We start from the raw sequence: 144,179 nt of genomic DNA, 5'->3' as shown, positions 1-144,179 counted from the left end.
GGTTCACTAATGTCCTTTAGGGAAGGAAATCTGCCGTCCTTACCTGGTCTGGCCTACAGAGCCACAGCAAACAGCGTGGGGTTTTAACTCTGAATTGCTCTCAGGATGAACATTAAATGCTGGTCTAGCCAGTGGAACCCACATCTCATGAACAAATCAGAACAGCTGCCACGGAGTCAAGGGCTCCCGTTACGAGTGGCTCTTGCTGAGCTCTCCGATAAATGGCTGATCCTCCCAGGGGTCGGAATCTGCTGCCCTCTCCAGCAGGCCCAAGGTAGGGCAGCTGCCATTTTGAAAGGGCCTAGCATCAGCTAAGCCCTCTCTACACCCGAGCTATGACTGTAACACTACATCCTGCACTCTCTCCTTTCCTTCTCTATGAACGGTATGTTTTGTCTGTATAGCGCGCAAGAAACAATACTTTTCACTGTATCCCAATACATGTGACAATAATAAATCAAATCAAAATCAAAGTATTACCGAGCGGGAATGGGTGGAGAGTGATGGGCCTCTTCCCACTGGACATCATAAAAATCTTTAAAATTCTGAATGGCTTTAGCTGAGGGTTACGAAGAGAATGTTCCCACTTGTGTAGACTGAAAGTATGAGATAATTACCAGCAAATCCAAACAGGAATTCAGGAGAAACTTCTTCACCCAGAGAGTGGTGAGAATGTGGAACTCTCACCATGGAGAGTGGTCGAGGCAAATTAAATCGATGCATTTAAGGGGATGCTGGGTAAATACATGCGGGAGGAGGGAATAGAAGGTTTTTTTGAGGGAGCTGGATGAGGAAAACCGGGAATCTCGAGTGACCTGTAAATGTGCTGTATATTCCACATAACTCTACGGGAGAGATGAGGAAACGTGTTTTACACAGTGAGCTGTGATCTGGAAGGCGTTGCCTGAAAGGACGGAGGAAGCAGATTCAATAATAACTTTCAAAACAGAAATAGGATAGATTGTTGAAGGGGAAAGATTTCCAGGATATAGAGAAAGGTCAGGAAAGAGACTAAATAGAGTGGAACTCACTTTCTAAAGAGATAGCAAGGGCTAGATGGGTCAAATGGCCTATGTTTATGATATATCATTCCATTCCAATTAGAAATGTCAGTTTGGAAAGGCATGAGTAGAAATGTTTCCAAATGGCAGGAAATAGTCTGCAGGAAACAGAAGGTGTGACTCAGGTGGTTAGGCCACAGCTAGAGTACTGTGTGCAGTTCTGGTCGCCACACTATAGGAAGGATGTGATTGCACTGGAGACGATGCAGAGGAGATTCACCAGGATGTTGCCTGGGCTGGAATGTTTCAGCTACAAAGAGAGGCTGGATAGGTTGGGGCTGTTTTCCTTGGAGTAGAGAAAGCTGAGGGGAGAACCTCATGGAGGTGTACAAAATTCTGAGAGATGGATAAGAACAAACCTTTCCACTTAGGAGAGAGCTCGATAACCAGGGGGCATGGATTTGAGTTAAGGGGCAGGAGATTTAGAGAGGGTTTGAGGAAAAGCTTTTTCATCCAGAGGGTGGTGGGAATCTGGGACTCACTGCCTGAAAGGATGGTAAAGGCAGGAACCCTCACAACATTTAAGAAGCATTTAGATGAGCACTTGAAATACCACAGTATACAAGGTTACGGACCAAGTATTGGAAAATGGGATTAGAATCGATAGGTGGCTGGAGCTGACAGAGAGACCAAAAGGCCTCTTTTTGCGCTGTAGCACTCAAAAGCTCTGTGACTATCCCAGAAATTGCTGTAAATCAGGAAATGGGAGGGAGGGAGGAACTCAGAAAAACTACAATCACCGAGGAAGGGGCATTGAGCAAGTTGTCGGAGCTGCAGCTGACAAATCCCTGGGTCCGGGTAGACTTCATCCTCAGGTCCTGAAAGCAGTGAATAGTGAGATAATCGATGGATTGGTTTTAATTTTCCAAAATCCCTGTGATTCGGGAAAGGTTCCATTAGATTGGAAGATAACAAATGTAACTTTATTCAAAAAGGGAGGGAGACAGAAAGCAGGAAACTACAGAGCAGTTAGCCTAACATCTGTCAAAGGGAAAATGTGAGAAGCCATTATTAAAGATGTTACAGCAGGGCACTTGGAAAAACTCACGGCAATCAGGCAGAGTCAACATGGTTTTGTGAAAGGAAAATCATGTTTAACCAGTTTATTGGAGTTCTTTGAGGGAGTAACCTGTGCTGTGGATAAAGGGGAATCGGTGGATGTGCTGGACTTAGATTTCCAGAAGACATTTGATAAGTTGCCACATCAAAGGTTATTGCAGAAAATAAAAGCTCATGGTGTAGAGGGTAACATATTGGCACGGATTGAAGATCAGCTGGCTAACAGGAAGCAGAGATTGGCATAGATAGATCTTTTTCATGCTGGCAGGATATGATAAATAGTTTGCCACGGGGATCAGTGCTGGGACCGCAACGTCTTACAATTTATATCAATGACTTGGATGAAGGGACTGAAAGGATGGTTGTTAAATTTGCTGATGACACAGAGATAGGCAGGAAAGTAAGTTGTAAAGAGGACAAAAGGGGGCTACAAAGGGACACAGCTTGGCTGAGTGAGTGGGTAAAGATCTGGCAAATGGAGAATAATGTGGGCAAATGTGAAATTGTCCATTTTGGCAGGAAGAATAAAGCTTATTATCTAAATGGTGAGAGATTGCGGAGCTGTGAGGTACAGAGGGACCTGGGTTTTGATACAGAGCGATGGTTCTCCCACACAACACTGACAGGACTCATATACAGGACTGTTGGAAAATGGTGAACTGGGACAGTGCGACTAAATTAATATTGAAATAAGGTACATTTAAGGTGTGCAAAGTGGACAGGTCTCAACATTAATATTTAAATGAAGTGTTTGCCTATTTAAATTATACAGGTGGACATGTCTTTACATAAATATTTAAATTAATCCCCGTCGCTGCAAAATGTCCATGGATAAAAGTGCAAAGTTCCAGTGGGTGGGTTCTTGTAGAGACAGTTCTGGCCAATCCTATATGACAAAGCTGTCCACATTTCAGAAGTACTTCACTGGCTGCAAAGTATTTTGAGGCATTTGTGAAAAGTGTTTTAAACCTGCAGGTTTTGCAATTTTCCATCGGTTCCGACCTATCAGGAAGTGCCCTCTCATCCTGCAACCTCAGCACAGCAGTCAAAGGCAGTCACCCCTGGCCTCAGTGCCAGGGATGGGGAGGATGAATCAAAACTATCACCAAGGCGACATCCTCAGGGCCCTTGTTGGAAAATGCAGTCATGAGTTGAGGGCAGTGTTGTCCAGCTCCCCTGAGAGGTGAAAGGTTAGGGAGCGTGTATTTGGTAGTTGGGGTACAGATGGTTCTTTGTGAATGAAGTCAGCTGGCTCCGTGTGTGGCACTTGGAGCTTACAGTGCACACATGACCTGCCACGGGTACAAACACAACTCGGCTGACATGCCTAGACATGCCCATTGGCCAAGGGCAGCACAAGCGCAAGGGCTTTGGCCCCAGCAGGGTGGACCTGCGGGTGGGTAATCAGAGGCCACCTGCCCATTGCCGAGCTGAGCCGTGTTCACTGGTCGCCGTGACTGTTCACTCCTGCAAAGATGGAGTTCACAGCGAGATGTTTAGCAGGGAATGCAAACAAAGCGAAGGTACAAAGTGGCAGAAGTGGCACAGTGGGCAGAACACTTATCACTGAGATCACAGGCATTGGGTCAAACAATAAAAAAAACTTGTCCCCCTAACTGGACTGATACTTCACTGCCGCACTGTCAGAGGGTCAGTACTGAGGGAGTGCCGCACTGTCAGAGGGTCAGTACTGAGGGAGTGCCGCACTGTCAGAGGGTCAGTACTGAGGGAGTGCCGCACTGTCAGAGGGTCAGTACTGAGGGAGTGCCGGACTGTCAGAGGGACAGTGCTGAGGGAGTGCCGCACTGTCAGAGGGTCAGTACTGAGGGAGTGCCGCACTGTCAGAGGGTCAGTACTGAGGGAGTGCCGCACTGTCAGAGGGTCAGTACTGAGGGAGTGCCGCACTGTCAGAGGGTCAGTGCTGAATGAGTGCCGCACTGTCAGAGGGTCAGTACTGAGGGAGTGCTGCACTGTCAGAGGGTCAGTACTGAGGGAGTGCCGCACTGTCAGAGGGTCAGTACTGAGGGAGTGCCGCACTGTCAGAGGGTCAGTACTGAGGGAGTGCTGCACTGTCAGAGGGTCAGTACTGAGGGAGTGCCGCACTGTCAGAGGGTCAGTACTGAGGGAGTGCCGCACTGTCAGAGGGTCAGTACTGAGGGAGTGCTGCACTGTCAGAGGGTCAGTACTGAGGGAGTGCCGGACTGTCAGAGGGACAGTGCTGAGGGAGTGCCGCACTGTCAGAGGGTCAGTACTGAGGGAGTGCTGCACTGTCAGAGAGTCAGTACTGAGGGAGTGCCGCACTGTCAGAGGGTCAGTACTGAGGGTGTGCCGGACTGTCAGAGGGACAGTGCTGAGGGAGTGCCGCACTGTCAGAGGGTCAGTACTGAGGGACTGCTGCATTGTCAGAGGGTCAGCACTGAGGGAGTGCTGCATTGACAGAGGGTCAGTGCTGAGGGAGTGCCGCACTGTCAGAGGGTCAGTGCTGAGGGAGTGCCGCATTGTCAGAGGGTCAGTACTGAGGGAGTGCCGCACTGTCAGAGGGTCAGTCCTGAGGGAGTGCCGCACTGTCAGAGGGTCAGTACTGAGGGGGTGCCGCACTGTCAGAGGGTCAGTGCTGAGGGAGTGCTGCACTGTCAGAGGGTCAGTACTGAGGGAGTGCTGCACAGTCAGAGGATCAGTACTGAGGGAGTGCCGCACTGAGCATAAGCTGAGTTTCTGGATTAACAGTTTAGCGATAATAGCGCTAGGCCATCGCCTCCTCAACTCTCATGACCTTCGAGCATTTGGAAGTGCTTCAGGCTGAACACAAAGCTTGTGAATTATAGGCAGGGAGTCTCCCAAAAAAATTCTAAGTGCCGAAATCACGTAAAAACTGGAGTAACTCCCGCTGGATATTTTTCGCAGGATTTCCAAATGAATCTCTCTGACCACCGCAGGGAGCCTCAGGAAGATTCAGTCTGAAAATCAGTGGGCGGGGCCTATTCCCACCTGGGAAGCCGGCAGCACAGTGCTGAGTGCACCACTGCACATGCGCCGGTCCGTCAGCCTGAGATTGGCACATGGTCAGTCGCCGCACACTGCCGGTCTCCCTATCGTTGGCCTCCCGGATGTCTCCGGGACAGCCCTGATGCCCCTCTCCCAGCCCCTGCCGGCAGTCTCGATCTCCCCAAAGCACTCCACCCGTCTCCAGCAGTCCCGACCCCCCATGGTAGGCCCCCCCTTCCCTCTGCCACTGATCCCAACTGCAGAGAGGCAGTGAGACCCCCACCCCCACTGATCTCCCCTCCAATAGGCCCCACCCCAGGCCCTATCCTCTCTGGCCCCATCCCTTGGCATTGCCCGATGCCCGGTGGGCAGTGCCATGGTGCCCCTGGGTATCGCCACTTTGTCACTGGGGCAGTGCCAGTGGGCCAGGGGTTGCCAGTGCCCAGGGGGCACCCCCCCTTACCCCCAACGCCCATGGCCTCCCTGCACTCCAGTGGGGTCAGAACACCAGTTTCCCTCTAGTGGGGAGCTGTTGTAAATCCCGCTGGAGTGAAACAGGCCTGGCAGACAGGGGAAGGGTGGGAGAGGCAAGCGGGGCGGAGACCTCAGTCCTGGGCACACGAATCATATTAAAATCAGCATTTCAATACTTAAATCAGCTGCGCGCCGGAACGCCAGAAATCCGGGCCCCGGAGACGCGCAGGGGGTGTGGCATCCGGCAGGAAGCCAGTACATGGCCTCCGCTGATGCCCCTGATACGCTAATGCCCCCCGGTACACTGATGCTCCTGGTGCGCTGATGCCCCTGGTACACTGATGCCCCTGGTACGCTGATGTCCCCCGGTACGCTGATGTCCCCCGGTACGCTGATGTCCCCGGTACGCTGATGCCGCGGTACGCTGATGCCCCGGTACGCTGATGTCCCCGGTACGCTGATGCCCTGGTACGCTGATGCCCCGGTACGCTGATGCCCCGGTACGCTGATGTCCCCCGGTACGCTGATGTCCCCCGGTACGCTGATGCCCCCCGGTACGCTGATGTCCCCCGGTACGCTGATGTCCCCCGGTACGCTGATGCCCCCCGGTACGCTGATGTCCCCGGTACGCTGATGTCCCCCGGTACGCTGATGTCCCCCGGTACGCTGATGCCCCCCGGTACGCTGATGCCCTGGTACACTGATGTCCCCGGTACGCTGATACCCCGGTACGCTGATACCCCGGTACGCTGATGCCCCGGTACGCTGATGTCCCGGTACACTGATGTCCCGGTACACTGATGTCCCCGGTACGCTGATGTCCCCGGTACGCTGATGCCCCGGTACGCTGATGCCCCCCGGTACGCTGATGTCCCCCGGTACGCTGATGCCCCGGTACGCTGATGCCCCCCGGTACGCTGATGTCCCCGGTACGCTGATGTCCCCGGTACGCTGATGTCCCCCGGTACGCTGATACCCCGGTACGCTGATGCCCCGGTACGCTGATGTCCTCCGGTACGCTGATGTCCCCGGTACACTGATGTCCCCGGTACGCTGATGTCCCCCGGTACGCTGATGTCCCCGGTACGCTGATACCCCGGTACGCTGATGTCCCCGGTACACTGATGTCCCCGCTTCGCTGATGCCCCGGGTACGCTGATGCCCCGGGTACGCTGATGCCCCGGTACGCTGATGTCCCCCGGTACGCTGAGGTCCCCGGTACGCTGATGTCCCCCGGTACGCTGATGTCCCCCGGTACGCTGATGTCCCCCGGTACGCTGAGGTCCTCGGTACGCTGATGTCCCCGGTACGCTGATGCCCTGGTACGCTGATGCCCCGGTACGCTGATGTCCCCCGGTACGCTGATGTCCCGGTACGCTGATGCCCCGGTACGCTGATGCCCCGGTACGCTGATGTCCCCGGTACACTGATGTCCCCGGTACGCTGATGCCACGGTACGCTGATGCCCCGGTACGCTGATGTCCCCGGTACACTGAGGTCTCCCGGTACGCTGAGATCTCCCGGTACGCTGATGTCCCTGGTACGCTGATGCCCCGGTACGCTGATGCCCCGGTACGCTGATGTCCCCGGTACACTGATGTCCCCGGTACGCTGATGCCACGGTACGCTGATGCCCCGGTACGCTGATGCCCCGGTACGCTGATGCCCCGGTACGCTGATGCCCCGGTACGCTGATGCCCCCCGGTACGCTGATGCCCCGGTACGCTGATGTCCCCGGTACGCTGAGATCTCCCGGTACGCTGATGTCCCTGGTACGCTGATGCCCCGGTACGCTGATGCCCCGGTATGCTGATACCCCCGGTACACTGATACCCCCGGTACGCTGAGATCTCCCGGCAGCGCAGCGGGCTGGGAGAATTCCTCCAGATTCTTTATCGTGTCTGGGGGATGTGATCCCAGCTGGCCATTTATATCATTGTCTCTGTGCTCCATTACAAATGACTGCATTTTAAAGATCTGTGAAACAGCCTGAGACTCCCGGATACCCGAGCGTGGCTGTTCCCTTTTATTTATATTTGATATCTTCTTCCATCGCATGTTATGGTTTGAAGCTCGCCGTCTGGAGTCGACACACTGACCACCCTATGGCCTCTGGCCTTCCTCTCCTGGCACTGAATCAGATGTTCTCGTGGCTACAAATACAATAGCAAGCCAAACACAAAGGAGGAAAATAATAATTAAAAAGAAGCAGTTTGTACTCCATCTGTCTGTCATTGTGTGTGTTTGAGTCACACTCTGCACTGGCCTGGCTGGGTGCAGAGCCAATAACACTCAAGAAGCTCAACACCATCCAGGACTAAGCCCTGCCTGATAGCTAACGCTTCCATCAGGTTGATTCAGACCATGTTCCTGTGATGTGACAGGGCGATGAATGCCCATTCCCACGTGGTAAGGGCGAAATTCAACGGTGAGAAACGTGGAAGAATTTGACAGTCCAAGCATTTGTGATGATGGGTTTTAGTCAAATCTAATGGAGTGCGGAATTCAGAATGTTTCAAATATCCTATCGCAGAGATAGCAATCTCTCTTCGTCAAAATTGAGTCTGGTGTGGTAAGCAGGAATGTAGCAAGGTGGTTCTTGGGTTCGGGTAAGGAGTTGTGGTAAACAAGGGGAGAAAGACTCGGAAAATGGTGTAATCGCCGGGGCTCAGTGCTGGGGCAACTCTTGTTTTGGTTGCAGGTGTACTGGACACCGATTTGCCAATTACCCACAGCAGAGAGGTTTGGCAACTAACAAGGAAACCTGGAAAAACAATCTCCAAATGATGTGAGTGAGAAAAATGGGGATGGGGGTGGCAGCAACTACTTCATGTGGAGAAGTGTAAGGTCTTAATTTCGAAAGAAACCCCATACACCCAAACGTAGGCCAGAGCAGGAAATAATTTGATCAGACAGCTCACATGGATGGTCCATTGATCAATTTTAAGCATGTTTTCTTTCACAGATCCCATCTGAATTTTTGATATGAGTTTATTTAATTTTTTAAGTTATTCGTGGGACATGGGCATCTCTGGCTGGTCAGCATCTATTGCCCATCCCTAGTTGCCCAAGGGCTGTGGGTCTGGAGTCACATGTAGGCCTGGAGTCACATGTAGGCCAGACCAGGTAAGGACGGCAGATTTCCTCCTCTGAAGGACATTAGTGAATCAGATGGGTTTTTCCCGACAATCGACAATGGTTTCATGGCCATCAGTAAATTCTTCATTCCAGATTTTTAAAATTGAATTCAAATCCCACCACCTGCCGTGGTGGGATTAGAACCCGGGTCCCCAGAGCATTAGCTGAGTTTCTGGATTATTAGTCTCGCAATAATACCTCTCGACCATCACACACACAACCACCCCCCCCTCTCTCGATTTCGACCATTGGTGCCTCTGGATGCACTGTCTGAATTCCCCTAGCCAATTGGAAAGCGAGGAACTCTCTGTTACCTTATTGGATTAAGCTTGATTGCCCAATCAATCAGCTGATCTATTTTTAACCAGCTCCAATATCTTTAGAATTAAAAAATGAAAATTTTCAAAGGAAAGGAGAAATCATTCAATGATTTTTTAATGATTTCTTAATTTTTTTTCTGCCTCTATGATTTCTCTCCTGGGCATTTGCTCATGGGTCTGTTCTGAATATCAATATTTCATCCATGGTTACTCCAGGCCTGTTTAGGGGAATTGGCATCCCAAGAACTTGCATATTTGATTTATTTTCTGCTGTAATGAATTCAATAGCCGCTGGGATAGTCCGTCAACCACAGAAACCCCGTCCAATCTCTTTCAAATGCTCAATTCTCCATCCGTCAGGAACACCAGACTCAAAACATTCCTCATTTTTAGATCCAGCTTCTGCCATCTCTTATATCAGCTTGTGCCATCCCGGGGATTGTCTCAAACTTGCGAGCAAACTGGTTCTGTTTCGATTTTGTTCATCAGAAATGACAAAATCATTGCCTTAAATCAAATTCTGATGCCTCCGAGCTCATGACACCAGCCAGTGAAAAATACTTTCTCAACCCAACCCAAGCACCAAGGGAGTTTGGGAATCTGAGCTTGTCTTATCTTGCCCAAAATACCTTTCTGATATCACCTTTGTTTGACCTTTCAGGAACATCCCACTGTTTTCCTTTAGTTCTTCTGCCTCAGTCGCATGCCATGCTGAATAAATACAGGTGTGGTTGACATCTTTGAACATGAACAGCACTCAAGATCGAAACATTCCATGTACCTTACCGCTTCTTCTTGGTGAGTTTCCATGTCTATTTCCGATTCAAGTTCTAAATGGAAGGATGGACGTGCATGGCAGTGAAATACTTTGTGAAGTATGGTCACTGTTTTGATGTAAGAAAGCCGCGGTGGCCAGTCTGTGCACAGCAAGATCCCAAATCTATCATATTGACCAGGTGATCTGCTTTTGGTGATAATGGTGAAGCAGCAGGTGGTGGCCCCAGTGGCTTCACGAGCTTGTCCTATCATTCAATGATCTCCAACTTCACCTCCCTGTCTGACATCATGTCCCTTGATTCTCAGAGAGACAAATCTTTATCAGTCTAAACCTTGAAAATACTCAACAACTGAAGGTCCACAACCGGGCGGGGAATTTTAAACTTCACAACCCTCTCAGTGAAGAAATGTCACCTCATCTCAGTTGAATGGTCACCCTGTTATCCTGAGATAATGACTCCTAGTTTGAAACTCTGCAGCCTGGGGAAACAGCCCATGAGTATCGACCCTGTCAATATCTTCCAAATTTTACATATTTCAGTGAAATTACCTCTCATTCTTCTAAACTCCAAGGAGTCTCGATTCATTCTTGTCAATCCCAGCTTGTGGAGCAGTCCTCTTGTCCCAGGAGTGAACCTATCCAGAGATAACCATGGACAACACTAATGTCTCATTAATTTAATTGAGTTTTTTGAGGAGGTGACAAAAATGATTGATAAGGGAAGGGTGGTGGATGTTGTCTACATGGACTTTAGTAAAGCATTTGACAATGTCCCTCATAGAAGGCTGGTGCAAAAGATTAAATCTCATGGGATTAGAGGTGAACGAACTAGATGGGTTCAGAACTGGCTTGGCCATAGAAGACAGAGAGTAGCGGTGGAAAGGTATGTTTCTGAATGGAGGTCTGTAACTAGTGATGTTCCGCAGGGATCAGTGCTGGGACCTCTGCTGTTTGTAATATATATAAATGACTTGCAAGAAAACGTAGCTGGTTTGATTAGCAAGTTTGCGGAAGATACTAAGATTGGCAGAATTGCAGATATTGATAAAGATTGTCAGAGAATACAGCAGGGTATAGGTTGGAAAATTGGGTGGAGAAATGGCAGATGGAAGTTAATCTGGACAAGTGCGAGGTGATGCATTTTGGTAGTTCCAATTCAGGTGGGAGCTATAAAATAAATGGCAGAACCAGCAGGAGCAAAGACACACAGAGAGATCTGGGTGTACAGGCCCACAGATCCTTAAAAGTGGCAGCACAGGTGGAAAAGGTGGTGAAGAAAGCATACGGCACGCTCGCCTTCATCGGACAGGACATCGAGTATAAAAGTTGGCGAATTATGTTGTACTTATATAAGACGTTGGTTAGGCCACATTTGGAATACTGTGTCCAATTCTGGTCACCACATTACCAGAAGGACGTGGAGGCTTTGGAAAGAGTGCAGAAAAGGTTCACCAGGATGTTGCCCGGTGTGGAGGGTATTAGCTCTGAGGAGAGATTGAATAAACTGGGATTGTTCTCCCTGGACAGACGGAGGCTGAGGGGCGACCTGATAGAAGTTTATAAAATTATGAGGGGTGTGGATAGGGTGAACAGTTGGAAGCTTTTTCCCAGAGCAGAAATGACAATTACAAGGGGGCACAAGGTCAAGGTAAGGGGGGAAAGGTTCAGTGGAGATGTGCGGGGGAAGTTTTTTACACAGAGGGTGGTGGGGGCCTGGAATGCGCTGCCAAGTGAGGTGGTTGAGGCAGTTACGTTAGCCACATTTAAGACTTAACTGGATCGGCACATGAACAAATGGGGAATAGAGTGATATAAGCGGTTGGTTAGATAGGTAAATGTGATTGGTGCAGGCCTGCAGGGCCGAAGGGCCTGTCCCTGTGCTGTACTGTTCTTTGTTAACACACAGCACAGTGGCACAATGGTTAGTACTGCTGCCTTACAGCGCCAGGGACCCGGATTTGATTCCCGGCTTGGGTTGCTGTCTGTGTGGAGTCTGCATGTTCTCCCTGTGTGTGCGTGGGATTCCTCCGGGTGCTCTGGTTTCCTCCCACAGTCCGAAAGATGCATTGGCCACGCTAAATTTTCCCTCAGTGTACCCGAACAGGCGCCGGACTGTGGCGACTAGGGGATTTTCGCAGGGTTAATGTAAGCTTACTTGTGACGAATAAATAAACTTTACTTTACTCACACTGGGAGGCAGGGGCCTGCTCTGTGAAGTAGTGCCACACAGTCATTGATATCTACCTGAGAGAGCAGATGGAACTGAATGTCTCATCTGAAAGATGGTTCCTCCAATAGTGCAGCGCTTCCTTAACACTGGATCATCAGGTCTCGAGAGGTGTATCTGTAAGATTGATAAAGGAGAATTAAGTCAGCACGTTTCGTTCCAGGTGTACCGGTGATGGTGACATCCGTGTACAGTTTTGGTCTGCTTGTTTGAGAAAGGATATAATTGTATTAGAAAGAGTTCAGAGAAGTTTCACACAACTCACTTCTGGGGTGAGGTAATGGGGTGAGATGGGGTAAACCCCATCTCCCTCTCTCTCTCCTCGACGCTGTTAATATTCACCTCAGGGATAACCTCACAGTCACTACGGGACAGTGATGTGACTTTGGCAGACGGGAGGAGAAGGGGTTGGAAGTGACAGTGGAAAGGGTAAAGGGGGGTTTAGCCCCACCCCGTAAACCCAATTAAAGGATAACCTCCTGCTGGGATTTAACGGAACCCGGCTGGAGAATCTAAACGCGCTAAGTTTACTTTGTGGTTGAGGGATTTCAAGTCTTTAAGGATGTATTTCACTTTATGCTGTAGCCTGAACCTGTTCCGGAGGAGGATGGAATTCTGAGGGCAGTTTTAGGCCTGGTATCTCTATCTAATATCTGGGTTGAGGTGTGTGATATTCAAAGATCCCAGCAGCTTTTGGTTTTATTTATTTTTTCACAGGATGTGTGTATCTTTGTCAAGGTCAGTGCTGATTCCCTGAGCCCTTGAGAAGGTGGTTCGCCTGGCCATTCCAGAGTTAATCACATTGCTGTGGCTCTGGAGTCACGCATAGGCCAGACCGGGTAAGGACAGCACATTTCCTTCCCTAAAGGACGCTTACAAAAAATGCCGTCGCTTCATGATCACTATTACTGACACAAGCTTTTTAAATTCCAGATTTTGCAATTGAGTTTAACTGCCCCTGAGGCCATGGTGGGATTTGAGCTCACAACGACAATTTAGTGCACCAGAATTATGCATCTAACAACATAAACACACTGTCTCCGTACGCTGCAAATTTCCAAGCAACCGCAGCCAAGGATTACAAGGAGGCTCGTGCCTCTCTTGGCAGAATATCGTCAGGTTTGGCAGTCAGGGAACTGTGTAAACCAGTCACTTCTCTTACCTAAAGCCATATTTACGCTGCAAATCAGCCAGAAATGATGACAGATCTGAGTAAATTACTCACTGGATACAGCAGCCTTCGCGGTGAGTCTGTCAATAATCTCCTCCCCCTCCCCATCATTGACAACCTGTGTCCAGAGGCCTGACGAATGCAGCCTGAGGGTGCGGCCTTCCCACTCACACTGTGCAATGATCCATATCAAGGTGGCAAGACTGTACACGGGCCTAAGAATGGTGTGGGTGGTGAGGATAGATTCCACAAGCTACTCTCCCCTGAAGTCGAGATGCCTTACATTCCGGAATGATCTGGCCAGCTGGAGGCTCTGTGCCGACTCGCACGGGAGAGGATCTTCCTTCAGTCAAGCATTCTTCCCTCTGGGTCAGGCGAGCCTCCCTCCAGGGGAGCATGGAGCCCGTGCCCAGCTGTCAGAGACACGGATCATCCCACTTTCCTCAGTGGGATGGGGAGGGGGGACAACACTGAATGGTCCACCCACTCCCACCATCTGAGCACACCCACTAGAAGGTCAGATATCCAATTAGTGACCGTCCTGCAGGAAAGAGACAATTAGAACATCCAAGGGGCACTCAGCGCCCAATCAGTATTGTGGGCTGGGACATTATTTGACTGACGGGCAAGACTAAATGCAGGGAGTCAGTCCACGGCTCAGATTGTAAAGGCCCCATGTTCTCCAAATTGGTTTTTAATTTTTACTGAAGGCACATTAAAGATGAGAAAACTCATGGGAAAACAGACAGAGGTGGCCACTTTTCCCAGTAGACCAACAGTCAGAGGGTCAGCAGATTCAGAATGGGGCGGCACGGTAGCACAGTGGTTAGCACTGCTGCCTCACAGTGCCAGGGATCTGGGTTCGATTCCCGGCTTGGGTTACTGTCTATGTGGAGTTTCCACGTTCTCCCCATGACTGCGTGGGTTTCCTCTGGATGCTCCAGTTTCCTCCCACAGTCCAAAGATGTGTAAATTCAATGGATTCACCTCAGTAAATGTGCGGGGTTACGGGGATAATGCACTGAAGGAGTGCTGCACTGTCAGAGGGTCAGTACTGAGGGAGTGCCGCACTGTCAGAGGGTCAGTACTGAGGGAGTGTCGCACTGTCAGAGGGTCAGTGCTGAGGGAGTGCCGCACTGTCAGAGGGTCAGTACTGAGGGAGTGCCGCACTGTGAGAGGGTCAGTGCTGAGGGAGTGCCGCACTGTCAGAGGGTCAGTACTGAGGGAGTGCTGCAGTGTCAAAGGGTCAGTACTGAGGGAGTGCCGCACTGTCAGAGGGTCAGTACTGAGGGAGTGCCGCACTGTGAGAGGGTCAGTGCTGAGGGAGTGCTGCACTGTCAGAGGGTCAGTACTGAGGGAGTGCTGCACTGTCAGAGGGTCAGTATTGAGGGAGTGCCGCACTGTCAGAGGATCAGTACTGAGGGAGTGCCGCACGGTCAGAGGGTCAGTACTGAGGGAGTGCCACACTGTCAAAGGGTCAGTACTGAGGGAGTGCCGCACTGTGAGAGGGTCAGTACTGAGGGAGTGCCGCACTGTGAGAGGGTCAGTGCTGAGGGAGTGCTGCACTGTCAGAGGGTCAGTACTGAGGGAGTGTTGCACTGTCAGAGGGTCAGTATTGAGGGAGTGCCGCACTGTCAGAGGATCAGTACTGAGGGAGTGCCGCACTGTCAGAGGGTCAGTACTGAGGGAGTGCTGCACTGTCAGAAGGTCAGTACTGAGGGAGTGTCGCACTGTCAGAGGGTGAGTGCTGAGGGAGTGCTGCACTGTCAGAGGGTCAGTACTAAGGGAGTGCCGCACTGTCAGAGGGTCAGTACTGAGGGAGTGCCGCACTGTCAGAGGGTCAGTACTAAGGGAGTGCCGCACTGTCAGAGGGTCAGTACTGAGGCAGTGCTGCACTGTCAGAGGGTCAGTACTGAGGGAGTGCCGCACTGTCAGAGGGTCAGTACTGAGGGAGTGCCGCACTGTCAGGGGGTCAGTGCTGAGGGAGTGCCGCACTGTCAGAGGGTCAGTACTGAGGCAGTGCTGCACTGTCAGAGGGTCAGTGCTGAGGGAGTGCTGCACTGTCAGAGGGTCAGTATTGAGGGAGTGCCGCACTGTCAGAGGATCAGTACTGAGGGAGTGCCGCACTGTCAGAGGGTCAGTGCTGAGGGAGTGCTGCACTGTCAGAAGGTCAGTACTGAGGGAGTGTCGCACTGTCAGAGGGTGAGTGCTGAGGGAGTGCTGCACTGTCAGAGGGTCAGTACTAAGGGAGTGCCGCACTGTCAGAGGGTCAGTACTGAGGGAGTGCCGCACTGTCAGAGGGTCAGTACTGAGGGAGTGCCGCACTGTCAGAGGGTCAGTACTGAGGGAGTGCCGCACTGTCAGAGGGTCAGTACTAAGGGAGTGCCGCACTGTCAGAGGGTCAGTACTGAGGCAGTGCTGCACTGTCAGAGGGTCAGTACTGAGGGAGTGCTGCACTGTCAGAGGGTCAGTACTGAGGGAGTGCTGCACTGCCCCCGAGGGCACTGCACTGTCAGAGGGTCAGTACTGAGGGAGTGCCACACTGTCAGAGGGTCAGTACTGAGGGAGTGCCACACTGTCAGAGGGTCAGTACTGAGGGAGTGCTGCACTGTCAGAGGGTCAGTACTGAGGGAGTGCTGCACTGTCAGAGGGTCAGTACTGAGGGAGTGCTGCACTGTCAGAGGGTCAGTACTGAGGGAGTGCCGCACTGTCAGAGGGTCAGTACTGAGGCAGTGCTGCACTGTCAGAGGGTCAGTGCTGAGGGAGTGCCACACTGTCAGAGTGTCAGTACTGAGGGAGTGCCGCACTGTCAGAGGGTCAGTACTGAGGGAGTGCCGCACTGTCAGAGGGTCAGTACTGGGGGAGTGCCGCACTGTCAGAGGGTCAGTACTGGGGGAGTGCCGCACTGTCAGAGTGTCAGTACTGAGGGAGTGCTGCACTGTCAGAGGGTCAGTGCTGAGGGAGTGCCGCACTGTCAGAGAGTCAGTACTGAGGGAGTGCCGCACTGTCAGAGAGTCAGTACTGAGGGAGTGCTGCACTGTCAGAGGGTCAGTGCTGAGGGAGTGCCGCACTGTCAGAGAGTCAGTACTGAGGGAGTGCTGCACTGTCAGAGGGTCAGTGCTGAGGGAGTGCCGCACTGTCAGAGAGTCAGTACTGAGGGAGTGCCGCACTGTCAGAGGGTCAGTACTGAGGGAGTGCTGCACTGTCAGAGGGTCAGTGCTGAGGGAGTGCCGCACTGTCAGAGAGTCAGTACTGAGGGAGTGCCGCACTGTCAGAGGGTCAGTACTGGGGGAGTGCCGCACTGTCAGAGTGTCAGTACTGAGGGAGTGCCGCACTGTCAGAGGGTCAGTACTGAGGGAGTGCTGCACTGTCAGAGGGTCAGTGCTGAGGGAGTGCCGCACTGTCAGAGAGTCAGTACTGAGGGAGTGCCGCACTGTCAGAGGGTCAGTACTGAGGGAGTGTCGCACTGTCAGAGGGTCAGTACTGAGGGAGTGCCGCACTGTCAGAGGGTCAGTACTGAGGGAGTGCCGCACTGTCAGAGGGTCAGTACTGAGGGAGTGTCGCACTGTCAGAGGGTCAGTACTGAGGGAGTGCTGCACTGTCAGAGGGTCAGTACTGAAGGAGTGCCGCACTGCTCCCGAGGGCACTGCACTGTCACAGAGGGTGTACTGATTGAGTGCTGCACTGTTGGAGGTGCTGTCTTTCAGATGAGGTGTGCGGCCGACACCCTGTCTGCTCTCTCGAGCAGAGATAAAAGATGCAGTGGTCGCTATAGAAATGCAGGACAGTTTTATTGGCATAGTGTTTAATATTTATGATCCAATCCCAATCAGTATAAACAGATTCGCTTTTTGTGCATTCCAAATGGAATTGATCGAATTTCAGATCCAATTGGAATCCGGGGTAATTGTGGGAAGGTGGAATTGAATTATAAAATCAGTTCTGATTGTGTTGAATAACTGCAGAGCTGAGTGACCCACATTGCCGCTTCCATTTCTTATTATCAGCTCATTGTGTGAATATACCTCGTGGGATCTTGCTGTGCACCAATTACTGCTGCCTTTCTTAGATTACAATGTGATTACACAAATAACATACAAACAATCGCTGGGGAAATAAAGAAGCTAAAACTTCCAGTAGAGAGAGATATTGTCAAAGTTTTTTGCCACAGACTTATCAGGACAAATGCAAGAATGCAAAATTTCAAACAATAACAATTAATACTACAAGAGAAAGGGGGCTGATTGGTTGGCAAATCCATTCTGATTGGACATGGCGTTGTCATGGAGAAAGCAGTGAGACACTATAGGTGCTCCAAGCTCTTGGGTAATTCAAAATGATCAGAGGATTAGAGAGGGTGGATAGTGAGAGCCTTTTTCCTCGGATGGTGTCGGCTAGCACGAGGGGACATAGCTTTAAATTGAGGGGTGAGAGATATAGGACAGATGTTAGAGGTAGGTTCTTTACTCAGAGAGTAGTAAGGGCGTGGAATGCCCTGCCTGCAGCAGTGGTGGACTCGTCAACATTGAGAGCGTTCAAGTGGTTATTGGATAAACATATGGATGATATTGGAATAGTGTAGATTAGAGGGGCTTTAGATTGGTACCACTGGTCGGCGCAACATCGAGGGCCGAAGGGCCTGTACTGCGCTGTAATGTTCCATGTTCTATGTTCTAAAAACCAACAAGGTTTGGACACTTTGTTTTATTTGCAGGGAATGGGTCCTGTATGTGAATGTGTGTCCCCTCCAGCAAGTGTAAATGAGCTCGACTGATTATCTTAAACTGGTTATTAGCACACTCAGGAATGTTCAGCAAGTGCTGAGTATCTCCATTGGCTAGATATCCTGAGGTTGCGAAGGTCACTATAGAAATGTAAGTTGGTTACGGGAGCGAAGCTGCCTAGAGCCAGCACCACTCAAGTGTGGCATATCCTCACAATGGAACAATTTATCAGCGTGTGTTGGTAATTGAGAGAAAGGCAAGGCACAGTGGTTGCCACCATCTGTGACTCACAGCAGGGTTACTGTATTTGTATACATGATTTCTATGTTGGGAAATTGCCAGGGTTGAAATAGGGATCAGTGAGACACAATGAACCTGTTTTATGTGTTTGCAGTATGTAGTAGAGATTACAGAGTAAACATTGCTGTGTTCAAACTTACAGAGAGACAACATTATACCTGTGCACAAAGACAATGGTAATATTGAGGGGGTTATTCAATCAGAAACGCTTTATAAGGTGAGGTTCTATAAAAGAAAAACTGCTTTTGCATGACTTTGCAAGGAGCCTTGGCACTGTCCCTTCATTAACAAACAGGCTCACGTCACTACATTAGATCCTAGGCTCCGGAATTCTTTCCCTAATACTCTCCGCCTCTTTGCCTCTCTTTCCTCTCCTAGGATTCTGCTCAAAACCCGCTCTGACTGAGCTGTTGGCCATCCAGACGTCCTCATGTATCCTAATAACAGAATGTAATTCTGGGATGTTTTACTGCCTTTTACCTTAGTGAGGCCGCACTTGGAATATAGTGTTCAATTCTGGTCGCCACACTACCAGAAGGATGTGGAGGCTTTGGAGAGGGCACAGAAAAGATTTACCAGGATGTTGCCTGGTATGGAGGGCATTAGCTATGAGGGGAGGTTGGAGAAACTTGGTTTGTTCTCACTGGAACGACGGAGGTTGAGGGGAGACCTGATAGAAGTCTACAAGATTATGAGGGGCATGGACAGAGTGGATAGTCAGAAACTTTTTTCCCAGGGTGGAAGAGTCAATTATTAGGGGGCAAGAGTTTAAGGTGCGAGGGGCAAGGTTTAAAGGAGATGTACGAGGCAAGTGTTTTACATAGAGAGTGGTGGATGCCTGGAACTCGCTGCTGGGGAAGGCAGTGGAAGCGGATACGATAGTGACTTTTAAGGGGCATCTGGACAAATACATGAATAGGATGGGAATAGAGGGATATGATCCCTGGAAGGGTAGGGGGTTTTAGTTCAGTTGGGCAGCAAGGTCGGTGCAGGCTTGGAGGGCGGAAGGGCCTGTTATTGTGCTGTAATTTTCTTAGTTCTTTGTTTGCCATATCGGTGCTAGATAAATGCACATTCCTGTGGTTGGCAGTTGCCTGTTTTATTTCAACTTCGGTAGTTCCCCAACTCCAAGGCAGATGTACAAGACCCAGTCTCGGGGTTGAAGCAAACAGTCTAGTTGAAAGTTCCAGTTCCATATCGAGGTGTGATTCTCAGAGGAGACATTAAACTGAGAGCCTCTCTGGCCTGACTGCTGAAGATAAAAGATCCAAAGGATCGGGGATCTCCTCACCGCTCTCCCAGCCAAACACCCGCCTCGCAATCAACAAGGTGAAGAACGGGTGACTTGTTTGATTGCTGTGTGTGTGATCCCTGCTCTCACACCCACACACACGCCCACACACACGCCCACACACACACCCACACACACACACACACACACCCACCCACACACACGCCCACATACACACCCACACACACGCCCACACACACGCCCACACACACACCCACACACACACCCACACACACACCCACCCACACACACGCCCACACACACGCCCACACACACGCCCACACACACGCCCACACACACGCCCACACACACGCCCACACACACGCCCACACACACGCCCACACACACGCCCACACACACGCCCACACACACGCCCACACACACGCCCACACACACGCCCACACACACGCCCACACACACGCCCACCCACACACACACCCATACCCACACACACCCACACGCACACACGCGCACATGCACACACGCCCACATGCACACGCACACCCACACACCCACACACACCCACACACACCCACACATACCCACACACACACCCACACACACCCACACCCACACACACACACACATACACACACGCACACACACCCACTGGAGATCTACCAACTGGCGATCTATCAACTGGAAATCTACAAACTGGGGATCTACCTAATGGAGATCTACCAAATGGAGATCTACCAAATGGAGATCTACCAACTAGAAATCTACCAACTGGAGATCTATAAGCTGGAGATCTACCAATTGGAGATCTACAAACTGGAGATCTACCAATGGGAGATATACCAACTGGGGATCTACCAACTGGAATCTAGAGTTTGGGAATTTATTGGCTGGGAAACAATACACCGAGGATCTATCGACGAGGGATCTTTATGCTTAAAATCTAGGGATCTATAAATCTATGGACCATTGGGGCCTGAAGACTATAGATCTTCAGGCTGAGGATCTGTAAAGTGGGAATCTATAAAATGGGAATCTGTAACCCTGGGATCTACAAGCTGGTGACCTATAGACTGAGGATCTGCAGATTGGGAATTGAAGCTGACTTTTCCAGTGATTGGGCTGTGGAAGCCACAACAACAACATCCCAGCCGCGAGCGAACTCGGAGAATCCTGCCCAGTGTTTCAGGTCCTTTTGGCTCTTTGTCAGAACTAAAGAGAGGGAGAATGTGTTAGATATTAAAGTGTAGCTGGGAGAGAGATTGCAACAAAAGGTAGCAACTTTCAGAACAAAAGACAGATGGCCTGTTGTGGGAGGGAGAGGAGGGGGGGGGGGGGCGGGGGTGGATTTCATTGAGGCAGTACATGTAGGGAATATTTCAATAAAAGGGTTTAAGATGGAGGAGAAAAAACACAGCCTGAGGTTGTTGAACTCAATGTTGAGTGATGAGGATTGGAATTGGGAGATGTTGTGCTGCTCCTCCAGCTTGTGTTGGACTTCACTGGGGCATTGCAGCAGCCCAGGACAGATGTGTGGGCAGGAGAGCAAGGTGCTCAGTTAAAATGGCAAGAAAGAGGAAGGTTGGGGGTCATGTTTGTGGGCTGGGTGATGATCTTCTGCAAAGCAATCACCCAGTCTGCGTTCCGTCTCCCCGGTGTAGCAAATACAGTCGACCAAACTGAAGAAGGTGCTGGTGAGATGCTGCTTCACCTGAAGCAGTGTTTGGGGCCGTGAATGGTGAGGAGGGAGGACATAAAGGGGCAGGTGCTGCACCTTCTGCAATGACAAGGGAGAGAGCCACGGGAGAGGGGGTGGGGAGTTGAGGTGCTGGAAGAGTGGAGCAGGGCGTCACGGAAGGCACAGTCCCTACAGAATGCTGACAGGGGGTGAGGGGAAGATGTGCTTCATGGTGGCATCATGCTGGAGTTGCAGATATGCCGGAGGATGATCCTTTGAATGCAGAGGGTGGTGGAGATGGAAAGTGAGGACAAGAGGGACCCTATGTGGGAGGGAGGGGAGGGGGTGAGGGCAGAGTGCAGGAGATGGGTTCATATCTGGGTGAGGGCCCTGGATGAACAGCTCCCTGTTCACTTCTGTAGCCCCCCTGCCAGTCCCCCCAACCCCTAACCACCCCCTGATGTCTGGATAATAACCGGGAGGAGAGATTGGAGGAAGGAAACGTGAATCTGATTGATCTGCAGTCTGATGTGGGAAAGAATGAGCAAGGAGATAACAGCAGCTTCCCTGAGGCTTGTGTGACTGACTGATTGGGGCTTTGGGCAGCAAAGCAGCTCCTAATTTATTTGAGAATCTGCAATGTGATTGGATTGTTTATCAAACATGAAGGTGACTCAGTTGCTGCATCTAATCTTCAAAACAGTAAACACGGCTGTCTTTTAAAGACTGGCTTGTGCAGTGCCAGTTAGAGAATCGAGGGAGGTTAACGCTACTGAATGGAATACACTTCACAAATAATCTAACCACATTCATAAAAGTACCTCATTGGCTGCTGCGATAAGGAATGCTGCTTGCAGGGAGGGTAAAGACCAGCAGCAACTGGTGGGGCCGAATGGTCCACCTCCATGTTCTGATGGAGCCTCCTGCCTTGGTGCTGAGATGTTAAACTGAGAAGCCACCTGTGTCTTTGGGGGATGTTAAAGGTTCTGTGGCATTTACCCTCTAACCAAAATCCCGCAAAGCCTTTTGCTGTCTGTGGGATCTTGTTGTGTAGAACATGGCAGCTTTGTTTGTTGGCATAGCAGCACCTTCTCAGCAATAACCTGCTCAGTGACGCCCAGTTTGGGTTTCGCCAGGGTCACTCAGGGTCACGCCAGGGTCACTCAGCTCCTGACCTCATTACAGCCTTGGTTCAAACATGGACAAAAGAGCTGAATTCCAGGGTGAGGCGAGAGTGACAGCTCTTGACATCAAGGCAGCATTTGACCGAGTGTGGCATCAAGGAGCCCGAGCGAAACTGGAATCAACGGGTATCAGGGGGCAAACTCTCCGCTGGTTGGAGCCATACCTGGTCCATAGGAAGATGGTTGTGGTTGTGGAGGGTCAGTCATCTCAGCTCCAGGACATCTCTGCAGGAGTCTCTCAGGGTCAGTGTCCCAGACCCAACCATCTTCAGCTGCTTCATCAATAACCTTCCCTCCGTCATAAGGTCAGAAGTGGGGATGTTCGCCGATGATTGCACAATGTTCAGCACCATTCGCAACTCCTCAGATACTGAAGCAGTCCATGTTCAAATACAACAAGATGTGGACAATATCCAGGCTTGGGCCAACAAGTGGCAGTAACATTCACGCCACACAAATGCCAGGCAAGGACCATCACCAATAAGAGAAACTCTAACCACCGCCCCATGACATTCAATGGTGTAACCATTACTGAATCCCCCACTGTCAACATCCTTGGGGTTACCATTGACCAGAAACTCAACTGGACTCACCACATAAACACAGTGGCTTCAAGAGCAGGTCAGAGGCTGGGAATACTGCAGCGAGTAACTCACCTCCTGACTCCCCAAAGCCTATCCACCATCTACAAGGACACAAGTCAGGAGTGTGATGGAATACTCCCCACTTGCCTGGATGGGTGCAGCTCCAACAACACTCAAGAAGCTCGACACCATCCAGGACAAAGCAGCCCCGTTTGATTGGCACCCCATCCACAAACATCCACTCCCTCCACCACCGACGCTCAGTAGCAGCAGTGTGTACTATCTACAAGATGCACTGCAGCAATTCACCAAAGATCCTTAGACAGCACCTTCCAAACCCACAACTGTTTCCATCGAGAAGGACAAGGGCAGCAGATACATGGGAACACCACCACCTGCAAGTTCCCCTCCAAGCCACTCGCCATCCTGATTTGGAAATATACCGCCGTTCCTTCGCAGTCGCTGGGTCAAAATCCTGGAATTCCCTCCCTAACGGCAAAAGTGGGCAATAACTGTGATTGGTTGGATGTGAAGCACTTTGTGGCATGTTGGTAGCATTCCTTTCTCTTCTCAGACTATCCGTTCATAACCTAGAGCCTAGACTGGACTGCGATGTCGTACTGGGGCAGTGCTGCATTGTCAGCGGCACTGTGTTTTAGAACAGATGTCTAATCGAGGACGTTAAAGATCCCACTGCTGCCAGTCTGAAGAAAGACCCAGTATTTATCATCCATTCAACTCTCCAAAAAACAGATGATCTGGTCATTAGCACCTTGCTGATTGTGGGAGCTTGCTGTGCACAATTTGGCTGCTTCCGACATCACATCAGCAATTAGACATCAAGAAGCTCTTCATTAGCTGTAAACCCAGGGTGGTGAAAGGTGCTACATAAATGCAAGTCTTTCAAAGAATGTCTCGGCTTTGAAATCCTTGTTAACCAAACCCCCTGCGACCTCAGCCCTCCCTCTCTCTGTAATCTCCTCCAGCCCCACATCCCTTCCACCATCTCTGCACTCCTCTAATTAGCACCTCTTGTGATCCCCCTTTTTATTCGCTCAGCTGCCTGGACCCCAAACCCTGAACCTCCCCGCCTCGCTCACTCTCTCTCTCTCTCTCTCTCTCCTCCCCCTGTAAAACATTCCTTAAAACCTGCCTCTTCGACCAAGCATTTGGTTATCTGTCCTAATAATATGTGGCTCACATGTTGTACTTTGTTTTATGTTTCTGTCACACACCTTGGTACATTTAAGGTGCTATGTAAGAATCAGTTGTTGTTGTTATTTCCAGCCCCGGTGCTGCGAGGTGGTGCCAGCAGAGGGCGTGATGGAGAGCGGTTTGGGAATGGCAGTAGTGGTGCTACACTGCCACCTCTCGGTGAGAAGCAGCATTGCAGAAAGAAGGGAATTGTCTTCAGAAACGACACAGCTTCAGATCCCAATCTCTCCAACAAAGTGGGAATTAATGGGAATTATCACCTTGTCTTCTCATAATGGATCCAGCCATCCAAACCTGTGGAGCCTGAGCTTTTTCAAAGAACAAAGAACAATACAGCACAGGAACAGGCCCTTCAGCCCACCAAGCGGTTTCTATCCCTCTGTCCACCTCCCGTTCACGTGTAGAATCACAGAATTCCGACAGAGCCATTCAGCCCATCGAGTCTACACCGACCACGATCCCACCCAGGCACTATTCCAATAAACCCACATATTTACCCTGCTAATCCCCCGACACTAAGCATCAATTTACTGTGGCCAATCAACCTAACCTGAACATCTTTGGAGTGTGGGAGGAAACCGGAGCACCCGGAGGAAACCCACGCAGACACGGTGAGAACGTGTAAACTCCGCACGGACAGTGACCCAAGGCCGGAATCGATCCCGAGTCCCTGGCGCTGTGAGGTAGCGGTGCTAACCACTGTGTATCCGTGCCGCCCAAACCTGTCTTCCCTGACCGGGAATCGAACCCGGGCCGCGGTGATGAGAGTGCCGAATCCTAACCACTAGATCACCAGGGAACACTAGGGAACAAGACACACCTTGAATGTAAATGAACGTTACAATATATTTAAATAAATTATTCAGCCTCTCGCCATTTCCAGCGGAGGGCTAACCGTGTCGGATATCCGGCTCTCATAAGATCGAGAGAGGTGAGAAATCGGGCACGGTACTGATTTCTCTGCTCTCGCCGATCTTACCGGCTCGTTCACCCATCGATGGGTGAGGCAGCCAATAAAATCCCACCGAGGGTCAGTGAATATTTAAAGGAGGTGGTGGATAGATTCTTGTTAGGCAGCGGAATTCAAACATTATCGGGGTGGATGGGAATGTGGAACTTGAAACACAAACAGATCACCCATGATCTTATTGAACATCGGAGCAGGTTCAAGGGGCTGAATGGCCTTCTCCTGCTCCTATTTTGTATGTTCATATAAACGCTTGTCCCCAGAGCCTGGGCTTTGGATTGCTAGTCCAGTGACAATACCAGCATAATCAAGAACCCTTCACACCCGGACATTCTCTCTTCCACCTTCTTCTGAGGTCACGTACCAACCGACTCAAGAACAGCTTCTTCCCTGCTGCTGTCAGACTTTTGAATGGACCTACTCTGCATTAAGTTGATCTTTCTCTACACCCTAGCTATGACTGTAACACCACATTCTGCACTATCTCCTTTCCTTCTCTATGAACAGTATGCTTTGTCTGTATAGCGTGCAAGAAACAATACTTTTCACTGTAGGTTAATACATGTGACAATAATAAATCAAATCAGATCAAATCAAATCGAATCAAATACCACTATCTCCACCCTGTTTTAGTGATGTTGGTTGAACAGTAATTATCGGCTTCGGGGCACCACGCAGTAAATATCAAATTTAAATTGGGTGAACAATTGTACTGTGGGAAGGTTCAAAGCCTTTGCCAAGATATCTACGCTCCTCTAATCCTGCCCTCGTGTTCATTCCCAGTTATAATTGCTCCCACCACTGCTGATCCTGACTTCAGTTCCCTGGATCCCAAATTCTGGAATTCCCTCCCTACATCTTTCCTCATTTAACACACACCTGAAAACTTACCTATTTGTTCACACTTTTGGCCACCTGACCCAATATTGCCCTCTGTGACTCAGTTTCATTCTTTGAGACCGGACAGGTGATTGATGTCTCAGTGGGCGACCATTTTGGGAACAGTGATCACAATTCTATAAGTTTCAGGATACTTGTAGAAAAGGATAGAAGTCCCAGAGTGAAAGTACTAAACTGGGGGAAGACTAACTACGACAATATTAGGCAGGAGCTAGGGAATGTAGACTGGGGACGGCTGATTGAGGGTAAATCCACATCCGATATGTGGGAGTCTTTTAAAAGTCAGTTGTTAACAATTCAGGGCAAGTATGTCCGTGTAAAAATGAAGGATAAAGATGGCAAGGTTCAGGAACCCTGGATGACGAGAGAGATTGCGAGCTTAGTGAAAAAGAAGAAGGAGGCAGACATAAATTTCAGGAAACTGAAAACGGATAAGGCTCTTGAGAAATACAAAGCGAGCAGGAAAGAGCTTAAAGAGGATCTTAGGAGGGCTAAAAAGGGCCATGAAATGTCCTTGGCAGGCAGGATTAAGGAGAATCCCAAAGCTGCTTATGTGTATATAAGGAGGAAGAGGGTAGCTAAGGAAAGGGTGGGTCCCCTCAAGGATAGAGGAGGGAATTTGTGTGCGGAGCCAGATGAGGTGGGTGAAGTCCTTAACAAGTACTTTGCATCAGTATTCACAAAGGGGAAGGATGTCATAGAGGTTTACAGCATGGAAACAGGCCCTTCAACACAGCTTGTCCATGCCGCCCTTTAAAAAATCTCTAAGCGAGTCCCAATTGCCCGCATTTGGCCCATATCCCTCTATACCCATCTTATCCATGTAACTGTCTAAATGCTTTTTAAAAGACAAAATTGTACCCGTCTCTATTACTACCTCTGGCAGCTCGTTCCAGGCACTCACCATCCTCTGTGTGAAAAAATTGCCCTTCTGAACCATTTTGTATCTCTCCCCTCTCACCTTAAACCTATGCCCTCTAGCTTTAGACTCTATCTTTGGGAAAAGATATTGATTATCTAGCTGATCTATACGCCTCATTATTTTATAGACTTCTATAATATTACCCCTCAGCCTCCTATGCTCCTAGTCTATCCCGCCTCTCCTTATAACTCAAACCATCAAGTTCTGGTAGCATCCTAATAAATCTTTTCTGCATTCTTTCTAGTTTAATAATATCCTTTCTATAATGGGGTGACCAGAACTGTACACAGTATTCCAAGTGTGGCCTTATCAATGTCTTGTACAACTTCAACAAGACGTCCCAACTCCTGTATTCAATGTTCTGACCAATGAAACCAAGCATGCTGAATGCCTTCTTCACCACTCTGTCCACCTGTGACTCCACTTTCAATGAGCTATGAACCTGTACCCCTAGATCTCTTTGTTCTGTAACTCTCCCCAACGCCCTACCATTAACTGAGTAAGTCCTGCCCTGGTTCAATCTACCAAAATGCATCACCTTGCATTTATCTAAATTAAATTCCATCTGCCATTCGTCAGCCCACTGGCCCAATTGATCAAGATCCCGTTGCAATCCCAGATAAACTTCTTCACTGTCCACTATGCCACCAATCTTGGTGTCATCTGCAAACTTACAAACTTTGCCTCCTATGTTCTCATCCAAATCATTAATATAAATGACAAATAACAATGGACTCAGCACCAATCCCTGAGGCACACCGCTGGTCACAGGCCTCCAGTTTGAAAAACAACCCTCTACAACCATCCTCTGGCTTCTGTCATCAAGCCAATTTTGTATCCATTTAGCTACCTCACCCTGGATCCCGTGAGATTTAGTCTTATGCAACAACCTACCATGCGGTACCTTGTCAAAGGCCTTACTAAAGTCCATGTAGACAACATCAACTGCCCTGCCCTCATCTACCTTCTTGGTTACCCCTTCAAAAAACTCAATCAAATTTGTGAGACATGATTTTCCACTCACAAAGCCATGCTGACTGTCCCTAATCAGTCCTTGCATCTCTAAATGCCTGTAGGTCCTGTCTCTCAAAATACCTTCCAATAATTTACCCACCACAGATGTGAGTCTCACTGGCCTGTAGTTCCCAGGCTTTTCCCTGCAGCCCTTTTTAAACAAAGACACAACATTTGCCACCCTCCAATCTTCAGGCACCTCACCTGTGGTTGTCGATAATTCAAATATCTCAGCTAGGGGACCCGCAATTTCTTCCCTAGCCTCCCACAATGTCCTGGGACACACTTCATCATGTCCCAGGGATTTATCGACCTTGATGCGCTTTAAGACTTCCAGCACCTCCTTCTCTGTAATATGTACACTCCCCAAGACATCACTATTTATCTCCCCAAGTTTCCTAACATCCATGCTTTTCTCAATAGTAAATACTGATGAGAAATATTCATTTAGGATCTCACCCATCTCTTGTGGATCCATACAGAGATGACCTTGTTGATCCTTAAGAGGCCCTACTCTCTCTAGTTACTCTTTTGCCCTTTATGTATTTGTAGAAGCTCTTTGGATTCGCCTTTGCCTTATCTGCCAAAACAATCTCATGTCCCCTTTTTGCCCTTCTGATTTCTCTCTTAACTCTACTTCTACATCCTCTATACTCTTCCAGGGATCCACTTGATCCCAGCTGCATTTGCACGTCATGTGCCTCCTTCTTCTTCTTGACCAGGGCCTCAATATCCCGAGTCATCCAGGATTCCTTACTTCTACCAGCCTTGCCCTTCACTCTAAGAGGAATGTGCTTACCCTGAACCCTGGTTAACACACTTTTGAAAGCCTCCCACTTACCAGACGTCCCTTTGCCTTCCCACAGACTCCCAATTAACTTTTGAAAGTTCCTGTCTGATACCATCAACATTGGCCTTGCCCCAATTTAGAATTTTAACTTTTGGGCCAGACCTATTCTTCTCCATAGATATTTTAAAACTAATAGAATTATGGTCACTGGTCCCAAAGTGATCCCTCACTAACACTTCTATCACCTGCCCTTCCTTATTTCCCAAGAGGAGGTCAAGTTTTGCCCCCTCTCCAGTTGGGCCATCCACATACTGAATGAGAAATTCCTCCTGAATACACTCAACAAATTTCTCTCGATCCAAGCTGCTAATGCTATGGCTGTCCCAGTCAATGTTGGGAAGTTAAAATCCCCTGCTATTAGCACCCTATTTTTCTTGGATCTATCTGTAATCTCCTGACATATTTGCTCCTCAATTTCCTGCTGACTATTTGGGGGCTTATAGTACAACCCTATCAAAGTGATTTCCCCCTTCTTATTTCTCAGTTCTACCCATATAGACTCAGTGGACGAACCCTCGGATATATCCCCTCTCAATACTGCCATGATGTTTTCCCCAATCAAAAGTGCAAGTCCCCCTCCTCTCTTACCTCCTGTTCGATCTTTCCTATAGCATCTGGACCCTGGAACATTGAGCTGCCAATCCTGTCCCTCCCTTCGCCATGTTTCAGTAATTGCTATAACATCCCAGTCCCATGTACCCATCCATGCAACATGTGAAGAGGAGGTCGTGTCTCACAAACTTGATTGAGATCTTTGAGGAAGTGACAAGAAAAATTGACCAGGGCAGGGCGGTGGATGTTGTGTACATGGACTTTAGTAAAGTCTTCAATAAGGTTCCTCACGGCAGGCTGATACAGAAGGTGAAGTCATATGGGATCCGAGGTGAGCTAGTAAGATGGAAACAAACTGGCTTGGGCACAGAAAGCAGAGAGTAGCAGTGGAAGGGTACTTTTCTAATTGGAGGTCTGTGACAAGCGGTGTTCCACAAGGATCAGCGCTGGGGCCTCTGTTGTTTGTATAATATATATAAATGATTTGGAAGAAAATGTAGGTGGTCTGATCAGTGAATTTGCAAAAGATACAAAAATTGGGGGAGTATTGGATAGTGAGGAGGATTGTCAGAGGATACAGCAGGATATAACTCAGCTGGAGACCTGGGCCAAAAGATGGCAGATGGAATTTAACCCGGACAAATGCGATTTGGAAGGTCTACTGCAGAAGGAAGTATACAGTAAATGGTAAAGCCATTAGAAATATTAGCATACAGAGGGATCTAGGCATGCAGATCCACAGTTCCCTGAAGATGGCAACTCAGGTGGACAAGGTGGTCAAGAAGGTGTATGGCTTAATCGGTTGGAGCGATGAGTATAGGAATTGGAAAATCATGTTGCAGCTGTATAAGACTTTGGTTAGGCCGCATTTAGGGTATTGTGTACAATTCTGTCGCCACACAACCGGAAGGATGTTGATGCATTGGAAAGGGTGCAGAAGAGATTTACCAGGATGTTGCCTGGTTTGGAGGATATGAACTATGAAGAAAGGTTGATCAAACTTGGATTGTTTTCATTGGAGTGTTAGAGGATGAGGGGGGAGCTAATAGAGATTTACAAGATTATGACAGGCTTGGATTGAGTGGATAGTCAGAGTCCTTTTCCGAGGGTCAAAGGGTCAATTACTCGGGGGCAGAGGTTGAGAGTGAGAGGGGGAAAGTTTAAAAGAGATGTAAGGGGCAAGTTTTTTCACACAGAGGGTGGTGAATGCCTGGAACGCGCTGCCGGAGGAGGTGGTGGAAGCAGATTCTATAACAACGTTCAAGAGGCATCTGGATAGATACAGGAATAGACAGCGAATAGAGGGATATGGACCAGATAGAGGCAAGAAAATATTAGATTAGAGAGGTATCTGTGTCGGCACAGACTCGATGGGCTGAAGGGCCTGTTCCTGTGCTGTACTGTTCTTTGTTCTCTTTGCTATTTGTTTCAGAATGAAGCAGCTCGGGACTGTTCCTCGCATCATCCCTGCTAAGTTGCTGTAATGATGTGGATAAATGTCACAGTGTGGAGGAGGTTGCAATGATCTGGGGACTTTCCTACTCACACCTCACCCAGGAAAGGAGCAAAGGTCATTCATTATCTGGAGAATGAAGCTGGCATCTTTAAACCACTACACCAGCATTGTGCCTTCAGCTGTGGGTGAGGACCTTCAAACATAGGAACATACACCATATAAACACACAGACATAGGAACATACACCATATAAACACACAGACATAGGAACATACACCATATAAACACACAGACATAGGAACATACAACATATAAACACACAGACATAGGAACATACACCATATAAACACACAGACATCGGAACATACACCATATAAACACACAGACATAGGAACATACAACATATAAACACACAGACATAGGAACATACACCATATAAACACACAGACATAGGAACATACACCATATAAACACACAGACATAGGAACATACACCATATAAACACACAGACATAGGAACATACACCATATAAACACACAGACATCGGAACATATACCATATAAACACACAGACATAGGAACATACAACATATAAACACACAGACATAGGAACATACACCATATAAACACACAGACATAGGAACATACACCATATAAACACACAGACATAGGAACATACACCATAAAAACACACAGACATAGGAACATACACCATATAAACACACAGACATAGGAACATACACCATATAAACACACAGACATAGGAACATACACAATATAAACACACAGACATAGGAACATACAACATATAAACACACAGACATAGGAACATACAACATATAAACACACAGACATAGGAACATACACCATATAAACACTCAGACATAGGAACATACAACATATAAACACACAGACATATGAGAATATAAACCTATGAATGCATGAACATATAAATATATGAACATAAACAAATCTTTAATGGCAGTGTTTGTTTAGAATTTACAGAGTGTGTAATTAGAGGAGGTACACAGGGAGGGTAGTGAGGGTACACAGGGAGGGTGATGGGGTACACAGGGAGGGTGATGGGGGTACACAGGGAGGGTGATGGGGTACACAGGGAGGGTAGAGAGGGTACACAGGGAGGGTGATGGGGTACACAGGGAGGGTGATGGGGTACACAGGGAGGGTAGTGAGGGTACACAGGGAGGGTAGAGAGGGTACACAGGGAGGGTAGTGAGGGTACACAGGGAGGGTAGAGAGGGTACACAGGGAGGGTAGTGAGGGTACACAGGGAGGGTGATGGGGTACACAGGGAGGGTGATGGGGTACACAGGGAGGGTAGTGAGGGTACACAGGGAGGGTAGTGAGGGTACACAGGGAGGGTAGTGAGGGTACACAGGGAGGGTAGTGAGGGTACACAGGGAGGGTGATGGGGGTACACAGGGAGGGTAGTGAGGGTACACAGGGAGGGTAGTGAGGGTACACAGGGAGGGTGATGGGGGTACACAGGGAGGGTAGTGAGGGTACACAGGGAGGGTGATGGGGGTACACAGGGAGGGTAGTGAGGGTACACAGGGAGGGTGATGGGGGTACACAGGGAGGGTAGTGAGGGTACACAGGGAGGGTAGTGAGGGTACACAGGGAGGGTAGTGAGGGTACACAGGGAGGGTAGTGAGGGTACACAGGGAGGGTGATGGGGTACACAGGGAGGGTAGTGAGGGTACACAGGGAGGGTAGTGAGGGTACACAGGGAGGGTAGTGAGGGTACACAGGGAGGGTAGTGAGGGTACACAGGGAGGGTAGTGAGGGTACACAGGGAGGATAGTGAGGGTACACAGGGAGGGTTGTGAGGGTACACAGGGAGGGTGATGGGGGTACACAGGGAGGGTGATGGGGGTACACAGGGAGGGTGATGGGGGTACACAGGGAGGGTGATGGGGGTACACAGGGAGGGTGATGGGGTACACAGGGAGGGTGATGGGGATACACAGGGAGGATGGTGGGGGTACACAGGGAGGGTGTTGGGGATATACAGGAACGGTGATGGGGTACACAGGGAGGGAGTTGGGGGTACACAGGGAGGATGATGGGGGTACACAGGGAGGGTGATGGGGGTACACAGGGAGGGTGATGGGGGTACACAGGGAGGGTGATGGGGGCACACAGGGAGGGTGATGGGGGTACACAGGGAGGGTGATGGGGGTACACAGGGAGGGTGATGGGGGTACACAGGGAGGGTGATGGGGGTACACAGGGAGGGTGATGGGGGCACACAGGGAGGGTGATGGGGGTACACAGGGAGGGTGATGGGGGTACACAGGGACGGTGATGGGGGCACACAGGGAGGGTGATGGGGGTACACAGGGAGGGTGATGGGGGTACACAGGGAGGGTGATGGGGTACACAGGGAGGGTGATGGGGGTACACAGGGAGGGTGATGGGGGTACACAGGGAGGGTGATGGGGGCACACAGGGAGGGTGATGGGGGTACACAGGGAGGGTGATGGGGGCACACAGGGAGGTTGATGGGGGTACACAGGGAGGGTGATGGGGGTACACAGGGAGGGTGATGGGGGTACACAGGGAGGGTGATGGGGTACACAGGGAAGTTGATGGGGGTACACAGGGAGGGTGATGGGGTACACAGGGAGGGTGATGGGGTACACAGGGAGGGTGATGGGGTACACAGGGAGGGTGATGGAGTACACAGGGTGATGGGGTTACACAGGGTGATGGGGTTACACAGGGTGATGGGGTTACACAGGGTGATGGGGATACACAGGGAGGGGGATGGGCATACACAGGGAGGATAATGGGGTACACAGGATGGTGGGGGTACTCAGGGAGGCCATTAGGGTGGGAGTATACAGTGAGACCAGTAGTGGTCTTCACAGGGAGGGTGATGGGGGGGGGGAGAGGGGGAGCGGGGGGGGAGGGGGGGGCTCTGCTAAGCTAATGGTTGCTGTGAGAGTAGATTCGCTGGTTTTCATTTTTTAAAACTCTCGATTCGGGGAAGGTTCCATCAGATTGGAAAATAGTGAAAGCGACTCTGCTATTCGAGAAAGGGAGGAAACAGAAAGCAGGAAACTCCGGGTCAGTTATCCTCACACATGTCAGAGTGAAAATGTGGGACCTGTTATTCAGGAGGTTATAGCAGGTCACTGAGAAAATCTTAATCCAACAGACAGATCAACATGGTTTCGTGAAAAGGAAATCCTGTTTGATCAATTTATTGGAGTTCTTTGAGGGAGTAATGAACAACATGGAAGAGGGGAACCTGTGGATGTATTGTACTTAGATTCCACATGGCATTTGATAAGATGCTACATCAAATATAACTACACAAAACAAGAGCTCATGGTGTAGGCGGTAACACATCAACATGGATAGAGGATTGTTTAACTAATAGGAAATAGAGGAAAAGGAATAAATGGGTCAGGAAGGTGTAACTAGTGGTGCCAAGGATCAGAGCTGGGGCCTCAAATATTTACAACTTTATATCAGTGACTTGGTGAAGTGGCTGAATGTGTGGCTGGTGACACAAAAGATAGATAGGAAAGTAAGTCATGGAGAGGACAGAAAGGGTCTGCAAAGGGACATAGACAGGTTTAGTGAGTGGGCAAAAGTTCAGTAGGTGGAGTATAATGTGGGAAAATGTGAATTTGTCCACTTTGGCAGGAAAATAGAAAAACAGCAAATGATCCAAATGGAGAGAGATTGCAGAACTCTGAGGTACAGAGGGATCTGGGTGTCCTCGTATACGAATCAGGAATAGTTAGTATGCAGGTCCAGCAAGTGATTGGGAAGGTGAGTGGAATGCTGGAATGGAATATAGAAGTCGGGATGCTTTGTTACAGTTGTCCAGGGTGTTGCTGAGATTACAGCTAGAGTTCTGTGTATAGTTTTGGCCTCCGCATTTAAGAAAGAATATAAATGAAGCAGTTCAGAGAAGGTTCACTCGACTGATACCTGGGATAAGGGGTTATCCACTGAGGATATGCTGAGCAGGTTGGGCCTGTATCCATTGGAGTTTAGAAGATTGAGAGGTGCTCTTATTGAAAGGTATGAGATCCTGAAGTGTCTCAACAATGTGGCTATGGAGTAGATGTTCCTCCAGTGGGAGAGGTTAGAGTGAGGGGGCACAGTTTAAACATGAGGGCGTGCCAACTTAAGACAGAGAGAAGCAGAATTTGTTTCTCTCAGAGGGTGGTGAATCTTTGGAACTCTTTTCCCGAGGAAGCAGTGAAGCAGGGCCAATGAATATCTTTAAGGGAGGGTTCGATAGGTTCTTGACTGAGAAAGGAGTCAATGTTTATCAGGGGTAGGAATGAAAGTGGAGTTGAGGTTACAGTCAGATCAGCCATGATCTGATTGAATGATGCAGCAGGTTTGAGGGGTCGAATGGCCTGCTCCTGCTCCTGCTCCCTATGTTTATATGTGTGTATAAACTGTTGTAAGTTGTTTAGTGTTCCTCCTCCCCACAGCAAAGTAACTGAGCTGCATGGGGGTGATCTTATCATCTCGCTCTGCCGACTGATGGGCACGGCGAGCCGGTAAGATCACGAGAGAGCCGAAAAATCAGATTTGCACTCGGTTTCTCGTGTCTTGCAATCTTACCGGCACCGAATATCCAGAGCGAGATCAGCCACGAGCCTGAAAAGGGGTTGAGGCTGATCTCAATATTTAAATTCTATTTAAAATATAATTGAAATTTTATTAGTGAGCCCGGGACAGAATTGTGTGCAAGATGCCTCTGCGATCTTGCTGGGGAAGGTTTATTCCTGTGAGGATCATGCATGGTCCCCATCAATAGGGACCTGTCGTGATGGCCTTGCCAGTGGAACCGGAGGCCATTGAGTCCCCTCAAGGAGATCAGGGTCAGAGAGGGGGTGAAACCCGGCACTGGCAGCCTGGCACCCTGGGCAGTGCCCACCGGGCACTAGGCAGTGCCAAGAGGCAGGGCCGAATGGGAGGGGGCAGGGCCTGAAAGGCAGGTCGATTGGAGTGGGAACGCTGCGCACTCTGCAGCCGCGATTGGGAGGGGGAGTCACGCTGCAAACTCTGCAATCGGCCGGTCCGTGCAGGTGAGGGAGATCGGCGATCTGTCCATGTGTAGGGGTGTGGGTGATCGGTCTGTGCTGGGGGGAGGGCCATCGTTCCATGCGGGATGCAAGGGATCGGTTGCAGAGCCCTGCAATAGCGTTGGTGGGGGGGGGGTGGGGGGGTGGGGGGGCGCATGGTGACTGGCTGTGGAGGCCAGCAATAGCCGAGGGAAAGTGCCTGACAGATCTCTGAGCTATTGTGCAGAACAGAGAGATACCTGCACATGCGCAATGGTGCCCTCTGCTGCAACCTTACAGCTTTCGGCGAGCTTGGGCCCTGCCCCCTCACCCTGCTGGCAGGAAACAGATCCTGCATCATTTTTTCTTCAGAGTGAGGTGAGATTCGATTTTAACTCGCCCAAAAGTCAGAGCGATTCTCTCCCATTTAACGCTTGTCCGGCACTGAGAATGTTTTTGGTAAGATTGCTCCCTCCCCAATGACACTCAGAATCATGATTGTATTTTTAAAACGTTCATCTTTCTCTACCTCCATTTTGGCGATGGGAATGGCGTTAGTACAGGCCGATTAATGCTGTCCCTCCCTGCTCAAGGCTACTGATTAGCCATTTCTCTTCTGTTTCTGTTTCAGGTTGCCAGCATCATTGCTTTTGTTATTGGAATAAGTCTTCGGAGGCAGAAGTCCCTGCACCAAAATCCCTTTATTTACAAACTCTAACAGCAGTATGCAGAGTGCTAGCAGTTCGCAGTCTACGTCCGGGGGCGCCAGAGGAACTGATACTCCCGGTTAAATACAAAGCAAAGACTCCCTGATTGGCCCATGAATTGGATCCTTAATCAGGGAGTTCATACTCCAATAGGCCGACCTCAATGGCCCGATTGAAGTCATTACAGTTATCGGATTGACAGGGACTTTCAGAGGTTGAAACTCATTGAATTCTAGGATGGAATCCTCTGTTCTGTTTGCTATGTAATTGGTAAATGTGAGCTTGGGACGTATCACTTTCCCCAGTTCAACATGACTTCTGAACAAGATTAACATTTCATGAAACAGGGGCAAATTCCGTCATTGCACTTTGTAAAGTCTTGTCTTGGCTATTCAGAGATCCAGCTGGGAAAGGCGGTGTGTGGATTTTACACACTGCAGAGTGTAGCATTAGTAACACTGGCATGGAGCCAGCAATTTAGTCAGAGTCTAACTGCACGCAATCTTATCAAAACAGCCCAACAACAAGCCCAGCCTGATGATTTTGTTTGCTAAAAAAGCATGAACAATTTTCATTCAATTGAACAGGAAACCAACAAGCATGTGAAATGAATAAAACGGCTTCTTGTGTCTGTACAGTTCCTCATACATAACCTAAGCCAATCCAGCTGACTAGTTTAAAGATTAAACTCATACCAATAGCAGAACCGCGCCGCAGTGTGAGCAGCACTTGTCTGGAAAAAATACATTTTAAAAATTCATATTTGAAATAAAGCCACTTCCTGTCTCATTTTAACCCGGTGAGAACCAACAGAACAAACTCTGAAATCAGAGCCGAGAGATTCATTATTAGAGAGACATTGGGAGAGTGTGGGCCACACAAAGACAAGGGGAGGGTAGAGAGAGAGAGAAGGAGACGCACTGGAAGAAAAGAGAGAGGGGCGGGGTGGGGGGGGGGGGGGCATTGAGAAAGAGACACAGGTTACAGCTTTGCTGATTCAAGCAGATTGTGGACTCCGTGGTTCCTTCATAGAGGTAAGACTCATATTGTCAAACAGACCCACTATGTCAGCTGTAAACTGCTTTCAGACATCCTGAGCTTGCGAAGGGAGCTGTGGAAATGCAATCTCTTCATTTCCTTTGCTTCATGTTCATCATTTTGCCATTAAAATCCATGAGAACAGTTTCATAATTGAAGCTAAAGTTATCTGCCAGCCGTTAGAACTTCTCTAGCAGTTGTTGACCAGGTTTCCGGCGACCTACAGTTTTTATGCAAAGGCCAGCAGAAAATGAGATTAAAATTGTAAAAGATGCAAATAGATTGGATCAGAGAGTGAGCAGGACCGAGGCAACAATCTGAGTGATAACCTGGACCTAAATCTCATTCGGGGCTTAAATGATCAATTTGCTCTCTTCAGATTGATGGAGACATTCATCTTCCACAGAATGTTCTAGACACACTCCAAACACTTCAGAAATGCCAACTGCTGTAGGCCATTCAGCCCCTTCAAGCCAGCTCCTCCATCCAACAAAATCATGCCTGATCTTTTACCTCAATGCTACCCTCCCACATTATCGCCATATCCCCCAACTCCTCCAGTGCCCACAATTCCATCCACCTCTGTCCTGAACATACTCAGTGATCAAGTTTCCACAGCCCACTGAGGTAGAGAATTCCAAAGATTCACAGCCCTCAGAGTTCTCCTCATCCCAGTCTGATCGATCTCTTATCCTGAGACTGTGTCCCTGTGTTCCAGGTTCCCCTGTCAGGGGAAATAACCTCTCAGCATTTACCCAGTCAAGACAATTAGAAAAATACAGATCTACTGGGATAGGTGGAATGAGTACTGAGACAGAGAGGGAGAAAGAGACCATGGAGGAAAATTACAAGCTATTAAGGGTCAGCAAGAGGGGTTTATAGATACTGGAAAGTGACAGCATATTGTAACCATTTTCAAAATGGAGGACAATGCATCAACAAAAGAATCTATGGGCTGTATTAATTTAATTTCGAGCTTCTGTAATAGAGCAGGAATCACTGGGGTAGACGGGAGAAATATCTCAACAGTAACCTTGTTAAGAACGATCAGGGTTAGGGTTGAGATGGGAAAGAACCTTTTCCACATCCATGAGGAAGTCCAGTCACTTGGCTGACGCTAACCTTGGGGAAGTGGTGTGTGTGGCCAAGTTCTAGCGGGAGGATACTGCTCTGACTCCTTACTGTGGTGGTGATTCTGGTGACAACCTCAACATGGACAGGAAAGCTACCGAAGGTTCGCAAACAAGAGGATTCACACAAAATTACATCCGAGGAGGGGAAACCCTGGGATGTGGGGCAGGAAGAGGAAGTCAAGGCTGGAGAAGGGGAGAATTTTATTATCCTGTCATGTGTCCTCGGGTTCCCAGAAGTTGAAAATAACCACACTTTTGATTCAAACAATGCTGCAGCTTTATCGAGTGTATTTCTTGCATCTTTCCATGTGGCCAGTGGACTGTTACTCAACATCAAACTGCAACAGTAAATTGTGACACCCACAAGTACATTTTCATAACAGCTAGTTCTCACATCTTTACAAATAATCTAACATTTCCTTTTCTTTGAATAAGATATTATTTTTTTCAAGACGTAGAGGCAGGAGTGGGCCTCTAGGCCCCGCCATTCAATATGATCCAACTCCTTTTCTGACCCATTTCCCCGAGGCCCTGTATTCCTCCATTTCATAGAGTCAGAATGGTTTACAGCACAGAAACAGGCCCTTCAGCCCAACTTGTCTATGCCGTACAGTTTTTAACCACTAAGCTAGTCCCAATCGCCCACGTTTGGCCCATATCCCTCTATACCCATCTTACCCATGTAACTGTCTAAATGCTTTTTAAAAGACAAAATTGTACCCGCCTCTACTACTACCTCTGGCAGCTTGTTCCAGACACTCACCACCCTCTGTGTGAATAAATTGCCCCTCTGGACCCTTTTGTATCTCTTCCCTCTCATCTTAAACCTATGCCCTCTAATTTTAGACTTCCCTACCTTCGCGAAACGATATTGACTATCTAGCTTGTCTATGCCCATCATTATTTTGTAAACCTCTACAAGATCACCCTTTAGCCTCCTACGCTCCAGGGAAAATAGTCCCAGTCTATCCAGCCTCTCCTTATAACTCAAAGCATCAAGTCCCGGTAGCATCCTAGTAAATCTTTTCTACACTCTTTCTCGTTTAATAATATCCTTTCTATAATAGGGTGACCAGAACTGTACACAGTATTCCAAGTGTGGCCTTACTAATGTCAACAAGATGTTCCAACTCCTGCATTCAATGTTCTGACCAATGAAACCAAGCATGCCGAATGCCTTCTTCACCACTCTGTCCACCTGTGATCCCAGCACCCCTCTCAATGCCCTCCCACACCCTGCCCTGACTCCAGACTGAGCTGATCTGATTAGCCACCACCAGCAGGCTCCTCACCTGATGTCTCGACTACCCCCAGCCTTGATTAGCCCCCGACCTGACAAGCCATCCCAGCCATTTTCCATCCTACCCATCTTACCCACCTCATCCACAGACCCCTCACCCACCTGACCCCATTACCCACCCGACCCCGTTACTCACCCAACCCCCTCACCCACCCGACCTCACCCACCCGACCCCATTTCCCATCTGGCCTCCTCACTCACCCGACCCCCTCACCCACCTGACCCCCTCATCCACCCGACCCCCTCATCCACCCGACCCCCTCACCCATCCTACTCCCTTACTCACCCGACCTCCTCACCCACCCGACCCCCTCACCCACCCGACTCCCTCACCCAGCCGACCCCGTTCCCCATCTGACCCCCTCACCCACCCGACCCCCTCACCCACCTGACCCCCTCACCTTCTCTCCATGGCTTTTCAAAGAAGCTTTGGGATATTTGGTTTATTGGAATACAGTCGCTGATCCTGAAGAAAGGGGCTGTGGAGTGTCTTCCTCAGCGCTCCAATGAAACAACTTTCATTACACTCAGCATTTCTGGAGAAGCCAGAATGGGAAGTCCTGCCCAGAAATGTGGAGCTCTACGTGCTGCAGTAAGTCGGAGCAGAGGGTCATCCGATGATGATTGCCCCTTGTGGGAGGAAGTGCGTTAACTCCTCTCTATCAATATAACTCTTCCAATCATTCAGTAACGGGGTGAAGGGTTATGGAGAACGGGCAGGAAAATGGAGTTGAGGCCAAGGCGAGATCAGCCATGATTGTATTAAATGGCAGAGCAGACCCGAGGGGCGGAATGGCCTGCTTCTGCTCCTGCTCCTTATAATTAAACTTTTTTCCTAAACAAAAGAAAATTAACAATCAACTTTTATTAAAAAACTGAACAATTTAAGAGTATTTTATAGCTTGTTTTCTTTCCTGGAGTTGTATTCACTGGATCACTGGCTGTCGAGTCTGGATCTTGGGGATTTGGCCTTTATTGCTGTGGGTGAGTGAACACTGTCCAGGCGGTTTGGTCAGTTTTACTCCGGTTGCGCTGGATGTTGTCAATGTTGAACCATTTGCTGCTCTTGATGCTGTCTCGCTGGTTAATCGCTGGTTAGGGATGTTGCTGCTGGTGATGTCTTGCTGGTTAATTATTGCTTAATGATGTTGCTGGTGATGTTGCCTCACTGGTTAATTGCTGGTTAATGATATTGTTGTTAGTGATGTCACGCTGGTTAATTGCTGGTTAATGATGTTGCTGGGCAGTCCTTTTATCTTTCCTTTGATTGGCAGCTTAATGGTTTTCTACTCAACCTCCAACCAGCTGTGTTTATTTCCCATGCTCTTCACGCTTGAATGCGTCTCAAGTCCCCCATTGTTCCTAACCGCAATGTTCATACAAAAAAGGAACTGAAAATCACTTAGCTACTTTGATGTTGCTGTAGCTGCTTATGGTGCTCTGGAGAGACCCAATGCAGGGGAGTTCCCCTTATGTGTGGGGTGTTGCCTTGCTGCTTGTTTTGGGAAGGGGTTGCCCCGATGCTTGTGGGGGGGTTCTCCATGGCCATGGAGGGGTGGGGGGGTGGGGGGGGGAGTTTATTTTTAGTGCAGATTGTGGCAGTCTTTAAAGATGGCGCTCTGATTTCTGTGGAGACAGACTTGCCAGCAATGTGAGGCCTCACTCCACCAGCATGACAAACCTTGGCCCCAGAATCTCCGTGCACAGAGTGCCAGAGAATGGAGAGGAAATCCGGCTGTGAAGAGATACACAGCAGCTTTCTTGCTGAAACCAACAACCTGGCAAATGATGGGGAGGTTCCACCATCATTGACTGTGAGAACCGCGCACTCCCTTTGCATCCAATCAAAGCAGAAATATTTCTTTTGTTTTTACCATTTGAAGATGATGTTTGTTTTTATTGCTGTAGAAACGATGAAGCATTTTCCATAACTTGCTATGGAATATTTGGCATTTATTAATCGTGTTTAATCTTATTCATGGGGTCACGGTTAGTGAACAAGCCTGATTTCAATCTTGTGACCCACTGAGATGAAGGAGGGCCACTCATGCAGCCCACTCACTGATTCTGGATTCAGCAGAACACTATCTTCCAGTGAGATGTCACTGCTAGATCAGTATTGCTGTCTCAGTGGCCATGTTTGCTGTATTTTATCAGGCCATCCCTTGATTAATTGCTGGGAGAGAGTCTCCTCATCTTTGCTGCTCTTATCTCTAATTTGACCCAGTTTCAGTGGGTATGATGTTCACTGGCTGATAGATCGTTCGATCTGGATCCTTTGTCTGATGGTTTCTTGAGATAACTGCAGCTCTTTACAACTGTTGAACCCCAGGAGAGTAGTTAGGACCATCTGCTTCAGTGATGTAGAACATACGGTTAGGTTTTTCTCCCTCTGTGTCCCTGTGACTGTTCCTCACTGGGAGATCTCAGTTCCCCTGTATGTCATCAGCATTGGTGTTGTTTTGTTCCGGAACACCTTTCCTTGGGTACTCATTTTCTTTCAAATTTTCAGGAAAGATTTTGGGGTATAGTCTGAGTGAGGTGATGTTTCTCATGTATCAATCTTCAGGTTCAGATTAATGATTATGGATTTATTTCCCACCCTCTTCCTGATCGGATTGGTTGTGCGAATTTCTTTTCTCTGGCAACTGTCACATGAGAATCCACATCACGCAGCAGCATTGCTCCTCTATCTGTGATGTCCCCAAACCCATCGGGGTGGGATTTTCCAGTCCCTCCATGACCTGTTTCCCGTGGCAGAGGCAGCTTGCTATTGAGGGCTGGCGGGATCTCCAGTCCCGTTGATGTCCCTGGTGTTTGGAGTGGCTCGCCCATCCTGCTGCCGGGGAACCTGGTCACCTTTGGTGTGACTGCAAGATCCCACCATGGGGAAGGGCTGGGAAATCCGCCCATCGTTATCTCCCATGTATAAATGTTTTGTTCCTTAGACTTCTCATTCGCCCTGTTGCTTTGACAACTTGCTTCCAATCTTCTTTTTTTGTTCTGCACATCTTTTCCCAGTGACTGGACTTCCCACAAGTTCTGATCCATATGTAACATTTCCTTCTGTCTGTGAACTCATGTGGTCATCCACAGCTCTTGCACATCTTCCTCCCTGTCTGGTGTGCACTCCTTTGTTGCTGTTTTGCTGCATTAGTCCTGCTGTTGTTCTCTTGATTTAATTGAAAGATAGCCATTTGGATAGTCAGTGTCTTCATCTGCCTACTCTCAGTTTCCTGTACTCTGGTAAAACTAATTAGCATTAATGCTGGGGTGGTGAATTGCTGGGATGTATACTAGATGGATTTCTGGGACAGAATGTTGAGGAACCAACTCGGGAGTGGGCTAGTTTAGATCTTTAACTGCAATGAGAAGGTGGCTAATTAATAATCTTATTGTAAAGGAATCTTTAGGGAAGTATGATCATAATCTGAAAGAATTTTACATCAAGTTGAAAGTGACGTAGTTCAATTGGAAATTAGTCTAAATGAAGGATACTATGAAGGTTCAGGGGGCGAGTTGGCTGTGGTAGATTGGGAAGCTGCAGTAAAAGGATGGGTGGGAAAGCAAATCGCGTGGAAGACACAGAGAGTCTGCAGAGAGATTTGGATAGGCTAAGTGAGTGGGCGAGGATCTGGCAGATGGAGTACAACGTTGGTAAGTGTGAGGTTATCCACTTTGGAAGGAATAATAGGAAAAGGGACTATTATTTAAACGGTGAAAAATTACAACATGCTACTGTGCAGAGGGACCTGGGGGTCCTTGTGCATGAATCACAAAAACTCAGTTTGCAGGTGCAGCAGGTAATCAAGAAAGCAAATGGAATGTTGGCCTTTATCGCGAGAGGGATGGAGTATAGAAGCAGGGAGGTCATGCTGCAACTGTACAGGGTACTGGTGAGGCCGCACCTAGAGTACTGTGTACAATTTGGTCCCCTTATTTAAGAAAGGATGTATTGGCTTTGGAAGGGGTGCAGAGAAGGTTCACCAGGTTGATTCCGGAGATGAGGGGGTTAGCTCATGAGGAGAGATTGAGCAGACTGGGCCTGTACTCTTTGGAGTTTAGAAGGTTGAGGGGAGATCTTATAGAGACATATAAGATAATGAAGGGGCTGGATAGGGTAGAAACATCAAGATTGTTTCCACTTACAATGGAAACAAGAACGAGGGGACATAGCCTCAAAATACGGGGGAGTCAATTTAGAACAGAGTTGAGGAGGAACTTCTTCTTCCAGAGGGTGGTGAATCTTTGGAATTCTCTGCCCAATGAAGCGGTAGAGGCTATCTCGTTAAATGTGTTTAAGTCACAGATAGATAGGTTTTTAGCCAATAAGGGAATTAAGGGTTATGGGGAGCGGGCGGGTAAGTGGAACTGAACCCACTATCAGATCAGCCATGATCTTATTGAATGGCGGAGCAGGCTTGAGGGGCCAGGTGGACTACTCCTGCTCCTATTTCTTATGTTCTTATGTATGACGGTAGATGGGTAATGGCTAGCATTTAAGGATGAATACACGGTTTACACAAATTTACATTCCTTTATGGCACAAAAACCCAGCAGGAAAAGTGAGCTAACTGTGGCTAACAATCAAAGTTAAGGATTGTATTCGATCAAATGAGGGGGCCTATAAAATTGTCAAAAAGAAGGAATAAGCCCGAGGACTGCGAGAATTTTAGAATTCAGCAAAACGAGGATCAAGAAACTGAAAAAGAGGAAACAGAATATGAAAGTGAACCAGCGATAGGTCTGTAAACAGGAAAAGATTAGCAAAGACAAATGCGGGCTCATTAAAGGCAGAGGGAGGAGAGTTTATAACGGGGAATAAGGAAATGGCAGACAAACTAAGTAAATACTTGGGGCGGAATTCTCCCATTTTGGGACTAGGTTCTGTGGCGGGACAGGAATGTGGAGTGTCTCTCACCATGGAGGCGACTGTGAAAGCTCATCACATTGTCTGCTCCAGACCTCATTAAATATGCACCTGGAGGCTTTGCGCTGTATTCCCTGGTGGGGTAGACCTGATGGCGTGTGGTCATCCAGGTTGACTACACCTGTTGTGTCCAGGCACCATATTGAAAAGGTGCCTAACATCACTGACCCACTATTGGAGAAAGCAGGTGGATCTTCAGGAACATTCTGAAACCAGAAGATGGACCTCCTCCAGTGCACCAAATCTGGAAGGTCCACCTGCAGCTGCTCCTCCCAGACATCACCGTGGTGTTCCAGGTGCAGGGTGGCCTGTGGCCTCCATCCTGAACTCCGGAGATAGCCCCGGGCATTGTTCAGGTGAGTCCCGACATCTGCACGCCACATTGTTCCAGCCGTATTTTGAGGTTTTTTTCCCGCTGGCATTGCGGAGAATCGGGTGTGAGGGGATGATTCTGGTTGGGCCTTCACCTGCATCCCATTAGCGGGATGTAAATTAGTTTCACGGCAGCCTCTGTCAAAACCTAGTATCACACTGGAGGATTTAAACTAGTTTGGCAGGGGGAACCAAAGCAAAGGCGAATTAACTGAAGGGGAACCAGAGAGAAGGGCCAGTAAGACTCAAAGGAAGAGCTGGCAGGGTGTAGTTGCTAATCAAAGAAGGTCTGGTGGACTGAAGTGCATTTGTTTCAATGCGAGAAGTGTAACAGGTAAGGCAGATGAACTTAGAACTTGGATTAGTACTCAGAACAATGGTGTTGTTGCTATTACAGAGACTTGATTAAGGGAAGGACAGGGTTGGCAGCCTAACATTCCAGGATACAGATGTTTCAGGTGGGATAGAGGGGGATATAAAAGGGGTGGGGGAGTTGCACTATTGGTTGAGGAGAATATCACAGCTGTACTGTAGGACGACACCTCGGAGGGCTCATACAGCGAGGCAATATGGGTAGAGCTCAGGAATAAGAAGGGTGTCGTCACAATGTTGGGGGTTTACTATAGGCCACCCAACTGCCAGCGGGTGATAGAGGAACAGATATGTAGGCAGATTTTGGCAAGGTGTAAAAGTAACAGGGTTGTTGTGGTGGGAGATTTTAACTTCCCCTATATTGACTGGGACTCACTTAGTGCTAGGGGTGTGGATGGGACAGAGTTTGTAAGGAGCATCCAGGAGGGCTTCTTAGAACCATAGAACCATAGAAAATTACAGCTCAGAAACAGGCCTTTTGGCCCTTCTTGTCTGTGCCGAACCATTTTATGCCTAGTCCCACTGACCTGCACTTGGACCATATCCCTCCACACCCCTCTCATCCATGAACCCGTCCAAGTTTTTCTTAAATGTTAAAAGTGACCCCGCATTTACCACTTTATCCGGCAGCTCATTCCACACTCCCACCACTCTCTGCGTGAAGAAGCCCCCCCTAATATTCCCTTTAAACTTTTCTCCTTTCACCCTTAACCCATGCCCTCTGGTTTTTTTCTCCCCTAGCCTCAGCGGAAAAAGCCTGCTTGCATTCAGTCTATCTATACCCATCAAAATCTTATACACCTCTATCAAATCTCCCCTCAATCTTCTACGCTCCAGGGAATAAAGTCCCAACCTATTCAATCTCTCTCTGTAACAGTATGTAGATAGTCCAACTAGGGAAGGGGCCATACTGGACCTGGTATTGGGGAATGAGCCCGGCCAGGTGGTCGATGTTTCAGTAGGGGCGCAGTTCGGGAACAGTGACCACAATTCAGTAAGCTTTAAGGTACTGATGGATAAAGAAAAGTATAGTCCTCAAGTTAAGGTGCTAAATTGGGGGAAGGCTAATTATAATAATATTAGGCAGGAACTGAAGAATGTAGATTGGGGGCAGATGTTTGAGGGTAAATCAACATCTGGCATGTGGGAGGTTTTCAAGTGTAAGTTGATAGGGATTCAGGACCGGCACATTCCTGTAAGGATGAAGGATAAGTATGGCAAGGTTTGGGAACCTTGGATAACGAGAGATATTGTGAGCCTAGTCAAAGAGAAAAAGGAAGCATTTGTCAAGGCTAGGAGGCTGAGAACACACGAAGCAAGTGTGGAATACAAGGAAAGTAGAAAGAAACTTAAGCAAGGAGTAAGGAGGGCGAAAAGTGGTCACGAAAAATCATTGGCCAGCAGGATTAAGGAAAATCCCAAGGCTTTTTATACATATATAAAGAGCAAGAGGGTAGTCAGGAAGAGGGTTGGCCCACTCAAGGACAGGGGAGGGAATCTATGCATGGAGCGAGGTATTAACTGAATACTTTGTGTCAGTATTCACCAAAGAGAAGGACTTGGTGGATGATGAATCTGGGAAAGGGTGTGTAGATAGTTTGAGTCATGTTGAGATCAAAAAGGAGGAGGTATTGGGATTCTTGAGAAACATCAAGGTAGACAAGTCCCCAAGGCCTGACGGGATATACCCCAAAATACTGAGAGAGGCAAGGGAGGAAATTGCTGGGGCCTTGAGAGAAGTCTTTGTACCCTCACTGGCTACAGGGGAGGCCCCAGAGGATTGGAGAATAGCCAATGTTATTCCTTTGTTTAAGAAGGGTAGCAAGAATAATCCAGGTAATTACAGGCCGGTGAGCCTTACATCAGTGGTAGGGAAATTATTGGAGAGGATTCTTCGAGACAGGATTTATTTCCACTTGGAAATAAGTGGACGTATTAGTGAGAGGCAACATGGTTTTGTGAAGGGGAGGTCATGTCTCACTAACTTGATTGAGTTTTTCGAGGAAGTGACGAAGATGATTGATGAGGGTAGGGCAGTGGATGTTGTCTACATGGACTTCAGTAAGGCCTTTGACAAGGTCCCTCATGGCAAACTGGTGCAGAAGGTGAAGTCGTATGGGATCAGAGGTGAGCTGGCAACGGGGATACAGAACTGGATAGGCCATAGAAGACAGAGGGTGCGTTTCTGAATGGAGGGCTGTGACAAGTGGTGTTCCTCAGGGATCAGTGCTGGGACCTTTGCTGTTTGTAATATCTACAAATGATTTGGAGGAAAATGTAACTGGATTGATTCGTGAGTTTGCGGACGACAGGAAGATTGGTGGATTTGCGGATAGCGATGAGGACCATCAAAGGATACAGCAGGATATAGATCGGTTAGAGGCTTGGGTGGAGAGATGCAGATGGAGTTTAATCCAGACAAATGTGAGGTAATGCATTTTGGAAGGTCTAATACAGATAGGAAATATACAGTAAATGGCAGAACCAGTAAGAATATTGATAGACAGAGGGATCTGGGTGTACAGGTACACAGGTCACTGAAAGTGGCAATGCAGGTGGAGAAGGTAGTCAAGAAGGCATACAGCATGCTTGCCTTCATCGGCCGGGGTATTGAGTTTAAAAATTGGCAAGTCATGTTGCAGCTTTATAGAACCTTAGTTAGGCCACACTTGGAATATAGTGTTCAATTCTGGTTGCCACACTATGAGAAGGATGTGGAGGCTTTGGAGAGGGTACAGAAAAGATTTACCAGGATGTTGCCTGGTATGGAGGGCATTAGCTATGAGGAGAGGTTGGAGAAACTTGGTTTGTTCTCACTGGAGCGACGGAGGTTGAGGGGCGACCTGATAGAAGTCTACAAGATTATGAGGGGCATGGACAGAGTGGATAGTCAGAAGCTTTTTCCCAGGGTGGAAGAGTCAATTATTAGGGGGCATAGGTTTAAGGTGCGAGGGGCAAGGAGATGTACGAGGCAGATTATTTACACAGAGGGTGGTGGGTGCCGGGAGAGGCAGTGGAAGCAGATACAACAGTGACTTTTAATGGGCGTCTGGACAAATACATGAATAAGATGGGAACAGAGGGATATGATCCCGGAAGGGTAGGGGGTTTTAGTTCAGTCGGGCAGCATGGTCGGTGCAGGCTTGGAGGGCCGAAGGGCCTGTTCCTGTGCTGTAATTTTCTTTGTTCTTTGAGCGGCAGTGGGAAATCTGGCGGGAAGTTCATGCTGGAGTGAAACTGATTTCTCCTGCCATATTCTCCCCCCGTGCCCACCATGGGCCCGCTGGCAGGGGCTTGGCAGAATGCTACCCTTTTGCCGAAAACCTCTGCCCTTGTCTGCAGCTGGCATTCTCTGCTGCAGTGAGTGGAGTTTTGGCTGAGTGCCAAATTCTCTGTTCCTGTTGGCAGCAGGGTGGTGAGAGATGGGATTGGAGAATCCCGCTGTTGTGTCTGTCTACAGAGGAAGGTACAAAAAATTCTCCCTGAAATATGAGTGAATTCGTGAGGGGGGCAGGTGGGCGGGGGGCGGGTGGGCGGGAGTGGAGGGGGGGGGCGGCGGGTGGGCGGGAGTGGGGGGGGGAGCGGGGGGAGTGGTGGGTGGTGGAATTAGAGGAGGCCCAGGCCAGGGGGGAGGCTGTCAGTCCGGCTGCCTTAGCTTCGTCAACTGGTATCGGGCAAGTAGGCATGGGGTAGAATCTCTCCCTTCTCCCCCCGACCTCTCATACCAGATCTCTCCCCTGCCATCTGACTGGGCCTGCCCGCTTGGTCCCGGTGGAATCTACCCCACTCCTGCACTTACCATGCCATGTGGCTCCAGTGCTGATCCCCATTGGGGACTGCCTGTAGTTCCAGCAGTGGCCATTGTCTCCACCTGGTGCTGCTGGGACAACAGAGCCATATGATTGGCTGGCAGCTCTCTGAAGAGGGACGTCCTGTCCCTCAGGGGCGGAAATCCCACCTCCAGCCTATTAACAGCCAATTAGCGAGCCAGACGTACTGCCCCCGTCCTCCCGCCACCCCAGGGCAGTCTCCCCACCACCCCCCACCCCAACCCCAGGGTTTTCTCCGCACCTCCCCCGCCCCCCCTGACATTTTAGCTGAGAGTCATTGCGCTCTGTAAGATCCATCCCATTGCCATTTCAGCAATGACTGTGGAAGCCTGGGATATTCACATAACACTTAGTTCCTATTTCTTCATGAATAATATCTAATGTAGCACTGAGATTGGAAAAGGGGGTAAAGGGGGAGGGATCCAAGATTTTCTTATGGGACTCCAGTTTTTCTTGGTTCCCAAGGAAACCTATGGAAGGATGAATCTTTTGTCCTGATTTCTGTCTCTTCCTGCCCTGTGTTTAAAATCCCACCAGCTGGGGTCTGGAGGGGAGTGGCGATTGGAGGTGAGAGGCCATGGGATGAATATATCCAATCAGCCAACAAGCTCCATCCCAGAATTCCCACTGGAAATTCCAGACCGAGGGAGTGAGGGCAGGAAGAGACACAGCCATGAAGTTAAATGGCCTATCAATCATCATCCAGCTTGCCCCCCTCTCCATTGGGCTGAAGTATCTGAGAACTGCCAGAGGCTCAGAGAGAGGCTGCAGTAGGGGGCAGGGGGTGCAGTAGAGAGGAGGGGGTGAGGGGAATGGCGGCTGGAGGGACAGGGCCTTTGGGGGTCAAGGATCGAGTCAGAGAGAAGTAAAGGGAGTGGTTGTGGGGGAGTTGGGCACTGTGGACAGATATAGTGAGGAGATTTGTGGTGTGGACTGAGAAGGGGATTGAAAAATGGTTCTTTCTCAGCCCGCCCCCCTCGCCCTCCCCCATTCCTACCGTTGAGGATCTCCCTGAGGTTTTGTGGTATTGGAGTTTGCATGAACATGCTAAATGACTAACTGGAAAGAGGAAGAGCTGTCAGCTTCCATGCACACACACACACACACACACACATACTGTCTGCTCATCGGTCAGCCAGCATCTACAATTGCTGCCCAGCTGCCCTGCAATAGTCTGGACAAGGGAAGTCGGGGCTGAGGAGGTGCAGAGGGAGAAGAATGGCGTGAATAGCAGAAAGGATGCAAAGGACTTTAGTTACTGGAGCAAAACATGAACAGGAGAAGGATTGAGTCGTGTGGAGTACTGTGGTAAGTGACAGGAAACCATCCCCTTCAGAACTTCACAACTTTCCGTGCTTGAACTGTACAGAATGTTTGTCGGATATCTTTTAATCCTGTTCTTCAACACAAGCTAACCAACCAACCTGCCAAGACACAACTACACCCTTTCTCTCTGTGACCTCTCTGACACTCCATTTTGCACTCTTTCATGTTCTCTCTTTGATACACTTTCTCTCTTTCCCTTTCTCTCAATTTCCTTTGCTTGTACACTCTCAGTGTTTCTTCCACTCTCAGTCTCTCCATCTCTTTCACTCATTCTCCATCTCTCCCTCTCTTCTCACTCCCGTCACTTACTTTCATATTCCCTCTCACACCTTCTATCTCTCTCCCTCAATCTGTCACGCTCACAGACAGAAACATAAAAACAGCACCGGAGAAGACCATTCAGCCCATTGTATGAGCTGAAAGAACACTTCCTAGCCTAATCCCATTTACCAGGTCTCGGTTCCCACCCCTGTACATCATAGTACTTCAAAAGCAAATCCCTTCTTTAAATTACACTGAGAGTTTTTTTATCTCTGTCAGGCAGAATGTCCAGGCCCTACCATCCTCTGGGTGAAAACATTTCTCCTCAACCCAGCTTTTTTGATTTGATTTGATTCGATTTGATTATTGTCACATGTATTAACATACAGTGAAAAGTATTGTTTCTTGTGCACTATACAGACAAAGCTTACCGTTCATAGAGAAGGAAAGGAGAGAGTGCAGAATGTAGTGTTACAGTTATAGCTAGGGTGTAGAGAAAGATCAATTTAATGCAAGGTAAGTCCATTCAAAAGTCTGACAGCAGCAGGGAAGAAGCTGTTCTTGAGTCGGTTGGTACGTGACCTCAGACTTTTGCATCTTTTTCCCGACAGGAGAAGGTGGAAGAGAGAATGTCCGGGGTGCGTGGGGTCCTTAATTATGCTGGCTGCTTTGCCAAGGCAGCGGGAAGTGTAGACAGTGTCAATGGATGGGAGGCCGGTTTGCGTGATGGATTGGGCTACATTTACGACCTTTTGTAGTTCCTTGCGGTCTTGGGCAGAACAGGAGCCATACCAAGCTGTGATACAACCAGAAAGAATGCTTTCTATGGTGTACCTGTAAAAGTTGGTGAGAGTCTTAGCTGACATGCCAAATTTCCTTAGTCTTCTGAGAAAGTAGAGGCGTTGGTGGGCTTTCTTAACTATAGTGTCGGCATGGGGGGGACCAGGACAGGTTGTTGGTGATCTGGACACCGAACACCTTGAAGCTCTCGACCCTTTCTACTTTGTCCCCATTGATGTAGACAGGGGCATGTTCTCCTTTCCGCTTCCTGAAGTTGATGACAATCTCCTCCGTTTTGTTGATATTGAGGGAGAGATTATTGTTGCCGCACCAGTTCACTAGATTCTCTATCTCATTCCTGTACTCTGTCTCATCATTGTTTGAGATCCGATCCACTACGGTGATGTCGTCAGCAAACTTGAAAATCGAATTGGAGGGGAATTTGGCCGCACAGCCATTGGTGTATAAGGAGTATAGTAGGGGGCTGAGAACACAGCCTTGTGGGGCACCGGTGTTGAGGATGATCATGGAAGTGTTGTTGCCTCTCCTTACTGATTGTGGTCTGTCAGTTAGGAAGTTCAGGATCCAGTCACAGAGGGAGGAGCCGAGGTCCAGGCCACGGAGTTTGGAGATGCGTTTTGTGGGAATAATGGTGTTGAAGGCTGAGCTGTAGTCAATAAATAGGAGTCTGACACAGGTGTCCTTGTTATCTAGGTGTTCCAGGGTTGAGTGCAGGGCCAGGGAGATGGCATCTGCTGTGGGCCTGTTGCGGTGGTAAGCAAACTGTAGTGGATTCAGGTAGTCCGGGAGGCTGGAATTGATTCGTGCCATGACTAACCTTTCGAGTTCCATCAATGACTTTAAATCTCTGCCCCCGATTATTGACCTTCCTGCCATGGGGAAGTGGCTCTCTCCCGTCCACTCTATTTAGGTCTCTCATTATACACCTCAATTAAATCTCACCTCCACCTCCTCTGGACTAAGGAGAATAAAGCCAGTCTTATCAAATCTTTCCTCGTAGCTAAAATTCTCCAGTGATGACAGCGTCCTCTTAGCACTGCCGCCTCACCAGAGACCCAGGTTCGATTCCCGGCTTGGGCCACTGTCTGTGCAGAATCTGCACGTGCTCCTCGTGTCTCCGTAGGTTTCCTCCCACAGTCCGAAAGACGTGCTGGTTAGGTGGATTGGCCGTGCTAAATTCTCCCTTAGTGTACCCGAACAGGCACCAGAGTGTGGCAACTGGGAAATTTTCACAGTAACTTCATTGCAGTGTTAATGTCAGCGTACTTGTGACAATAATAAATAAACTTAAAACTTAAACTTAAAATCTCCTTTGTAGCCTCTCTATTGCCATCTCATCCTTCCTGTAAGTCATCAGAATTGTAAACAACACTCTAGCTGTGCTCTAACTTGTTAATACTGTTCCAGCATTCCTGCCTTGATATTCAATGCTTCAGCTAATAATGCATCTCTGCATTGCTTTCTTTACCACCTCATCTACCTGTCCTCTGACCTTCAAGGATCTGTGGATGTAAACCAAGAGCAGAACCGTGGAATCCAATTGGAAACAGCCTTTTGGTCAACACAAAGACCAATCAGATATTACCCTTTGCTCCCTGCCTTTTGGATCCAACTTTCCCCCTTGCCTTTGGAACCCGAGGGTTTTTACTTTCTGACCGGTCTGCCACATGGGACCTTGTCAAAACCTTGTCAAAACCCTTGTTAAAATCCATGTAAGTTAATGTGCTTCCCTCATTGACCTTCTTTGTTACCACCTTCAAACATTCAATCCAGCCAGTCAGGCGTGACCTTCCCTCACCAAAGCCATTTTGACTGTCCGTGATTAATCTGTGACATTCTAAGTGATCATTTACACGGCCTTTTGGAATTTTTTCCAATCCTCCTTCCTCTGTTGAGGTTAGGCTGAATGGTTTACAATTCCTCAGTTTAGCCCGTTCTCTCTTTTGAACCAAGGACACAGCATGAGCAGTCTTCCAGCTTCATCCCGGTCACTAGAAAATGCTGCTCACATCCTGAGCAGCTTGGGACACATTTCCTCCGGTCCAAGGGACCTATCCGCTTTGATGTCTGAGAAATCCATTAATCTGTTGCTCCCATCACTATGTTTTTCCCATTCGGAATTTCACTGTCCTCCTTTTTAACTGCAATGTCTGCCTGGTCCCTCTCTTTTTGGAAAACAGATGCTAGATATTTATGAAGAGCCATGCCCATATTCTCCATCTCCACACACTTTACTTGTTTGTTCTCTAATTGACACTAATCAACCTTTTGCTTTTTATGTGTTCATGAACGTCACTGGTTTTCTTTGCAAATAATCTAGAATGCTATCTCCTAGATTTCCTAATTTCCTCTTTTTAATTTCCCCCCTGCACTCTCTATACTCCCTCAGCTCTCTGCAGTCCTTAGCTCTCAGTATCTGACCTAGACTTCCCTCTTTTGTCTTATCCTACTCAGTATGATCTTTGACCTCTGGGGTGGGGTGGGTTTAGATTTGGGCGCCCTGTCAATTTTCTTTGTCTAATTATCCTGAGCTCTCCCTGTCTTCCCCTCGAATATCTCCCACTGCTCTGACACCAATTTACCGTCAAGTAATTGTTTCCAGTCCATTTTTACCAAAAGGCAGCACAGTGGTTAGCACTGCTGCCTCACAGCGCCAGGGACTGGGGTTCAATTCCCGGTTTGGGTCACTGTCTGTGTGGAGTTTGCACATTCTCCCCGTATCTGCGTGGGTTTCCTCCGGGTGCTCCGGTTTCATCCCACATTCCAAAGATGTGCGGGTTAGGTTGGTTGGCCATGCTAAATTGCCCCTTAGTGTCAGGGGGATTAGCAGAGTAAATACGTGGGGATACGGGGATAGGGCCTGGGTGGGATTGTTGTCGGTACAGGCTCGATGGGCCGAATGGCCTCCTTCTGTACAGCAGGGATTCTGTGAAATTATATCCCCAATTTAGAGGCCTTTCCCCAGTTCAAAGCTCTTGCTCTATCCCCATATTTTTCCATAATTACTCTATATCTAACTGAATTATGATCACTAAAACCAAAATATCTCCCATTGATATCCTTTCCACCATTCAAATTGCCTCCTCCCTTGCTGGGTTTTCTACATACTGGCTCTCAACAGGAAAGCCCATTGGCAATGGCGGGACCAGAAGATCCTGCTGCTGGCCAATGGTGGGCCACCTCTGCTGTGGCAAAACATGCAATGGGTGCGAGGAAAATCCTGCATGATAACATGTCATTTTGGCTGATAGTCAAGAATCCTCAAACCGGATAATCAGGAGTCTGTTTGCTTCCTGATTAGCTACAAAGATGGCTTAACATGTGACCGGATGTGTCGGACAACCAATGGTGTAAGGTTTGGAGAGGGATGGTTGGAGGACTTGTGATGACATCTCCAGAATTATGTCCAATCATAGTCGACAGCATTTCCCCATGATGTGTGTTGGGCAGAAATCCTGAACAGTTCCTCTCGTACAGTGTAAGTTATTCAGCTCTCTTGATGCCCCAGTTCATAGATGCTGGACTGAGCCATATAGGCCAGGTTCCACAGCCCATGTCAAGAGTTGTATAGATGGAGCAAGACCCTGCAAGGGTGTCAGTCACACGCTCACCTTTGAGTCAGATTATGGTTTCAGGGCCCATTCCAAGGTCTCGAGCATAAATCTAGACCAACAGTCCAGTGCAGTACTGAGGGAGTGCTGAATTGTCAGAGGCACTACCTTTCAGGTATGATGTGGAACTGAGGGCCAGTCTCCTCTCTTGGTTGACATCCAAAGTCCCATTGTTCTTTCACAGAAGAGTAGGGGAGTTTTCCGAGCATCATGGTCAATATTTATTCTGCTGCAAACATCATGTAACACAGCTGATCTGGTCCCTGTCATTTTGTTGTTTCTGGGAGCTTGTTGTGTGAAAATTTCCTACATTACAGCAGTGAATACACTTCAAAAAGCATTTTATTGACTGTAAAGTTCTTTGGGATGTTGTGATCGGTGCTATAGAAATGCAAGCCATTATCTTCTGCAAAGGACATAAACAAAGTGGGGAACAATGCAAATAGAAATGAAAGTTGGGAGAGCTGTAAAACATGGTAGTCACTGATCCACAAGCACACAAACACCAGAAATAGGAGCAGGAGCAGTCCATTCTCTATCATCTGTTGTACAAGACCATACAATCTCCACAAATTCTCCAGGGAGTAGAATCACAGAATCATAGAATCTACAGTGCAGAAGGAGGCCATTTGGCCCATTTAGCCTGCGCTGACAACAATCCCACCCAGGTCCCATCCCCGTAACCCCACAGAATTACCCTCCTAATCCCCCTGATACTAAGGGGCAATTTATCATGGCAAATCAACCTAACCTGCACATCTTAGGACATCGTGATTGAAGCTATGGCACATGGAGTTCAATGTTGACGCTGAGAGAGAGAGAAACAGGAATATTTTCTTGATGGTGGGAGATGAGGAGATGTGAAGGAGCAGAGAGATTTGGTTCATCGTGTACATGAATACCTAACCCAAAGGCTAATGGAATGGTGGGCTCTATCTGAAAGGATAGCGGTATCAGACCGTGCTCAGTACTGGGCACTGCAACTTAGGAAGGATATATTAGATTTCCGGTGCGTACAGTACAATTTACCAGAGGGGCTGAGAGGCTGATGACAGATTATGTAAATTAGGTTTGCATTTCCTTAAATTGAGAAAGTTTCGCATTCATGATCGAGGAATTTAAGACGTTAAAAACAGGTTTATCAGGGTTGATAGTGAGAGAAGCTCTTTCCTACAGGTGACTCCAGGATGGTCTGTTGCCTCCCTGGTGCGAGGGTCAAGGATGTCCCGGAGCGGTTGCAGGACATTCTGAAGGGGGAGGACGAACAGCCAGTGGTCGTGGTCACATCGGTACAAACAACATAGGTAAGAAAAGGGATGAGGTCCGAAAAGCAGAATACAGGGAGCTAGGAAGAAAGTTAAGAAATCGGACCTCAAAGGTAGTGATCTCAGGATTACTACCGGTGCCACGGGCTAGTCAGAGTAGAAATGAGAGGATATGTCGGATAAATACGTGGCTGAAGAGATGGTGTCAGGGGGAGGGTTTCAGATTCCTGGGGCATTGGGACCGGTTCTGGGGGGGGTGGGATCTGTACAAATTGGACGGGTTACACCTGGGCAGGACTGGGACTGATGTCCTAGGGGGAGTGTTTGCTACAGCGGTTGGGGAGGGTTTAAACTAATATGCCAGGGGGATGGGAACCTATGTAAGGAGTCCGAGAAGGAGGGAGCAAGGACAAAATGTGGGGAGAAGGTTCCAACTACATCAAAAATCAGGAAAAAAGTTAAAAGGAAGGAGAACTCAGGAGATGTTATTAATGGAAGTGTTAGAATTCAAAAAGAAGGTACAAAAACTAGCATAAGGGCACTTTATTTGAATGCTCGTAGCATTCAAAACAAGGAAATGAGTTGACAGCACAAATCATTGCAAACAAGTATGATTTTGTGGCCATTACAGAGACATGGTTGCAGGATGGTCACGACTGGGAGTTGAATATCCAGGGGTATCAGACTGTTCGGAGGGACCGACAGGAAGGTAAGGGAGGTGGTGTAGCTCTGATATTTAAGGATGACATCAGGGCGGTAGTGAGAGATGATATCGGTTCTCAGGAAAAAAAGGTTGAATCCATTTGGGTGGAAATTAGAAATAGTATGGAGAAAAAGTCACTGATTGGCGTAGTCTATAGGTCACCAAATAATAACATCACGTTGGGGCGAGAAATAAACAAAGAAATAACTGATGCATGTAAAAATGGTACAGCAATTATCTTGGGGGATTTTAGTCTACATATCAATTGGTCAAACCAGGTCGGTCAAGGCAGCCTTGAGGAGGAGTCCATAGAATGTATCCGCGATAGCTTCCTTGAACATTATGTAATGGAACCTACAAGGGAGCAAGCTATCCTAGATCTGATCCTGTGTTAATGAGACGGGAGTAATTAATAATCTTGCAGTTAGGGATCCTCTTGGAAGAAGCGATCACAGTATGGTTGAATTTAAAATAAAGATGAAGCGTGAGAAGGTAAAATCCAATACCAGTGTCTTGTGCTTAAACAAAGGAGACTATAAAGGGATGAGGGAGGAGTTGGCTAAGGTAGACTTGGAGCAAAAACTTTATGGTGGGACAATTGAGGAACAGTGGAGGACTTTCAAAGCGATCTTTCACAGTGCTCAGCAAAAGTATATACCAGTGATAAGGAAGGACTGTAGAAAAAGTGATAATCAGCCATGGATATCTAAGGAAATAAAGGAGGGATCAAATTGAAAGAAAATGCATACAAAGTGGCAAAGATTAGTGGGAAATTAGAGGATTGGGAAATCTTTAAAGGTCAGCAAAAAGCCACGAAAAAAGCTATAAAGAAAAGTAAGATGGATTATTAGAGTAAACTCGCTCAGAATATAAAAACAGATCGCAAAAGTTTCTACAAATATATAAAATGAAAAAGAGTGGTGAAAGTAAACATTGCTCCTTTAGAGGATGAGAAGGGGGATGTAATAACTGGAAATGAGAAAATGGCTGAGGCATTGAACAGGTATTTTGTGTCGGTTTTCACAGTGGAAGACACAAATAACATGCCAAAAATTGATGACAGGAAGGCTATGGCAGGTGAGGACCGAGAAACTATCATTATCACGAAAGAGGTAGTGTTGGGCAAGTTAATGGGGCTAAAGCTAGACAAGTCTCCTGGTCCTGATGGAATGCATCCCAGGGTACTAAAAGAGATGGTGGGGGAAATAGCAAATGCACTAGTGCTAATTTACCAAAATTCGCTGGACTCTGGGGTGGTTCCCGCAGATTGGAAAACAGCAAATGTGACGCCACTGTTTAAAAAAGAAGGTAGACAAAAGGCAGGTAACTATAGGCCGCTTAGCTTAACTTCTATAGTAGGGAATCTATCATCAAGGAAGAAATAGCGAGACATCTAGCTATAAATTGTCTCATTGGTAAGATGCAGCATGGGTTCATGAAGGGCAGGTCATGTTTGACTAATTTGGTGGAATTCTTTGAGAACATTACATGTGCAGTGGACAATGGGGAACCTGTGGATGTGGTGTATCTGGATTTCCAGAAGCAATTGACAAGGTGCCGCACCAAAGACTGCTACATAAGATAAAGGTGCACAGTGTTATGGGTAATGTATTAGCATGGAAAGAGGATTGGTTAACTAACAGAAAGCAAAGACTGGGGGTAAATGGGTGTTTTTCTGGTTGGTGATCAGTGACTAGTGGTGTGCCTCAGGGATCGGTGTTGGGACCACAATTGTTTATGATTTACATAGATGATTTGGAGTTGGGGACCAAGTGTAGTGTGTCAAAATTCGCAGATGACACGAAGATGAGTGGCAGAGCAAAGTGTGCAGAGGATGCTGAAAGTCTGCAAAGGGATATAGATAGTCTAAGTGAGTGGGCGAGGGTCTGGCAGATGGAGTACAATGTTGGTAAATGTGAGGTCATCCATTTTGGTAGAAATAACAGTAAAATGGACTATTATTTAAATGGTAAAAAATTGCAGCATGCTGCTGTGTAGAGGGACCTGGGTGTCCTTGTACAGGAATCTCAAGGAGTTGGTTTGCAGGTGCAGCAGGTAATTAAGAAGGCAAATGGAATTTTGTCCTTCATTGCGAGAGGGATGGAGTTTAAAAACAGTGAGATTATGTTGCAGCTGTATAAGGTGCTGGTGCGGCCACACCTGGAGTACTGTGTACAGTTTTGGTCTCCTTGCTTGAGAAAGGATATACTGGCACTGGAGGGGGTGAAGAGGAGATTCACTAGGTTGATTCCGGAGTTGAGAGGGTTGGCTTATGAGGAGAGACTGAGTAGACTGGGGCTATATTCATTGGAATTCAGAAGAATAACATATAAGATTATGAAGGGAATAGATAAGATAGAAGCAGGGAAGTTGCTTCCACTGGCGGGTGAAACTAGAACTAGGCGGCATAGCCTCAAAATAAGGGGAAGCAGATTTAGGACTGAGTTGAGGAGAAACTTCTTCACACAAGGGTTGTGAATGTGTGAGATTCCCTGCCCAGTGAAGCAGTTGAGGCTACCTCATTGAATGTTTTTAAGGCAAGGATAGATAAATTTTTGAACAGTAAAGGAATTAAGGGTTATGGTGAGCGGGCGGGTAAGTGGAGCTGAGTCCACAAAAAGATCAGCCATGATCTTATTGAATGGCGGGGCAGGCTCGAGGGGCCAGATGGCCTACTCCTGCTCCTAGTTCTTATGTTCTTATTTGGAACAATAGAATATATTCTTAAGGTTAGAAGCAGGATATTCAGGAGTGATGTCAGGAGGCAGAAAGAGTCGGTGGAATCTGGCACTCTCTCCCCCAAAGGGCTGTCAAGGCTGGGGGTCAATTAAAAGTTTCAAAATAAGATTGTGAGATTTTTGTTGGCTGAGGGTTAGGGAACCAGGTCTGAGTGAAAATACAGATTAGCCGTCATTGGAGTGAGTGACAAGAAAAGGTTGAGGTGCTGAATGCTCTCATGCTACTCCTATGCTCCTAAATTCCAGTTTCCTTTGCAGCATGGTACTCACACCGGGATGCTTTGGCACAAGATCATTGTCAGGATGTGGCCATCACTGGCACCGCTGGCATTCAGTGTGTGGGCATAGTTGGGAAGGTGATCATGGTTGTTCTTCATTTTCAACACTGCCTCTCACCTGGTTCAGTCCAGTTTGTGCTTTATTGTGTTCATGTGCTGGCCCATATTTATTCCTCAGTCAATATCACAAATATCAGAATATCTGCTCCTTATCACATTGCTGTTTGTCGAATCTTGAGGTGTATAAATTTCTTGCCACATCTCAAAAGGGTTTCATTGGCTGTGAGGTGTTTGGAGACATCCTGTGGTTGGGAAAAGTACTATTCAAATGCAAGTTCCTTATATTTCCTCCCTCATTTCCTTATTTTCTTGCACTGGGACAGCCACAATCACCACTTGTCGCAGGTGGCCTTGAGACAAAGAGTCATTTACAACACAGGAAGAGTGGCACAGTCTCGGGTGCCTGGGTGGAGACTGCACCTTCTCCCCGTGTCTGGGTGGAGTCTGCATATTCTCCCCGTGTCTGGGTGGAGTCTGCATATTCTCCCTGTGTCTGGGTGGAGACTGCACCTTCTCCCTGTGTCTGGGTGGAGACTGCACCTTCTCCCCGTGTCTGGGTGGAGTCTGCACCTTCTCCCTGTGTCTGGGTGGAGTCTGCATATTCTCCCCGTGTCTGGGTGGAGTCTGCACGTTCTCCCTGTGTCTGGGTGGAGTCTGCATATTCTCCCCGTGTCTGGGTGGAGTCTGCACGTTCTCCCTGTGTCTGGGTGGAGTCTGCAGGTTCTCCCTGTGTCTGGGTAGAGTCTGCACCTTCTCCCTGTGTCTGGGTGGAGTCTGCACCTTCTCCCTGTGCCTGGGTGGAGTCTGCAGGTTCTCCCTGTGTCTGGGTGGAGTCTGCAGGTTCTCCCTGTGTCTGGGTGGAGTCTGCAGGTTCTCCCTGTGTCTGGGTGGAGACTGCACCTTCTCCCCGTGTCTGGGTGGAGTCTGCACCTTCTCCCTGTGTCTGGGTGGAGTCTGCACCTTCTCCCTGTCTCTGGGTGGAGTCTGCACCTTCTCCCCGTGTCTGGGTGGAGTCTGCACCTTCTCCCTGTGTCTGGGTGGAGTCTGCAGGTTCTCCCTGTGTCTGGGTGGAGACTGCACCTTCTCCCCGTGTCTGGGTGGAGTCTGCACCTTCTCCCTGTGTCTGGGTGGAGTCTGCACCTTCTCCCTGTGTCTGGGTGGAGTCTGCATATTCTCCCCGTGTCTGGGTGGAGTCTGCACCTTCTCCCTGTGTCTGGGTGGAGTCTGCAGGTTCTCCCTGTGTCTAGGGGGAGTCTGCATATTCTCCCCGTGTCTGGGTGGAGTCTGCACCTTCTCCCTGTGTCTGGGTGGAGTCTGCAGGTTCTCCCTGTGTCTGGGTGGAGTCTGCATATTCTCCCCGTGTCTGGGTGGAGTCTGCACCTTCTCCCTGTGTCTGGGTGGAGTCTGCATATTCTCCCCGTGTCTGGGTGGAGACTGCACCTTCTCCCTGTGTCTGGGTGGAGTCTGCATATTCTCCCCGTGTCTGGGTGGAGTCTGCACGTTCTCCCTGTGTCTGGGTGGAGTCTGCACCTTCTCCCTGTGTCTGGGTGGAGTCTGCACCTTCCCCCTGTGTCTGGGTGGAGTCTGCATATTCTCCCTGTGTCTGGGTGGAGACTGCACCTTCTCCCTGTGTCTGGGTGGAGACTGCACCTTCTCCCTGTGTCTGGGTAGAGTCTGCACCTTCTCCCTGTGTCTGGGTGGAGTCTGCACGTTCTCCCTGTGTCTGGGTGGAGTCTGCAGGTTCTCCCAGTGTCTGGGTGCAGTCTGCAGGTTCTCCCTGTGTCTGGGTGGAGTCTGCAGGTTCTCCCTGTGTCTGGGTGGAGACTGCACCTTCTCCCTGTGTCTGGGTGGAGACTGCACCTTCTCCCTGTGTCTGGGTAGAGTCTGCACCTTCTCCCTGTGTCTGGGTGGAGTCTGCACCTTCTCCCTGTGTCTGGGTGGAGTCTGCAGGTTCTCCCAGTGTCTGGGTGCAGTCTGCAGGTTCTCCCTGTGTCTGGGTGGAGTCTGCAGGTTCTCCCTGTGTCTGGGTGTAGTCTGCATATTCTCCCTGTGTCTGGGTGGAGACTGCACCTTCTCCCTGTGTCTGGGTGGAGACTGCCCCTTCTCCCTGTGTCTGGGTGGAGTCTGCACCTTCTCCCTGTGTCTGGGTGGAGTCTGCAGGTTCTCCCAGTGTCTGGGTGCAGTCTGCAGGTTCTCCCTGTGTCTGGGTGGAGTCTGCACCTTCTCCCCGTGTCTGGGTGGAGTTTGCACCTTCTCCCTGTGTCTGGGTGGAGTCTGCATATTCTCCCCGTGTCTGTGTGGGTTTCCTCTGGGTGCTCCGGTTTCCTCCCACACGCCAAAGGTGGGCTGGTTAAGTGGATTGGCCATGGTGAATGTGTGGGGTTATGGCGATAGGGTGGGACAGAAGGCCTGGGTAAGACAGTCTGTCAGAGAGTCAATGCCGACTCGATGGCCTGAATGGGAGTCTATGATGCTAAGATGTCATTTGGCCCATTGAGTCCATGCTGGCCCTCTGTAGAGCAATCCAGTCAGTTCTATTGCCACAGTTTTTCCTGTGGCCCCTGCAACTTTATTCTCCTCAAGTACCTGTAGATTTACTTTTGAAATCATTCGTTGTCTTTGCTTCCACCTCCCTGGTGGACAGTGAGTTCTGGGTCGTTAACACTCACTGTGTAAAACACTTCTTCCTCACATCCCCCCTGCTTCTCTTGTCCAAAACCATAAATCTATCTGATCTAAACCTGTCACTACTTTCTACACTTCCATCAAATATCCTCTCCATTTCCAAGCTGACCAAGCCAGATTCTTGAACCTCACTTTGTGACTAAAATCCCCCACCCCCGGAACCATTCTGATAAATCTCTGCTCCCTCTCAGGGACCTTCACATCCTTCCTAAAGTGTGGTGAGCAGAACTGGACACAATACTCTAGTTGGGGTTGAAAGTGAGCCCTGCTTTTGTACTCAATGCTTCTATTTATGACGCCCAATATCCCCTATGTTTTGCGAATTGTTCTCTATATGTCCCATCGAGTTGAAAGTTCGATGTACGAGTCCCTCTGTCCGTGTACACTGAGCCATTTAATCAACATTGCCTCTCCCTACTCCTTGAGAAAATGTGCATCAGCTCACATTCCTCTGCAAGATGTCAATATTGCTACATGCTACACAATGATGCTTTATACACACAGATAAAAAACACAACATTCACTCTGGACAACCCAAAACAAACGCACTACAGGAGTCCCAGCATGTTCAGCTCTTCCTCTGGGATGTCTTCCTGCTCTTTCTGTTCACATGTCTGACTCAGATGGAATGTTTTCACTGGGATAACCTGGGGGGGCGGGGAGGGGGCCGGGGGGGAGGGGCGGGGAGGGGGCCGGGGGCCGGGGGGGAGGTGGGGGGAGGGGGGTTGCGGCTATGTGAAGAAATAGGGTGAGGGGAGGGTTGTTCACTGAGGCATTTCCTCAACATTCCCGAGATTGATTCACCCCCACCCTCTCCCCGCTGCTCCACCCCCGCTGCTCCACCCTGCCCCCCCTGCTCCACCCTGCCCCCCTGCTCCACCCTGCCCCCCCTGCCCCCCTGCTCCACCCTGCCCCCGCTGCTCCACCCTGCCCCCCCTGCTCCACCCTGCCCCCCTGCTCCACCCTGCCCCCCCTGCTCCACCCTGCCCCCCTGCTCCACCCTGCCCCCCTGCTCCACCCTGCCCCCGCTGCTCCACCCTGCCCCCCCTGCTCCACCCTGCCCCCCCTGCCCCCCTGCTCCACCCTGCCCCCCTGCTCCACCCTGCCCCCCCTGCCCCCCCTGCTCCACCCTGCCCCCCTGCTCCACCCTGCCCCCCTGCTCCACCCTGCCCCCGCTGCTCCACCCTGCCCCCCCTGCTCCACCCTGCCCCCCCTGCCCCCCTGCTCCACCCTGCCCCCCTGCTCCACCCTGCCCCCCCTGCCCCCGCTGCTCCACCCTGCCCCCCTGCTCCACCCTGCCCCCGCTGCTCCACCCTGCCCCCCCTGCTCCACCCTGCCCCCCCTGCCCCCCCTGCTCCACCCTGCCCCCGCTGCTCCACCCTGCCCCCGCTGCTCCACCCCCGCTGCTCCACCCTGCCCCCGCTGCTCCACCCCCGCTGCTCCACCCTGCCCCCGCTGCTCCACCCCCGCTGCTCCACCCTGCCCCCCCTGCTCCACCCTGCCCCCGCTGCTCCACCCTGCCCCCGCTGCTCCACCCCCGCTGCTCCACCCTGCCCCCCCTGCTCCACCCTGCCCCCCCTGCTCCACCCTGCCCCCCTGCTCCACCCTGCCCCCCTGCTCCACCCTGCCCCCGCTGCTCCACCCTGCCCCCGCTGCTCCACCCCCGCTGCTCCACCCTGCCCCCGCTGCTCCACCCTGCCCCCCTGCTCCACCCTGCCCCCCTGCTCCACCCTGCCCCCCCTGCCCCCCTGCTCCACCCTGCCCCCGCTGCTCCACCCTGCCCCCGCTGCTCCACCCCCGCTGCTCCACCCTGCCCCCGCTGCTCCACCCTGCCCCCCTGCTCCACCCTGCCCCCCCTGCCCCCCTGCTCCACCCTGCCCCCCCTGCTCCACCCTGCCCCCCCTGCTCCACCCTGCCCCCGCTGCTCCACCCCCCCTGCTCCACCCTGCCCCCCCTGCTCCACCCTGCCCCCGCTGCTCCACCCTGCCCCCCTGCTCCACCCCCGCTGCTCCACCCTGCCCCCGCTGCTCCACCCTGCCCCCCTGCTCCACCCCCGCTGCTCCACCCTGCCCCCCTGCTCCACCCCCGCTGCTCCACCCTGCCCCCCTGCTCCACCCTGCCCCCGCTGCTCCACCCTGCCCCCGCTGCTCCACCCTGCCCCCCCTGCTCCACCCTGCCCCCCCTGCTCCACCCTGCCCCCGCTGCTCCACCCTGCCCCCCCTGCTCCACCCTGCCCCCGCTGCTCCACCCTGCCCCCGCTGCTCCACCCTGCCCCCCTGCTCCACCCTGCCCCCCTGCTCCACCCTGCCCCCCTGCTCCACCCTGCCCCCCTGCTCCACCCTGCCCCCGCTGCTCCACCCCCGCTGCTCCACCCTGCCCCCCTGCTCCACCCTGCCCCCCTGCTCCACCCTGCCCCCCTGCTCCACCCTGCCCCCGCTGCTCCACCCTGCCCCCGCTGTTCCCCACCCCCTGCCGTTTCGGGAATCCTGACTTTACATCAGGAAGGGTCCAGGGTCTGTTTAGTCTCCAGTTACTCATGTGAAAGCCTTACTCCTGATTGAGAGCTATTCCACACTGAGGGACATTGCAAACCCTGCAGCATCCGGCTGGTAACACAATCCAATGAGCTCCAGCTGGTGGAGCTCCAGTGTCAGTGCTTTAAACTGGAACAGAGCTCCCCACCTGAGCCAATGGGAGATGGGGAGGGGGTGGCGGGGGTGGCGGGGGTGGGGGTGGGTAGGGGGGGGGGAGGTGGGAGGAGGGGGGTACTTTGGGGGGTGATGCACCATCAATCAAGCAAAGACTAGTTTGTATGCAAGAACAAATAGGCTTTTATTAGCAAAAGACTTGGAGCACACCCATGCCGATGAACTGGTCCAGAGACTGAGGCAGGGGGTGGGGAGCAGTCACCTTTATACCTGGACCGGGGGGGGAGGAGTCCCGGGCAGGGCCGGCAGGGACGTGTCCAGGCATGTCACACACACACACAGGCAATAAGCTAACAGTGGTTTACCACAGGGGGCAGTTGGGCAGCACAGGGTAATTTGCATTTCTGTAATTCTCTCACCACCTCAGCATGTCCCTAATGTTCCACACAGTGAAGTACTTTCTAAAATGCAGTCACTAATGTCGGAAGCAAAATAATCTGCACAGGCAACTCCCGCAAAAACCAGCGAAATAAATGACCAATCATCTGTTTTTGTGATGTTGATTGAAGGATAAGTATTGGCCAGGACATTCGGGGAGAAGCCAGCATCTTTTCTTGGATCTTTACATCAAGCTGAGAGGGTAGACTGGGCCGTAGCTTTGACAGTGCAGCTCTCACATTGCTTAGCTCTGGTCAGTCCTGGTGTGGGCCTTAAACCTAGACACCTCCTGCCTCGGCAATGAGAGTATTAGCCATCAAACCGCAGCTGATGAAGCAGCAAAGCTTCAGCTGTTACAGGCCTCCCTATCCTGGTGCTGCCTGCAGGAACAAGACCCGTGGCTCAGGGTCGGGTGATCTGGTGACTGGGACTTCTCGTCTCTGACAGGTGCCATTTGAGCCAGAGAGAAATAAAACAAAAACAGTTAACATGCAAAACCTAAACCTCGTGATAGAGCATCTGTGTGTGGTTTGTTTGACTGACTCGCTATGCAAACGGGAATCAGTGGCTGCCTGAATCATGCTGTTGCCTGTCCTGTTAACTATGTCAAGGCAAGTCTGAAACTCAAAGAGATTCAAAGCATTAGGCAAATATAACCGCCTCCACACGCCAACACTGCTTTGCTTTTATTACATTCTGAGTTCTTTCAGTCATGGCTTTGTATGACTGAATTCAGGCTACATCCAAGGACAGCTAGGGCTTATTGACATGTGACATGGGGGGGCTGGAGTCACAGGTGAGGATGGCCATTTTCCTCCCCTAATTGGTCATCGGTGAACCAACTGGGCTTTTTTTTTCAAGAACAGTCCAATAGCGTCATGGCTGCCTGGGAGCAGCATTTTAATTTCCATATCTTTCCAAACTGAATTCAAATTCACAAACTGCCAATTAATCCAGAAACGGAACGACTATCCCACCATGTCATGTGACACTGAGTCATACAGGGTCACTAGGCCTCAGGCTCCTTCCCACTCTGCTGCTGAAAAGGCCCAGGACAAGCCTCAGGATCCTTTAGACCGAGGCGGGAGATTCATGAGCACTCCTCTTTCCCCACCCCGCCCCCAATAAGCCCTCACCCCACCCTCCTTCTCCGCCCTCCCTGTGATGCTGCATCTGGTTGAACAGCCTGCGGACACTCAGCATCACGACCACCTGATGAAACTGTGGGAGACGAATTGAGAGAGAGAGACAGATCATCAAACAAAGTACATGGGACTTCATAGGATTGAGGGTTATAGGTAAGCTTATATGTAAGCCTAGGTAGGTAGGGACATGACCGGCACAACTTGTGGGCGGAAGGGCCTGTTTGTGCTGTATTTTTTCTATGTTCTAAAGGGAAGAAAGTAAGGATCTGCATTTCTAAATCGTCTTTCATAGCGGCAGGATGCCCCTCAAGCCAATGAAGCATCTTTGAAGTGTAGTCACTGTTGCAATGTGGGAAATGCAGCAGTCAATTTGTGCACAGCAAGATCCCACAAACAGTAACGCGATAATGATCAGGTAATCTGTTTTTAGTGATGTTGATTGAGGAATAAATATTGACCCAGGACACTGGGGTGAACTCTCCCTTGCTCTCCTTCAAAATGGTGCCTTGGAATCTTGAACATCTGCCTGAGAGAGCAAGCTCGGTTTCATATTTTATCTGAAAGACGGCACCTCCCAACAGTGCAGCACCCCCTCAGTAATTCACTGAAGTGTCAGTCTGCGCTATGTGCTCAGGCAATAGGATCATTTTTTCCTTTGTTTTATTGTGTATAGGGAGATCAGTTCTGAAATTTGGGGAGGACACACAACTTGGCAATGCGGTAACAAGTGAACAAGATAGTAGCACACTTCAGAAGCACAGAGACTTGCTGGTGAATTGGGCAGATACAGTTGATTGAGGGTAAGTGTGAGCTACAGCACCTTGGGAACAACAGTAAAATCCAAATGGTATGTGCTCAGGGACTGGAATGCATGTTGACTAATCCTTGCTGATGGCAGGAACATTGGTTAAGAAGGGAACTCTGAGCTCTTTAGCAAAAGGCATTGAATACAAAAACAATGTCAAACCATATTAAACGAATAGTTAGGCCTCAGCTGGAATATTGTGTATGATTCACTGCACTTTAGGAAGGATATCAAAGGAGGAGGCTTCTCAGAATAATCCTGGGGATGAGGGATTCCAGTATTGTGGTGAGACTGAAAAATTGGGATTGTTCTCCTTAAAGCAGAAACAGTTAAGGGGAGATTTAAGAAAGGCTTAAAATGATGAAGGGTTTTCACAGAGGAAGTAAAAAACAGTAAATGTTTCCACTGGTAAGTGGGTCATAGCCACAGGCCATAGAGTGAAAATATCAAAGGTAAGAAAGTAGAGGGGAAAGGAAGGGAACTTCTCTCATACAGGATCATTGAGATTTGGAAATCACAACAACAACTTGTATTTAATGTAAGCACCTTGAATGTGAGAAAGCATCCCAAGAGTGTTTTGAAACAAATTTGACACTGAGTAAGACTGTATGAGGGCAGATGGTCAAAAGCTTCATCAAAGCGGTAGGCTTTAATGAGTGTCACAAAGAGAGAGAGGCAGAGACTCTGAGGGGCTTAGGGAGGGAATTCCAGAGTTTGAGACTTTGGCACAGCTAAAGGCTACCAATTGGTGAAGTGATTAAAAGATGCTCAAGAGATCAGAATCAGATGAGTGTGGATGTTTGAAGCATTGTGGATTGGAGGAGATGACAGAGGTCAGGGGAAATGAGGCCATGGAGGAATTTGAAAACAAGATAGACAGAAAGCAGGAAACTACAGGCCAGTTAGCCTAACATCTGTCAGGGAAAATGCTGGAATCTATTATTAAGGATGTGAGAGCACTTAGAAGGTCTCAATGCAATCATCAGAGTCACTATGGCTTTGGGAAAGGGAAATTGTGTTTGACGAACTTATTAGAGTTCTTTATTGAAGTAACAAGCAAAATGGATACAGGGGAACCTGAGGATGTGGTGTACCTGAATCTCCAAAAGGCATTTAACAAGGTGCCATCAAAGACAAGTGTACAAAATAAGAGATCATGGTGAAGGGGTAACATATCAGCATTGATAAAGGATTAAATAACCAACAGGAAACAGAGTAGGGATAAATTGGTCATTTTTGTCTTGGCAAGATGTAACCAGTGGAGTGCCATGGGAATCAGTGCGGGAGTCTCAACTATTTACCATTGAGATCCCAAAGTATGGTTGCTAAATTTGCAGGTGACACAAAGAGAGGTAAGAGAGTAAATTGTAGGGATGATACAGGAGTCTGCAAAGGTACATAGATAGGTTAAGTGAATGGGCAGAAATTTGGTCGATGGAGTATAATGTGGGAAAATGTGAACTTGTCCACTTTGGCAAGAAGAATAAAAAAACAGCAAATTATTTTATTGATTCAAGGGTTGTGGGCTTTGTTGGCTAGTCCTGCATTTATTGCCCATCCCTAATTGTCCTTGAGAAGGTGGTGATGAGGCGGTGTGAGCTGCCTTAATTGTTACAGTCCATGTGGTGTAGATGCTGGTCGGGAGGGAGCTCCAGGATTCTGGCCCAGTGACAGTGAAGGAATGATCAATAAAGTTCCAAATCGGGATGGTGAGAAGCCAGCCTTTGATTTGACAAGCTGGAAACAGGAGGAAATTAAGCCTCAAAGGTCCAGGCCAGTGGAAAAGAGCGGACAGTGTAGTGAGATAGACATTGGCCATGGGGTGAGAGGGGCAGTGGGCATGGGGGTGAGGGAGAGAGAGCTGAGAGTGTGTGTGTGTGCGTTTGTGTGTGTGAGAGAAAGAGAGAGAGATAGAGGGATTTGAGAGTGTGAGTTTGTATGTGTGTGTGAGAGGGAGATGAGTGTGAGAATGTGAGAGTGCAGGGTTGAGGGGGAGCGGGGTGTGTATGTGAGAGAGAGAGAATGTGTTTGTGTCTGTGAGTGTGAATGTGTGTGTGAGAGGTGAGAACGTGAGCATAGGCATGAGGGAGAGAGGGTGTGTGCATGAGAGTTAAAGGATGTTTGTGTATTTGAGTGTGTGTGTGTGTGAAAGAGAAGAGTGTGAGTCTAGGTGTGTTTTTGTGTGTGTAAGAGAGAGAAATTGAATATGAGTGTGAGAAGTATGTGTATATGCGTGAGAGAGTAAGAAAGTGCGTATTTGAGTGTGTATGAGAGGTGAGAATGTGAGTGTAGGTGTGTTTGTGTGAGAGAGTTTGTGTGTGTGTGTTTGTGTGTGAGAGAGTTTGTGTTCGTATGTGTGTATGTGTTTGTGTGTGTGTCTGAAATGAGAATATGAGAATCCCGCAGCATTGCTGATATTAAATGAATTTCTGAGGAAAAGAAGCAACATTATTCTTCCCATTAAAATGATAAAATGAAGGAAAGACTTAAGTACCTTGAATAAGAAAACTTTTAAATGATAATAAATGAATATATATAAGAAATATAAATTTGTTTTTGTATGTTTGTACCTATTGCACAAAAATATTCTTTTTTTGTGTTTAATCTTTAACGTAATAAGGATGTTTAGCAGGGCTTCTGTCAGGAACATTGGGAGGTCAAACGGGTTCCAATTGCTGGAAAAGTTTGGGAAATGGTGTCTTATAACGGGGAATTTTAATGTTAATATTGACTACAAAAGTGGAACAGCTCAGGCAGTTCTAAAGGCAGCAACTTTCCGGAGTGTGTCCGGCCTGGGTTCCTGGAACAGTGGGAGCAATTTGAAATGTGGATGATCGGATTAAACAGGTGATATTTGATTGGTCACCTGAATCACAGCTGATTTAGCATGAAGTCAATGGTCAGTTTAATGCCCCAAACAGCGAGAAACATTCTCCACCAATGGAAGGGTTGGTTATCAAAGGGCTCAGATTGAAAATGATTGATCAAAGAACAGGATGTGATATGAGGAAAAGCATTTCTACACAACAAGTGGTGAGGATCTGGAATGCATAGCCTGATCAATTCAATATTAACCTTCAAAAGCAAAGTGGATAATTTCTGGAAGGAGAGACATTAGCTGGATGTGAGGAAATAACCGGAGAATGGGATTATTTAGATATCTCCACAAAAGGGCTGGCACAGACAAAATGGATCAAATGGCCAGCTTCTGTGCTGTACTATTCAAAATGTGGAGATGCTGGCATTGGACTGGGATAGGCACAGTAAGAAGTCTCACGACACCAGGTTAAAGTCCAGCAGATTTATTTGATAGCACGAGCTTTCGGAAGGGAACACTCCTGCCTGGGGAATGTCAAGCGGTGTCCATTCATCCGTTGACGTAGCATCTGCATGGTCTCCCCAATGTACCGTGCCTTTCCTGCAGCGTATCAGGTAGACAACATTGACCGAGTTGCAAGTGTATGTACCGTGTACCTGGTGGATGATGTTCTCACGTGAGATGATCCGGCACGTCTTGCAGAGGTTGCTGTGGCAGGGTTGTGTGGTGTCGTGGTCACTGTTCTCCTGAAGGCTGGGTAGTTTGCTGCGGACAATGGTCTGTTTGAGGTTGTGCAGTTGTTTGAAGGCAAGTAGTAGTGTTGTGAGACTGCTTACTGTACTATTCAAAGACAGTGGGATGGTTTTGAAAGAGAATTTGTCCTTTGTCTGTACTGTATCTTTCTATGTTACTATCGTGGCAATGGAACTGGCTACACTAGGCTTAGTGATGAGCATGGAGCCAGAATTGGGTAATAATCTGCTAGTCAAGGAATATCTTGTGAACATAACATGCTGTATTTGATTCCAAGGTGAGTTATCAATCACCAAGACCGTCTATTTCCATCTCTGCAACATCACCCAACTCCATCCCTGCCTCCAGCCATCTGCTGCTGAAACTCCTTCTAAACTTGCGTATTCTAGTAAAATTCTGGCAGGCCTCCCAGCTTCTACCGTCTACAACCTTCCTGTCCGTGTTGTCACACCAAGTCCATTCCCTGATCACCTCTGTGCTCGCTGACTTACATTGACTCTTGGTTATGCAATGCTTTGATTTTTAAATTCTCATCCTTGTTTGCAAATCCCTCCATGGCCTAGTCCCTCCCTATCTCTACAATCGCCTCCAGCCCGACAACTCTCCAAGATATCTCCCCTCCTCTAATTCCAGTCTCTTAAGTATTCCCGATTTTAATTGCTCTGCCAATGGTAACTGTACCTTCAGCTGCCTGGGCTGCAAACTCTGGAAATCCCTCCCTAAACCTTTCTATCTTTGGCAGGAAAATCCTTAAAACGACTGAGCAAGCTTTTGGTCATCTCTCCTCGTACCTCCTTTGTGGCTCAGTGTCCAATTCTGTGTGATGACGCTTCCCTTGGAACACTTTGTTAAGCTAAAGGTGCCATATAAATACCAGTTGTTGCAGTTTGAGGATGCTGTTAAGTTTGTTGTGAGGATGGAGCAGAAGTGAGATCACAAATGAAGATTTTAATCTATTGAGTCTGAAAGGGTGAGACATGAAGTGACCATGCTTCACTGACTGAAACCACTAACAGGTAAATTCACAGACAAGGTGTGAGGTCTTGCTACAAAACAAAAGCATAAAAAGTAATGAATTGTGCAGTTAAGGTGTGAAATGCAAGGTGTGACAAGTGGGATAAAAATACTTGCACGAATATAAGCGGAATCTAGAGGACTGGGTAAAAAGTAAAGTAATAAGCTGCGTGTAATAATTTGCAGAGGTGTCAAAGCTAACGGGACAGTTTTTACAAATCTATTGAGAGACAAAGAGAGAATGCCTCCAGGGGAATGTAAGCCCACTGAAGACAAACCCTGGGGATATTGTAATGGGCAATAAAGAAATGGCAGCCTTGTTGAAAGAGGAAGAAGAATAAATGCCAGCTGTAAGACAGAAATTAAACATAAAAAGGGGAAGAAGTTATTGGCTTCCATAACCCTGTAAGTTCCTCTTCCTCAAGAACCTGGTCAACTCCCTTTCCAAATTATTTACTGAATCAGCATCCACCACTTTTCAGGAAGAATGTTCCATATCCTGACACCTCTGATTAGTAATATTCTCCTTATCTTCCCTCTCGATAATGTTCCGCTGACTTCTGGTCACCCTATTATAAAAAGGATATTATTAAACTAGAAAGAGTGCAGAAGAGATTTGCCAGGATGCTACCGGGACTTGATGATTTGAGTTATAAGGAGAGGCTGGATAGACTGGGACTTTTTTCTCTGGAGCGTAGGAGGCTGAGGGGTGATCTTATAGAGGTCTATAAAATAATGAGGGGCTTCGATCAGCTAGATAGTCAATATCTTTTCCCAAAGGTAGGGGAGTCTAAAACTAGAGGGCATAGGTTTAAGGTGAGAGGGAGAAATACAAAAGTGTCCAGAGGGGCAATTTTTTCACACAGAGGGTGGTGAGTGTCTGGAACGAGCCGCCAGAGGTAGTAGTAGAGGCGGGTACAATTTTGTCTTTTAAAAAGCATTTAGATAGTTTCATAGGTACGATGGGTATGGAGAGATATGGGCCAAATGCGGGCAGTTGGGATTAGCTTAGGGGTTTTAAAAAAAACGAGTGGCATGGACAAGTTGGGCCGAAGGGCCTGTTTCCATGCTGTAAACCTCTATGACTCTCTGACTTTAAATCAATGATCTCTGCTTATTGACCATTCCCCAGGGGGAACTGCTTTTCTTGCTCTACTCTTGTCAAAATTATTCATTATCTTATAAACTTCTATTTGGTTACCTCTTCACCATTTCTTTCTAAGGGAGCAGTCCTAACTTTTCCAACCTCCCCTCATTGCTGAATCCGTCATCCTTGGTCCACTCCTGGTGAACCTCCTCTGTTCCCCTTTTATGGCCTTTATATCTTTCCTGAAATGTGGAGCCTGGAATGGTCCCCAATATTCCAGCTGATACTTTATTTGTTCAAGGGGTGTGGGCCACATTGGCTAAGCCCGCATTTGCTGCACATCCCTAATTGCCCTGGAGGAGGTGGTGGTGAGCCAGAGAGCAGTGAAGGATGGGTCATTGAACTAATTGGACAAATATCTGATTGATGAGAGAGTTGAGGGTGGTGGGGGCAGGGGGGAAACTGGAGTTAGGCCACAATTAGTGATTTCATGACCATTATTAATGAGACTTGATAGTTTTATAAATTCCATATGTATTAATTAATTGAATTTAAATTCCCTTATGTCATCAGAACTCATGTCAGTAGAGTGTCCTGTCTCCTTTGCAGCCATTCTCTTTGTTGAACCTAGAAGAAGTGACAGGGGAGTGCTGAGGCTCCAGGTCCCTGGATTTCGAATCCAGTCACATCAGCCCAATGCTACCACTCCCATTATGTGAAAATTCATATCATTTTTTTTAAACTGCCACCTTTAAGGATATGGTCACAAAGGCTGGAATCTTGCCACCATTCCCACTGGTAGGATTTTCCCTTCCCATTGCAGTGAATGGAGATTTGGCTGGCTGTCAAACTGCAGCGGGAGTGTGGTATGAATGGCCAGGAAGATCGTGCCCCAAGTCTCTCTGCTCTCCAACACATTACAAAGTTGTGACTGATATGAAGCACGGTGGCACAGTGGTTAGCACTGCTGCCTCACAGTGCCAGTGACCCGGGTTCGATTCCCAGCTTGGGTCACTGTCTGTGTGGAGTTTGCACATTCTCCCCATGTCTGTGTGGGTTTCCTCCGGGTGCTCCGGTTTCCTCCCACACTCCAAAGATGTGCTGGTTAGATACATTGGCCGTGCTAAATTCTCCCTCTGTGTACCTGAATAGGCGCCGGAGTTTGGCGACTAGGGGATTTTCACAGTAACTTAATTGAAGTGTGAATGTGACTAATAAATAAACTTTACTTACTTTAAGAACTAGATTTCTTTCTTGTTATTTGGAGATGCCACTAACATAAATGGAACAGCAAGTTATGTTGGCGGAGTGAACATAGACACACTAAATGAGAGGGAAAGACTGTGGCAAATGAAGTGACAGAACGAAAGAAAGATGCAGCATAGATGGAGGTGATTTGGCTCTCTGTATCTCTGCTTGCTCTATTGAATCATAGAATCATAGAAACCCTACAATGTAGAAGGAGGCCATTCGGCCCATCGAGTCTACACCGACCACAATCCCACCCAGGCCCTACCCCCATATCCCTACATATTCACCCGCTAATCCCACTAACCTACCCATCTCAAGACACTAAGGGGCAATTTTAGCACGGCCAATCAACCTAACCCGCACATCTTTGGACTGTGGGAGGAAACCGGAGCACCCGGAGGAAACCCACGCAGACACGAGGAGAATGTGCAAACTCCACACAGACAGTGACCCAAGCTGGGAATCGAACCCAGGTCCCTGGAGCTGTGAAGCAGCAGTGCTAACCACTGTGCTACCGTGCTGCCCGAAGAGCTATCTAATTAACCACACTCCCCTGATCGGCATCCAGAGCCCTGAAACTTTTTTCCTTTTTATGCATTGACCTTTTGATAGTTAATGTTGAATCTGCTTCCACCGCCTCAACTCACTTTGGTAAACAATTTCTCCTTATCTTACCTCTGGTGCTTTTACCAATTCATGAATGAATTTGATAAGATGTTGCATCTACATTGGATCCAAGGCAGACAAATTGGAGTAACCGTGAGAATGGTGGATGTGGAGGTTTTAGATAACCACAAACACTAATCTCGAAAGGCCAATGCAGAGGTACAAGAAGTAATTCAAATGAGGGATGAAATATTATCTGAAGGGGACTGGAATATAAAGGAAAGGTACGTGATGCTTCAGCTGTATTAGACAGAACGAGGTTAGGATGGAAAGAGCTGATTTGAGGTCTGATGGCATAAATTTGGCGAGAATTGCCTTGAATACAGGAGGTTGAGGCAATGATTTATTTGAGGAATTTAAAGTAATCAAATTATTCTGTTGAATAGATACAGAAAAACTGTTTCCCACAGGGGGAAATTCAGATTCAGGGTACACAATCTTAACAGTGCAGCTCAGACATAAAGCAGTAAAGTCAAGAGATACTTTTTCTCACAAAGTAATGGAGATCTGGAATACACTTTAGCAAAAGGTTTTGGAGTGAGTGTCAGTTGAGGTTTTAGGACGGTGATGTTTGTCAGCTAAATGAGGTACAGAGCAGCCATGATCAAATTGAGAGTTGGATCAGGTTGAATGAGCTAATATCCTTCTCCTTGTCCTCGTGTTGTTCCCAGCTCTCTCCCACCCCTTTTCCCAAGGATACTCTCACACCTTTTCCAAACCTGCTGTCACTCCTTTCCCATAGCCTCGTGAGAAACAAGCATTAACCTCTCCGCTGTGTTTCACAATGCGACTGTGCACACAGAAAATAATCCATTTCATCAATGGCACTGACAGGGACATTGACAAATTTCAAAACATTGTAAGAACATAAAAGCTGGGAGCAGGAGTAGGCCATTCGGCCCCTCGAGCCTGCCCCGCCGTTCAGTATGATCGTTGCTGATCTCATCTCGGCCTCATCTCCACCTTCCTGCCCGTTCACCACAGCCTTTCAATTAAAAAGCTGTTTATCTCCTCCTTAAATTTGTTTAGTGATCAAGCTTCTACTGCACTCTGGAGTAGAGAATTACACAGATTCACGGCCCTTTGAGTGAAGTGATTCCTCCTCATTTCTGTTTAAATCTGCCACCCCTTAGCTTAAAACTGTGGCCTTTCGATCTAGAATGTCCAACAAGGGGAAACATCCACTCGACATCAACCCTGACAATTCCTTTTCGCATCTTATATACTTCAATTAGATCTCCTCTCATTCTTCTAAACTCCAGAGAGGGAGAAATGGGTTTAGATTCATGGGACACTGACACTGGGAGAAGTGGGAGCTGTCCCACTGGGACAGTCTTCATCTGAATCGTGCTGGCACCAGTGTTCTGGCGAGTGGTATAACTAGGGAAGTAGCACAGCACGGTAGCACAGTGGTTAGCACTGCTGCCTCACAGCGCCAGGTCCTAGGATCAATTTCAATCTTGGGTCACTGTCCATGTGGAGTTTGCACATTCTCCCCGTGTCTGCGTGGGTTTCCTCCGGGTGCTCCGGTGTCCTCCCACAGCCCAAAATGTGCCAGTTAGGTGGATTAGACATGTTAAGTGCGCGAGGTTATGCGGATAGGGCAGCGTGGGGGGAAGGCCTGGGTGGGGATGATCTTTCCGAGAGTCAGTGCAGACTCGATGGGCTGGATGGCCTCTTTCTGCACTATAGGGATTCTATGGTAATGCAGAGATGGGGCTTTAAACTAAACAAGTGGGGGGAAGGGATCATGCAAGCGGAGATGCGGTGAATCAAAGGGAAACATTGAGGTATTAAAGTAGAGTAGTGATCTGATAAACAAGAACCAGAGTGTGGCAGGGAGGGACAGGGTGAGCACAGTGCACCAGCAGATAAGGCTAGAGATTGCCAAAATAGTGAAAAACAGAGTTAAAGACTCTGTATCTGATTGAGTGCAACAACTGTAACAAAATGAAGCAATTGTTAGCCCAGATTGGAAAAAAATGTGTATAACCTGATGGTCATCCATGGCTGCAAGGTGACCAAGGCAGCCACCTGCACCCTGAATGATGTGTGACATTTTGGAAAGATGGAAAGCTGGGACAAGATGGTGGGGTAGCTCTGTTAATGAAGGACATTATTAACACAGCAGCTTCCTGGTGGTTGCTCTGTTGGGGCCAGGGCATGGGCAAGAGTGCTGGAGGGAAGGGGGAGAAGGGATCTTTGGGGCGAGGGCAACAGTGTAGGGGGGGGGGGGTGGGTGGTGGAGTTGTGGTAGCATCGGCTGAAGATTGCGTATACACACATGCTAGGATGGGGGGGTGAAGACAAGGGCCAGGCAAATGGAAAAACATGCCAAAGATGAGTGATCTTCTGCAGCTGAGACTGTTTAGCTTGAGCTCAATTGACATGCCCACTGAAGCAGCACTAATTCCTGTGAGGGCCAATGATTACTGCTCTACGCTTAACCCCTTGTGCAGCAACTTCAAAATGGAACGAGTGCTACTGCTGCAGAACTATTGGGCAACTAGGCAAGCTTAAGGACCCTTTAGGAAAGGTGGCCATGGACCACTAACAGAGGGGTGTGCTCCTAAATCCCTTTCACCATGTTTAAGGAGACATTAACAAGTCACCATCGTGGTCCACGGAAAGCACAAAGCCTTTCTGTGCAGGTCAGAACAATGTCTCTGCCTGAGATGAAAGTTCAGGATGCAGTCGAGTGGCTAAAGCTTTGCCACCGAGTTATGTGGTGTGGGGCTGTGGTGAGTGGGGTCTTGGCCAACCATCATGTGCACTAAATACTGGGCACCATATGGTGATCAGGACTCTCTGGTGTGTATAAAGGGACGTTGAAAGGCAGTCACAGCTGATGACTTGACCAAAAGTGGTCTTTAGAAGACAATTGCTGACTCTCATGTCTTTCTTTGATACTGCAGTGAGGAGGCCATCAGGAAGATGGTGCCTGGTGGTCTCGCTGCCTGCCTCATTGCCTGTCGCAGGAGAGAAGAAGAAAATGTGAAGGGGTGCCTGGCTCACCAAAGGGAGAGCAGAACTCTCAAGTCCAAGGGGCGGCAGGGTCCTTGGACCTGAGGATGAACACCAGAGAATCATTGTTTGTAGGCACCTCACTAGGTCGATAGATGGTGCATGTGCTAGCTACAGATTAGCAAGAACCAGCGTTGCTGATGACTGCCTATGTCAATGGAACTGTTCACGCCTCTCGCCACCTTCTGCATGATTTGGTGCCATGGGTTCTCGGGCGGTAGTCAGTGGTAGTGAAAGTGACTGCCACACTCAATTTCTACTGCAGTGGCTTCTTCCAATCCTCCCACAGGAGATCTGTGTAGGATCTCACAAGCCTCCACCCACAAATATAACCAGGAAGTCACAAATGCCATTTTTGCAAGGCACACAACTTTGTCAATTTTGACAGGGATCAGGTGAGTTAAAAAGCAAAAGCGTGGGATTTTCTCAAATTTCCAGATTCCCATAGGTGCCATTGACTGCACTCTCGTGGCTCTTAAATCTCCTTGGCAACAAGCAGTCCAGCATGTGAACCACAAATGCTTCTACTCTCCCAGTGTTTTACTGGTCTGTGACCATAACTCATGGATCATGCAGGTTTGCATAAGATACCCAGGAGCATCCACCACTTGTACATCTTCAGCAGGTCTAAGAGCTCTGACATCTTCCAGGGACAACACAGGCTATAGGGTTGGCTTCTTGGGAGCAAGGGCTACCTGCAAAGTACCTGACTGATGATGCCCATGTGGGCAGCCTCCGAGTCCTCCTGAGAGAAGATAGAATGAGGCTCAGGTCGCAGCCCAGAGTTTGATAGGGCACAATAGCAATCCTGAAAATGAGGTTCCGGTGCCTCAATTGAGCCGGTGGAGCACTCCAGTACACTCCCTAGAGGGCGTCACGCATCAGTGTGGCTTCCTGCGCACTGCACAACCTGATGGTGCAAGTGGGGAGTTAAAGTTTAGTTATTAGTGTCACAAGTAGGCTTACATTAACACTGCAATGAAGTTACTGTGAAAATCCCCCAGTCACCACACTCTGGCGCCTGTTCGGGTACACTGAAGGTGAATTTAGCATGGCCAATGCACCTAACCAGCATGTTGGACTGTGGGAGCAAACTGGAGCACCCGGAGGAAACCCACGCAGACACATGGAGAACGTGCAAACTCCACACAGACAGCGACCCAAGCCGGGAATTGAACCCAGGTCCCTGGCGCTGTGAGGCAGCAGTGCTCACCACTGTGACACCGTGCTGCGAGGGAGGGAGGACCTAGATGATGAGGAGATGGAGGAGCTGCACGTCTCCTCCAATGAGAAAGAAGTTGAAGGGGATGAGGGTGCTGAGGTATGGGAAGATGAGAGTGTAGGTGCTAAGGCTGTTGCACTGGCCAGACGAGGCAGGCATGTCCGTGGAGCCCGCATCACTGCAAGATTCCATAAGGATGATGACGAGATGCAGTGAGGACATTCCTGAGATCTTCACATTACATCTGGGAATGTCTGACACCTGTCTCGCTGAGGGCAGCTCACCCACGCTCTGTGAAGAGGGACGCTGCTGAGATTAACAGGTTTCATCATCTGTTCCCTTCAGCTTCACACTGTCTCCTTCTGGAAAAGGAGACATTTCAGGGCAATGGGGGAAGAGCAGCAGAGTGAAATTAATTTGATAGATCTTTCCAAGAGCCAGCACAGGCACAATGGACCAAATGGCCACCTTCTGCCCTGCACAATTGTACGACTCTAGGAATAATACTTCACCAGATAGCAGGATGAGGTGGAATAATGAAGGCGTTTTGACATTGGTATAAATAGGATGCAGAGAGCCTCCATTCCCCTCACTCCTATCTCCCGATCTTCTCTCCCGCAATGCAACTCAAGGACACTTTGCCACTTAACTTCCCAGTCTTGACCCTCCCAAGAGGTGCACAAACCATATCTTCTCTCTGTCAGTCCAGCGATGTGCCACATTGAGATATGGTAGCGAAGGAAAGGGATCTCTATTTCTCTCATTGACAGGTGTACAAGATTGTAGGGCCAAGTTCAGGGGCAAGGCACTTGATGATTCAAACCTCCTAGTGATTAGAGTGTATTGGGGAGGGATGGAGAGGCTAAGGTGTGGATATGGCACTGACAGAGTATTGTGGGCTTTGGTTATAAGAGCACATACTATTCACCCATTGGCCATGTGTTCACCAATTTACATTTGCTTCCAATCCAGCAACACAACTTTAAAATTCTCGTCTTTCTTTTAAAACGACTCCATAATTTCACTTCCCTCCACCACTAATTGCTGAAACTTTCTTCAGCTCCTTCGGAGATCTCTATACCACTTTCATTCTGGCTTCTTCGACATCCCTGGCTTGCTATTGCTTGACCTTTGCTGGCATATCTTTAGCTGCCTGGGCCCCAAGCCCTTGAACTCCCCTCCTCGAAACCTCTCTGCCTCTCTCCCATCCTTGAAGCCACTCCTTAAAACTTGCCTCTGTGACCAAGTGCTTACTCATTCTACCTAATACCTCCTTTTGAAGTTTGGTACCAGATTATGGGCGGCACGGTAGCACAGTGGTTAGCACTGCTGCTTCACAGCTCCAGGGACCTGGGTTCGATTCCTGGCTTGGGTCACCGTCTGTGTGGAGTTTGCACATTCTCCTCGTGTCTGCGTGGGTTTCCCCTGGGCGCTCTGGTTTCCTCCCACATTCCAAAGATGTGCGGGTTAGGTTGATTGGCCATGCTAAAATTGCCCCTTAGTGTCCTGAGATGTGTAGGTTAGAGGGATTAGTGGGTAAATATGTAGGGATATGGGGGTAGGGCCTGGGTGGGATTGTGGTCGGTGCAGACTCGATGGGCCAAATGGCTTCTTTCTGCACTGTAGGGTTTCTATGTTTGATAACGCTCCTGCCAAGGGCTTTGAGACATTTTATCATGTGAAAGGTGCTATAGCAATGTGAGCGGTTGTTGTGTTGGAACAGGTCTGATTCTTTGTCGTCACTGTGTACAGCTGTGTTGGAGATGCCTGCCGGCTTTAGGCAGATGTACCAATGGCAATACGGGAAGGCAGTTAAAAAAAAGTCACTTCCGAAGAATCCCCTGGGGGTGAGTGTAGGAGGGAATGCTCTTTAAACGGACAGGCTGCTACATTTCCACCTTGGACAGTCTTTCCAAAAAGACATGAAGAGTAAATTCAGACTCTGGTTTTGGTCCGTGACAGTGCAGTGTGAAAGATTTGCCTGTTTCTTACGGATGTATCTGAAAACCTCGTCAAGTAGGTCAGTGTAGACGGTATATGTCTCTCACTTTCTAATCTTTCACGAGCATATTCAATGCAACTTCCTGAAATGTTCCCTCGAAAAATAATTGTGCATGACTGCTTTTTTCAACGCGTGTTACATTTAATTTTTTTTCACAGCTCTGCACTATTTAACATGGAACACGGTCTGCACGCTTTCATCCAAGTTCCCACATGGATGCACATGCACAATTTTGCAGAAACACTGGGTGTCTTGGTTACTTTTTCTCTTAAATGCCCTGAACCTCTTCCTACGTCTCGCTTTTGCACCTTCCTGTGCGTCCCTCCTCACAACCCGCATGATGTGCATTCACCCAGTGTGCCCTCTTACTGTGGCTATCTGTCTGCGCACCTTTCCCGGTGGCCCTCACGACCTCCATTTCTCTCAGACTCCAGCACCTCCTAATCTTCCGTAGCCTCTCTCTGCCAGATGATCCTCAGCACTGAATGACAGCGAGGTAGAACCAATCCTCTCGTTTATCTACTGACCTGTCTTTCTCAATCTCTCTCACCGTCCTTCACTCACACTCTCTGCCTATTTTGCTGTTTATCTCTCTTTCTCTCAGCCTTTCCCTTTGTCTCGGTCTCTGTGCTTTCCCCGTCAGTCTCCCTTTTCACTGTCTCACTCTTTAAACCAGAAGTAAGTTAAGTCAAAAGGCCACACAATGGGAAAAGTTCCTGAGGGGATTCCCAGGAGAGGTGAGATGTCAGGTACTGTGAGCAGACGGCGGATAATGATTTGAAATATGAAGTTTTTTTTAATTTGAGGTTTTGCAATTGTTTTCTAAGATGAGTCTGTTTTTCACCACAAAGGGGAAAACCCGGAGAAATAGTGCTGCAGTTAACATTGTCTAATGATAGAATTTACCTATTCTCGTAAGCAGACACAGACTACTTTAAGCACATTTTAACACAAGGAACTTTCTTACGGATGTATCTGAAAACATCCCCTCAATGTGCCTGTCGTTATCAGCTGAGGCTCAGTGGGTCGTGCTCTCATTTCTGAGCGCAAGGCTGGGAACTCAGGTTCCACACTCCAGAGACTTAAGCACAAAAATCCAGACAAACATTTGAGTGCAGAGCTGCGGGAAAGCTGCACTGTCAGAGGTGCAATCGTTTGGCTCAGTTTATTAAACCAAAGCCCTGGCTCCCCTCGAAAGTTGATATAAAAGATCTCATGTTTCGACGAGAAGAGGTCGGAAATTATACCCTGTGTCCTGGCCAATATTTATCCCTCCGTCAACACCACAGAATGGGTTATCTGAACATTGCCATATAGCTGTTTGTGGGAGTTTGCAGTGCACAAATGAGCTCCCGTGTTTTCTACATTATAACAGCGCCTACATTTCAAAAAGTTCAAAGAGTGGGGCGTGAGCACGGTGGCACATTGGGTTAGCACTGCTGCCTCACAGCGCCAGGGACCCGGTTCAATTCCAGCCTCGGGTCACTGTCTGTGTAGTGTTTGCACTTTCTCCCCGTGTCTGTGTGGGTTTCCTCCGGGTGCTCCGGTTTCCTCCCACACTCCAAAGATGTGCGGGTTAGATGGATTGGCCATTTTAATTGCCCCTTTGTGTCAGGGGGACTACCTGGAGTAAATGAATGGGTTATGGGGATAGGGCCTGGGTGGGATTGTGGTCAGTGCAGACTCGATAGGTTGAATGGCCTCCTTCTGCACTGTCGGATTCTATGATTCTACTTATAAAGTGTTTTCGGATATGCTGAGGTTGTGAAAAACACTTAAAATGCAACTTCTTTACTTCTGTAAAACATTCTGTAAATATCCATTAATGTTTGCATAAAATCTTACACCGGACAATTCTTAACATTCTTTAGCTCAGTGTCAGCCCTGCAATAGTGCAATCCCAAACTAATCCCACTGCCCCGCTCTCTCCCTATAGCCCTGTATCAATCCCAAACTAATCCCACTGCCCTGCTCTCTCCCTATAGTCCTGTATCAATCCCAAACTAATCCCACTGCCCTGCTCTCTCCCTATAGCCCTGTATCAATCCCAAACTAATCCCACTGCCCCGCTCTCTCCCCATAGCCCTGTATCAATCCCAAACTAATCCCACTGCCCCGCTCTCTCCCCATAGCCCTGTATCAATCCCAAACTAATCCCACTGCCCCGCTGTCTCCCCATTGCCCTGTATCAATCCCAAACTAATCCCACTGCTCCGCTCTCTCCCTATAGCCCTGTATCAATCCCAAACTAATCCCACTGCCCCGCTCTCTCCCCATAGCCCTGTATCAATCCCAAACTAATCCCACTGCCCCGCTCTCTCCCCATAGCCCTGTATCAATCCCAAACTAATCCCACTGCCCCGCTCTCTCCCCATAGCCCTGTATCAATCCCAAACTAATCCCACTGCCCCGCTCTCTCCCCATAGCCCTGTATCAATCCCAAACTAATCCCACTGCCCCGCTCTCTCCCTATAGCCCTGTATCAATCCCAAACTAATCCCACTGCCCTGCTCTCTCCCTATAGTCCTGTATCAATCCCAAACTAATCCCACTGCCCTGCTCTCTCCCTATAGCCCTGTATCAATCCCAAACTAATCCCACTGCCCCGCTCTCTCCCTATAGCCCTGTATCAATCCCAAACTAATCCCACTGCCCCACTCCCTCTCCATAAACCTGTATCAATCCCAAACTAATCCCATTGCCCCACTCCCTCTCCATAAGCCTGTATCAATCCCAAACTAATCCCCTGCCCTACTCCCTCTCCATAACCCTGTATCAATCCCAAACTAATCCCACTGCCCCACTCCCTCTCCATAGCCCTGTATCAATCCCAAACTAATCCCCTGCCCTACTCCCTCTCCATAACCCTGTATCAATCCCAAACTAATCCCACTGCCTCCCTTTCTCCCCATAGCCCTGTATCAATCCCAAACGAATCCCTTTGCCCCGCTCTCTCTCCATAGCCCTGTATCAATCCCAAACTATTCCCACTGTGCACTCAGTCAGCACCATCAGATTAACTGGCCACCCATCTCATTGCTACTCTCTGGTGTTGTCTCTGAATGGCCTCCATACTTATTACTTATCTATAAATATGTAACTACGTAAAGACTGTGAGATATTTCCGAGGGATATGATACATGCTACAGAAATGGAAACCTTTTCTTTTCCGCTGCTAGTCATAATCTCGATTAGTATGAACTAAAATGATCTTATCAAATTCAATGTGGTCAGTAAGTCAGCAGTCAGCTAACTTCCCATCGAGTGGGAAAGATATTGGGGTTTTAACAGAATTTGAGGTCACTTTGTTATGAAAGAAATTATGATGAACTGATATCTAATAGAGTCATTGAGCAACACAGCACGGAAACAGACCCTTCGGCCCAACTGTCCATGCCGACCATGGTGCCGTCCCAGCTAGTTCCAATTGCCCACCTTTGGCCCGTATCCCTCTAACCCTTTCCCAACCATGTACTTATCCAAATACTTTTTAAATGTTGCTATTGTAACTGCCTCAACCACGTTCTCTGGCAGCTCATTCCATACACGCACCATCCTCTGTGTGAAGAAGTTGCCCCTCAGGTCCCTTTTAAATCTTTCCCCTCTCACCTTAAACCTCTGCCCTCTAGTTTTCAATTCCCTTTCCCTGGGAAAAAGACTCTGTGCTTTCATCCTATCGATGCCCCTCATGATTTTATACGCCTCAATAGGGTCACCCCTCATTCTCCTACGTTCCAAAGAATAAAGTTCTCGCCTGGCCAACCGCTCCCTACAATATAGGCCCACGAGTCTGGGCAACATCCTTGTAAATCTTCTCTGCACTCTTTCCAGTTTATCAATGTCTTTCCTATAATAGGGTGAGCAGGACTATACAAAATACTCCAAGTGTGGCCCCGCCAAAGACTTACACAACTGTAACATAATGTCCCAACTCCGGTACTCAATGCCCTAACTGATGAAGGCCAGTGGGCTAAACACCTTCTTCACCACCCTGTCTACCTGCGGCCCCACTTTCAATGAACCACATACTAGTACTCCTAGGCCCCTCTGTTCCTCAACACTCTCCAGGGCCCTACCATTCACTGTATGAGTCCTACACTGATTTGACTTCAAAATGCAACACCTCACATTTATCTGTATTGAAATCTATTTGCAAATCCTCAGCCCACTTCCCTAACTGATAAAGATCTTGCTGTAATTTTTGATAACCTTTGCTATCAATAGTATCTCCTAATTTAGTATCATCTGCAAGTCCACCATTTCTGATAAGTGTCTGTCACTACATGGTGTGAAATTATGATAACAATGTCTGTTTACCACCAATTATCAGTCTGGTGCCAACTCAAAAGAAATGCCAGCTCCCCCATTGGCTGAGGTTTTCTTTAATTTGTTCACAGTATGAGGGCAAGGCCAGTATTTATTGTCAATCTGTAATTGTCCTTGAGAAGGTGCTGGTATGCCACCTTCGGGAACCGCTCAGGTTCCTGGATCCTGTGCTCTGATCTGCTCCAGCAGGCATCCCAGAGAACTGGAGAAATATCACCGGACTTTGCAAGATCTTCCAAATCCAGTGGCAAGAAACAGCAGCCCCTCCTCCCAAACCAACTTTCCCAATGTTGAGATGATAAGCACACAAAATCAGGTCTGATACCACACTCACGAAGCGATGGCTCTACTCAGAACTTGGTCACAACAGGAGATTCCCAGGAGGACAGTGGAAACACATTGAGGATGTCTTCAAAGTTTGACCTTGGAATCAAACCTTCCTGCCAATGCATAGGATTTCTGGGCTTGAAACATAGAAGGTTTTTTTCGGGAAGACACTGAATACATCGAGAGACTTTGCCAGGAGAGTGCAGAGGTGAAGTTGAGATATTGGACGGAGGACATAAACCTCCAAAATTCCACCTCCAACCCTTGTCCTGCTAGATGGTAGCGGTCATGGGTTTGGAAGGTGCTGTCTAAGGAGCCTCGGTGAGTTGTTACAGTGCAACAATCTTGTAGACTTCCAACATCTTTGTAGATATTGTGCACGGCTGCCACTAGTGAAGGGAGTGAATGTTTATGTGGAAATGAGGTGCTGATTAAGTGGGCTGCCTTGTCCCAGACGCTGTCAAGCGGGGCAAATGCACCACCTGGTATTGCAAGAAAGATCAAATCTACTTTAATAATAAGCTATATCTAACCCCAGCCTATTGGCTGGGCAATCAGAGAGCTACTACCTGAGCTAAGTAGGTGCTAGCACTCCGATTAGAAGAAGAGTTAGATGGACTCAAAATGTGAACAGAATGTTTCTCTCTCCACAGAAGCTGCCAGAGCCGCTGAGCTTTTCCAACTCTTTGTGCTTTTATTTCAGATCTCCAGCATCCGCCCCCCATTCTGCTTTCATTTCAGACACTTTCCTTGTTTGGTGACACTCCTGTGGAATGTTTTAAGAACAAAGAACAAACAACAGTACAGCACAGGAACAGACCCTTCGGCCCACCGAGTCTGTGCCGACACAGATGCCTCTCTAATCTAACATTTTCTTGCCTCTATCTGGTCCATATCCCTCTATTCTCTGCCTATTCATGTATCTATCCAGATGCCTCTTGACCATTGTTATAGAATATGCTTCCACCACCTCCTCCGGCAGCGTGTTCCAGGCATTCACCACCCTGTGCGTGAAAAACTTGTACCTATGTATTTTTTAAACTTTCCCCCCTCTCACTCTCAACCTCTGCCCCCGAGTAATTGACCCTTTGACCCTGGGAAAAGGACTCTGACTATCCACTCTATCCAAGCCTGTCATAATCTCGTAAACCTCTATCAGGTCTCCCCTCATCCTCCGACGCTCCAATGAAAACAATCCAAGTTTGTTTAACCTTTCTTCATAGTCCATATCCTCCAAACCAGGCAACATCCTGGTAAATCTCTTCTGCACCCTTTCCAATGCATCAACATCCTTCCAGTAGTTTGCCGACCAGATTTGCACACAATACTCCAAAAGTGGCCTAACTGAAGTCTTATACAACTGCAACATTCCACTGCTACTTTCTGTGCCCAAGCCAGTTTGTTTCCATCTTACCAGCTCACCTTGGATCTTATATGACTTCACCTTCTGTATCAGCCTGCCGTGAGGAACCTTATCGAAGGTTTTACTAAAGTCCATGTTTACAACATCCACCGCCCTGCCCTGGTCAATTTTTCTTGTCATTTCCTCAAAGAATTCAATCAAGTTTGTGAGACACGACCTCCCCTTCACAAAACCATGCTGCCTATCGCTAATAATCCTATTCTCTTCCAGATGTGAGAACATCCTGTCCCTAAGAATCTTCCCCAATAATTTCCCCACCCACTGATGTGAGGCTCACAGGCTGTAATTTTCCGGATTGTCTCTTCTGCCCTTCTTGAACAGAGGAACAATGTTAGCAACTCTCCAATCCTCTGGTACCTTGCCCGTGGCTAAAGAGGATACAAAGATTTTGACCAAGGCCTCAGCAATTTCTTTCCTTGCACTTTCTTCTCTCAGTATTCTGGGATAGACCCTATCTGGGCCTGGGGACTTGTCCACCTTAATGTTTTTCAAAACCTCCAATACCTTCTCCCTTTTTATATCAACATGTCCTAGAATGTCAACATCCTCCTTTCTACACTCACCATCCACCACATCCTTCTCCTTTGTGAATACTGATGCAAAGTACTCGTCAAGGACCTCACCTATCTCATCTGGCTCCACACACAAATTCCCTCCACTGTCCTTGAGGGGACCCACCCTTTCCTTAGCTACCCTCTTCCTCCTTATATACACATAAACAGCTTTGGGATTCACCTTAATCCTGCCTGCCAAGGACATTTCATGGCCCTTTTTAGCCCTCCTAAGATCCTCTTTAAGCTCTTTCCTGCTCGCTTTGTATTTCTCAAGAGCCTTATCCGTTTTCAGTTTCCTGAAATTTATGTCTGCCTCCTTCTTCTTTTTCACTAAGCTCGCAATCTCTCTCGTCATCCAGGGTTCCTGAATCTTGCCATCTTTATCCTTCATTTTTACACGGACATGCTTGCCCTGAATTGTTCACAACTGACTTTTTTTTTGTTTATACCCAATTCAATCCAAACAAAGTCCAATTCATAGTCTCAGCAAGTGAGACATTCCCGATCCAAGCTGACAAGACAGGCTCACCACTTCCTGTCTTGGGCTTGATCTACATGATCCAAGCTGATAGGAGTAGGCATGCACGTCCTCCAAGGCTTGATCTCATTTGCATCTTAGCCAAAAGGCTGAGGTGCTGCTTTAAAAAATTGCTTCAAATGAAGCCTTAGTGTAACCTCATGACTTCAACCAAGTGCAGGACGTCAATACTACATTTGATCAACTGACTTTTAAAAGACTCCCACATATCGAATGTGGATTTACCCTCAAACAGCCGTCCCCAGTCCACATTCCCTAGCTCCTGCCTAATATTGTCATAGTTAGTCTTCCCCCAGTTTAGTATTTTCACTCTGGGACTTCTATCCTTTTCTACAAGTATCCTGAAACTTATAGAATTGTGATCACTGTTCCCAAAATGGTCGCCCACTGAGACATCAATCACCTGTCTGGCTCATTTCCCAGAACCAGGTCTAAGACAGCCCCTTCCCGAGTTGGACTTTCTACACTGGATAAAAGCAAGTTACTGTGGATGCTGGAATCTGAAACCAAAAGAGAAAATGCTGGAAAATCTCAGCAGGTCTGGCAGCATCTGTAAGGAGAGAAAAGAGCTGATGTTTTGAGTCCAGACGACCCTTTGTCAAAGCTTATGGACTTTCTACACATTGTCTCAAGATGCACTGTTCGACACAGTGAACAAACTCTGCCCTGTCCAAACCCCTGGCACTAAAGGAATCCCAGTCTATGTTGGGAAAGTTAAAATCGCCCATCACAACAATCCTGTTGTTTTTACATCTTTCCATAATCTGCTGACATATCAGATCCTCCACTTCACACTGGCTGTTGGGAGGTCTGTAGTACAACCCCAACAGTGTGACTGCACCGCTCCTGTTCCTGAGTTCTATCCATATGGCCCCACTACATGATCCCATCGAGGTATCCTCCCTCTTTATAGCTGTGACATTCTCCCTAATCAGTAAAGCAGCACCCCCATCTCTATTGTCATTCTCTCTATCTTGCCTGAAACATCTAAATCCTGGAATGTTAAGCTGCCTGTCCTGCCCTTCTCTCATCCAAGTAGGATGTGGAAGCGCTGGAAAGAGTGCAGAGGAGATTTACCAGGATGCTGCCTGGTTTGGAGGGTAGGCCTTATGAGGAAAGGTTGGGGGAGCTAGGGCTGTTCTCTCTGGAGCGGAGGAGGCTGAGGGGAGACTTAATAGAGGTTTATAAAATGATGAAGGGGATAGATAGAGTGAACGTTCGAAGACTATTTCCTCGGGTGGATGGAGCTATAACAAGGGGGCATAACTATAGGGTTCGTGGTGGGAGATATAGGAAGGATATCAGAGGTAGGTTCTTTACGCAGAGAGTGGTTGGGGTGTGAAATGGACTGCCTGCAGTGATAGTGGAGTCAGACACTTTAGGAACATTTAAGCGGTTATTGGATAGGCACATGGAGCACACCAGGATGATAGGGAGTGGGATAGCTTGATCTTGGTTTCAGATAAAGCTCGGCACAACATCGTGGGCCGAAGGGCCTGTTCTGTGCTGTACTGTTCTATGTTCTATGTTCTAAGTCTCCATAATTGCCACAACATCATAGTGCCATGTAGTAATCCAAGCTTTAAGTTCAATCACCTTACCCGTCATACTTCTTGTGTTAAAACAAACACACCTCAGACTATCTGTCTTGTCATGTCAAAACGAAGGAGATTGTCATCGACTTCAGGAAGCGTAAAGGAGAACATGCCCCTGTCCACATCAATGGGGACAAAGTAGAAAGAGTCAAGAGCTTCAGGTTTTTAGGTGTCCAGATCACCAACAACCTGTCCTGGTCCCCCCATGCCGACACTATAGTTAAGAAAGCCCACCAACGCCTCTACTTTCTCAGACGACTAAGGAAATTTGGCATGTCAGTTACAACTCTCAGCAACTTTTACAGATGCACCATAGAAAGCATTCTTTCTGGTTGTATCACAGCTTGGTATGGCTCCTGCTCTGCCCAAGACCACAAGGAACTACAAAGGTCATGAATATAGCCCAATCCATCACGCAAACCAGCCTCCCATCCATTGACTCTGTCTATACTTCCCGCTGCCTCGGCAAAGCAGCTGGCATAATTAAGGACCCTACAAAGCCCAGACATTCTCCCTTCCACCTTCTTCCGTCGGGAAAAAGATACAAAAGTCTGAGGTCACGTACCAACCAACTCAAGAACAGCTTCTTCCCTGCTGCTGTCAGACTTTTGAATGGACCTACCTTGTGTTAAGTTGATCTTTCTCTACACCCTAGCTATGGCTGTAATACTCCATTCTGCACTCTCTCATTTCCTTCTCTATGAACGGTATGCTTTGTCTGTATAGCGCGCAAGAAACAATACTTTTCACTGTATGTTAATACATGTGACAATAATAAATCAAATTAAATCAACAGTTTTGTATACTCTCCCTATGTTTTATTTCTCTTAGCTTTACTGGACTCATTCGCTGAGTTTTCCACAGTCTCTGTACTCTGTACTGTGGTCTTTTTTGATTTTTGCCTTTGATTTCTCTGCCTTCCACTTTTCCCCTTACTGCCTTTTGTTTCTGTCCCCACTTTACTTCCCTCTGACTTCCTGCATCGGTTCCCTTCCCCCTGCCATGTTAGTTTAAACCCTCCCCAACAGCACGAGCAAACATTCCCGCTAAGACATTGGTTCCAGTCCTGCCCGGGTGCAGGCCATCCGATTTGTACTGTTCCCACCTCCCCCCAGAACCGGTTCCAATGTTCCATTTGAGATGATTAACTGTGTTGAAGGTGCTATATAATAAAGTTGCTGTATCCTCCTGTGTGTGAAATGAGGATTAATTTTTGGACCCAGTTCTCACTGAGTGTGGGCCTGGTTTGTGTCTCACTCATCAGCAGATTTGACAAACAAAGCAGAGACAGCAGCTGGAGGGGCAGATTCCTTTCCTCAGCAAGTTGTCTGGAATGCAATATCTGAAAGGATAGCAGAAGCAGATTCAATTGTAATTTTGAAAGGAAAGTTAAATAATTCCTTTCAAGGAAAAAATCCAGGGCTCTGGGGAAGAGCACACAGGGTGGGATTAATTGGTTAACTTCACCAAGGGCTAGTCACAGGTACGAATAACCTCCTTTTGTGCTATATCATTCGATGACTCATCTTATGTGATCAAGAACAGAAAAACCATTGGTTCATTTCCTTTCCTTCCCCTTGCCCACTTACTGATCTTTGCAAAGGTTGAATCATAGCATCATAAAATAGTACAGGGCAGATGGAGCCTATTTGGCCCACCAAATCGGTGCTAGCTCTTTTGAAGAACAATTCAGTTCGTCCCACTCCCTCCAACTCTTTCCCCAAAGCCCTGCAATTGTTTTCAATCAGCGATTCATTCAATTTCCTTTTCAATCTGTCTCCATCAATGGCAAGTTCCAAATACTAACAACCCAATGTGCAAATTAGCCTTTCCGTCCGCTTCCCAGGCCAATCACCTTGAATTCAATCAGGGATCCTCGAGCCATCTTGTTTCTCCTTATAGTCTATCTAAGCTCGTCATGTCCTCTATCAATTGTCCTCATAGTGTTGTCTGTTTGGAGAACACCGCAGCTTCTCCAGCCTATCCTGGTCCTGTTCCAATGCAACTATTCAGCACTCTCTCCAAACCTCCATATCCTTTGGAAGTGCGGGGGTCAGATTTGCAGGCATTCCTCTGGTTCGCTGATAATGGGAATGTTGTAACTGTCTTTGGGATCCTGGTGTGATCCTGATCACTATCCAGTAACGCAGTGATAACATGAGGTAATAAGAAGTAGGAAGAGGATTACAGCACACATCCCCTCAAGCCTGCTCCTCCTTTCAATACCATCGTGGCTATTCTGCCTCAAATCCCTTAAATCCGTGACAGGCCAAAAATCTGTCTATCCCAGCCCTAACTGTGTTCAATGATGGAGCATCGACAACCCTCCGGGGGAGATAATAGCAGAGATTCACAACCTCTCAACGCAGTCCTAAATGATCATCCCCTTATCCAGAGATGGTGCCCCCAGATTCCCCAGCCAAGGGAAACAATCTCTCACCCTATCAGAGCCTTGTACGTTCCAATGAGATCTGCTCTCATTCTGATTTGTTGAATACTCATACCTGAAGGATGGTGGTATACAGAAACAGTATACTCTCCAGCAATCACACAGACTCTGTACACAGGTCACGCAAAGTTTTGGGTCTGAATGACTGAGCTGAAGGTTTCTCGACATTAGTCTGTACAACTCGGAGTTTGTGAAAGCGTGCAGGTTTTAAAGAAATGTCGTGGGTAGCTGTTCCGTTATTGTTTGGTGTGGTGAGACTGAGAACTGACACAGCATTTCCTATCCAACTGCAGTCTGCCACGTTCAGTGTTGCACGCTGTGAAGCCAGTCTTTACCGTTGAGATTGGTCAGTGAGAGACTCCCTGACAACATCCTTCCGTGGAAAACTGTACTTTGAAAAGGTAAATGATTTATTTATTTTATTCAGGATTTGGGGTAGATTGTCCAGCTTGTTCTCGATGTTTTTGGTAAAGGAACAGAATAAAGCTGGATGCGTGGCTGAGCTGGTGGTGATCTTACAGCAGCACGTGGCTGACAGGAGATTTAGAGAGAGAGAGAGAGAGGGGAAATGAAAGAGGACCAGATACAGACAGGAAATGAGGGAAGAAGTGAAATGAGAGAAGTGAAGATGAATTGAGAGAGAGAATAAGATGAAAGACAGAGAAATGTGTCGGAGAGCAACTGAGAGAAGATAGCATCAACTTTCGTCAATAGTATTAATAGGATCCAGGAACAAGATAATAATGGAGCCTGCACCATTAAGGGCATCACTCCCCGGAAAGCATCGGCCCTGATTTTAGCAGCAGGGTCGCCCCCAAACCGGGGCAGGCGAGGCCTGCAGAGCGGCATTCCCCATTGGCCTTGGGCGCGATCTTACGAGCCTCGGGCAGCCATGCCAGTAAAATCAAGGCCATCATCTCTTGTCTGGTAGCGTGACGCCACCACTGGTAAACCTACCTCTCCCATGAATGTCACTTCTCTCCCAGTAACATTACCCCTCCCCCAGTAACATCACCCTCCATTAGTAACATCACCCCTCCCCTGGTAAACCTACCTCAATCATTAATGTCACCTCTCTCCCACTAAGGTGATCAGCCATGATCTTAATGAATGGCGGAGCAGGTTCGAGGGAACAGATGGCCTACTCCTGCTCCTAGTTCTTATGTTCTTACGTTCTTATATTTATCATTCCGTGAGAGATAAGAAATCTGTCTATCTTCACTTTAAACATATTCAATGATTGATTATCCAAGGCTCTATAGGATATAGAATTCCAAAGATTCACAATTCTCTGAGTGAAGACATTTCCCCACATCTCCGTGAATGATTGATCTTTTATCCTGAAATTTGACCCCATGTTCTAGTTCCCCAGCCAGAGGAAACATCCCCTCAGTGCCTTCACTGCTGTTAGTTCTTTAAAAAATTCTATCATGGAATGTGGACACCACTGGCTCAGCCAGTATTTATATTCCATTCCAATTCTCTTCCCACACCTAAGGTAGACTTCCATCTGTTTCCATTGCTAGTAATTCCTGAACAGTTCACTCGTCACCAGGGGGCTTATAGCTTGAGGGGCTCCGCTCCATATCAAGCATGGCTGAGCAGGAATCTCTCCTACTCTTGCCGCCAGTCACTGGTGTGTTTAACCGTGTTATGAACGCACCTCCCATGGACACCCTGGAGTGGGGCTGGAATCCGCAGCTTCTGGCTCAGAGGCAAGAAAGCTACCCAGTGCGCCACAAGACCTTCCAGCATTGCCATTGACCATCCCTAATTGCCCTTGAGAAGGTTACAAGACCTTGGTGAGACCACATCTGGACTGCTGTGTACAGTTTTTTTTTAGAAACCCTACAGTGCAGAAGGAGGCCATTCGGCCCATCGAGTCTGCACCGACCACAATCCCTACCCCCACATATTTACCCGCTAATCCCTCTAACCTACGCATCAGGACTCTAAGGGGCAATTTTTAACCTGGCCAATCAACCTAACACGCACATCTTTGGACTGCGGGAGGAAACCGGAGCACCCGGAGGAAACCCACGCAGACATGAGGAGAATGTGCAAACTCCACACAGACAGTGACCCGAGCCGGGAATCGAACCCGGGACCCTGGAGCTGTGAAGCAGCAGTGCTAACCACTATGCTACCATGCCGCCCTTTTGGTCTCCTTGTTTAAAAAAGGCAGGATTACTGTCTAAAGTTCACATGTCTCATGTCTGTCTTTTGAAGTGGTGAAAGTAAATCCCACGTGTCTATTTTGCAGAACTCCAGGGAAGTTCTCCCCAACTCCCTGGCCAATATTTATTCCTCAATCAATGTCAATAAACCAGATCCAAAACCAGAAAATGCTGGATAAACTCAGCAAGTCTGGCAGCATCTGTGGAGAGAGAAACAGAGTTAAGATTTTGGGTCCAAAGGACCCTTTTTTGGGGTAGAGATGAGGAATGATAAAGGTAAGCAGTCACTTGTAGGAGTGGTGTAGAGGCCCCCTAACAGTAACTGGACAGTGCGATGGGAGAAAGGTACAGCAATTCTCATGGGGAATTTGAATTTACATATCGGCTGGGAAAACCAGGTGTGAAAGGATAGCCTAGATGAGGAATTCAGACAATGTTTTTGGGATAGTTTCTTAGAGCAGCATGTTCTGGAGCCAGCCAGGGACCAGGCTTTATTAGACCTGGTATTAGACAACATGATAAGATGAATTAATGACTGCAAAGTGAAGGCATCCCTAGGTAGCAGTGATCATATTGTTGAATTTGACATTCAAGGAGGGAGGTGTGGGTCTGAGACTGTTTTTAAACTTAAATAAGGACAATTATGAGGGCATGAAAGCAGAGCTAGCAAAAGGAAATTGGTAATTTATCAAGTTAAAGGATCGGTCAAGAGAGAAGCAGAGGCAGACATTAAAGAAGATATTCCATTACACACAGAATAAATTTAGATTTGATTTGATTTATTATTGTCGCATGTATTAGCATACAGTGAAAAGCATGGTTTCTTGCACACTAGACAGACAAAGCATACCGTATATAGAGAAGGAAATGAGTGAGTGCAGAATGTAGTGTTACAGTCATAACTAGGGTGTAAAGAAAGATCAACTTAATGCAAGGGAGGCCCATTCGAAAGTATGATGAAAGCAGCAGGGGAGATGCTGTTCTTGAATCGGTTGGGATGTGTCCTCAGACATTTGTATCTTTTTCCCGATGGAAGAAGGTAGAAGAGAGAATGTCCGGGGTGCGTGGGCTCCCTAATTATGCTGGCTGCTTTTCTGAGGCAGCGGGAAGTGTAGACAGTGTCAATGGATGGGAGGCAGAGAGTGGTTGGGGTGTGGAATGGACTGTCTGCAGTGATAGTGGAGTCAGACACTTTAGGAACATTTAAGCGGTTATTGGATAGGCACATGGAGCACACCAGGATGATAGGGAGTGGGATAGCTTGATCTTGGTTTCAGATAAAGCTCGGCACAACATGGTGGGCCGAAGGGCCTGTTCTGTGCTGTACTGTTCTATGTTCTAGGCTGGTTTGATGGACTGGGCTTCGTTCTTTTTAGTTTCCATGTAGTTCCTTGTGGTTTTGGGCAGAGCAGGAGCCATACCAAGCTGTGATACAACCAGAAAGAATGCTTTCTATGGTGCTTTGTAAAAGTTGGTAAGACTCGTAGCTGACATGCCAAATTTCCTTAGTCTTCTGAGAAAGTAGAGGCGTTGGTGGGCTTTCTTAACTATAGTGTCGGCATGGAGGGCCCAGGAGAGGTTGTTGGTGATCTGGACACCTAAAAACCTGAAGCTCTCGACCATTTCTACTTCATCCACATTGATGTAGACAGAGGCATGTTCTCCTTTCCGCTTCCTGAAGCCGGTGACAATCTCCTTTATTTTGTTGACATTAAGGGAGAGATTATTGTCATCGCACCAGTTCACCAGATTCTCTATCTCTTTCCTGTACTCCGACTTGTCATTGTTTGAGATCTGACTCACTACGGTGGTGTCATCAGCAAACTTGAAAATCGAATTGGAGGTGTTATTGCCTATCTGTACTGATTGCAGTCTGTGAGTTAAGCAGTTCAGGATCCAGTTGCAGAGGGAGGAGCCGAGGTCCAGGCCACGGAGTTTGGAGATGGGTTTCGTGGGAATAATGGTGTTGAAGGGTGAGCTGTAGTCAATAAATAGGAGTCTGACGTAGGTGTCTTTGTACAGTACAACAAGAAAGAACAATTCCAAGGCAAGAACCCACCATCCGTGGTTAACTAAAAAAGTTAAAGATAGTATCAAACTTAAAGAAAAAGCACATATTTACGCAAAGATGGGTGACAGATCAGAAGACTAAACAGAATATAAATAATACCAAAGAATGACGAAAAGTAATGCTGAAGAGACAACATTTTGTCAAACCTTTCTTTTTTGCACTTATCAAGACAATTGCAAGAATATCGACTTCCTGATGAGTGTGAGATGAAAAGTTTTGACAAAGTATCTTTTTTCAGCAATACCTATACCAAACGACCAATGACAAAAAGATTAATAGGCGGGAAAAATTAGAGTATGAGAGAAAGAAGGCTAGAGTTTCTAGTAAGAGTTTCTGCAGATATTTTAAAAAGAAAAGAGTCAGCAAACTAAGTATTGGTCCTACAGAATTTCAGTTTGGGGAATTAATAATGGAAAATAAGGAGATGCAGACGAATTGGACCAGTGTTTTGCATCAGTCTTCACTATAGAGGATATAAGTAACATTCCAGAAAGAGCTGTAAATCAGGAATGGGAAGGGAGGGAAGAACACAGAAAATTGCAATCGCAAGGGAAGAGGCACTGAGAAAATAGTTAGAACTGAGTGCTGACAAATCCCTGGGTTTGGATGGATTTTATCCCAGGTCTTGAAAGAAGTGGCCAGTGAGATAGTTGAAACATTAATTTTAATTTTCCAAAATTCACCTGATTCAGGGAAGGTTCCATTGGATTGGAAATTAGCAAATGTAGCTCCTTTAATGAAAAAGGGAGACAGAAAGCAGGGAAACTGTAGGCCAGTTAGCCTAAAATCTGTCAGGCACAAATGTTAGAAGCTATAATTATAGGCATTATAACAGGACACTTAGATAAATCCATGATAATTGGGCAGAGTCAACATGGTTTTGTGAAGAGAAACCATGTTTCACCAACTTATTGGAGTTCTTTAAGGAAGTAACCTCTGCTGTGGATAAAGGGGAACCAGTGGATGTACTGGACTTAGATTTCCAGAAGCCATTTGATAAGATGCCAGGGCAAAGGTTATTGCAGAAAATAAAAGCCCATGGTGCAGGGGGTGACATATTAGCATGGATAAAAGATTGGCTGGCTAATAGGAAACAGAGATTTGGCATAAATGGATCTTTTTCAGGTGGGCAAAATGTAACGAGAGGTATGCCACAGGGATCAGTGATGGGGCCTCAATTTTTTTACAATTTATATAAATGACTTGGATGAAGGGACCGAAGATACGATTGCTAAATTTGCTGATGACACTAAGCTAGGTAACAAAGTAAGTTGTGAAGCAGACGTAAGGAGACTGCAGAGGGATATAGACAGGCGAGAGGGCAAAGATCAGGCAAATGGACTATAATGTGGAAAAACGTGGAATTGTCCATTTTGGTAGGGAGAATAAAAAACGATGTAGATTATCTAAACGGTGAGAGATTGTACAGTTCTGAGATGCTGAAGGATCTGGGTTTCCTGGTATATGAAACTAGTATGCAGGTATCGCAAGTAATTAACTAAGCTAATAGGATGTCATTATTGGGAGGGGAATTGAATACAAGAGCAGGGACATTATGCTTCAGTTGTACAGGGCATTGTGTACAGTATTGATCATCTTATTTGAGGAAAAATGTAAATGTGTTGGATGCAGTTCAGAGAAGGTTACCAGATTGATACCTGGAATGGGCAGGTTGTCTTATGAAGAAAGGTCAGACAGGTTAGTCTTGTATCCATTGGAGTTTAGAAGAGTAAGAGGAGATTGGATTGAAACCAATAAGATCCAGCGGGGTATTGACAGGGTGGATGTGAGGAGGATGCTTCCTCTTGTGGGAGAATCTAGAACCCGGGTCACTGTTTAAACATAAAGGATCACCCAATTAAGATAGAGATGAGGAAACATTATCTCTCTCAGAGGGTTATAAATCTTTGGAATTCTCTTCCTCAAAGGCAGAGTCTTAGGAAGATAAATTCTTGATAAGCAAGAGAGTAATTTGGTAGTAGGTGGGAATGTAGGGTTACAATTAAACCAAAACAGATCTTATTGAGTGGTATAGCAGGCTCGAAGGGCTGAGTGGCCTACTCCTGCTTCTAATATATATGTGTGCATGTGAATAACGAGTGAGGTTGAGAGTAAGGGTAAAAATAATACAAAATTAAAATGGACAATAGGAAATACACAAGAGAATAGAAATAAGGAAGGAAATGAGAAGTGATATTTGTAACTTTTTAGAATCACAAATAATATGCATATTTTATCCATATTTAGCAGTAGTATTAATGACTCACAATCCAATTATTCCGTAATATTAAAACATTCTGTGTCAATCAGTGAATGTGGAAAACTAATTCTGTGATGGTAACCCTGAGATTGTAAACGCATTAATGAAAATAACAGCTGTTAATTTTCAAAAATAGAATGACACAGAAAGTACAGCACAGAAACAGGCCGATCCGCCCAACTGCTCCATCTCAGTGTTTCTGTTCCATACAAGCTTCCTCTCACCCTACTTCATCTCACCCTGTCAGCAAACTCTTCTATTCACTTCTCCCTCGTATGTTTATCCAGCTTCACCTTAAATGTATCAATGCCATTTTCCTCAACCACTCCCTGTGGTAGCAGTTCCACATTCTCACCACTCTCTGGGTAAAGAAGCAGTCCCTTACTGACTATTTTATATCGAAGGCCAACAATTCGCCACAAGTGAAAATATTTTCTCTACATATTCCCTGTTGATTTTTTTCATGACCGTAAAGACCAGGCTATCCCTCTGTCTTCTCTTTTCAGAAGAAGAGCCCCAGCCTGTTCAGTCTTTCTGTTAATTAGAATATTTGATACCATCCTTGTGTTAATTATGTAATTCCTTTTTTTGAACATTCTCCAATACCTCTATAGCATTGTTAGTCCAAGCTAAGAGCTAACTCCATGCATGCTTCTACACAGGTCTCTATCCAGTCCACAACTCTATAGTCTTAGGTCATGTGTCCTTTTACATCACACTGTGGGTGGCTGTTTCCCAGTCCCACATCAACCCTTGTGCCAGATATCACGAAACTACAAAGACAAATTTGGCATAACTTTGACTTAAGGTCTGCAGCTGTTCATGAAGTTTCTCTATCAACTTCTTGAGGGCAATTAGGGATGGGAAATAAATATTGGCCTTCTCAGTAACACCACATCCTGTGAATGAATTTTTAAAAATTAAAAGGATGTGACTAGTGGTGTCCCACAAAGATCAGCATTGAGCCCTCAACTATTCTCTGTAGTCTTCAACAGCTTAGATGGTGGAATAGAAGGCCAGATATAAAAGTTTGTTGATGAGACAAAGAGAGTATTGTAGGTGTTGATGCGAAATTACAAAGAGCAATCCATGCTTCTCTAGTCTATCCACATGAGTCTCAATTCCAACACTGTGAAGATACAGGTAGGAGGAGGAGTGAGTCGAATGGGGCATTGGGAGTTCAGGTAGAACAACAGAGAAATGCTGAGAGTAGGACTCAACAATATTTGGAAAATAGGATCAGGAGAAGGCCAATCAGCCTCTGGTACCCCTTTCACCGTTCAGTGAAACCACGGCTGAGCTTTATCCTAACTTCATCCAATTACATTGATGCCATATCCTTTTCTACAGTTGATCGACCAATCTAAGATTTAAGATTAGCTGGTACAGCATCTCTAGCATTTTGTGGGAGAGAGTGTTCCACATTCTACCAGCCTTTGCAAGTATTTATTCCCTTCAGTCCTAAGTGACCTGACTCTGATTTAACCTTGTGTCGCCTTGCTTAGATCCCAGTGAAAAAAGCTTCTCTCTATCAACCTATCAATTTCTTCCAAAACCCTAAATTTCTTCAAAGCTTTTGGATTTCTCCACTGTATGTTGAACAGATATCAACAGATGTCACATTTATATTGGCTAGTTGGGTTTCCATTGAGCTTTCATCAAAGTTACATAGGAAGTGATGAGGAAACTCTACTGCACTGAGAAACGTAGGAGGGGTTTTGCAAGGGCCCTCTCTAGATTTAGGAGAACTCAACCTTTGGACTGACTGCAGTTTTTGTCTTCATTCTTGGAATACGGGCATCACTGGCTGGGCCAACATTTATTGACCAGCCCTAATTCACTGTATGTTAATACACGTGACAATAATAAATCAAATCAAAAAATTGCCCCTTGAGAAGGTGTGGTGAGCTGTCTTCTTGACCACTGCAGTTTATGTAGCATAGGTACACCCACATAACTGTTAGGGATTTGACTCATTGAAGATATGGCGATATATTTCAAAGTTAGGATGATGTGTGACTTGGAGGGAACCTTGCAGATAGTGGTGTTCCCATGTGTTTGTTTTCCGCGTCCTTCTACATGCCCAGATTTGGTTAAGGGTTGTTAAGTGGAAAGCAAAGTTTGTTGGAATTTGTTTTTCGATGGAGGGAGTTGAGAGAGTCTGATTTGAGGCCAGTAAAGATAATGAGATGTCTGCCCTCCTCCAATTCAGGCTTCCTGTCCATCTTCAATTTTTATCATCCCACCATTGACACCTTCAGTTGTCTGGACCCAAGCCGTGAAATTCTCTCCCTGCATCTCTCTGCCTCCCTATCCCTCTTTCCTACTTTAAGATGCTCCTTAAAACCTATCTCTTTGATCAAGATTTTGGCCACCTCACCTAATATCTCCTTACGTGGCCCAATGTCAGATTTTGTTTGATAACACTCCTGTGAAGCACCTTGGAATGTTTGACTATATTGAAGGTGCTATATAAAGTAAAGTTTAAAGTTTATTTATTAGTCACAAGTAAGGCTTACATTAACACTGCAATGAAGTTACTGTGAAATTCCCCAAGACAGACGGTGGTGTAGTGGCACTGTAACAGGACTAGCAATCCAGAGGCTCACGATAACACTCTGGGGATATGAGTTCAAATCCCACCATGGCAGTTGGTAGATTTTAAATTCAATTAATAACATGAAAAGCTGATGTCAGTAATGGTGACCATAACAACTATCATCGATTATTGTAAAAACCCATCCGGTTCACTAATATTCTTAAGGGAAGGAAATCTGCTGCCCTTACCCGGTCTGGCCTTCATGTGATTCCAGAGCCATAGCAATGTGGTTGACTCTTAAATACCCTCCAAAATGGCCGAGGAAACCACTCAGTTGAAGGGTAATTAGGGATGGGTAACAAGTGCTGGCCTTGCCAGTGACACCCAGCTCCAGTGAAGGGTTAAAAACAATATATATATAAATACAAGTTATTGCTCTGTCTTGAAGGATTGACTGTAACACTACATTCTGCACTCTCTCGTTTCCTTCTCTATGAACAGTATGCTTTGTCTGTATAGCGCGCAAGAAACAGTACTTATCACTGTATACTAATACATGTGACAATAATAAATCAAATCAAATCGAATCAAATTTTCCCACGTTTGGAGAAATGTCTCAGATCACCCAGCCTCAGTGGGTGCAACGTGGAGAAGTTACTGAGATAGGAAAGGGTGAGGCCATGGAGGGTTTTCAACACAAGGCCCAACAGATCAATAGATACAGAATGATTAAAGCTGAACCATCAGACAGTGAGTGGCAGGGTAGACACTGAGAAGAATGAACAAACTGTGGCTGTGACCCATTTAAGGTGTGGAGGTTAAGGGGTCATCAGTAAATGAATGGATAAGTTTCATGATGAGTGACAGAGACTCATGATGTGAAGAGGAAAGAGAGTGGAAGGGAACAGGGCTCTAGGAGACCCTTGCAATAGTGTGGGAAACAGGACAGGACCCGTCAAAACCCGAAGCTGTAGCAATACAGCCTAGACATTAACTTTAAATAGTAATCATCCAATTTATAGCAGTTACTTCTGCTTGTTCTGGAGTCCCCTTTCTCTGTCATTTTCCAATTTTGCTTCAATTTTACATGATTCTCTTTAATCTATCTGCCATCTTGCCTGTTTACATTCTACAACATGGTGGCAGGGGTTTGGTGTCTGAGGTCTGGGACAATTCGACAAATGTTCGAGGATTCACCATGTTATGCTGAGAGCCAAGGACCATCTGGACCTCGATGGGGGGACAGGGCCTGTAGGGTCCAATAGCATAACCCATGTAGACATTCAAGATACCCTAGAAGCTGCCTGCTGCAGCCATGATGAGAAGGTTCTCTCTTATCGACCCCATATTATGAATTGTTGCCTCTTTCTTCTGAGGTTACAAAGTTCCAAAGATGGACGGAATAGCTCACTGACGCGTCCCCTTCACCAGGGACCTTTCTCAGGACCTGGCTGGAATTCGGATTGGTTAACTGGGGGAGATTTAGTGGCCTGACAGGAATCTTGCCGGTGGTGCAGGATCTTCCCCAGCCTGTTGTGCGTGTGGAGCTCAGCCTCTCTGCCACAGGCTGGAGGGTCACGGGAGTTGGATATTCCGCGGAGAGGCCTTACCCAGGACACTGACAATTCCTCCAATTTCCCCTTGCTCTGATGGGACTAACGGCTTCAACCTTCATGATAGTTTATACAAGCCTCTGAGGATGCTTCTGAAGTGAGGCTGTCGAGGCTGTGTTCTGATTGGGTTGGTTGCTGAATAGGATGGAGAATCAGGAGTTGGCCAATTGGAAGGCTGTGTCAGAGCACATGGTAAGTGGGGCTCAGAGTCAAGAAGCCCACCTCATTTCTTTGACAATTTGTATCTCTAGTTTCCACCTCAGAAGTGGCATTTCCACTCTGGAGCAGTGACCTATTAGATCACCTTATGCTGCTTTACTTTGGACCTCAGACGAGGAGTGGGAGCATCGAGACTGACGGCAGCAACAAGCTAAAACTCAGAGAGCCGGGGCTCCACAGCAGGGAGCGGGGATGGCAGAAGCTCTCAGGAGAGTGTACCCAGCACACAGAGTCTGCAGACAGAGGATGAGTTTTGTCGATTTGTTGAAACATCAGTGTCTCTGGAGGCTCAGAGTCTGGTGTCAACTGGCGGCAGATGTTCACAGCCTCCTGGAACAAGACCTGCTGCTGAGTGGACCTGGAAGCCAAGGTGATCCCAGTGTGTGTCAAAGCTGCCATCACCCCCAATGTCTTTGTCTCTGGCTCCTTCCAGGCCTCTGCTTAGGCATTTCCAGGATCTCCCAGTTACTGGGCCACAAATACACCAGACTGGTGATTCCGCCTGCAATGAAGCCAGTCACAGTGCGCGGACACTCGGATTTGTTGCTCTGTTTGGTACAGGGTGCCGTTGGCTGCATGGCACCTGGCAACCTTACACAGTGCTGCCTGAGGAACAAAGCACAGGACCTCGAAGAGGATTCCAAGGAGGGAGGGAGGTTTCCTGATCCACCAGCTGTGCTCATTACCATGTGATTCACTTTAGATTTCACCAGTCCTCTCAGTTGATAGTCATTGCTGCAAACAATCAAACGTCTGTTTCACAACCCTCTTGCCCAGAAGGAATTCACTTCTTACAATTTATCACCAGTGTAAAGACCAATCACCAGGCAGCACCCAGATTGGGGCAGCTTGGGAAAGTGGTGGAAATAATTAAAATATAAAAGGGAACTTACCGAGGTAACGTTGTGAAACACATGTGTATGTAATCTCGTGCAATTACATATCTTTACTTCCTCTTCCTAACACTTTAAACAATTCTTTCATGGGATGTGTGCATCGCTGGAGGGGCCAGTATTTGTTGCCCTTCCCTAGTTGCCCTTGAACTGTGTGTCTCGCTCGGCCATTTCAGAGGGCAGTTAAGAGTCAACCACATTGCTGTGGCTCTGGAGTCACATGTAGACCAGACTGGGTAAGGACGGCAGATTTCCCTCCCTAAAGGACATTAATGAACCAGATAGGTTTTTACAATAATCGATGATAGTTTCATGATCGTTAAATTTTTTAATGATCATGGTGGGATTTGAACCAGTGTCCCCAGAGCCTGGGCTTCAGGATTATTAGTCCAGTGGCATTACCACCACACCAAATGTAACAGCTGAAAGTTTTTTGGCTTCAGCAGAGGTAGAGGCTGGCTGCCGGTTTGCCTGTCCTGTTTTCTGAGATACCCGTGACTGGCATCCGCTGAGCTTTGGTGTCCAGGGGAACCTCACCAAAAACTGTACAGGGAAGGAGGCAGCATATGGGGAAGTTACTGAGTGGGTGTGGGGGAGGGTGGGGAGTGAGGGCTTTAAGTCATGCGCCTATTTCCCCACCCCATTCACCATCATATTACTCATGGTCCACCTGCATTCCCTGTTAGCAATGATCTGGAGAGCAGTGACTTGCTGAACTTACCATAAATTCTATTTAATATACTGCTCATGCAGGCTGAGGACTTACTTGTGCCCGAGTGATTGCTGTATTTAACACTCGAAGCAGCGAGCCACTCTTTCTTTGAAGGAAGACATGATCGCAAGGGTCTGCGATATCATGCAACTCCTGCACCAACATGTACATATTGTGGCTGGAAAACCTGCCGGTGCCTCAGACAATCTTTCCTGCCTCCCCCGGATTCTCCTTCAGCCTCAGCCCCTCTGTTTCAGCATGAACATCCAGCTGAGTGGAGTTTAGATATCCCATATCTCCGTCACAGAATCTCCACTGCTGCCCTGACTCCACTTTCTGTTCCTGAGGTTTGTGATCACCAGTTAAAAATCCAACTACTCATTTCACTGAAGTGTGAGTATCTGAGCTGCTGCCTGTTCAGTTTGGCTCCTGTAGCCACAATCTCCATCCTGGATCATAAATCATGGGATTCCAGAAGGTTCAGTTGGAGATTAAAGATATGAATTAGAATCGTAAGTTTAGAAGGTGTTATGTGATCATATTTCGCTCATCAAGTCAACATGAGTGTTAAAAATAAAAAAGAGCAAGATTTGCATTTCTATAGCACCTTTCACAACCCCAGCTTATCCCAGATAATTTACAGCTCCAATGCTGTGATTTTGGTTTGATTTATTATTGTCACATGTATTAGTACACAGTGAAAAGTTTTGTTTCTTGCACGCTATACAGACAAAGCATACCGTTCATAGAGAAGGAAAGGAGAGGGTGCAGAATGTAGTGTTACAGTCATAGCTAGGGTGTAGAGAAAGATCAACTGAATGCAAGGTAAGTCCATTCAAAAGTCTGACAGCAGCAGGGAAGAAGCTGTTCTTGAGTTGGTTGGTGCGTGACTTCAGACTTTTATATCCTTATCCCGAAGGAAGAAGGTGGAAGAGAGTATGTCCGAGGTGCGTGGGATCCTTAATTATGCTGGCTGCTTTTCCGAGGGAGCGGGAAGTGTAGACAGAGTCAATGGATGGGAGGCTGGTTTGCGTGATGGATTGGGCTACATTCACGACCTTTTGTAGTTCCTTGAGGTCTTGGGTAGAGCAGGAGCCCCATACCAAGCTGTGATACAACCAGAAAGAATGCTTTCTATGGTGCATCTGTAGAAGTTGGTGAGAGTCGTAGCGAGATGCAGTCACTGTTGTGATAGGAAATGCCGCAGGTTTGCAAACAGCAAGCTTCCACAAACAGTGCTTCCTTGAGCACTACATAACAGCCAGGTCACTGAGGATAACTTCCCTGCTCGTCTTCAAAATTATAGCATCCACCCGAGAAAGCAGACAGGGCCCTGAGTTATATTTCATTCATTCACGGGATGTGGGTGAGACTGGCTGGGCCGGCAGTTATTGTCCATCCCTAACCGCCCTTCAGAAGGTGATGCTGAGCTGCTTTTTGAACCGCTGGAATGGGCTTGAGAAGGCAGAGTGAGGGTTCGGAGTGTCTCAGACAGCAGGATATAGTTAAATGTGCCATTAGTCATCTTCCTTGCCCTGATGAAACCACTTTTCATATTGAAGCCACTAGCATGGTACCACACTCCTGCTGCTGCTCTGCTGGGTAACCTCCAACCGCAGCTTTTCAGTTTCACTGGCACGTTTCTTTCCCCCACCAGTCGGAAACAATCTCTCTGTGTGGGTTCTCAGCCCCCAGAATCAAAGCCAGGGAGGAGCCACTAAAACAAACAGTTGAAAGTGTGGATTCCATTCTGTAAATTCATTCTTCTCTATTCCCTGCTCCAAATGGTGAAGACTGGGAGTTTCAGCGAGTGTTCAGGTGTGTGAGGGAGGAGTGGAGATGGGGTGACAGCACTGATCAGGGAAGAGATTCCCCATTGTCACTATCCCTCGATTGGAGGATGAGGTCTATGCAGGATCAAGGGTTTCTGCTATGGGTCTTCATGTGACTGAAGAGGCTGATTTTCCAGCTCCAGATCTTTGAGTACATGAGGAAGGAAGGCCCAAGTGGTAGAACCCTGGTGAAGCCTGCGTATGACTTTGTTTAGCGTGGAGACCTCGGGGTGTGCTGTCTATGTCCATTTGATCTTGATGGGTCAGTGGTCAGATTTTAGTGACTTGTCCAGCCAGATCGACCCAGACCACCTCATTACTGCTGCTGTCTTCACTGGTGCCAGGGAGACACACAGGCAGGGATTTCCCAGTCCTTCCCGCGGGTGGGATTTCAGGTCCCGCTGATGTGAACGGAGTTTTCAAGTGTTTGTCACCCCTGCCGTGGGGGAATCCATGGCGAAGGGGGCTTGGAAATTCTGACCATAACTTTGTTTTGTCTGTTCTGATGTTGTGGGCGTGTTGGACCGTACTTTGTCCGGCACTTCTCCCCAATCTTGCTGCCGTGAGTGGGGTCGTTCTCCTCGGAGCAAAGGAGATTGAAGGGAAATCTGGTGGAGATGCACGAAAGTAGCCCAGGAAAAACTGGTCCCTCTGCTGATGATACCAGACTGATTTTGGGCAAGAGATATGGGGGATGGAGCTGGTGGGGGGATGGTATGTGGAGAAGAATGTTTTTACACAGTGAGGGGCAATGGCCTCTGAGAGTTGTGGAGTCCAAAGATGTGAGGGTTAGGTTGATTGCTAAATCGCCCTTTCGTGTCAAGGGGATTGCAGGTTAAATCCTGGGGTTACAGGGATAGGGCCTGGGTAGAATCATTGCCAGTGCAGGCTCGATGGGCCGAATGGCCTCCTTCTGCACTGTAGGGATTCTATGATTCTATAAATTGGAGATAATTAATGATTTCAAAGGGTAATTAGGTGAGCATTTGCTGGAAGTAAACCATGGGGCTACAGGAATGGAGTGAGGGAATGGGACTGGCAGGATTTCCCTACAGAGAGCTAGAATAGACTTGACAGGCTGAATAGCCTTCTTGTGTCCCATAATAAGTCTATCACTAAATCTATCAGCTGATACCTTTACTTTAAATATTAGGATTGAAATGGAATCATGTGGGTCATTATCAGGTGGGCTCATGGTAATTGGTTGGCAAAGTATCGTCTGCATTAGATAGTTAGACAGGGTAGATTCAGAAAGAATGTTCCCGATGGTGGGGGAGTCCAGAACTAGGGGTCATAGTTTGAGGATAAGGGGTAAACCTTTTAGAACTGAGGTGAGGAGAAATTTCTTCACCCAGAGGCTGGTGAATGTGTGGAATTCACCACCACAGAAAGCAGTTGAGGCCAAAACATTGTCTGATTTCAAAAAGAAATTAGATGTTGCTCTTGGGGCTAAAATGAAGGAGATAGTCACCGACTTCAGGAAGCATAGTGGAGGACATGCCCCTGTCTGGTGATGAAGTGGAAATGGTCGAGAGCTTCAAATGTTAAGGTGTCCAGATCACCAACAACCTGTCCTGGTCCCTCCATGCTGATGCTGTAGTTAAGAAAGCCCCCCAACGCCTTTACTTTCTCTGGAGGCTAAGGAAATTTGGCATTTCCACTACGACTCTCACCAACTTTTACAGATGCACCATAGAAAGCATTCTTTCTGGTTGTATCACATCACATGACTCTGTCTACTCTTCCTGCTGCCTCAGAAAAGCAGCCGGTATAATCAAGGACCCCACACACTCTGGACATTCTCTCTTCCACCTTCTTCCATCAGGAAAAAGGTACAAAAGTCCGAGATCACCATACCAACCGACTCAAGAAGAGCTTCTTCCTTGCTGTCCATTGAATGGACCTACTGTATATCAAGTTCATCTTTCTCTACACCCTTGCTATGACTGTAACACTATATTCTGCATCCTCTCCTTTCCTTCTCTATGTACTCTATGAACGGTATGCTTTTTATAACGCGCAAGAAAAAATACTTTTCAGTGTATCTCAATACATGTGACAATAATAAATCAAATCAAAGGGATCAAGAGTTGCGGGGGGGGGATGTGGGATCAGGATATTGAATTTGATGATCAGCCATGATAAAAATGAATGGTGGAGCAGGCTCGAAGGGCCAAATGGCCTCCTATTGCTTCTAGTTTATATGTTAAAAAGTAACTGACAGATGATGCACTGAGTCATAGAGTCATAAAATAGTTACAACACAGAAGGAGGCCATTCGGCCCACTGTGTCTGTGCTGCTGTCCAATGGAGCAATTCAACCAGTGTCACTCCCTCTCCTCCCCTCTACCTCTACAATCCCTTTCTCCAATTCCTTCCAGATAATGATCCAATTTCCTTTTGAAAACTTCAGTTGAACCTCCTTCCACCGTACTCTCAGGCCGAGCATTCCAGATCCTAACCATTCGCTGTGTGAAAAGCCTTTTCTTCATGTTGCTATTGCTATTCCCACAAGGGGAAACATCCTCTCAGCATTCCACCCTGTCAAGTCCCCTCAGGATCTTACAGGCAGAATTTTACAAGAAAAATTCGAAGTTGTCCAGCGAGCGTGAAAATGGGAGAGTTGCAGAACTGTTTTTTGGGCACGTTTTTACACCCAATCTTATGCACATAGTGCTTGAAAAAATGGGCTAGGCTGTTTCTCGCTATGAGAAGCAGTGGGTGGGGCTAGGCTCATAGCTTCTTCAACCAGCAGAGAGAGCTATTGCCCATGTGCAGACTTTTGTACCTGTACATGCACAATTCCAAAAACAGAGGCCTTGGAGAGTGAAAAGCTTCATCAGAATGGCAGCAAGCATGAGGGATTTCAGTTATGTGCAGAGATTTCAAAAGCCAGGATTGTTTTCTTAGAACAGAAATGGTGAACAGGAGATTTGACAGAGATAAAAACTAAACAATAACTTGCATCTGTGTATCACCTTTCACTACGACAGAATGTGCCAAAGCACTTTACAGTCAATGATATAATTGTGAAGTTTAATTGCTGTTGTAGAAACCTGGTTGCCAGTTTGCACGCTGTAACATAAAGTAGGAACAGCAGTGGGCCATTCAGCCGTTCCAGCTTTCTCCCTCATTCTACTGGATCATTTCTACCTCAAAGCCATTTTCCTACACTACCCCCATATTCCATAAGCTCCCTTAAACAGTAATGCTTTAATGACCAGATAATCTGCTTTTGATTGGGGCATGTGTATTGACCAGGACACCAGGTATAATGCCCCATCCTGCCACTCTCTCCCTCCCCTCCACCCCCAAACCACTCTTCTTTGAAACGGTAAAAATGGGTCTTTTACATCTGCCCGAGAAGGCAGGCGAGAGCCACGAGGATTGGGATGGGATTGAGAGGGGTGGCACCTAGATGGGGCTGGGAATTGGGAAAAGGTGAAAGGAAAAGTGCTTTCCTATTTGCACTTGCACTAAGGATTTTCTTTTTCTTTCAGGATGTGGCCTGGAATCTGTGGCTAGGATGGTCCCAGTGTTTCCTTTGCAATGAACAACAGCAATTATGGTGGAGAGGAGAACTGCAACATCACCTACAATAACGGGGCTACGCCACTGGTCACTGTTTACAGCCTGGTTCTTGTCTTTGGGGCCCCAGCCAACCTACTGACCTTGCTCCTGTCTATGCTAAAGATCTGGAAGAAGAATGTGCTGTCTGTATACCTGTTCACCCTCTCACTGTCCGACTTGCTCTATATGGGCACCATCCCACAGTGGATCATCTATGTGAAGAACAACAATCAGTGGACTCAGAGTGACACTGCCTGCCAGCTCACTGGCTTCATCTTCTTCAACAATCTGTACATCAGCATCCTGCTCCTCTGCTGTATCTCTATTGATCGCTGTCTGGTGGTTCTCCACCCCATAGAAGCGCAGTGGCGCCGTCGACGAATGACGGCTATGATGGTCTGTGTTGGTGTCTGGCTTCTGGTGATGGTCACCCACCTTCCTGTTTTCTTTCTGTCGGGAGTGCAGAATGGCAAGGCCAAGAATGACTCCTGCTTTGAGACCTTTCCCATGCCCCCATTGGTGGCCAAATTCAACTATGCCAGGTTCTGTATAGGTTTCTGCGCTCCCCTGTTCATCCTGGCTATCACCAACTTGCTGATTTTCCGCAGGATCCGTGACAGTCCGTGTCTCAGCTTGCGCGAGAAGACCAAAGTGAAGTATCTGGCCATTGCCATAATATTCATCTTTCTCTGCTGCTTTGCCCCATACCACATCATCCTCCTCAGCAGAGCTATCGTCTTCTCATTGTACAAGGAAACCTGCTGGTTCGAGCAAAAGATCTACACTGCCTCCACTCTCTTACTTTGCTTCTGTACAGTCAACAGTGCTATAAACCCAATCCTCTATATGTTCTCCTGTGGGAGTGTGAGGCAGGAGCTCCGGCGAGACATCCAATCCATCAGGAACTGGCGCAGAAGCAGGTTGGAGAGCTGCACTTTGAAAAACGGGCAAACTTCAGGGATGTCCGTATATAGAATGGAACAAGTCACCAGTGAAAACTGACCAGGGATTGGCTAAAGATCTTTGAATGCAATCAATTTTCAACACAACCTCACTCTCAGCTAAACAAGACTGCACATTAAAGCAAGGATGAATGTTCAATAGACCCATGTCAGAAACTTGATGGTGTACTGGGTATAATGTATATATTTCTGCATGAGCTTCCAACAATCAAGACTCTCACTGGTTACGCCAGGTCTGGAAATAACCCTTCCAGTTCATTCTCAGGATGGGTGAGGGGAACCTGTGTGAACCTAATGTGAAGGGGCGTTATTCTAACTACCTCTACCCCTGAATGCTGCCTTCATGGGATAAGAACAGGGAGCGTACAGGGTCAGGTTATATTGACTCCCAGTCCAGTCAAAGATAAGTCTTGAGACCATGAGAGGTGGTGTTGAGACGGCTCTGCGGTGCTGAAGTATTTCCTCAGTCATTTCTCTTTTACACCAGGGATATTGAGCTGAGAATTATCAGGCGGGATCATTAACAAGGAATGCTGTGAATCAAAAGTGAAAAATCAGAAAGAGAACAGGGCGGCACGGTAGCACAGTGGTTAGCACTGCTGCCTCACAGTGCCAGGGACGCGGGTTTGATTCCCGGCTCGGGTCGCTGTCTGTGTGGAGTTTGCACGTTCTCCCCGTGTCTGCGTGGGTTTCCTCCGGGTGCTCCGGTTTCCTCCCACAGTCCAAAGCTGTGCGGGTAGGTTGATTGGCCATGCTAAATTAACCGTAGTGTTTAGGGGATTAGCAGAGTAAATATGAGGGGTTATGGGGATAGGGCCTGGGTGGGATTGTGGTCTCAATGGGCTGAATGGCCTCCTTCTGCACTTTAAGGATTTTATAATTTTATGATTACCTCGTGTTCCATCTCCTGATTGGGACATTCACTCAATAGCTGGGTAGGTGAGCAATGGCAATGTGAGTTAGTGAGCTGAATCTGACCAATCCAGTAAGAATGGACATTTGCCAATGTGATTGCTCTGTGTTGATGAGCACCTACCAGCAATAGTCAGGTAGCTCTCTGCATCCCAGCTGAAAATCCAGTTGAAGCAATGGTGAATGTTCAGGATCTGGATTTTAGGACAGTCTGGAATCAATTCCCAAAGGATTCACAACAGAATACTATCCAGAATCAATACAAGCTGATAGCTTCACTCAGAGTAGATGTAGGAATGGCAAATGAATATTACTGTGCAGTGGACAGTAATATTTTTCTCGCTTTGTCAGATATTGTTAAGTTCGAAAGGATCAGGAAGGCTAATGGTGTGTTTGCCTTTATCGCAAGACTATTTGAGTAGAGGAATAGTGAGACCTTGCTTCAGTCGTACAGAACCTTGGTTAGACCGTACCCGGAGTACTGTGTGCTGTTTTGGTCCCCTTACCGTAGGGGGATATTATTGCCATAGAGGGCTGTGGAAGCTCAGTCATTGAGTATGTTTGAAGTGGAGATTGACAGATTTCTAAATCCCAATGACAGAAAGGGATATGGGGAGAGTGTGGAGAAAAAAGACATTGAAGTGGGTGATCAGCCATGATTGTACTGAATGTCAGAGCAGGCTCAATGGGCTGAATGGCCGACTCCTGCTCCTCTGTTCCAATGACCCAATCAGCCACTCGAGCCTGTTCTACCATTCAGTGAGATGATGGTGGATCCACATCATAACACCATAAGACCATAAGACATAGGAGCAGACTTAGGCCACTCGGCCCATCGAGTCTGCTCCGCCATTCAATCATGGCTGATATTTTCTCATCCCCAACCTCCTGCATTGACCCTACACTTTGAGTGGATCAATCAATCCCAGATTTAAAATGATTAACTTCTTTTTGTGGGAGACAGTTCCATGCTTCTACTGCCCTATCCATGAAAAAAAACATTTCCTAACTTCTCTCCTAATTGAGTTGTCTCTGGTTTTAAGGTTATTGGATCTTAAGAAATAGAAGCACAAGGAGGCCATTCAGCCCCTCGTGCCTGAATCACTTTCCTGTCTGGTCCCTGTATCCTTTGATTCCCTGGAAGGTTAAACATCTAACAATCTCAGTCTTGAATCCATGTAACAAAGGAGCAGCAACAACCTTCTGGGATGGGGAATTCCAAAGATTCGCAACTTTCTCAGTGAAGACATTTTTCCTCATTTCAGTTCTAAATAATCACTCCCTTATCCTGCACACTGAACATAGAACATAGAACAGTACAGCACAGAACAGGCCCTTCGGCCCACGATGTTGTGCCGAGCTTTGTCTGAAACCCAGATCAAGCTATTTCCTCCCTATCATCCCGAAGTACTCCATGTGCCTATCCAATAGCTTCTTAAATGTTCCTAAAGTTTCTGACTCCACTATCCCTGCAGGCAGTCCATTCCACACCCCAACCACTCTCTGAGTAAAAAACCTACCTCAGACATCCTTCCTATATCTCCCACCATGAACCCTATAGTTATGCCCCTTGTAATAGCTCCATTCACCCGAGGAAATATTCTTTGAACGTTCACTCTATCTATCCCCCTCATCATCTTATAAACCTCTATCAAGTCTCCTCTCAACCTCCTCCGCTCCAAAGAGAAAAGCCCAAGTTCCCTCAACCTTTCGTCATAAGACCTACCCTCCAAACCAGGCAGCATCCTGGTAAATCTCCTCTGCACTCTTTCCAGTGTCTCCACATCCTTCTTGTAGTGGGGTGACCAGAACTGCACACAATATTCCAAATGTGGTCTCACCAAGGTCCTGTACAGTTGCAGCATAACCCCACAGCTCTTAAACTCCAACCCCCTGTTAATGAACGCCAACACACTATAGGCCTTCTTCACGGCTCTATCCACTTGAGTGGCAACCTTCAGAGATCTATGGATATGAACCCCAAGATCTCTGTGTTCCTCACTGTTCCCTCTCTCTGTTCCATCACTGCTGCCAGGTTCTAGATTTCTGAGTCAGATGCAACAACCCCATAGCTCCTTCAGCTTGCAGATTTTAATGACATCACCACTCATTCTTCTACACTCCAGAGAATATAAACCCAATTTACTCCGCCTCTCATCATCGGACAGCCGCCTAATAACAGAAACCACTCCAGCGAACCTTTGCAGTACTCTGTATCTAACCCCGTGCTGTCCCTGTCCTGGGAGTGTTTGATGGGGACAGTGTAGAGGGAGCTTTACTCTGTATCTAACCCCATGCTGTGCCTGTCCTGGGAGTGTTTGATGGGGACAGTGTAGAGGGAGCTTTACTCTGTATCTAACCCCATGCTGTCCATGTCCTGGGAGTGTTTGATGGGGGCAGTGTAGAGGGAGCTTCACTCTGTATCTAACCCCGTGCTGTACCTGTCCTGGGAGTGTTTGATGGGGACAGTGTAGAGGGAGCTTTACTCTGTATCTAACCCCGTGCTGTACCTGTCCTGGGTGTGTTTGATGGGGGACAGTGTAGAGGGAGCTTTACTCTGTATCTAACCCCGTGCTGTACCTGTCCTGGGAGTGTTTGATGGGGACAGTGTAGAGGGAGCTTTACTCTGTATCTAACCCTGTGCTGTACCTGTCCTGGGAGTGTTTGATGGGGACAGTGTAGAGGGAGCTTTACTCTGTATCTAACCCCGTGCTGTACCTGTCCTGGGAGTGTTTGATGGGGACAGTGTAGAGGGAGCTTTACTCTGTATCTAACCCCGTGCTGTACCTGTCCTGGGAGTGTTTGATGGGGACAGTGTAGAGGGAGCTTTACTCTGTATCTAACCCCGTGCTGTACCTGTCCTGGGAGTGTTTGATGGGGGACAGTGTAGAGGGAGCTTTACTCTGTATCTAACCCCGTACTGTACCTGTCCTGGGAATGTTTGATGGGGACAGTGTAGAGGGAGCTTTACTCTGTATCTAACCCCGTGCTGTACCTGTCCTGGGAGTGTTTGATGGGGACAGTGTAGAGAGAGCTTTACTCTGTATCTAACCCCGTGCTGTACCTGTCCTGGGAGTGTTTGATGGGGACAGTGTAGAGGGAGCTTTACTCTTTATCTAACCCCGTGCTGTACCTGTCCTGGGAGTGTTTGATGGGGACAGTGTAGAGGGAGCTTTACTCTGTATCTAACCCCGTGCTGTACCTGTCCTGGGAGTGTTTGATGGGGACAGTGTAGAGGGAGCTTTACTCTGTATCTAACCCCGTGCTGTACCTGTCCTGGGAGTGTTTGATGGGGACAGTGTAGAGGGAGCTTTACTCTGTATCTAACCCCGCGCTGTACCTATCCTGGGAGTGTTTGATGGGGACAGTGTAGAGGGAGCTTTACTCTGTATCTAACCCCGTGCTGTACCTGTCCCAGGAGCGTTTGATGGGGAAAGTGTAGAGGGAGCTTTACTCTGCATCTAACCCCGTGCTGTACCTGTCCCAGGAGCGTTTGATGGGGAAAGTGTAGAGGGAGCTTTACTCTGCATCTAACTCCATGCTGTATCCGTCCTGGGAGTGTTCGATGGGGACAGTGTAGAGGAAGCTTTATTTTGTATCTAACCCCATGCTGTACCTGTCCTGGGAGTGTGTGATGGGGACAGTGTAGAGGGAGCTATACTCTGTATCTAAGTCTGAGAGTTTCTCACATAGCATTTCCTTTGCCAGTTCTAACACTCTTGATCCTAATGAATAAGAAAATTTCAATAAAATCTCCTGAAACAATTGAACATTGTATGGATGGAACTATTCGGGACAAAGAAGTAGGCCATTCAGCCCCTTGATCCTGCTCTGCTGTCCAAATGGATCAAGGCTGATCAACAACCTCATTGCCATTTCCCACACTATCCCCATATCCCTCGATGTTTTTCATATGTTTAAATATATCAATTTCTGATTTGAGCACACTTAGTGAGTGAGACTCCACAACCCTCTGGGGTAGAGAATTCCAAACTTACCCAACTTCTGAGTGAAAAAGTTCCTCCTCATCTCAGTTCTAAATGTCCTGCTGCTTATTCTGAGACTGTGTCCCCTGGTTTCAGATCCCTCATGATGTGGAGATGCCGGCGTTGGACTGGGGTGGGCACAGTAAGAAGTCTCACAACACCAGGTTAAAGTCCAACAGGTTTATTTGGCAGCACTAGCTAGATAAACCTGTTGGACTTTAACCTGGTGTTGTGAGACTTCTTACTGTGTAGATCCGTCTGTCAGGGGAAACACTCTTCCTGCATTTACCCTCCCAAAATCTGTAAGAATTTTGTGAGTTTCAATGAGATCAGCCCCTCATTCTTCGAAATCCCAGAGAATATCAGCCCAGTCTCCTCAAACTCTTCTCACAGAGCAATCCTGCCATCCCCGGGATCAATCTTGTCAACCTTGGCTGCATTCCCTCCATGGCGACCGAAACAATACTCCAAGTGTGGGATCACCAAGTATGCGATTGCTTCAAGACTTCTTCACCGTAATCAAATCGAGGGAAAATACTGCGGATGCTGGAATCTGAAACCAAATCAGAAAATGCTGGAAAATCTCAGCAGGTCTGACAGCCTCTGTGGAGAGAGAATAGAGACAACGTTTCGAGTCTGAATGACCTTCTTTACTCCTGTACTCTAGCAGTTGTGCAACAAAGGGCAACAAACCATCACCTATTGCAAAATCGATCTATCATGTTTCATTCTGGCTGTACATTCAGAAAACATTTGCTGGAGATAATGGGTGAGATTTTCTGGACCCACCTGCCGCGGGAATCAAAATGGCCGACACAAAAAGTTCAGCGGACCAGCCGGAAAATCCAGCTCAACGTGTTGCCAGAGTTCTGCTTTGCAATGACATCACTTCAGTTCTGAGTTTGGAACAATATCTTCTCAGGGATGATTTCTCAGGGCTGTTGATTGGCTAATCTCTGGGTGACTGTGACTGGATCACACAAAAGTTCACATGTGTACAAGCATAGAACAAGTGCACACACAAACACTCACACAGAGTGACACGCAGGGCTAGCTTTAATGCAAGCCAGTCATCTGCTGGTTGGGCCTATTTAACCACGGGGGAGACCTTGGGCATGATTTCCCCCTCTGCTCTGCTGGTGGAGTAGCACAGCGGGAAATGTCAACAGGAGGCTAAAAACGTGAATCGCGACTGGCGTCTTGCCAATCACAATCTTCCCAGGTCATTATTTATGGCATTATCAGTTCTGTGCCCAGGAATGGCCCGAGGCTGGTTTACATATTCATGAGCTTATTTAAATCTATTTAGCGAGCCCGGGGCTCACTTATGTTTCCAACGTCACCATAGGTCCTTGCCAGCAGGATCAAAGGTCGTCCCCAGCAATCGGGATCTGATGTGATGGCCTCACTGGTGGGATGAGAGGCTATTGAGGGCCCCTGGGAGGTCGGGGGTGGGGGCAGCACCTCTTGGGCAGTGCTAGCTTGCACTGCCAGCATGGCACCCTGGCAGTGCCCACTGGGGACCCTGGCATGGCCAGCCTCGCACACTGGCAGTGCCGACCAGGCAGTACCAAGGGGGCGGGGCCTGAGGGGGCGGGGCCTCATGGGGTGGCAGACAGGGGCAGAGCCAGACCGGAGGGTGGGGGGAAATAGAAGGGGAGAGAAGGAGGGAACTCTGCATTGGGGGGGGTGGGGGCTGATATGGGGCCAGCCATTGGGAGGCTGGCGATCGGGGGGGGGGGGGGGGCGGGGGCGCATGACAACCTATCTCATGTCCAATGGCTCCCTGAGTAGTCTGATGCCGGCATCTCAAACAGAATTAAGTCCCGCCCCCTCCCCTTACTGGTGTGAATTGCCTGTTGGCCTCTGTGTTTGTACAGAGTGCTGTAAATTCATTTAACTAAGCTCACCCAAAAAGCGGGAGGGAAAACCTCCCACTTCCCCGCCCGTTGGGCACTTCGATTTTTTGGGGGAAATCACCCAGCACCAGACAAGCATCCTCCCCATTTACAGCTGCTTGTGGCAAAACAAGGCTTGTTAATGAACCAATTGACACCCATTGCCCTTGAGGCCACAGCAATGTGTGGAGGCACACTCACTTCCTGCACTCTCAGCAGGGCTAATTCTCCATCAGGACACCTCCAGGTCACATGCTAACCTGATGCCAAACTATATCGCCATTCCTACACTTTCACAGCACTCTGTCATGGACTGCAGTGGTTCAAGAACTGCTGCTCAGCACCGCTTTCCCGGCGGCAAGTTGGGATGGACCTAAAAGCAAAAAAACACCCCTAGCGCTCAGACGCTTTGGTGAGTTATCAGGGAGCACCGGGGGTTCCATGGTGAGAATCAACACTGACGGGAAGGAGTGCAGGAGAAATTAATCAGAAGTATCAGTTGCTACTAAATATCAGAAAGTGAAATGCATCATAGGACTTTGCAAACTTTGCAGATTTAGTCGGTTAACACTTCCTGTTAACACAATCTCAAGCCCAAGTAAAATCACAAATTTATTTTCATAACGATTGTGAATTCACATTGAGGGCTCAGGGGCTGAATGGTCCAGTTCTCCTCCTTGTTCATGGGTTGCCTTTTGTGATCTTGCATCTGTGTGTTCAATGTCAAACTTTATCATGTTGATGCCTTTTTAAAAAAAATGAATTAAATGTTTTTGCAGCATCCACTGCCTTTGATGTCCCATTTCTGATGTTATCTGATTCTAATCTAGATTTTCTCTTTGTGTGTCACCCTTCACCTTACTCTGTGCTGTTTCTTCAGATATTTCTTCAAGAGGATGTGAGTATAAATGTCAAGATAGGTAGAAGCAAATGCAAGTTGGAAATAAAGCTAGGAGATGCTGGGAGAACACCTTTGATCTGCCCAAACCTGGGAGACAGTCTGGAATTTCCAATGGAGATTCTCCATCAGGATTTCTCCCACTTCCATCCCTTGATATGATCATCATATTCCACACCCCGTGCAGCCAGCTCCATATGTACCTGCAGAAGCCAACTCACTATTCCATTGCCTCCACAGAATAATTGTGATATGGAGGTGCTGGTTTTGGACTGGGGTGGGTGCAGTAAGAAGTCTCACAACACCAGGTTAAAGTCCAACAGGTTTATCTGGTAGCACAAGCTTTCGGAGCGCTGCTCATTCATCAGGTGAGTGAGTTCACAAACAGGGCTGTGGCCAAACGGGCCATCTAAAATGGCAATTTGTAAAGCACTCTGGGACAATTGGGCAAGAACTAAAATGACAGGCGGTAGCCTAAAAGACAGAGATAAACAGGCTGCAACTCAGACGGGTGAATAAACAGGAAATGTTTCATCTCTAGGATGAAAGAGACTTTCTGGTCACACTGGGTTGTTTACCAGACATAAGGGCACCATGACCCCTTATTTGGGAGGGGGGTATGTGACCTATGTGCCTCCAGCACCTACAGACATGGCCGTTGGGGACACACCCAGAGATTGGTGTGGCAGCATCCGATTGGGCTTTATCGATCAAGGTGATCAAGTCCTGATCAATTGATTGGCAATGGCCAAAAGGGGTATGAAACCCAACGGGGTATAAAGGGTGCTGCGCAACCAAGAATCTCTCTCTCTCTCTGACCCCACGAATGAGCTACAACACCGGTGACCATCGCCAGCGACGACCAGCACGAGGAGAGCCACCACACCCGAGAAGGAAGGAAGACCAGAGCCAGAGTGTCAGACCAGACCAAAGGACCAGACTACACAGGGGACGACCGAGACCAGCGCACAGATAAAGGCCAATATCTGCCCGGGTACTTGCCAGTCACGCAAAGTCAAGTCAAGGTCCTGTATTGGACTTGAATTCTAGTATTTTCTGTAAGATAACTTATTGTTGGTTGGGTGGGTGATTATTGATTGTGTGTTTAGATAAATATTGGTTGTACTAACAAGACGTCTACTCGCAGTTATCTGTCCACCATATAAGGATTAAAACAGACTGTGCGGCAGGCACAACAGGGTATAAGATTGCAAGATAATGGTTGGAATGCCAATCTTAACAGGTAATCAAGTCTTTCAAGTACAGACAATGCGAATGGAGAGAGGGTTAAGCACAGGATAAACCAGGGCAGTTAGTAAGATTTTGCAAGCCCAGGCAAATCCTGGGGGTTACAGGTAGTGTGACATGTCTACATCAATGGGGACGAAGTAGAAATGGTCGAGAGCTTCAAGTTTTTAGGTGGTACAGATCACCAATAACCTGTCCCGGTCCCCCCATGCTGACACTATAGTTAAGAAAGCCCACCAACGCCTCTACTTTCAAAGGAAATTTGGCATGTCAGCTAAGATTCTCACCAACTTTTACAGATGTACCATAGAAAGCATTCTTTCTGGTTGTATCACAGCTTGGGGCTCCTGCTCTGACCAAGACCGCAAGGAACTACAAAAGATCATGAACGAGGCCCAATCCATCTCGCAAACAGCCTCTGTCTACACTTTCAGCAAAAGCCAGCATAATTAACGCACGCACCCCGGACATTCTCTCTTCCACCTTCTTCCTTCGGGAAAAAGATACAAAAGCCTGAGGTCACGTACCAACCAACTCAAGAACAGCTTCTTCCCTGCTGCTGTCAGATTTTTGAATGGACTTCCCTTGCATTAAGTTGATCTTTCTCTACACCCAAGCTATGACTGTAACACTACATTCTGCACTCTCTCGTTTCCTTCTCTATGAACAGTATGTTTTGTCTGTATAGCGGGCAAGAAGCAATACTTTTCACTGTATGTTAATACATGTGACAATATCAAATGAAATCAAAATGAATCCAAGATCCCGGTTGAGGTCGTCCTCATGTGTGCGGAATTTGGCTGTCAGTTCCTGCACGGCGATTCTGCGTTGTCGTGTGTCTTTGGGTAAGCATTCTCCAAGGCGGCCTTCAAGACACATGGGTTCATGTCACAACATCTTACTAACTGTCCTGGCTTGAGACAATTCACACCTCTTTAACCTGTGCTTAAACCCTCTCTCCACTTGCATTGTCTGTACCTGAAAGACTTGGTTACCTGTTAAGACTCGCATTCCAACCATTATCTTGTAATTGAGTCTATGTCTATATATGCCCTGTTTGTGAACCCAATCCTCCACTCACCTGATGAAGGAGCAGCGTTCCAAAAGCTCGTGCTACCAAATAAACCTGTTGGACTTTAATCTGGTGTTTTGAGACTTCTTACAGAATAATTGATTGGGGCAAACCATTTTGCTCTTGTAAGGACGCCACGGTGGCACAGTGGTTAGCTCTGCTTCCTTCCAGCATCAGGGAGCCGGGTTCAATTCCGGCCTCAGGTGACTGTGTGGAATTTGCACATTCTCCCTGCTTCTGTGTGGGTTTCCTCCGGGTGCTCTGCTTTCCTCCCATGCTTCAAAGATGTGCTGGTTAGGTTGATTGGCCATGCTAAATTGCCCCTTAATGTCAGGGGGACTAGCAGGGTAAATATGTAGGGTTATGGGGTTAGGGCCTGAGTGGGATTGCTGTCGGCGCAGGCTCGATGGGCAGAATGGTCTCCTTCTGCACTGTAGGGATTCTATAACATCAGTTTTTTAAATTCATTCGTGTTGTGTGGCACGATCACTGGGCTAAATAGGGCAAACTTTGAATTCAAGGCTGGGCATCCATGAGGCGCTGTGGACCATCAACAGCAGCGGAACTGTACTCCAGTGCAATCTGTAATGGCCCGACACATCCCCAACTCAACCATTACCACCAAGCCAAGGGACCAACCCCGGTTCAATGGAGAGTACAGGAGGGCATGCCAGGAGCAGCACCAGGCATATTTAAAAATGAAATATCAACCTGGTGAAGTTACTGAACACGACTACTTGCATGTCAAACATCATAAACTGCAAGTGATAGACTGAGCTAAGCGATCCCACAACCAAAGGATCAGATCCAAGCTCTGCAGCCACATCCAATCGTGAATGGTGGTGGACAATTAAACAACTCACTGGAGGAGGCGGTTCCACAAATCTCCCCATCCTCAATGATGGAGGAGCCCAGCACATCAGTGCAAAAGATAAGGCTGAAGCATTCGCAGCAATCTTCAGCCAGAAGTGCGAGTGGATGATCCATTTTGGCCTCCTCCAGTGGTCCCCAGCACCTCAGATGCCAGTCTCCAGCCAATTCAATTCACTTCACATGATATCAAGAAACGGTTGGAGGCTCTGGATGCCGCAAAGGCAATGGGTCCTGATAGCATTCCGGCAATAGTACTGAAGACTTGTGCTCCAGAACTTGTCACTCCCCTAGCCAAGCTCTTCCAGTACAGTTACAAAACTGGTTTCTACCTGACAATGTGAAAAATTGCCCATGTATATCCTGTACACAAAAAGCAGGACAAATCCAACCCGGCCAAATACCGCCCCATCAGTCTACTCTCGATCATCAGTAAAGTGATGGAAGGGGTCATCGACAGTGCTGTCAAGTAGCACCTGCTCAGCAATAACCTGTTCAGTGACGCCCAGTTTGGGTTCTGCCAGGGTCACTCAGCTCCTGACCTTATTACAACCTTGGTTCAAACATGGACAAAAGAGCTGGATTCCACAGTGAAGTGAGAGTGATGGCTTTTGACATCAAGGCCGCATTCGACCAAGTGTGGCATCAAGGAGCCCTAGCAAAACTGGAATCAATGGGTATCAGGGGGCAAACTCTCCACTGGAATCGTGCCTGGTACATAGGAAGATGGTTGTGGTTGTGGAGGGTCAGTCATCTCAGCTGCATGACATCTCTGAAGGAATTTCTCAGGGTAGTGTCCTAGACCCAACCATCTTCAGCTGCTTCATCAATTACCTTCCCTCCATCATCAGGTCAGAAGTGAGGATGTTCACTGATGATTGCACAATGTTCAGCACCATTCGCCACTCCTCAGATACTGAAGCAGTCCATGTTCAAATGCAAGAAGATGTGGACAATATCCAGGCTTGGGCTGACATGTAGCAAGTAACATTCATGCCACAAAAATGCCAGGCAATGACCATCACCAATTAGAGACACTCTAACCACCGCCCCATGACATTCAATGGTGTTACCATCACTCAATCCCCCACTGTCAACATCCTTGGGGTTACCATTGACCAGAAACTCAACTGGATTCACCACATAAACACAGTGACTACATGAGCAGGTCAGAGGCTGGGAATACTGCTGCGAGTAACTCACCTCCTGACTCCCCAAAGCCTATCCACCATCTACAAGGACACAAGTCAGGAGTATGATGGAATACTCCTCACTTGCCTGAATGGGTGCAGCTCCAACAACACTCAAGAAGTTTGACACCATCCAGGACAAAGCAGCCTGTTTGATTGGCACCACATCTACAAACAGAGTTACGGACTAAAGCCCCCATGGCACTGTTCTATCAGGCAGTCCCCTGACAGGTACAGCACGGGGTTAGATACAGAGTAAAGCTCCCTCTACACTGTTCCCATCAAATACTCCCCTGACAGGTACAGCACGGGATTGGATACAGAGTAAAGCTCCCTCTACACTGGCCCCATCAAACATTCCCAGGACAGGTACAGCACGGGGTTTGATACAGAGTAAAGCTCCCTCTACACTGTCCCCATCAGACACTCCCAGGACAGGTACAGCACGGGGTTTGATACAGAGTAAAGCTCCCTCTACACTGTCCCCATCAGACACTCCCAGGACAGGTACAGCACGGGGTTTGATACAGAGTAAAGCTCCCTCTACACTGGCCCCATCAAACATTCCTAGGGCAGGTTCAGCATGTTTTATATGTGGTGTAAAGCTCTGATATTCCATGCTGATAGTTATATTGAATGTCAAACTTCAAAACCCTTGTAACATTAATGCTAAGCTTTTGTTTTTTGTACTTGGTGCCTGTTTTGAATCTGGTTCATGCTTCACCTGCAGCAGCCAAGATGACCACAGCTTTACCTTGAATGATACCTGAACAGGAAATATGCCAGCCAGTTTTGTAGCCTAAAGTGGGTCAGAGGAAAGCAGGGACCATGGTGAGACACTATGGAAAGTAATTCAGTGTCTCCAGCTTTAGATGAGGACAGTCCAGCCTCCCAGCACGCTAGCCATTGCAAAAATGTGGTAAATTTGTTCATGGAAGTTTCTTGCTTTGAGTATTTCTTGTACTAATCAGCTCAGCTGGTTTGACCATATGGACTGGCCCTGGGTAGTGTGCAATCAGGAACCATGCTCATACCTTCTAATATACTTACCCAATCTACCTCAATCTGCCCCTCATACCTTTGTTTAGATTTATGATCCTAGTTTTGGATTGAACTCTACCACTTTCAAACTGAATGTAAAATTCAATCATAACTGGTCACTGTTCCTTAAGGGCTCCTTTACAACAAGACTATTAATTAGCCCTTTCTCACTGGATCTAAAAAACCTGTTCCTCAACATCCTGGGCAGAATTTTGAACTGGTAATGGCGGCATGCACATAAAATCCGAAGCGGGCGATCTTACCAAAACAATCTCAGTGCCGAACATGTGTGAAATCGGGAATCGCACTGTTTCTTTTTGGGCGAGTTAAAAATCGAATCTTACCTCTCTGTGAAAAAACTGAAGCAAGATTTGTTTCCCGGCAGCAGGGTGAGGGAGCGGGGCCTAAGCTCACCGAAAGCCGGCAGACTGCAGCAGAGGGCACGATTGTGCATGCTCAGATCTCTGTGTTCTGTGAGAGGGGATATCGCAGGCGAGCGCTCAGGCAGTCATTTCTCCTCAGCCTGTCCAGTACTGAAGGGGCACCAGGGAGAACGCTGGGGCCACGGATAGGTACAGCTTGGGGATGGGGGCAGGGGTCAGACTTGTCATATAGGGATGGGAGGTGGGGAAATGGGCAGGTCGGATGCCATGAGAAAATGAAGGTTCAATGCTATTCAACCGCATGATTTACAGGAGAAATAACGTGGGGATGTGGCTTTTGTGTCAGTGGATGTTGGGAAGGAGAGCAGGTATTATTCACTCAGCGAATGGGAAGCACTTGGGTAGAAGCCATCTGTCCTGGGGATGGTGGGTCACCTCTGCCACATACTGCATGAGCTGGCACCCCATGGAACTGCGGGACACCCGATGCCTGCAGCCCTTAAAGTCACAGCCACACAAAACTTTTTCGCTAGCGGCTCCTTCCAAGGCAACACAAGGGACATCACCAGCATCTCCCAGTCTGCCACTCACCAATGTCACGGGCATTCGGCCTCTGATATTCGGGTAAGCGTTCTCCAAGGCGGCCTTCGCGACACACGACAGCGCAGAGTCGCTGAGCAGAAACTGACAGCCAAGTTCCGCACACACGCGGACGGCCTCAACCGGGATATTGGGTTCATGTCACACTATTTGTAACTCCCACAGTTGCGTGGACCTGCAGAGTTTCACTGGCTGTCTTGTCTGGAGACAATACACATCTTTTTAGCCTGTCTTGATGCTCTCTCCACTCCCATTGTTTTGTTTCTTAAAGACTTGATTAGTTGTAAGTATTCGCATTCCAACCATTATTCATGTAAATTGAGTCTGTGTCTTTATAAGCTCTGTTTGTGAACCGAATTCCCACTCACCTGAAGAAGGGGCTTAGGGCTTCGAAAGTTTGTGTGGCTTTTGCTACCAAATAAACCTGTTGGACTTTAACCTGTTGTTGTTAAACTTCTTACTGTGTTTACCCCAGTCCAACGCCGGCATCTCCACATCACTCACAAATGTAACAGGGAGGTCACCGATGCCCTGTACCAGAGGGAGCACACCGTGATTCTCGGGTGCATAAAAACCTTTACCATTGAGGCATAGGATTCAGTCAGAAATCACTGGCGTTGGTGGGGGTAACTCTGGTTTTTACCCTGGAACCGACCCTGCCAAACTCTCGAAAGATTCTGCCCACTCTTTTAGAGAACCAGCACGTATACATTCCAGGCATTCATCCTCCACAGCAGCAGTGCTAATTAGGTTGACCCAGTCAATGTGTAGATTGAAGACATTAGCCTTATTACATACAGCTCTTATTTCCTGATTTATACTAGGCCCTACATTACCACAATTCTGTAGTGCTTCATAAACAACTCACACCAATGATTACAGCCTCCTGCTGTTTCTTCGCTCTATCCAAACTGATTCTACATCTTGATCTTCTGATATAAGATCCTCTCACTAATGTACTGATCTTATCCTTTATTAATAGCGCTACTTCACCTGTTTCTCCTTTTTGCTTATTCTTCCTACATGCTGATTACTCTTGAACTTTCAGTCCTCACGCTCGGTCACCCTGTGTAATGGCAATTAGACAATACTTGTTAACTTATATTTGTGCTGTTAATACATCTATCTTGTTGCGCATGCTGAGTGCTGTGATGATACTGCGCCTTGAAGAAATGCATTTTAATCGTGTTTCATTGTAGGTTTTTCAAGCAGCTCCTAGCATTTTATTGGCACCATTTTGTCAGTAACCGGTGTCCTGTATTGCGACTGAGGCAGGATAAATTACATCATGTTTATTTTAATCTGGGCTAATGCAGTGTGCTGGGGTTTTATGGTCATTTGGGGATTGCTGAGTAGAGCTTGATTTGAGATCTTTGACAGGTCAGGTGATGCCTGGGAATCGTTCTTTCCACAGGGAATTCCAAGTTTTTTGTTTCACAAGTGGGGAGCAGCAACAGTGCTTTTCCCCTTTCTCTGCAATTGGAAACTGGAATTTTACTGGCCCGGCTGCCACAGGAATCAGAGCGGGTGAGGGGGCGGAGAATGGGAAGGTCCATTGACCTTGGGCGGGGCCTTATTTCAGTGTGAATGAGGCCATAAGATCCCATACGGGGTCTTTAGTTTCATTTTCTCAGATGCAGTTTGGAATGAAGGTAGAAAGCAGCGTCTCACTTTCCCCTCTCTGTAGTTGGAAATTCTGCTATCTCTGAATTGCTGTTAGAAGCTGGCATTGTCTCTATCTCTCTCACTTTGGAGGCTTCTTGGAAAGCTCCAGGACTGGGAAGCCTCAGAGATTTAATCCAAACCTTCAAAGGACCAATTCACAGCAGGTATTAAAAAGCTGAAGATCCAGCATCACGTGAACATACTTGCTTTTTGCGCTAAGTCTAGAAATGGGTGGATGTCTATAGGATGGTGGTTGACTTTGATCAACACAGGTAGCTCACTGTTAAAGTTTATACTGTATCATTTTGATTCTTATAATTGGTAAAATTTATGCTAATTCTTTTTGTTGTATTTTAACTGTGTTCTTAAATAAACTTTGTTTGATAAAAGCTTCCTGGTGGGTCACTTGAATCATACCTGGTGTAAAACACTTTATGCTCACCTGTGCCAAATTCAAATGTAAAACTTAGCGTCGAGGGTAACTTGATAAAACACCTTGGAGTTTCTGGCCTGAGTCTTAACAGTGCATTCAGGTAGATTGCCTTTAACTCTGACTTATTTTCCCGGTCTCTAACTTTAACTGCTGGCACACCCTTCTGTTTGTCTCTGTGTCTCTTCCTGCCACACTCTGATAACCATTTCCCTTATTGCTATCCTGCCCTCTTACCTTCTCCTCTTTCATTTATCACATCTAGCCTCACCCTTACTACTTAGTTTAAAGCCCTCTCTGGTTATACGACTTGCCAAAACACTGATCTCAGGTAGTTGAGGCGAAAACCATGCCAACAGTACAGCTCTCACATTCTCCAATATGAAACCCATTTCTCCCACACTAATCTTTTAAGCCACACATTTAAAACTCTCTCATTTGATTTACCCTATGTCAATTTGCTTGTGGCTCAGTTCGCAATCCAGAAATTATCTTTGAAATTTTGCTTTTTAATTTAGCCTCTAGTTGCTCACACTCTCCTTCTTCGGTCTACCTATGTCGTTGGTACCAATGTGGATCACAATTGTTGGATCCTTCCCCTGCCACTACAAGCTTCTCTCCAGCCCTGAGCAAATATGCTGAACCCTGGCACTGGGCAGGCAACACAACATCTGGATTCACTCTCTCAACTACAGAACAGGATCTATCCCCCTGACTATACTGTCTCCTATCACTGACACATTCCTCTTCACTCCTTCCACTTGAATGTCATCCTTCACCCACAATGCCATGGTCAATCCACACATCCAGCTTGCAGTCCTTCTCCCCATTCCCACACAGAGCAAACAGCTGCTACCTGTTGTATAAAGTCAGGGGCTGAAGCTGCTCCGTCCCAACACGCTGATTCCCCCACACCTGCCTGACTCACATCACATCCTCCTGTCCCTGGCCATTGACCAACTCTGATTTTCTGCCTAAAGGGAGTGAGTGCCTTCCGGAACAAAGTCTCCAGGTAACTGATGTCCTGCATTGTCCACAACTCAGACTCCAGCCCAGCAAGTTGGGGCAGAAGCTGCCGTAGCCGCAGACACTTCCTGCAGGCGTGGTTCTCTGGAATTGGAGTGCGTCCCACAGATTCCCACACGGTGCACTCACCGCACACCATTAGCTCTGCCCTTTCTGAGGTATGGGGCTGGCTTAACGGGTGGGCCTGCAGAGTTGGACCCTCACTCGACAGGGACCCATGTCGGAAAATCGCTGCATGCTCCTGTCCTGACAGTGAGTTTCCTGATTGGAGATTCTACACCCACAAGAGTCACTGAGTGAACAAAGAGGGTGTTTGTGACAGGAGGAAGCCGTCTTTTTAAAGGTTTTTAAGATGCTGAACCACACAAAGAGAAAACTGATGATTTCGTGCATTTTGGAAGATTCCCTTCAGTCACTGAAGTAATAAAATCAAACACTTGCTATCTGTTTGACGCTCTGGCTACCTGTTTTGTTGATTCATTCTCAGGATGTGCCTGATATCTACTGTGTTTGAGCAGGTGATTGATGCTGGTACTTTGGTCCTTCTTCTTTATCTCAGTGTAGCTGATTGGTTTGCTCATTTCAGAGGAAAGTTGTGAGTTAGGATGGGGGGTGGGGGGTGGGGAGGGGGGGAACAGTTAAAAGCCAGGGGTCTGCTGGGTGCCGGGGCTCTGCTGGGTGCCGGGGGTCTGCTGGGTGCCGGGGGTCTGCTGGGTGCCAGGGGTCTGCTGGGTGCCGGGGGTCTGCTGGGTGCCGGGGCTCTGCTGGGTGCCGGGGGTCTGCTGGGTGCCGGGGCTCTGCTGGGTGCCGGGGCTCTGCTGGGTGCCGGGGGTCTGCTGAGGTGAAGGTGAGGAGGAATTTCTTCTCTTGGAAGGTTGGTCATCTTCGGAATTATTTTTCCCAGAAATCTTTGGAGGCTAAGTTACTGAGGCCACAATCAGGTCAGCCATAATCCTAAGGAGCAGGTTCGATGGGCTGAATGGCCTACTCCTACTGATCTTATGAAACATGCTGGTGTGAGACTTGAGTTACAGTTAGTCTCAGACTGGGTAAAGACAGTAGGATTCCTTGTCGAAAACAGGGATTCTCAACGCTTTTGTTTCTGTGGCCTTCCTCCTGTATCATAAAAATTCCACAGATCCGCGCAGGTCAAGTATTTCATTTGTATAAAATGAACCATAAATCTTTCATATTATTTTATTTAATTCCAAAAGAAATCGGACACACACTTGAGAGAAATAAACTTGCTGGGGATAAAATAGCGGAATGCGACTGACTGGATTACTCCACATAGAGCTGGCATTGTCTCAATGGGCTGAACGGTTTCCTTTCCTGCTTTAATGACTCTTTGACTTAATATGAAACTTGTTACTGGTGCTAATTAACAAGGGAAAGACAAACACAGATGCATATCAATGGTGCACTACTCTCATTGATGTCATTGCTAAAAATCCATTGCCTAAATTGTTTCTAATAAATGGGACCAATACTTTCAGCAATGCAGCAGAAGCAGTGCTGTGCTCATTGGAGGATTTGCACCAATAGATTTCTCGTGGTATTTCGCTGAACTTAGTTCAGAAGGAGCTAACTGATGAAATGCCATTGAACTCTTTGAGAGAGAGCGACACCTTAGCCTCAAGAGTCCTCACGAGAGGTGTGTCACCCACAGGCATGCAGCACATTGTTCCATTCTGAGTACTGGAAAATAAATATTAAATGTGTTGCGTAGATCAGAAAGATGCACGAGCAGCATAACTATAGGGTTCGTGGTGGGAGATACAGGAAGGATATCAGAGGTAGGTTCTTTACGCAGAGAGTGGTTGGGGTGTGAAATGGACTGCCTGCAGTGATAGTGGAGTCAGACACTTTAGGAACATTTAAGCGGTTATTGGATAGGTACATGGAGCACACCAGGATGATAGGGAGTGGGATAGCTTGATCTTGGTTTCAGATAAAGCTCGGCACAACATCGTGGGCCGAAGGGCCTGTTCTGTGCTGTACTGTTCTATGTTCTATGTTCAGCTGTGGTTTTATTACAACAGAAGCAAATCTTGAATGGAGATCTGATAAGATTTCTACAGTTCCTCTACTGTCAATGGAGTTCTGACAAAGACTACAGAGGTGCAAAAACTGTCCCTGGATTTCAATAGGCTCTGTTTGAGTTTCATCCCCATGGTAACCAGATTACACATGTATGTCTCCAAACAGGTGTTTAGCATGACCTTACTACCCATTTCCCAGAATGTTCTGTTCCATCTTAAATTATAAGAGATATTTTAAAACATAACTGTCTTGTAAATGTCAGTGTTCCTAACACCTGCCATGAGGAGGAAAAGTCTTTAACCAAGGCATTGTAACGTATCCTCTGGACTTTCTAATCATGGCTTCAGAGCACAGGATGTATCTCCACAGCTACACTGTCCTCTATCACCAGCACATTATTTTTCTCTCGCCTGTACCATGGTGACATGGTTTCTTTTTAATTTGTTGTAGTCCTCCTCACTAATGACTATCTCCCTCAATTTGGTGTCACTGCAAATTTAGAAAGTGTATTTGATTTATTAATATAAACATGAATTTCCACCTTCTGCTGCTCTGAACACACCCTTTACTCCTACTCTCTACTTTCTGTCTTGCAACCAGTTACCGATCCATTTCTTGTCCCTGGACTCTACGTGCTCCAACCATAGTCATCATGTGGCCCCTTACCAAAGAGCTTTGGAAATTTAGATATATTACATCTATTGCATGTCCCTTGTCTACTCTCCTTGTTACCGCTCCATACAGCTCAATAAAGTTGGCTAAGCAAGACTTTCCCTTTTGAAATCTATGTTGATAATCATTATAATGCTTTATTTTCTAGGTGTCTTTCTTTTTTCTTTTAGTAGGGATTTCAGTATTTGCCTTCTCACTAAGGTTAATCGTCCACTCTGTAGTTCCCTGGACATTCTTAAAAAAGGCGTTACATAAGATGTAATGATGAGTGATGGCGAAAGATTGTGCCATTGCGGAGATTTGTAAAAGGATCAGAGATAACTGTATCCATCTGTGATTAATCATTGGATAACCTTTTCTTGTCTTCAGAAAATGTGATAGTGAGCTGCACATCACTGGCGAAAAGGAAGTGGTTTCTGGCAGAGACAGTTGGAAAAACAACACTACAGTGGTTTCCTGCTTCAGAGAAGTCAGTCTCTCTGAGATTGAGAGTTTGGTGGACTGTGCCCTCAACTCTGCTGCCTCCAGACATGTTTTCAGGCTATCCAACCACAACAGAATCATAGTCAAATATATGTGTCATATATTCAAGGCTGAATTACAGACAAATTTTCTATAGACAAGGAAATCATGGAGTTGAGCCACAGTCAGATCAGCTCTGATCTTATTGAATGGCAGAGAAGGTTCAAGGAGCCAAATGGCCGACTCGAACACCTAATTCCTGTGTGGACAGGAGGAGGTCATTCCGTCCCTCAAACCTGTTGTCTAGAAACAGCAGGTGTTTATTTAGCCCCTTAAGCCTCTAATATAGAAAGAAGAGGAGGCCATTCAGCCCTTTGAGCCAATCCCACAATTCAGTGAGATAATGGCCGACAGGATCACATGACTTTAGTATTTATAAAGTCAGAGATTGTTGCAGACGAGTGACCTGACAGGACCACGATACAAAGGGGACAAGATGAAGTTTCCCTGAAGAGCTGTGACACTTCTGTGGAGGGTCTGTCGGATCCAGATGAAGGAGGTTATAAAACAACAACAAAATAAACACTAGGCTTTATTGTTTGAGGCACAGAATTGAAAAATAGAAAAATTATCTTAAACTTATATTGAAACTTGATTTTTTGATTTGATTTGATTTATTATTGTCACATATATTAGTATCCAGTGAAAAGTATTGTTTCTTTCTCACTACACAGATAAAGCATACCGTTCATAGAGAAGGAAAGGAGAGAGTGCAGAATGTAGTGTTACAGTCATAGCTAGGGTGCAGAGAAAGATCAACTTAATGCGAGGTAGGTCCATTCAAAAGTCTGATGGCAGCAGGGAAGAAGCTGTCCTTGAGTCGGTTGGTACATGACCTCAGATTTTTGTGTCTTTTTCCCGACGGAAGGGAAAAATGTCCGAGACTATGGGGTCCTTAAGTATGCTGGCTGCTTTTCCGAGGCAGCGGGAAGTGTAGACAGAGTCAATGGACCACACTGTAGTCCATTGGCTCTGTCTACACATAGACTGGACTCCTATTCTCTTCAAAGAGATGGGTGAGGTCCTAAATGAATATTTCTCATCAGTATTCACTGTTGAGAAAAGCATGGATGTTAGGGAACTTGGGGAAATAAATAGTGATGTCTTGAGGAGTGTACATATAACAGAGGAGGAAGTGCTGGAAGTCTTAAAGCACATCAAGGTAGATAAATCCCCGGGACCTGATGAAGTGTATCCCAGGACATTGTGGGAGGCTAGGGAGGAAATTGCACGTTCCCTAGCAGAGATATTTGAATCATCGATAGTCACAGGTGAGGTGCCTTAAGATTGAAGGGTGACGAATGTTGTGCCTTTGTTTAAGAAGGCCTGCAGGGAAAAGCCTGGGAACTACATGCCGGTGAGCCTCACATCTGTAGTGGACAAGTTTTTAGAAGGCATTTTGAGAGACAGGATCTACAGGCATTTAGAGATGCAAGGACTGATTAGGGACAGTCAGCATGGCTTTATGAGTAGAAAATCATGTCTCACAAATTTGATTGAGTGTTTTGAAGGGGTAACCAAGAAGGTAGATGAGGGCAGTGCAGTTGATGTTGTCTGCATGGACTTTAGCAAGGCCTTTGACAAGGTACCGCATGGTAGGTTCTCACATAAGGTTAAATCTCATGGGATCCAGGATGAGGTAGCTAAATGGATACAAAATTAGCTTGATGACAGAAGCCAGAGGATGGTTGTAGAGGGTTGTTTTTCAAACTGGAGGCCTGTGACCAGTGATATGCCTCAGGGATTGGTGCTGAGTCCATTGTTATTTGTCATTTAATTAATGATTTGGATGAGAATTTAGTAGGCATGGTTAGTAAGTTTGAAAATGACATCAGGATTGGTGGCATAGTGGACAGTGAAGAAGGTTATCTACGATTACGAAGGGTTCTTGATCAATTGGGCCAGTGGGCTGACGAATGGCAGATGGAGTGTAATTTAGATAAATGCGAGGTGATGCATTTTGATAGATTGAACCAGGGCAGGACTTACTCAGTTAATGGTAGGGCGTTTGGGAGAGTTACAGAACAAAGAGATCTAGGGGTACAGGTTCATAGCTTCTTGAGAGTGGAGTTACAGGTGGACAGAGTGGCGAAGAAGGCATTCAGCATGCTTGGTTTCATTGGTCAGAACATTGAATAATGGAGTTGGGAGGTCTTGTTGAAGTTGTACAAGACGTTGGTAAGGCCACACTTGGAATACTGTGTACAGTTCTGGTCACCCTATTATAGAAAGGATATTATTAAACTAAAAAGAGTGCAGAAAACATTTCCCAGGATGCTACTGGGACTTGATGGTTTGAGTTATAAGGCGAGGCGATATAGACTGGAACCATTTTCCTCTGGAGCATTGAGGGAATGCTGCACTGTCAGAGGGTCAGTACTGAGGGAGTGCTGCACTGTCAGAGGGTCAGTACTGAGGGAGTGCTGCACTATCAGAGGGTCAGTACTGAGGGAGTGCCGGACTGTCAGAGGGTCACTACTGAGGGAATGCCACACTGTCGGAGGGTCAGTATTGAGGGAGCGCTGCACCGTCAGAGGGTCAGTACTGAGGGGGTGCCAGAATGTCAGAGAGCCAATACTGAGGGAGTGTGACACTGTCAGAGGGTCAGTACTGAGGGAGTGCCGCACTGTCAGAGGGCCAGTACTGAGGGAGTGCCGCACTGTCAGAGGGTCAGTACTGAGGGAGTGCCTTACAGAGGTCTATAAAATAATGAGGGGCACAGATCAGCTAGATAGTCAATATCTTTTCCCAAAGGTAGGGAAGTCTAAAACTAGAGGGCATAGGTTTAAGGTGAGAGAGGAGAGATACAAAAGGGTCCAGAGGGGCAATTTTTTCACACAGAGGGCGGTGAGTGTCTGGAACAAGTTGCCAGAGGTAGTAGTAGAGGTGTGTACAATTCTGTCTTTTACAAAGCGGTTGGACAGTTACATGGATAAGATTGCTATCGAGGGATATGGGCTAAACGCGGGCAATTTGGACTAACCTAGGGGTTAAAAAAAGGGGCGGCATGTACAAGTTGGGCCGAAGGGCCTGTTTCCATGCTGTAAACCTCTAAGACTCTATGACTCTAAAAACAGAAGGCTGAGAGATGACCTCAATAAGGTTTTGGTAGAATGAGTACAGAGAAAGCATGTTTCCTCTTGTGGGGAAGAACATAACTAGAGACCATCGATATAAGATGGGGAAATCCAATGGAAAATTTAGGAGAAACCTCTTTCCCCAGAGAGTGATGAGAATGTGGAACTCGCTCCCACAGAGAGTGGTTGAAATAAACATTGTACAGTAGGTGCGTTTCAAGGGAAACTGGACAAACTTGTGAGAGAGGTGGCAATAGAGGGTCACGATGGTAGATTTAGATGCAAAAAGATGGGAGGAAGCTCGAGTGGAGCATAAATGCTGGTACGGACTGAATGGACCGAATGGCCTGTTTCTGTGCCACATATCTGATGTAGCATAAAATCTCAGCAGTTGAGAAGCTTTGGAAAGGATAGTCAATTTGGTCAGGCCTCTTACCTCAGATTTACGACGTACCTATAAACAAGACAAGGGGTCAGCATTTTGATTACTGCTGGTTACCTTTGAACCAACTCACACTCTCTAACGGATAGTTCTCCCACACCAGTACATACTATTCCTCTGCCTGCAGTCCCAGTGTAGCACTGTGACTTGTGCTTATTGGTGTCACATAAACACCAAAACTTCCTGTGTTTATTTCTGCTGCACTTCAAGTGCCATCAGGCCCTGGCATCTGAATCAAAGTACAGATGGATTAAAATAGAAATTGGATGTACTGTATCAGCCTTGGGGTGTGGTTATCAGACGCATGCTCAGTGCGGCCTGGTGGTGTCCCTCACTGGCCACTTCCTTGATCAGTGACTGAATTCTTCACTGCCTTCAAGACTCATGCCTACAGCTTTAGAAATGTTCCCCTAAATCTTGGCACTGGTTAAATGGGTCACAGTGAGTAACTAAATCTATGTCAATCACTTCTTCAAAACTGTCCATTGTTATCCTATAAATGATGTGGAGATGCTGGCGTTGGACTGGGGTAAGCACAGTAAGAAGTCTCACAACACCAGGTTAAAGTCCAACAGGTTTATTTGGCAGCACAAGCTTTCGGAGCCTCAAGCTCCTTTTTCAGGTGAGTGAAGAGCTGTGTTCACAAACAGGGCATATACAGTCACAAACTCAATTTACACGATAATGGTTGGAATGCGAGTCTTTCCAGGTAATCGAGTCTTAAAGGTACAGACAATGTGAGTGGAGAGAGGGTTAAGCACAGGTTAAAGAGATGTGTATTGTCTCCAGCCAGGACAGTTAGTGAGATTTTGCAAGCCCAGACAAGCTGTGGGGGTTACAGATAGTGTGACATGAACCCAAGATCCCGGTTGAGGCCGTCCTCATGTGTGCGGAACTTGGCTATTAGTTTCTGCTCAGCAATTCTGTGTTGTCGTGTGTCGTGAAGGCCGCCTTGGAGAACGCTTACCTGAAGATCAGAGGCTGAATGCCCGTGACTGCTAAAGTGTTCCCTGACTGGAAGGGAACAGTCCTGCCTGGTGATTGTCGAGCGGTGTTCATTCATTCATTGTCGTAGCGTCTGCATGGTTTCCCCAATGTACCATGCCTCGGGACATCCTTTCCTGCAGCGTATCAGGGAGACAAGGTTGGCCGAGTCGCAAGTGTATGTACCGTGTACCTGGTGGATGGTGTTCTCACGTGAGATGATGGCATCTGTGTCGATGATCCGGCACGTCTTGCAGAGGTTGCTGTGGCAGGGTTGTGTGATGTCGTGGTCACTGTTCTCCTGAAGGCTGGGTAGTTTGCTCCGGACAATGGTCTGTTTGAGGTTGTGCGGTTGTTTGAAGGCAAGAAGTGGGGGTGTGGGGATGGCCTTGGCAAGATGTTTGTCTTCATCGATGACATGTAGAAGGCTCCGGAGAAGATGTTGTAGCTTCTCCGCTCCGGGGAAGTACTGGACAACGAAGGGTACTCTGTCCGCCGTGTCCCGTGTTTGTCTTCTGAGGAGGTTGGTGCGGTTTTTCGCTGTGGCGCGTCGGAACTGTCGATCAATGAGTCGAGCGCCATATTCTGTTCACATAAGAACAGGATATGGCGTTCGACTCATCGACAGAGTACCCTTTGTCAGCCAGTACTTCCCCGGAGCGGAGAAGCTACGACATCTTCTCCGGAGCCTTCAACATGTCATTGATGAAGACGAACATCTCGCCAAGGCCATCCCCACACCCCCACTTCTTGCCTTCAAACAACCGCACAACCTCAAACAGACCATTGTCCGCAGCAAACTACCCAGCCTTCAGGAGAACAGTGACCACGACACCACACAACCCTGCCACAGCAACCTCTGCAAGACGTGCCGGAACATCGACACAGATCCCATCATCTCACGTGAGAACACCATCCACCAGGTACACGGTACATACACTTGCGACTCGGCCAACATTGTCTACCTGATACGCTGCAGGAAAGGATGTCCCGAGGCATGGTACATTGGGGAAACCATGCAGACGCTATGACAACGAATGAATGAACACCGCTCGACAATCACCAGGCAGGAGTGTTCCCTTCCAGTCGGGGAACACTTCAGCAGTCACGGGCATTCAGCCTCTGATCTTCGGGTAAGCGTTCTCCAAGGTGGCCTTCACAACACACGACAACGCAGAATCGCTAAGCAGAAACTAATAGCCAAGTTCTGTACACATGAGGACGGCCTCAACCGGGATCTTGGGTTCATGTCACACTATCTGTAACCCCCATGACTTGCCTGGGCTTGCAAATTCTCACTAACTGTCCTGGTTGGAGACAATACACATCTCTTTAAACTGTGCTTAACCCTCTCTCCACTCACATTGTCTGTACCTTTAAGATTTGATTACCTGGAAAGACTCGCATTCCAACCATTATCGTGTAAATTGAGTTTGTGTCTTTATGGGCAGCACGGTAGCACAGTGGTTAGCACTGCTGCTTCACAGCGCCAGGGTCCCGGGTTCGATTCCCGGCTCGGGTCACTGTCTGTGTGGAGTTTGCACATTCTCCTCGTGTCTGCGTGGGTTTTCTCCGGGTGCTCCGGTTTCCTCCCACAGTCCAAAGATGTGCGGGTTAGGTTGATTGGCCAGGTTAAAAATTGCCCCTTAGAATCCTGAGATGTGTAGGTTAGAGGGATTAGTGGGTAAATATGTGGGGGTAGGTCCTGGGTGGGATTGTGGTCGGTGCAGACTCGATGGGCCGAATGGTCTCCTTCTGCACTGTAGGGTTTCTATGATGATTTCTATGATGATATGCCCTGCTTGTGAACACAAGTCCTCACTCACCTGAAAAAGGAGCTTGAGGCTCCGAAAGCTTGTGCTGCCAAATAAACCTGTTGGACTTTAACCTGGTGTTGTGAGACTTCTTCCTGTAAATGGCCAGCTAATGTATCTAGCTGAGGAGCGGCACTCCCTCAGTACTGACCCTCTGACAGTGCAGCACTCCCTCAGTGCTGACCCTCTGACAGTGCAGCACTCCCTCGGTGCTGACCCTCTGACAGTGCAGCACCCCTTCAGTACTGACCCTCTGACAATGCAACATCCTCACAGTATTGACCCTCTGACAGTGCGGCACTCCCTCAGTACTGACCCTCTGACAGTGCGGCACTCCCTCAGTACTGACCCTCTGACAGTGTGGCACTCCCTCAGTACTGACACTCTGACAGTGCGGCACTCCCTCAGTACTGACCCTCTGACAGTGCGGCACTCCCTCAGTACTGACACTCTGACAGTGCGGCACTCCCTCAGTACTGACCTTCCGACAGTGCGGCACTCCCTCTGTACTGACCCTCAGTCATTGCAGCAGTCCCTCAGTACTGACCTTCTGACTGTGCGGCACTCCCTCAGTACTGACCCTCTGACAGTGCGGCGCTCCCACAGTACTGACCCTCTGACAATGCGGCAGTCTCTCAGTACTGACTCTCTGATAGTGCAGCAGTCCCTCAATACTGACCCTCTGACAGTGCGGCACTCTCTCAGTACAGATCCTCTGAGAGTGCCGCACTCCCTTAGTACTGACCCTCTGACAGTGCGGCACTCCCTCAGTACTGACCTTCTGACAGTGCGGCACTCCCTCAGTACTGACCTTCTGACAGTGCGGCACTCCCTCAGTACTGACCCTCTGACAGTGCGGCACTCCCTCAGTACTGACCCTTTGACAGTGCGGCACTCCCTCAGTACTGATCCTCTGACAGTGCAGCACTCCCTCAGTACTGACCCTCTGACAGTGCGGCACTCCCTCAGTACTGACCCTTTGACAGTGCGGCACTCCCTCAGTACTGACCCTCTGACAGTGCAGCACTCCCTCAGTACTGACCCTCTGACAGTGTGGCACTCCCTCAGTACTGATCCTCTGACAGTGTGGCACTCCCTCAGTACTGATCCTCTGACAGTGCGGCACTCCCTCAGTACTGATCCTCTGACAGTGTGGCACTCCCTCAGTACTGATCCTCTGACAGTGCGGCACTCCCTCAGTACTGACCCTCTGACAGTGCGGCACTCCCTCAGCACTGACCCTCTGACAGTGTGGCACTCCCTCAGTACTGACCCTCTGACAGTGTGGCACTCCCTCAGTACTGATCCTCTGACAGTGCGGCACTCCCTCAGTACTGACCCTCTGACAGTGCGGCACTCCCTCAGCACTGACCCTCTGACAGTGTGGCACTCCCTCAGTACTGACCCTCTGACAGTGTGGCACTCCCTCAGTACTGACCCTCTGACAGTGCGGCACTCCCTCAGTACTGACCCTCTGACAGTGCGGCACTCCCTCAGCACTGACCCTCTGACAGTACGGCACTCCCTCAGCACTGACCCTCTGACAGTGCGGCACTCCCTCAGTACTGACCCTCTGACAGTGCGGCACTCCCTCAGCACTGACCCTCTGACAGTGCGGCACTCCCTCAGCACTGACCCTCTGACAGTGCGGCACTCCCTCAGTACTGACCCTCTGACAGTGCGGCACTCCCTCAGTACTGACCCTCTGACAGTGCGGCACTCCCTCAGTACTGACACTCTGACAGTGCGGCACTCCCTCAGTACTGACCCTCTGACAGTGCGGCACTCCCTCAGTACTGATCCTCTGACAGTGCAGCACTCCCTCAGTACTGATCCTCTGACAGTGCAGCACTCCCTCAGTACTGATCCTCTGACAGTGCGGCACTCCCTCAGCACTGACCCTCTGACAGTGCAGCACTCTCTCAGTACTGACAATCTGGATCAGATTGAAGTCTCTGGAGTGGAGTTTAAATTTCAGTTACGACATTGACAATGGGGGCGATTTTCCCAAAAATAACTGAGTTCCCAATGGGTGATAAAACAGGAGATTTTTCCGCCTATTTTTTAGGTGAATTTAGTTGGTTGAATTTCCGGCAGTCTGTGCTCCAAAGCTGGGAATTCACGCCGGAAATGGGGCGGGGGGTGGGGCCTAATCCTGCCCGAGAGGCCGGCAGCATCGTGCTGAGTGGGCCTCTGTGCATGTGCCCATCTCCCAGTCGGGAATACCAGTGTCCCTCCCACCCACCCCATCGCTGGCTTCCCGACATGCTGCCATCCCACCGTGTCCAGCCCGGTACCCCCCCTTGAGTGTCGCAGCAGGCCTGGAAAATCACACTCAATATTTCACAAGCAAATGCTTGAGGGCATGTCAGGGTTGTAAAAGTCACAGGGGAAATGCAGGTTCTTTGTTTTGGTTACCCACAATACCGTCGAGGTGACTGAGTTGACCAGAATCCTCCTCTGTGCCTCTGCCGGATGATCTTCCTCTTGTTTGTCACTGGAGGGGTGTGGTGAACCATCGTTGGTTCCCACTGGATAGTACTGAGCCAGGGTCTGGCCAGTACTACAAGGATGTACATATGTTACTGTTGGGTTGTGCGACTTGTTGCTGTTGGGGTTAGGGTGGGGTTGTTACACCTTTGTATTGTAGTGTTGTGGTACATCCCAGTCGGGCTCCGCCTCCTGGGAGAGGTATAAAAGTCCCTGCTCTGGCTGGGACCCCTCAGTCTGGGATCGTGTATATAATTATTGGCTGCTTCATTACAGTAAATAAAAGCCTTTATTTCCCGAGCATCTAGCCTCGTGTTTGATAACGCGCATCAAGGGGGTTACACTTCGACCCCCAGTCTCCGCCTCCTAGGTGCCAATTCGGGTCTGACTGGCTGTTTCTCTCAGCTCGGCCTCCCTGCTTTTACTTTGCTTGTCCTTATCATCGTGCCTTTTTTTTGGTTAGAGGAGGAGAGAGAGGGGGAAACACTAATGCAGTGTCCTGGGCTTACCCGTTCTTTGGCTCCCCACTGTACAGTCGAGGTGATGATACCAAGATTGGCGGAGTTGCAGTTAGTGATGAAGATTGTCAGAGAATACAGCAGGATATAGATAGACTGGAAAATTGGACAGAGAAATGGCAGATGGAATTTCATTTGGACAAGTGCGAGGTGATGCATTTTGGTAGATCCAATTCAGGTGGGAGCTATAAAATAAATGGTAGAACCATCAGGAGCGCAGACACAGAGAGATCTGGGAGTACAGGCCCACAGATCCTTAAAAGTGGCAGCACAGGTGGAGAAGGTTGTGAAGAAAGCATACGGCACGCTCGCCTTCATCGGACAGGACATCGAGTATAAAAGTTGGCAAATTATGTTATAGTTGGATAAAACGTTGGTTAAGCCACATTTGGAATACGGTGTCCAATTCTGGCCACCACACTACCAGAAGGACGTGGAGGCTTTGGGGAGAGTGCAGAAAAGGTTTCCCAGGATGTTGCCTGGTATGGAGGGTATTAGCTATGAGGAGAGATTGAATAAACTGGGATTGTTCTCCCTGGAAAGACGGAGGCTGAGGGGCGACCTGATAGAAGTTTATAAAATTATGAGGGGTGTGGCTAGGGTGAACAGTTGGAAGCTTTTTCCCAGGGTAGAAATGACAATTACAAGGGGGCACAAGTTCAAGATAAGGGGGCAAAGGTTCAGTGGAGATGTGCAGGGGAAGTTTTTTGCACAGAGGGTGGTGGGGGCCTGGAATGCACTGCCAAGTGAGGTGGTTGAGGCAGACACATCAACGACATTTAAGACTTATCTGGATAGACACGTGAAGAGGCGGGGAATAGAGGGGTATAGGTGGTTGGCCTTGATAGGACATGATTGGTGCAGGCTTGGTGGGCCGAAGGGCCTGTTCCTGTGCTGTTCTTTGTTTCGTTCATTCTCTGATGTGGAGGCAGATGAGTGCAAATTATTAACACGAGACAAGAGCATTGAATATTGGAATTAGAATGACTCCCTTTTGCTCAACTTTGTGTGAGGAAGTGAAGGATTAATGTAACGATGTGTTGGGATGGTGATTTTAGCACATGTCATTTGACAGACAACATCTGAATGTAATTGGCTGAATTATCAACAAATTTTCTGGTGTTTCTGTTGTAAAATGGCCGCAGCTCACTGCATCAGAGAGAAACAATGTCAACACATTTCAGGAAGCTTATCTGCTGCAGTGCTGATAAGAATTTAACAGGAACCTGCGACCATGTAGAGATGTTATCACAATGCAGACATGCAATCATGGGGCCAAATTATGAAATTAGTCAGATCCTGGCTGGGATACCATTAGCTCTGTTGCCCCACTTTCAGACTGTAACTCAGACACATTGCGGTGGACACACCCATCCTGACGCCCACCCCCACCTTTCACATGAACAGGGTTGCAGCCAAAGGCATTTGCTACGATGATGGAATGGTTTTGAACTGCCACCAAAACTGACTCCACCCCTTCCCCCCGTTACAATTAACAGCCGATATTTAAGCCACAGACTGGGCAAAATGACAACTCACTGGAATAACACAAGGGTACCTGGACCGAGTCATGGAATCAGAGGAACCCTACACTGCAGAAGGAGGCTATTCAGCCCAGTGTCTGCACCGACAACAATCCCATCCAGACCCTATCCACGCTTAATTACCCTGCTAATCCCTCTAACTATCATATCCCGGGACACTAAGGGTTATTTTAGCATGTCCAATCAACCTAACCCGCACATCTTTGGGCTGCAGCAGGAGCTTTTCACCACAATCTTTTCCAGTCCTGTTCGTAGATGCTCCTCGCAGCTTTAAGCTACTTTTGCTAACGCCCTCCCTCACACGTTGACTGTACCTTGTCTGTAACCGCAGTCTAGTAGAGATCTTCAGCTCTGATCAAATGTCTGAGATACTGACATCTTAGAAACCCTACAGCACAGAAAGAGGCCATTCGGCCCATCGAGTCTGCACCGACCACAATCCCACCCAGGCCCTAACCCCATATCCCTACATATTTACCCACTAATCCCTCTATAACCTACGCATCCCAGGACACTAAGGGCAATTTTAACATGGCCAATCAACCTAACCCGCACATCTTTGGACTGTGGGAGGAAACCGGAGCACCCGGAGGAAACCCACGCTGACACGAGGAGAATGTGCAAACTCCACACAGACAGTGACC

General features: G+C 47.7%; 1 protein-coding gene and 1 non-coding gene across 2 annotated transcripts; one reads left to right on the top strand and one right to left on the bottom strand.

Moving 5' to 3' along the window:
• Positions 1-24,874: 24,874 nt before the first annotated feature.
• trnae-cuc (transfer RNA glutamic acid (anticodon CUC)) lies at positions 24,875-24,946 on the bottom strand. The gene has a single exon. It is a non-coding gene; the product is annotated as a tRNA-Glu (tRNA).
• A 6,013-nt stretch (positions 24,947-30,959) lies between these two features.
• Positions 30,960-114,467, top strand: LOC144506866 (putative G-protein coupled receptor 132). The gene is made up of 3 exons (XM_078233225.1): positions 30,960-30,993; positions 93,656-93,763; positions 111,179-114,467. Exon 3 carries the CDS (start codon positions 111,228-111,230, stop codon positions 112,248-112,250), a length of 1,023 nt encoding a protein of 340 aa, XP_078089351.1. The 5' UTR covers positions 30,960-30,993; positions 93,656-93,763; positions 111,179-111,227; the 3' UTR covers positions 112,251-114,467.
• The last annotated feature ends 29,712 nt before the right edge of the window (positions 114,468-144,179 follow it).

Source organism: Mustelus asterias, chromosome 18, assembly GCF_964213995.1.
Source record: "Mustelus asterias chromosome 18, sMusAst1.hap1.1, whole genome shotgun sequence".
Taxonomy (NCBI): Eukaryota; Metazoa; Chordata; class Chondrichthyes; order Carcharhiniformes; family Triakidae; genus Mustelus; species Mustelus asterias.
This window is presented reverse-complemented; position numbering and strand designations above follow the sequence as displayed.

Excerpts from the sequence above, each read along its gene's own strand:
- LOC144506866 (XM_078233225.1), top strand. The coding sequence starts at position 111,228 with ATGAACAACAGCAATTATGGTGGAGAGGAGAACTGCAACATCACCTAC.